The following is a 144179-nucleotide window of genomic DNA, read 5'->3' as shown; positions in this document are numbered from 1 at the left end:
CTCCACAGCTGCTGTTGTCTAGTCACTTAGAAGTTCTAAAAGGTGTTCTTGCAGTGTGTTTTCAGGTAGTTTTTTTTTTTTTTTTTTTTTTTTTTAAACAAAATGATGTGCTAGGGTTTAGGATGGACTGTGAGAATGAGAAATTGGAGTTCAGAAAGCCAGTCTGGAGCTGGACATGAGCAAACAAAAAGGAGTCACTTTCTGCCAGGAATCAAAAACATTATATTTTCACTCCCCTATAACTCCATGTGCACAGCTGATTTGATTCATGCTTTCCAAAAGCAAAGCTCTCCTGTGGTTTGAGGCTCTTCCTAAGAGTTACAGGCCAAAGAAGAGGGTCTGTTTTTGGCTAAGCTAAAGGATGGGGTTAAATTAGGGCTTACTTTGGAATCTTAGTGGCAATTTGAACCATGGGTCTGTAGCCACAGTAGCATTAAGCCTTTTATCTTTCCTTGAGCTATTATATATTTAACTTAGTGAAGCATGATGGGATACAGTGGGCATTAAAGGCCCTGTAGAAAATTGTATTCTATTGAATCAGAATACCTAAGATGTGTAGACAATCTTCTGCATTTGGTTGCTCAGATACCACAGTGAGGGTGCCCAGAGAGAGAGAATGCAGTTCTCCTTTGCTATATTTTAATGGTTCACACAAAAATATCAAGCAAAATTATTCTTCTGCCTAAATATCGTGAATAAAAATCACTCCCTTTCCCTTCTGTATTTTTTTTATCCAAATTCAGCCCTTGCTGACACTCTGCAACTCTGGAATAAATCCACCAAAGTTACTCTCTATTTCCACAGGGGCATCAGAGCACAGAATGTAGATCCTTATTTATTTTTAAAGATTGAGCGTGTTCAAGATTCTCGCTTGCCAGAGGAAATGGTCAGTATTTGTGTTCCATTATGGAAGGGCTCCTTGTTGGGCAATGGGACTGTCCCATCCAAGGGAACAGAGCCTGTTTGTGGAGAGATGGCATATATCCATTTGCATACTGCAATCCCTCAGCGTCTTTGCTGAGAGTGGCAGCTTAGGCAAGAGTTGACCGGGTGTCTCCTGTGTGTGGAGCCTTTGACGTAAGAGCTGCTGCCACCTCGAGAGGGAGTGGTGGATTAAAATAGTGGCGATGTTGCCAGTCTTACTCATGACTACAGTTTGAGTTAAACTCATTTGTCAGTAGAGCAGAAACCTTTGTATTTTTTTCTTTAAAGTTGCCAGTTTCCCTCTTGACTTCACAGTTGCTTCGGTCCCAGGCTACGTCAAAGGCACTGCACTGGAGTTGCCTCACGATGATGCTCCCAACTTCTGCCCAGCCCTCGGGTGCCAAACACAGATGGTGATGCAGACCCCAAGCCCCATTGCCTAGCAGTGCAATACAGTAGGTCAGCCCTCTTCAGACTCCAAGCATGTTCCAAACCAGACATCATCCTCAGTAAGTATGTTTTGTATCTGTGTGGTCCAACAGGTAGGACATGGGACTTGTAGTCAAGAGCATGAGTATTAGTTCCAGCTTTGTCACTGACTTACTTTTGTGACTCAGGGCAAGTCACTGCCTCGCTCATTGCCTCAGTTTCCCCCACTTACAAAATGAGGCTAGTGGTACTTCTCCAGTTGCTTTACAAAAGTGGTTATCCATGGCTGAAAATTGTTAATATCAAGGCTATTCTTTTTAGAGTGCTGTAAGCTATGAGCACATCCAACCTGACCATTAAGAGCTGTTATGCTTCCTTTCATCCTATAAACACACACATTTAGGGTATGTTTACACTATATTGCAAACCCCAGCTTGTGGATTCAGTGGGTATGTCTAACACTGATAAAACACCCCATGGCATGAATCTCAGGGCTTGGGTCAGCTGACGCAGGCCAGCCAACCCAGGCCAGCCATCGCCACTCCACAGGTCTTTTATTGCAGTGTAGATGTACCCAGCATTTCTAACCCTGCACTTAGGTGTCCACACTGCATTGCAAACCCAGGTTTACAACTGCTTGACCCAGGGCTCACAGTCGTGCTGCCGTATTCATACTGTACCACGCATACCTTCTGACTGGGTCTGCAGCTTCAGCTGTTTCCACACTGCAAAATGATAGGGCTTGGACCCAAGTCACAGCTGGACACTGTCTCTGACCCCGCCCCCCAGTAGAGTCCTGTCACCGGATGCCCCACTTACTGCTACACTGGTGCCTCCTGCTGGTCACTTTGAGGATTAGCTCACGAGGCCAACGCCTCTGTCTGCAGTTTGCGCATCACTCCAACTCTCTGCCTCTCCAGTCTGCAGCTGCTCTTGCTCCAGGATCCACAGTGTCCTCTTCATGACTCAACCCTCCTGCTAGGTCACTTCTCCCTAGGAGTCCACGCAGTCTTCCGTCTCGTTGCCCCATGGAGTCCACTCCCTCCATGACTGGTAGGGGAACCTGGACTCACCCTTTACTCTGGGTTCCAGTCCAGGGACCCTCAGGTCAGCAGTACCAGGTTTTCCTCTCTGAGTCCTCACTGCTTCTTCCCTGGATGGCTTCCTACCACACCTGGTTCCCCTTCTCTCTCTGGATGTACCATCTCCAAAACCCACCTACCTCTTCCCAGGAAGTGACTGCTTCCTGCAGCCTTCTCCAGCAGCTCCTGTCTGTAGCCAGCTTCCTGGCTTTAGAGGCCCCACCTGTTCTTGCACTGGTGAGCCTCTCTCTAATTAGCTGCCTTCAGCCTAAAGCTCCCCTGCTTGCAGCCTAATTATCTGACTGAGCTCACCTGGCCAAATCCAGCCCTTGCAGGGCTAATGTAGGGAGTACGCCCCATCACAGGTCCTATGAACTGGGTCCTGGGTGCTTGCTGACCCAAATCAGACTGATTTGTGTGTGGACGGAAGGGGGACTTGGGCTCAAATCTGAATCAGAGCCCGGGCTTAGTGTGCAGTGTAGACAAAGACTTCACACTCAGAACTCAAGGTGGGCCAACAGTTTGGGAAATCATTCATACCCACCTGACCCATCCACCTTTAAATCAGCAAAGACAACCCCACCATTGCAAGTTTGGCTTGGTTTCTGAGTCACCGCACTGCAGCATTGCATTATGATATCACATCACAGCCATACTTCTATGCCGCCTTAGGAGCTCCAAGAACTTTATGAACATTAATAAACACGGGGGGCCTAAATTTAGGCACCTAAATCCATATCAGCACCTAAATTAGTGGCCTGATTTTCACAGCCCCCTCTGAAAAAGACATCTCATCCACATAGGCCGAAGAAATTCCACCTAGTCTCTATGGGTAGAATTTGAGTTGGGTGCACAGCCCCCTTAGGCATGGTTGAAGATTCCCACCCTACGTACAAATTGCACTGTAGGCCCATGTTCTTAGCAGATAACTTGATAAAGATTTCTTCTGTATTTCCACCTCTTAGGGTCTTTTAACAAATGTTTAAAGTATTTTAAACGCCCCAAACCTCTAGGTTTCCAGGTTTGAAAAGCTTTATCCGCAAACTTTCTTTGCCTCATGCCTCCATCTGCAGAATAGGGATGATTAGTGTGAAATGCTTTGAGATCCTTACAATAAAGTCACCACAGAAGTGCAGAATATTATATTCTACTAGAACTCTGAAAAAGTCTTTCCCCCGCTATATAGTGCAGTTACGTTCTAATATCCCTGACAAGCCAGCCCAATGCAGGGGCTGGAGTACAGGAAGGTGCTTCTTAGTCAGCTGGCAACACATGTTGAGCCTGTGTGTGCTGCACCCTATAGGCAGGGCTCCCTCACCAGCTGGTACAGGTGAGTCAGACTCAAGCAACATGAACTTCCCAAGTGGAGTCAATGTCAGGGGCAGAGCCAGGTGACAAGCCTACCTGAGGGGCAATACAGATGCACCTCATTAAATGGATGCATGTCAGTTTGAATGAGGCTGCAGGAGCGGGCGAGCTGAGGGATCCAGCAGGGTTGTGCATGGCAGGAGATGGGGTGAGAGCAAGTGCAGAGTTGGGGGTTTGGAGAAGAATTCTGTGTTGTCTGCAGACAGTTCTGTAGATCTGGCCACCACCCATGCTGCCCGCCCTGCATCAGACCTGGCGAGGGAATAAGAGGGCAGTGCTAGTTTGTGGACCCCTCTGCACGATCAGCTTTTGTGGTCTCTTTCAAGACTAAGGGCAACAGCTAATTCCTTGAAGAACCAAGCAGCTCAGGTCAGTTTGGGGCTGTCCTTATGCACTCAAGTCTCCAAATCTGCTTCTAACCCAATTCCCCAGCTCTGTGGTGTGTGGAGATCAAGGGAAATACCCAAGGTCAACCAGAGGGGTCAGCGACTTAACCAGAGTTAGAAGCAAGATCAATCTAGCTCTAATCATCAGGCCACGCTGCCTCACTTTTATGCCTGAAGGTGGGTAGGCTCTGGGGCGCAGCAGTAGCAGGCGAGCTGGGAAACACCAATTTCATCATTGCCTTGCATCCCGTGTGATCATTTACGTCAGTGCAGACACTGACAGATCAGAGTGATATCAGTTGGCACCCATTCTGCCCTGGTATAAATACCAAATATAAACATATAAGCTATATCCATAGCCCTTTTCAACTATCCATCACAATGCCCCTAACAAAGGAGGTCAGTATATTACCCCCATTTTACAGATGGGGAAACCGAGGCATGGAGAGTTAAAGTGACTTGCCCAAGGTGACCTAGCAGGCCAATGGCAGAGCCAGAAATAGACGTGAGGTCTCCTGAGTCACAGCAGTGCTATCCACCTGGTTCAGGCAATGATGAATTAAGCCCTGAGATTTTGTTCACATCCATTTTCAACTTCATTTTGAGCCCTGGGAAGTAGGATTCTCTTTATCCAGAGAACAGGGGCAGTCATGGAACAAATGTCTTTTACACCACTCTTCCTGTCTGTGTCTTACCCCGTCCCCGCCATCGACTTGCGTTTCAGAGAGCAGGATCGGGCGGGTGATGCACCAGGATGACTCACCCATGTCAGATGAGACGTCTGTCTGCAGACGTGGGGAGGAGTGGGAGTAAGGAAGGAGAGAATGGGCAAAAGAGAGGTGGGAAAGAGGGAAGGAATGAAAGAAAAGGAAAGCAGGAAAGTGGGGCCGAAAGGAAGGAGTAAGAGGAGGAGAGGAAAAAAGGGGGTGCAACTGAGGAAAAGAAGTATCTGAGCTGCAGCACATAGGCCTTGTTAAAGAAGCAGGGAAGCACCAGAAGCAGGGTACGGTCCACCTGCTGCTGCCTGCACTAGCCCCCCATTGACCACTCTCTCCTTCCTCCCCTGCTGCCTCTCTCCTATTTAGTTGCCATCAGAAGTTTTTTGTTTTGTTTTGTTTTGTTCCTGCTGAGTTCATGGAAAAAAGATGACCCTGTTTCACACACAGCTGCCCTTCTCCGGAGAGAGCAGCAGAGCGAGAGTGCAAGCGCATGCTGCCTCGCTGGATAGTTTGTAGATGGAGCACCAGTGGGAGCCTGACACGCTCTCCTTCCCTGAGCCGGGAAGGCTGCTCTGGTGATGTGCTCAGCTGGGCATGAGAAGGCCTTGTTATGGACAGAGAGATCCTGCGGGCCCTCGCTCTGCTACTCACAGGCAGCTCGGCTGAGGGGGGATGCACTCACCAGCTCTTTTATCTGCATTGTTTTGTACTGGGGATTTGGATCCTCTCCTGTCTTTTACCCCTGAATGGGTTGAGGCCTCCTGTTCTTTGGGCTCAATCCTGTGAACTTCCTGGGGTCTTTTTGTGGCACTGTCCAGCTAATGTTGAGGGACTATGGTTTTGGCTTGTGGATAGGCCTATGCATGGCCTGAAGGGGGCGCTGTTCCATTCCTCACCCCCCCCTCCCCCCACACACACAGAGAGAGAGGTTGGTGAGTTACAGAGAGGAGCCTGGATTTCTTTTAAACGCTTACAGAACACCTGTTATGAGGGCAGGAACATTTCTCAGCATCTGGATAAGGAGTGCATAGAATACCATACCCGTCTCTAGCACCTTTCACATAAGGATCTCCAAGCAAGTGCAGGGTCGCCTAGAGGATTCAGGGGGCCTGGGGTCGTCGTCGCTGGGAATTGCCACCGAAGATGCGGCGCTTCGGCAGCAGGTCCCGGGGCGGAAGGGCCCCCCGCCACCAAATTGCCACCGAAGACCTGGAGCGGAAGAAGCTCCGGGGGCCCGGGCCCCACGAGAATTTTCTGGAGCCCCCAGAGGGAGTGAAGGACCCCACTCTAGGGGCCCCAAAAAACTCTCGTGGGGTCCTGGGGCAAATTGCCCCACTTGCCCCCCCTCTGGGCGGCCCTGAGCAGGTGGCAGGCCTTCATTAAACACCATTACCATCCCACTGTGCAGGATTCTTCTCCCTGCTGTACAGATGAGGAAATGGATGCACTAAAGTGGCTCGTCTAAGTTCACTCTGGCAGGGTTGGGAGTAGAACACGGGAGTCCTGACTCCCAGGCTTCTGCTCGCACTGGACTAGCCCACCACAGATTCTGCCCTCATGAAAATCCCCTGGCTTCCAGGAGGTTATCCAAGTGCAAATGAGATCCAAGATGAAGCAAGGTCAATTCCCAGCTCTGCTACAGTCTTCCTGATTCATCTTGAGCAAGTCACTTAGCCTCTCTGTGACTCAATTCCCCATCTCTAAAATGGTGATAATAGCCCTGTGTCCCAGGGGTGTGAAAGTGTGAGGTGGTCAGACACTAGGATGATGGGGGGGGGGGCAAGGGAGCTATATAAATACCTAAGAAAAAAGAATTCAGCCCCATGGAGTTTGGAAGGTAGATTAAGTTCTAGCTCTGTCTCCTTTGCCCAGTTCCTCTCCTCACCACCCCTCGTTGTAGCCACCATTGGCACTGTCCTGCTATTGTTAATGCTCTGACTGCATCACCAGCCCAGCAATGTGAAACTGTTGCAGGGAAAGGAGAAACTGGCTTTGCCTGCCCTTCATTCAGAAGCTGCATTTAATGCTCAGCAGCCAAGATGCCCTCCCTGGCTGGTAGGTAACATGTCATTTAATTCAGTGGTGCTAATGCCATAATTATCTCTGTACACATCTATGGGCAATTTCTGGTCCACTTAGGCCTATTCACTTAAGAGGGCTGCCACTACTTTCTAGGTGTAGGAAATCCCAGCATTGTTTTAATATAGCTATGCTGGTGTCATACTTCCAGGTGTATGCACCAGCTTTCTAATCTCTGGGACTGGCATTTTGTGCCATAGCTCCATGTATATGTGCATATGTATGTAAAAAGATTTGGCACAACTGAGTATTGGCACATTGGCATTTCTCTAATAATCAGGGATTTAGCTGTTGGAATGTCATCCGTCAGCAGAAAAAGGCCGCCCTGTTGTCTCAGAGGGATCTGTCCCAGCTGCCTTTCCCCAGACTGCACAATATCTGCAAAAGCATGCGTGATCTTAATCAACTCCATCTCATTGAATTAAATTCCAGAGCTGCTGGACTGAAGCTTAAAGAGTTATGTTAAGGCAGAGAAAAAAGGACAACTCCATCCTTTATGAAAGATTTATTCCCTTCGCCTAGAAATCCCAGTGATTCCCTGCTGCCCAGGTTCCGTGTAATTTTCCAGGTCAACCTGTTTGGGGGTATTTTTCTTTCACCTTCTAATCCTTGTACTCGTTACACCTTCTGCACGGGAAACAAAACCAAAAATAAATAAAAGCCTGATCCCCAACTAATGCAGAGTGCTTACTCGGTCGGATCTGTGTGTTTTAATCATAATCGCTCAAAACACAAAAAGCAGGAATGACAAAGCCAGCAACCCAATCCTGCCGACTAAGTTATTTTTTTTTTCCCCTCTCTCTTCCTCTGGTCTGAACACTTCTGTAAATTGCTGGTTTGATTCCTTAGCCTCTAGGGACAGTCAGCTGAAAAAGGGAGCTCTTTATGTTTTACTCTCTTTTTTTTTTATCCTCCACTCAGCTTTGTCTCCTCGCTTCACTGAAATCCATCATGGGGGTCATCTAAGCAGACGTAGGCAGATTCTGCTGGCCTGGCTGATGCCTTCAGATCTCATAAGAACGGAACCAGAGATGAGGGGTGGGTAATAATTTTGGGGGGCTGCTCTGATACATGGAAGCCCTGAAGCCATGAGATCTGATTAAAGCAGCTAGTTGCTCCCAGCAGGGAGCGTGCCAGACCTAAGAACACCCCTTGATTCTCTCATTGCAGAACAAGTTACTGTCTAGAGGAGGTTGCTAGAGTTGGCTAGGGGGTGTTCACCCAATGAGTCCCATTTCATAGTACAACAGGTCCCAGATACTCAGGTCCAGACTTTGGTAGGAAGTTTAACTCCAGATCAAGACCTCAATGTTTCAGCTCTGGCCCATATCACATTCACAATAACCACCCTCACTGGAATTCTCCTGAAAGATGGGGCATGGGGATGTTCCTCACTGAGCCCTGGACATGAACTGAGGTGGACCTTTTCAGTCTGTCAGTCCAAATGGCACTTGTCTCTCATGAATGCTATGTGTTACCAGTCATCCAGTGCAGTGACTAAATCAGATTCATCTGCAGGCTACAGACATTTGGGCTAATTCACCTTTCACCCATCTTGATATCTGGGTGTAGACCAAAAGATAAATGAGTTTGCTGATCTCTCGTTCTTGTCCTGGCTTGAAACAACACTGTGTTTGGCATGACTGGAAGTATCCGAGAAGTAGGGGCCATGAACATACCAATAGTGATTCTGCAGGGTAAGACTGAGGTGCATCAGCTGTGCAATGTGAGAGGTTTCTCAGGACTGGAATTGCAGAGAGGACTGCAAGCTGAAACTGAAGTGCATTGGCAAATCTGTGGTAGGACAAGAGTAGAAGGGGATGCTGCATGTCAGGACTGAAGTGAATTATCAGAGCTGTGAATGGTGGGGTGGGGTGAAGTGTAGGGGAAGGAGAAGAATAGGAATGTGAGCTGCCTGTCAAGATTGAGCTGCATGGAGAAGCAGGACTAGTGAAGCAGGGGTGCCACTGGTCAGGAATGAGTTGCCTTGAGGGAGCTTTGGATACTATTGCAAGAGAATAAAAAGAGAGAAGGGTGTGAATGAAACTGCCCTGCAATAAGGGAGAGCTGAGAATCATATCAATGAGAGAGAGCATGTGGGAGTCTCACTCTGAGAAAAGTTCTGGAGGGCAGAGTACCTGAGACCTCAACCCTGGTGATGTAGGAAGCATGTTCTCTGGCATAACCTTGAAACCCTAATGAAGAATCATAGAATATCAGGGTTGGAAGGGACCTCAGGAGGTCATCTAGTCCAACCCCTTGCTCAAAGCAGGACCAATTCCCAACTAAATCATCCCAGACAGGGCTTTGTCAACCTGACCTTAAAAACCTCTAAGGAGGGAGATTCCACCACCTCCCTAGGTAACCCATTCCAGTGCTTCACCACCCTCCTAGTGAAAAAGTTTTTCCTAATATCCAACCTAAACCTCCCCAACTGCAACTTGAGACCATTACTCCTTGTTCTGTCATCAGGTACTACTGAGAACAGTCTAGATCAATCCTCTTTGGAACCCCCTTTCAGGTAGTTGAAAGCAGTTATCAAATCCCCCCTCATTCTTCTCTTCTGCAGACTAAACAATACCAGTTCCCTCAGCCTCTCCTCATAAGTCATGTGCTCCAGCCCCCTAATCATTTTCGTTGCCCTCCCCTGGACTCTTTCCAATTTTTCCACATCCTTCTTGTAGTGTGGAGCCCAAAACTGGACACAGTACTCCAGATGAGGCCTCACCAATGTCGAATAGAGGGGAACGATCACGTCCCTCGATCTGCTGGCAATGCCCCTACTTATACAGCCCAAAATGCCATTAGCCTTCTTGGCAACAAGGGCACACTGTTGACTCATATCCAGCTTCTCGTCCACTGTAACCCCTAGGTCCTTTTCTGTAGAACTGCTTCCTAGCCATTCGGTCCCTAGTCTGTAACAGTGCATGGGATTCTTCCGTCCTAAGTGCAGGACTCTGCACTTGTCCTTGTTGAACCTCATCAGGTTTCTTTTGACCCAATCCTCTAATTTGTCTAGGTCCCTCTGTATCCTGTCCTTACCCTCCAGCATATCTACCACTCCTCCCAGTTTAGTGTCGTCTGCAAACTTGCTGAGAGTGCAGTCCACGCCATCCTCCAGATCATTAATGAAGATATTGAATAAACCAGTGCCTAGGGAGACGGGCATATGGGAGCTTCCATGACCTTGTCTGTTACTCATTACTTCCCTTTTCTTCACACTTTCTTTAAAAAAAGAAGCTAGGAGTTGGTCTGAAAGGTCAGGCTGTACTTTTGAGGACAGCAACAGTAAAGCCCTCCAAACGTTACATGCCACTCAGGAAAGAGTTTGCTTTAATTATTGTTCTTTCATAAATTAATTCTCTTTATCTGTTGGCAACTTTTCCTCCCCTAAAAGCAATTCCTGGAAATTGAAATGTAGTGTGTGACTACAGTCATCAAAAGGTGCCAAATACAGTGGTTTGGCTGTGACTCCGGTGCCAGAATGACTCTGTACTGACTGCCTAAAACTGTTCTCTGTGCAAGAATACATGGCGAGAGAGGCTGTGGACGTCTAGAGAGACAGTGATAGAACACGGAATATGAAACCATCCAGACAACCCCCCCCCAACAAACTCAAATGGTGGCTCACAATGCATCTGGATGGAATCTGCTCATAAACTGGGCCCAGCCCTACCCAACTGTGGTGCTGGAAAAAAGATATGATGAATTATGAGATACAGGTCAGGCTTATGTGACTTACTGTATTTACTATTCCACAAAAGATAGCTGGGCTCTCTCTTTGTTTAATGCACTGTGTTTTTCACATCAGGACAACGAAGCTTGGAAATAAGTGTTGAAGGCTGGAATGTCATTGCCTTAGTAACGCTGTTTAGGCTGCCCAGTTCTTCTGTCCTTGGAGCTCCCATGTTATTAGTACTCACAGCAAATAGAGCAGTCTACTAATTTAGCAGACCCACAAAGGGTTACGTCCAAGTACCCCAAAATTTATTGACTGAGACAAACAACTTACATATCACCTTATGTGTTTCACAGCATTTGTTACCTCCCATTGTTCTTAATATCTTGGATAAAACATTCCTATTCATTATTTTGTCAAACTATCTTATTTTGTAAAGTAGAACCTCAGAGTTACAAGCACCTTGGGAATGTAGGTTGTTTGTAACTCTGAACAAAACATTATGATTGTTCTTTCAAAAGTTTACAACTGAACATTGACTTAATACAGCTTTGAAACTTCACTATGCCGAAAAAATAATGCTGCCTTCCCCTTTTTTAGTAGTTTACGTTTAACACAGTATGTCCTGTATTTGTTTTTTTGTTTGTTTGTTTTGGGGTCTTTGCTGCTGGCTGATGGCATACTTCTGGTTCCAAATGAGGCATGTCGTTGACTGGTCAGTTCGTAATTCTCGTGTTTGTAACTGAGGTTCTACTGTATTAAATTGGGATGTGTCTGTGCTAGCTGGAATACATTTATGTAAATATCCAGTGCTCAGTACACTAGCAGCAACTTTGCCAAGTTCATATACTAAACAGTGAACTTGTAAGCATCTGCTTTAATACATGGCCTAACTTTTGTTTACAGCCTCTGTTCAGACCTCAAATTTTGCACCAAACCCAGTGCTTCAGGTTCTCTCTCTCTATTACACTAGGGCCCTGTGGAATTTTAGCTTCCTTCTCCGAGACTGAAGATCTTTGTTAGTGTCATCAGAGTAAAACGGACCCAACACTGATTTAATATTTTTTATATTTGTGAACACACACATGGGCTCCCACAGCAGCTACCAAATAAACAACCAAATGAGCACTTGCTCCTCTGACATATATATGCTTGTTCTAGGCCTCCCATGCAAATACCATGCAAACTACCCTTGCCAGTTACCTTTACCCAATGAATGGTCTGGAGAGGGCAGGCTCCATACCCACAACTGTTATCCCCTTTCTTCTTTAATTACTGCGTGTACACTTTGAACCCTTGTCTACTATATACCCTGTTGCTGAGGTACCATCAACAGGCTTCCCCATTCACCCTGCTGAAAAGGTCATAGGAGGGTGAGGTGGCAGACCACTAGAGAAAAGGAGGAAGACACCCATTCATTCATTCATACTAAGCAAATTGTTTGGCACTCCTATTGCCACTACAAAATGAGATGACAGTGTGGTCTAGTGCTCAGGGGACTGGACTAAGAGTCAAGAGATCTGGGGTGAAATCATGGCCCAACTGAAGTCAATGGCAAAACTGCCTTTGACGTCAATGGAATCAGGATTTCACCCCTGGCTTCTGTTACTAACTGTGCCTCTGTGTGACCTTGGTCAAATCACTTACCCTGAGGGTATCTTCATTTTCCCTCCTGCCCTTCAATTCTCTCTTGTCTATGTAGAGTGAATGCTCTTCAGAGCAGGGAATGTCTGACTCTCTGTTTACACAGGGCCTAGCACAATGGAGCCCTGACCTCAGCTGGGCCTCCAGCTGCTACCACAGTACACAAATGAAACAGCAATAACACTAACATAGCCACAAACCCCTTCCCATCTGGGCAGCCCCACCCCCAACCACCTCTCAGCTAAAGGGATGAAGGAGAAAACCCTAATCTAGGAGCTCCTCTTCCAGGGACCCTAAAATAAGAAAGCAAGTGGTCCCCAGGCCTGCCACAAGCAGGGTAGCTTTCACACCACAGATCCCTGTCTAAACTCCCAGTCAGACATTGGGAAGGCCTATCTATTGTGTCACAGATCTTTGATAAATGGAGAACATGAACTCCTTGCTCAGCCAGGAGGGGAAGGTCTCAGCAAGGTGAATCCAGTACGAGTGAGAGATGCCAGATTAACAGTCTGGGGATTCCTCTATCCACAGTACAAGCAGAGCTGGGGCAGTCATCATGGAAGCTTTCATCACACACTGCTCCACCCGTGTGTCACAACCCTGACTTGAAGGGCTCACATCCTGAAGACACTTCTTCAAATCTTTGTTGCTCAGGCCATCAAAAAGGATGCTACTTAGTGCCAGCTAAGAGTGGCAATTTTGCAGCGTGGGGTAGTTGTTGACAAAGAACCGGACTCAGTCCCACCTACTCCTTTCCCATAAATAGGTTTGGCAGGATTCGATTTTTATCGGTAAATGTCGGTAACCATCAATTTCTCTGTACACACACACAAAGCAAAAAAATATATATTTCCATTGACAATCATTGAAATTTACAGCTAGGAAAAGTAAGACAAACACACGTGGGGACTTATTAGATTTTGATTGAAGGATATTTACTTCCTATATTTTGACAATCTGTATTTAACTGTTATAAAGCTTAATAATAATAAATGGAGATATCCCATCTTCTAGAACTGGAAGGGACCTTGACAGGTCATTGAGTCCAGCCCCCTGCCTTCACCCAGCAGGACCAAATACTCATTTTACCCCAGATCCCCAAGTGGCCCCCTCAAGGATTGAACTCAAAACCCTGGGTTTAACAGGCCAATGCTCGAACCACTGAGCTATCCCTCCCCCTTATTTTGACATTTTGAATCTCAACATCTACTGTCAAATAATTACTGTCTGACAGCCCCCACTGTCTGACCTCACCCTCATAATTTCCCGCAGCTGTAAAAATTGTAATTGATAAAATTTTTTAAAATGCTTAAAAATAAACATTGTTATTTTTTGTCAAAATTATAAAAAAAAATTAAATTCTGCTAAGCCTACCCATAGACCAACCGATGGGATTCTGGTCCATCTGCGGATGGGACTAACGTAGGCATTAATGAAGTCTGCATTTCCCTGACTGCCATCCTTAGGTGACCCAGGAGACTCCAGACCCTATTTGTTTCAATCAGTTATGGTCACCGTCCGCCTTTCTTCCTGCCACGCACTTTTTTTTTTTTTAAAGAAAATTAATCATTTAATTAAAAATCTTCAAGGAAAAACACAAGTTGGCCTATGTAATGAATTTCTACACCAGCTTTGTCTCTAGTTACAAAGAACTGAATCAATTATGGTCGCTCGGCATCCATTCATCTACATTAGTGAGTTTATGTGTTTCCTGCTCCAGGGTGTTTTTTTTTTTTTTTTTTTTCTACTGTGGTTGCTAAAAGTGATGCCAGGGGATTTTTAACAGTTCGGTCTCTGTGTCACAATGAGCTCCCTTGGCTCCAATACTTCCTTGAGCAATAAAGAAGGATGGACCCAGATTTAACTGGTTGGTGAGTGTTCCGTGCAAACTCCAGTGGGTAGAGCTAGCACATATCAGACCTCTGCCCAACACCTTAAAGGGGCACTGTCCTTTAAGAGACTATGGGCCCAATTCTCAGATCCACTCTGGTGGACTAAAGCAGCTGGAAAGAGGACTTAAAAATCTCTCGAGGAGTCATTTGCATGCATGAGTAAATCCCTGGGTGATGCAGAGCTGCTGTATTAGCTCATATACTCCCCCACCCAGCCACTGGCATTGGGGTCGCACTTGGGAGAAAGTGGGCATAATACCCTGGAATATCTCTGGCTGCTCTAAAACATGCCAGGAACAGGACTATCCCTCAGATGGCCACAGAACTGGGGAAATGGGGGAAAGAGCCACCTTTATTCCCTTCCCTCTCTGTCTTTAGCATCCTTAAGCTGAGGGCTGGAGGGAATTGAGAAGGTGCATTAGAAAGGTGGATCACAGAGTGGGGCAGGGAAAGGGCAGAGTATTAGAACAGCCTAGAGAGCGCTGGAAAATGAAGTGACTGGAGACTCTGGGCAGGCCCACAGGAGGGCAAAGCACATGTTCTCAATCTGGAGGGTCTTTGTTTCAGAGGAAGGAGAACAAAGCCAGGTCTCCGTGGGGAATCCATTGAGTGCACTACTCCTCTGTAAGAGGCTGAAGAGGCACACTATGGGAATACTGCTCAGGGCCTGAACACACCCCAGTGAAGTCAATGTGAACTTTGCCATCAACTTCAGTGGACACAGGTGCCTTCAATGTTTAAAGGCATAGGAAACAGACCACAGAGGTGTCCACATCGCCAACGAGTAACTTGTTAGCTGTATGCAACTCTTCTGCTACCCCTCTATTACACCCTGCTCTTCTTTCCCCCTTCTATAGCTCCCCCACTGCCTTTCCCTCACCCCCTCTGTCCTAACAGCCTCTCTTTCTCTCATCTCACTCTGCTTCTTCCCCTCCCCCCGGTGCTGCCTCTGTAGTACATTGCTCCTTGCTTTCTCCACTTGCCTTTCCGCTGCAGTATGGAACCTCTTTCTCTCTCTTTACAACCAGGTGGTATTCTTTCCCCTTGAGAGCCTGGCCGGGCCACCCAGACCCACTGCTTGCACAGGCTGTGTTCTCAGCTACTCACAGGCACCTGTGTGGACTGAGCGGGGTTAACCGCCCTGGAACTGTAGGGGATTCTCAGGTTAATTTGTGAAATTAACTTCAGACTCAGCAGCTGCTGCTGCTACTTCAAGGGAGAAAGAAAATGCTGATGGTAACAGCTGCCTGTGTGATTTATGAGCACTCCGGGAGCAGCTGGCAAGTTGTGGAGAGCCGCACATGGAGAAGGGGATTTTCCTGAGGACAACCTTCCTGGGGAAGGGTCACTGTGGGTGTGTTTGGGGGGAAGTTTGTATATCAGCCAATGTTGGGGGGAGGTTCCCTGAGCAGTGACAAGCTCCATCTGCCCTCCAGTCTGTCTGCTCATCCTCCTCTTTTGAAGCCTCACCCCCCTTGATGGAGATCCAGCCAAGAGGACAATGCATGGGGTAGTGGGAAGGTGGGGCGGGGGGGGGGGGGAGTATGACATCCTTAGAGACCATGGAACAATCCTGATCGAGAAAACGGTCTCCTCCACGTCTCAATGCTGCAGAGAAAATGGAGGGTTAAATGGGGGCCTTTCACAGCCCTCCCACCCCAAAGTGACTGTGTAGGCAACCAAGGCAGCCAGGGTGCATATAAGAGGCCCTCTCACTCCTTCCATCACCTTGATGTTCCAACCTGCTTCATGGTTAACCCATTAAATACATCAATTTCTATTCACGTCACGTTCAGATTACAACAGCAGCTGGTCGCCCTGCTCCAGGAGAGCTCTGGCAGGACTAATTCATGCCCAGGAGCAGTGGGCGTGCTGCCCCATCCCTGAGGAGACTGCAGTGGGTTCCCCTCTGATCTGGCTGGGCAGCTCCACTAACAGGTGCGGTGGGTTGGCAGGACTATAGACCTTCCTCCTCCTCCTCCTCCATCATCTTTGTGATGGGAGCAGCCCTAGAAGTTCTGTGTCTGGAACTTGCGTTGCATGGAGACTGTTTGCATGGTGCACCGTCCCTATTTGTGTACGTAGACAAGGCCATGCTTCTTTGCTGCAATCTAATATGCTCCAGTGGCCAGGGCCCTGCACCAGGAGTCAGAAGATGTGGGTTTGAGGCCTACCTCTGAGCAAGTCACTTCACCTCTGCTTCCCTTCTTGTCTGTTCAGATTGCAAGTGCTCTGACTCTGTGTATGTACAGCACCTAGCACATTGGGGCCTCTACTGTCTTATAAATAATATTGTAGCTTGAAACTAAGTGGAAATTTCAACCCACACATTTACAAAACAGAGACTTATAGCTCTGTGATTTTTAGTTCAGTTAATAATTACATTTCTTCATTTGTTTATTGGTCTGGAGGCTTGTCCTCCATGAGCTTTCAAATGCTAATGCTCAGCTCTTCCTATGTTACATGAATGTTTGTGGGGGTAGGAAGTTTACCCTAGCTACAGCAGTAGAGCCATCTACAACCACTGAAAAATTATTAATCATGCCCATTATTGCATGACTAATAATTTGCAAGAACACATCCCCTCCCCATGTCCTGGGGTGACTCTGAAGCAGTCCTGCCTCAGTGTCCCCTGCTCAGCCTGCTTTGGCAGGTGCTGTGACTTGCTGCACTGACTTGGCCCTCAGCTAAGTCCTTAAATAAACACCCACCTGTTCCAGAGATTCCAAATACAAAAATAAACTGAGAATAAAGGCTCTTCCCCCAAGACCCTAGCTGGACCCAGTTCCTCCTACCTGAGGGTCTGTCCTCTCTGGTTCTCTGCAGTCTTTTCCACCTGGTAGAGGATCCGAACTAGCCATGGTAGTTCAGGTAGACTCTTCACTGATTGCTGTCCCACTTTGCTTTCTCAGGCCTCTCTTATCTATAGCCAGTGTCCTCATTTAGCCTCATGACCCATGTGTCACATGATATCTCTCATCATGAATCATTCTCCTCATGTGAGGAGATGAGTTAAGTTTGTCACTGGTAGATTCTGCCTAGCTCCCCTTAAAGGAGCCAGCCACCCCATGACACCCTCCAGAAATTATGAGCTTTGTCTTAAAAATCATGAGATCATTACAAATTAATAAATGTTAGGTTCTTTTCATTTGCCGTCTGGCATTTGAACCTTTAGGCATCACATTTTCAAGCTTTTCTCTGCAGCCATGAGGGCTAGAAATTAACATTTTTGTTTTTAAATGGAATCTGAGATCCTGATGTCTTCAAATGAATCCAGCAGCTGGGGCTTTAAGAAGCATTTAAAACACCGTGCGACTCATGCTGAAGTCATGAGAGCTGGCACCTGGATTTCAAGGTGGCTCTGTTCATGCTTGCATAACTTTAAAATGGCTGAATAGATTTTGCTCAAACTTTACAGAAAAACCAAAACTATCTTTGGGTTGAGAAACAAGAAGAGACAATGTTGGCCCTTATGGGGAATTCTTAGCAGATGTCTTGATAATATCATAACCAGGGCCGGCCTTAGAGGTGGGCCTCTGGGGCAAATGCCCAAGGGCACCATGATCAAGAGGGTGCCATGTAGCAGCACAGAGGCGCGTGCTGCCGGTGTAAAGTCAGAAACTCTCCCAGCTGGCAGGGGAGTGCTCAGTGCGGGGTGGGCGGGCGTCCAGATTTCTCCCTGCTTCCTCCCAGCAGAGAAACATGGGGTAGGAGGGCGAGCGGTGATGCAGATTCTGCTGCCCCGCAATGTTCCTCCATGCCCCCCTAGGGGTCTGCGAGGTGGGGAGCAAGGACCAATACCAAATGCTCCGTGCATCCAGGTCATGTTCCCCACTTTGAGGCAAGCATCAGGAGCTGCTGCTCTCTGCCCACCCCTTACGCAGCCGATTTGGGGAAAGTGACCAGGATGCAGGGAACCCTGAGGTTGATCTTCACTCCCCCCTCCCTCACAGCCCTTAGGGGGGCGCGGAGGAGCAATATTGGAGAGGGGGAACAAGCAGCAATGCCAGAAGCTCCGTGCATCCAGGTTAGTTTCCCCAAGTGGGCATGGGGGGTGCAGGGGTTCAGGGCAAAGGGGGCACAGTGCAGGTGTTGGAGCACAGGAGGGGGGCAGGGCTTAGAGGTGCAGGGGGCACAGAATAGGGGTTAAGGGGGCAGGAGGGGGCAGGGATTGGGGCGAAGGGGGACAGTGCGTGGACTAGGGGCACAGGCAGGAGGGGGTTGGGGTGCAGGTGGGGAGTGCAGGAATTAGGAGTGAAGGGGGGCAGAGTGCAGTGGTTAGGGTGCAGGGGTTGTGGCAAAGGAGGGAGTGCCAGGGTTAGGGATGCAGGAGGGGGTGAAGGGCTGGGGAGTCCATGAGAGTGATCAGAGTTAGGGGCGCAGTAGGGGGTGAAGGGCTGGGGGGCCCAGGGGGGCCGGGGGCAATGGGGGGTGGCACCACACCCATGGCGGTGAGGGGCGCCAAAATACAAGTTCACCCAGGACAAGTTCTCCCAAGTGAACAGTGTCATAAACAGTGTCCACGTAGCTCAATGTGCTGTTTGCATCTGTGTCCTAACGTCCTACTGTGTCACTCAGTTTTAAGCAGACGGACCCAACCGACAGTGGCTCCCTTGGCAGGTGCAGGCCGGAGAAGGGATGTCTTTTGAATGTGGTGTGAGGCTGAGGCCCAGGTGCAGCACTGAGACACTACACCACAGAAGTAGTAGTGGCAATATCAGCAGATTTCTGACCTTCTACCCTCTCCCCAGGGAAAAGACTCCAGCCTTCCATGTAGCAATCATCTTAGAACTCAGAACATTAACAAACAGGGACGCAATTAGCCCAGGTCCCCTGATGAGAAATACATCTCTTTATATCACCTGTGGCCTGTAGATGAAAAACCAGGCATTTGAATTGTAGTCAGTATTTACTGAGATACAGACAGTAAGAATTCATGATGGGATGTGTGGAGATGTGTGTGTGTTTGGGGGTGGGGATCATAGCAATACACCATTGAATCTACACCAATTTATATCTGCTCTGAATCTGCCCCATTGTTGACATGATTTGGGGTGTCTGCAAAGCACAGAAATACACTAGTTTGTTATGCAGGTCATCCTAAAACAGGGCCAGTGAATGTTTTGCTCCATACCATCATCTGTTCTGTTCACACCAGGTTTCTAAACTCTTATGGGCAGCGGGGCCGGGTCCAGGCACCAGCGTAGCAAGCAGGTGCCTGGGATGGCCAATGAAGAGAGGCGCGGCACATCCGGCTGTTCGGCGACAATTCGGCGGCGGGGCTGTCACTCCCTCTCGGAGCGAAGGGCCTGCTGCCAAATTGCCGCCATAGAATGAAGTGGCGGTACAGCTGTCGCCGATTGCGATCGCGGCTTTTTTTTCCCCTTCCCTGCTTGGGGTGGCAAAAACGCTAGAGCCGGCCCTGATGGACAGGGACCATTTTTCCTAAGTAGTTGTACAGCACCAAGCACAGTGACACCCCACCCTGCCTGGGACCTTTGAGAACTACCGCACTGTAAATTATAATAATTTTATCCTTAAAAGTTATTTTTGGAGTGTTTGAATGTTTTGTTATTGGTATTTAGTTTCACAGAGCTCTGGCTGGACTTCCAAATGAGAGGACAAAACAAGGCAAGAAAAGTTTTGGACCAAGCTGTAAACCAGAATGGACTGATTGGTTTCATTGATCTGGTTGTGCCTGTAACTTCCCGGAAGGTGGAGGTGTCAGGGCACAAGGAACTTGGTCTTCGGTCCATGCTAATTCATGCAATTCGTGGTTAATAAAGTGTTAGCCCTCTGATCTGATCAGGAATGTATGTATTTCTGAAACTTGTTGGGTGACACTGATGAACCAGTCTGCCTCTGTTGGCTTCTGCCATGCATTCAGTACAGTATAAATCAAAGGGGTACTAGCAGGTGTGTGAGAGGGTATGTATAATAATGCTATGTGCATCCATCCTTAAATGTAGGAGGTTGCCCCCCACCCCAAAACTAGATTGAATTCACCATGTCCATCGTGTGTCAGAGTCTAAGGATGGAGTTAGGACGAGACCAGTGTTAGCATGCCGATTGCACCACTGCACTGTGGAATCCCTGCATGATCTAGGTGGGGCACTGGATGCACCAAGGCAGACAGTGCTTGGTGACTTTAATATCTACACTGGTGACAATTCTTCTGAGACAGTGCTGGGCATCAAGGCCATCATGATGGCCATGGGTTATCCCAGGTGGTTGCTGGTGAACAGATCTATTGTGTGGGTTGGGATTGGAGTCGGGGCTACTGGAAATTTTCCCCGTGTCCTAGACTAATCATTATGATGGTCTTATCCAGTGTTTGATAGATATTGGGCCTGGCTAACAGCTAGCTGGCTGAATCTCAGTCTGGAGAACATTGAGATGATGTAGTGGACATGACCAGAAGACAAGGCAGTCGTTTAACTAAGGGTGTTTTTCCACCATTTGAGTTTGCAGCCAGAGATCCGCAGCTGCAGTTAGAGGATCATAAAGCAGCAGTGGCAGGGAAGGCTTTTTGTCTCTGTCTGGCTCAGAGACTGCGACAGTTTTTTTTGGATGTGGGCCTTTCTGCCGTGATTCATGCCTTTGTCACTGTAACATGTTTAACATGAGGCTATATCTTAAATCAAACCAGAAACCAAAGCTGGTGCAGAAGGTGGTAGCCTGCTTGGTGATCGGTAAATGTTTCTGAGAGCACGTGACCCTGCTGTTCTGGGGATCTGCACTGGGGCCCAGATCCTCAAAGGTATTCAGGTGCTTAACTCCCATTTATTTCAAGAGTAGGTGCCTATATACTTTTGAAGATCTCGGCCTGGTTGTCTATTAGTGGAGTTATGAAGCTGTAAAAGGCCTGGGACCTGGCTATTTAGGAGATGCCTCTGTCCTGTGCCTACTTCTGCAGAAGTGGTCAGCGAAGATACCTCAATTGAAGCCTTATGGTATAAAAACCAGGGAACTATCAGTAGGCGTTTTGTCGATGGGCCCTCGACTGGAATTCATCCTTCTCTTGGCCTGAAATAGCCCAGACATGCTGGCTTTCAGGGCATGCTGCCTGGCATGATTTCAGTGAAGGAGGGGCGAGATAAGGACCAGCATTGTGTGTGTGCGGGGGGGCTGTCTTTGGGCTATTGTTGATTGAATGGCTTTGCTTGGTAGTAGAAGACCAGGTATGAGATTGGAGATTGGTTCCCCTTTCTGATAGCGCTACTCCCACAGGCTGGCCACAGCACATGAATGTTTAATATTTAAACTGCTGTTTGTTGTTGACACAGTGGCCGATTTAGCTGCCTCACGTTCACCCTCATTCAGACAGCTGCAGAGTCTGAGGTGGCTGAGTGATCCTAAATATCCAGCATGGAATACCTAGGTTCCCTCAAACCTCAGGCTTGGAGCCCCCTGTAACCTTCCCAGAGAGAGAAACTGAGATCCAAGCACCTTTCTGCATGAGAGTTTATTGGATGAGACTTTCAAACTAAGCTGCTGTCTGCTCTGTGTGGATCCAATTACTCTTTACTTTCAGTTGGGGACAGCTCATGTGGCCACAGTCAAAATTTTCCCCTCTGAATGGCTGCTACCCTTCACCCTGGAGGTGGGTGAATTTCAGTGGTGCTTCACGCATTCAGAGCAGTTTGGGCTAGAAGGTGCTGTAGCAATATAATACACTATTATTGCTAGTCATCCTGGAGGCATATGTCTGTACCATAGCAATGGTATGTCACATACAAATAGTTCTATACATGGTGATAGTATTTTACACATATGGGGCTAAATTTGCAAAAGTGTCTACGTGATTAGGAACCTAAGTCTATAGCAAGTCAATGGAATGGAGACACTTGAATCACGTAGGTGCTTTTGAAAATTTTACCCATTAGCTAATCCTTGTTGGGGACTTCAGGTGCTACCATGATATAAATACTTCCTAATACCCACCACTACCACTAAACTACTGCTAATCAGCATGATAATCCTCACAGCATGCTGTAAAGTAGGTAGGCAGGTTAATCTGTACTGAAGGTGCGTTGTGATTGCTGCTAATGGTAATGTAGACCAATCTAGCCAGCTTTCAAGGGGGTTTTGGTATATAGTAGTCCCAATTACAAAGTAAGCATACAGCTGGTAAATATGGTGCAGAGGGTGAAATTCTAAACTGGTCAAAACTCTTACCAACTGGTAACAGAGAGCAGTGAGAAATGGGAACAGATCAAGTAGGCAGGACATGATGACTGGGAGTGATACAGGTATTGATGTTGGACCCTGCTTTGCTGTCATGATCCACCAGTGGCCTGGAAGATGGAATATACATGCAGTTGTGCAGGTAAGTAGATGGTATGACATGAGGTGTATCTAATATGTCTATCTATCTTCACATCATTGTAGTATCTAAGTATCACATATAAAGTTAAGGGTCATGTTCAGCTGTCCGATAATTGATCTAAATTTCTTCCCCATTTCAAGATGCCTTCTGAAGTTGGATCATTTGTGGTGGTTGTTCTTCCAGGAGAAAATGTGGATGGTCTGTAACACTAGTCCATTACTAGGGAAAGTCCTGCTCAAACAGAGGAGTCTTGCAATGAGTAAAAAAAGTTTGGCTTTTAAATGGACACATTGCAAAAGACAGCAGTGGATAGGGAAGCAAATGAAACGATGACATGAAGTCTAGACCACCCTGCAGAAGAGTTTGATAAGCATCCATACAAAGTCTAGTGAGACCACATTTAGAATACTGTGTACAATTTGAGACACCAAGGATGTGAAGGAACTGGAAGCAGGACAGGAGAAGGAAACTAACTGGAGAAAGAGTCTCACTTATAGCCATGAGAAGAGGCTAGATTTATGTTCACCAGTAGACAGGTGAGCAAGAGGAGACATGGCTGTGGTGTGTATAGTTCTCTGAGATCTTAAAAGACCAACGTTACAAAATAGTGTGAGAAGGAAACAGGCTCGGAAACATATGAGCATGGTGTGAAACTAAGGAAGTAGCTTGGGGGGCTTCTTTATGGAGAGGGTAATTGGTGTGCAGAACAGTCTTCCAAGGGCAGTGATAAGCTTGTGCATCATCATCATCATCATCATCATGGCAAATCCCGAAGGGTCCTCCTTGCATATCAAGAGCCATCTAGACAAAAAGTCCATGCCACAGCACCACTATTAATGGATTTTATAAAGTGTTAAACGCTTAATAAAAAGAAACATATCCAGGAATTAACATTAGCCAGGTTCCTTCCCATCCAGGATGTAGGTTCTTCTTCGGCTTAGCCAATAAAGTAAGATTTATCCCAGACACTTTCCAGGAAGTGTGGGTCATAAACTTCTTTACTTGTGTTTCAACTTCTCTGTGAGTGTTGCTCTTCCAACCACCATTCTGGGAATGGGAAGGGTGACAGTTTGCAGGCCTTTGCCTGTTGCAGCCACAAAGAAGGAAAGGAAAGAAGTAGGGTCAAACTTTCAAAAGCAGCAGCCTGAATTGTCCATGACAATCCCTCATGTGTGCGTGCAAATTTACTTGTATGTGCACAAAACAGGCAATAGCTTGTCTCTGTGTGTGTAAATGCAGAGTGCACATGCACAATTTAGGCAGCAACTTCTAAAAAATGGAAGTTGTCTGTGTAATTCTTTTGTTCCTCCTTGAAGAACAAAGGGATGCTGTGAAAATGAGGTGTTGATTGATGGAGAAACCTTTGTGTGGGTATGGCATAATCTGTCATGCTTTGCCTGATAAGCTCCCACTGACTCACCACCCACTGGGTGAGAGCCAGCGGCTAGCCTTTCCTCTTGGTGAAAAACTAAGTCAAATAAATAATAATAACATAGGTAGTGAAGGGTCCCAAAGGGACTTTACAAATGAAAAATAGATTTAGATATAGAGGAACATGTGAAAGGGCACAAAGGATGGTAATGTGCCTGGCTCCCAATGAAAATCAGTGGACATCAGGTGTCAAAGTCTGATTTCTACCTTTGAAAATCTCTCCCGTAAAGTACACATAGAAGATTCATTTCATCTGCCACTGAAATGCACTAACATCTGGGAGAGGAATGCAATAGCTGTTAAAGCAGTGTACAGCAAGTTTACGCTACAGTTTAAGACAGAAAATAAAGACAAATCCTATATCTAAGAGAAAATGGAAGGTGATGAGAGGTTAGCACTAGAGCTGGTCAAAGATGTTTAGGTAGAAGAGTTTTCCACTGGAAAATGCAGTTATATCAAAATCAAAACGTTTCGCAGGAAGGTGTCAATTTCATTAACGTTTTCAATGGGAAAGTGTTGAAATGAATCATTTTGACTCTCTCATTTCATTTCAGTAATGTCAAAATGCTTTGTTTTGATGAGGTAAAACTGTTTTACTTCAACTTCATCATTTCTATTAATTTCAACTTTTCATCATATTAAAATATTAATTATATTTAATATTACATCTTATTTTTAACATTTTAGATGATGTTTTGACACTATCAGAACAAAACATTTTACCTTATAAAAATAAAACCATTTGACATTATCAACATGAAATATTTTGATGTTTCTGAATTTTATTTTATTTTTATTTTTTTGAAATTTCAATTCTGTGGTACATTTTGAAATTTTGTCTTTTTCATTCTGATTCAGAATGAGAAAAAAATTTGAAACATCAGCATTTCCCACAGGATGAAAATTCCATTTTACAACCTCCTCTAGACTAGTTAGCAGGTTTAGCTGCAACAGGACCAGAACACTAGAGCTAATCCCCCTACTCTTCCATAAAGTGTCATCACTGATCGTAGTTTATTGGAACATTGGTTTTATATTCCATCCACCCAAAACCTTAACCGTCCTCTTCCCTTTTAAACTGAAATGAAGATTAGCTACTTTCTTCTCCCCCACATGCCATTTTTCTCATCTCTCTAATCCATTGGTCCCAAACTTTTCCACATCATGACCTCATATTATACCAGAGAAATCCTATGGAAGCCCCCTCGCCTTTGTCATAAGTAAGGGGATGATGATGGTAACCCCTTGAAATCTATTTGAAGCCCCCTAAGTGTCAACCTTTCAAGTTGAGAAGCCATGGATCAAAATCTATCTAATCTATATATCTATCTAATATTCATTAGCATTATATCAAAGCCTCCAATACTTCAATGAGCTCTGCATCTTTGTGGAGTTCCAATGAAGTCTCTCATGTGGAGCTCATTACAAGACCAGGGCCTGCATGGTCCATGAAATGTGACCATCAGACTTGGGCATTGGTGTGAACTTTCCACCATTTGGCATCCAGAATTGACTCAGAGCCAGTAGATAGTGAACTTCGAGGTGTCGGAGGTTGCCAAAGGGCTACAGAGACCATGGTGTTTCCTTTGAAAAACTGCCAGTTGGAGCTAGGTCACCATTGACCTCCCTGTCTAGATACTCCACACCTCTCAGTCTCCCCCTGCTACTGATCAACCCGAGTCTGAGGGCAACCCAGTGATATGTGATCATTACATCACACAGCAAATGGGAAAGAATGAATTCAAAAACTGAGCAGTGGAGAGAGCTGAAGGAAGAGTGGGGTCTGTCAGCAGCTAAACTCACACCAATTTATCCCTCTAAAATCATCTGAAGGCAGGAGGAGAACCTAGAGCAGGGGTAGGCAACCTATGGCACATGTGCCAAAGGTGGCACACGAGCTGATTTTCAGTGGCACTCACACTGTCCGGGTCTTGGCCACTGGTCCAGAGGGCTCTGCATTTTAATTTAATTTTAAATGAAGCTTCTTAAACGTTCTAAAAACCTTATTTACTTTACATAGAACAATAGTTTAGTTATATATTATCGACTTATAGAAAGAGACCTTCTAAAAATGTTAAAATGTATTTACTGGCACGCGAAACCTTAACTTAGAGTGAATAAATGAAGACTCGGCACAGCACGTCTGAAAGGTTGCCAACCCCTGACCTAGAGCATGACCAAAGCATCCCATGGGCTCTAAGGAGTGACTAGTTAGCGGGAATCATAATTGAGGGCTTGTCTACATTACCCACCGGATCGATGGGCAACGATCGATCCAGCGGGGGTCGATTTATCATGACTAGTATAGACACGATAAATCAACCACTGAGCGCTCTCCCGTCGACTCCGGTACTCCACCAGAATGAGAAGTGCAAGTGGAGTCGAGGAGAGAGAGTCAACTTCACAACTTACCGCAGTGAAGGCACCGTGATAAGTAGATGTAAGTACATTGACATCAGCTACGTTATTTACGTAGCTGAAGTTGCGTATCTTAGATCAAGCCCTGAAAGTCAAAGCAACAAGGGACTTTATGGCTGCACTGTTTTCCTCTCCTTGTTTTCCTCCACTGCAAGAAATGAAACCATCTTTCACATCATGCTTCTGGCAGATACCATGCAGTTGCCATTTTTTAAGGCAACCAAATATTGCCTTATTTTTCTGATCCTCCACCAGGCTGCAAATATCCTTTTAGCTTGAATCATCCTTCTAGGGCATGCACCAGACGGTCTTGTGGGGATGAGATTTTCAATGCTGCCTAAAATACTTGGATGACAATTTCCCAGTAAATTCAGTGGGAATTGGACATCTAAGTCCCCTGGATGGCTTTGAAAAATCTCAACCTTACGCAATAAGATTGTGGGAGTGTAAGGGTGTTTGCGTGTTCAAGAGGCAGAGAAAAAGAGAGAGGGAGGCACATAAAGAGACAGACAGACAGAAGGAAAGCACATACATGGCCAATCTGTCACACGGATCCCAACATAGTAGCTGGCGTGCCCTTTCAGCCCCAAATTACTCTCCCAATAAAGAGCAGGATTTTAATTACTGTAAATATGGGGATTTTCTAGCAGCTCATGAAGAAATGCAAAAGTTTAATTGTCACATTTGAAAAAAATAAGGTAATGACTATATTACAGAATTTGTACTCAGTGAAAAATCCAACCAAAGGGGGGGGAACAAACCCCAAAACCTTCCCCAAAAGAATTATACACACCGTTTGCTGAATGAAAAAGCATTTCCAAGAATTAGTCAGTGCTTAATAGAAGAGCAAGAGCTATATTTTACATTGTGTGTTTTGAATGTAGCTTCTAGTGTGATTCTTTCCCAGCTTTTTATCTGTGCTGATAACTGGGCCTGGTCAGAGCCTGACTGAGGGCAGCATCCCCAGCCACCTGGTGTTTCCCTGAACCAGAAGCGTGTTGTGTATAGCAAACATTTCTGCTCTGCCAGTGTAACCTGTGGCCTTGCAATCTTCTAAGCTCTCAAGAAGCAAGGACTGGATCTCCAGCTAGAGGAGAACTTCAATCACCCAAGTGCACTGTCAGCCTCTTTCCAGACCTCTAGTCACTGGTGAGACTTGCTTTCCTCATTGCGCTGTTTTTGGTGCTTTACAATTGTCACTCAAGGCTGACATGATTTGTAGTGCCCCAAACTGCCAGTAGGGCAGAGGAAGAAATCAGGCTTTAACCCGTCTCCACATCCAGACCCATGGCTGCCAGAAGTGAGGGATTTGAGGGGCAATCCTGGTAGTCTGAGCCATTTAGAACCTCTAGAGAAATTGGACCCTGAATGCCTACGATTTCCCCACTGACTCCGAAGCCCCAGGTGTAGTCACTTGTCTTAGTCGTGTAGTTGGCCATGAGTCACATCTTCCAGGCAATTTACAGAGAGAAGCAACCCTCTCTCTCTCCCCATCATTATTCTCTAAATTATGCTGCAATACCATTTCCTCTCGCACCACAGCTGTTCTCTCTGCCGCTACCTTTCTTTGCTATACTGGGGCCTGAGGGTAAAATTTTCAAAAAACTCCTAAGTGACTTAGGTACGATCAGTCCCATTGACTTTCAGTGGGAATTAGCCACCTGAATATCTTTGAAAATCTGGGCCTTAGTGTTGGTCACTTTTGAAAATAGGATTTAGGCGCTTTTGAAAATTATATCGCTAACAGCCTGCCCCAAAAGTCAATGGTAGTTATTCGCAACCTATAGTGGAAGAATTGGGCCCTAGATTTTACTCTAACCATTTCTTTCCTCCCTGATAGGGCAATTTAGAAATATTATGTTTTCCCAATCCCCAGTTTCCAATTCTGGACTCTGGCTCCATTTCAGCAAAGCAGTTAATCATGTGTATAACTTTCAGAATGTGTTAAAGTCCCAGGAAGTCAGTGGGACTTAAACACCTGTTTAAGTTGAGTTAATGGGATGTGCTTAAAGTTAAGCATGTGCTTAAGAGCTTTGCTGAATAGAGGTAGTTTGCTGAATTGAGGTTTCTATTGCAAATCTGGCCTAAAGACTGCAAACTGAAACCTGCATTCAAACCAAAAATGGAACATTTCTCCTTTCAAGGCTATATTTTAAAAGTGTTATTTCTGGTCTGGGTAAGAAAAAAAAAAAACAAGAAAGATTCCTAACCAATTAATAATTAACAACTTTCAAGTACAGTTATGTCCACATACATTGTCATTTGTTAAAAAAAGATATTTTTTTTAGTGTTTTAACACTTTTTTTTCCAAAAAAAGAGAAGAAATTAATGTACACATTACATAATTTTGGCACTGTTATGATCATTTTTAAAAACATTTTTGTTAATATTTATCGTGGTTTGTACAAAACTGTAAACTATTTTCAAGCGTTTTTTTGTTTAACTTTTGTTCATCGTCAGCTTTCAAAAACTGTCGCTTTAGAAGAAAAAACTGTAACAAAGCAAAAACTGAGCACAATCCATCCACCCTGAAAAAAAAAACAAACAGAGACAGTTTTTGAAAGGACACACAGGAAATGATTGGTGAGCATGCCCTTCCTGACAAAGTCGTTTCATTCTGCAGAACGTGGATATTCAATGGCAGTCCAACACAGGAAATGCCTGCCTCAAGACAAGGAGTGCCCGCCCACCAATCGCGCTGTCACACCTGTAGGGTAGACAAAGATGGCTCTTTAGGTCATTTTATTTTATTTCTTTGTTCTTGTTTTTTCCCTTTTTTTCTCCTTTTTCCCCCCTTTTTTTTTTACAAAAATTTCTACATCTAAATCACTTTGCTAGAAACATTATTTTCCTTTTTTCCTTTTGTTTCTTTTACATTTGTTAAAGCAGAATTCACTTTTGTGAAAAAAGACAAGGATCAAGGTCTCATTTCATGCAGAAAATGCAAATTAAAGATAAAAATGGGTGTTGAGTTTCCTTTTTAGTTGTTTTGTTAGGTTGGGTTTTTTTAGTTTTTTAATTTTTTTTTTTTTTTTTTTTTTTTTTTAGTTTTTTTTCCCAACGCTGTACAGGATGCGACACAGCCACGCAGAGTAGGTATCGATGGTCCATAGCAGTCCCTGCAGTAATATACACTGATATGTCATGACTACACCATTGGTCTCCCTGTCTTTTTGTTGTTGTTGGTGGTGTTAGGTTGTTTGCCTGAATTTCTGACCACACAGGATGTCCCCCAGTTACACATAATGTTGCCTCTTCTCTGGCTTTGAGAGGAAGATGGATGGATGGAGTCTGAGAAGTTGACACGTTGGCATGCGAGGCCTATAGATTCTTTTGAAGGATGTCCCGGCCTTATACAGTCCGAAGAACAACTGATGCCACCACTGTGGCAAACCTTTCTGTGTTCTGTTTGTACATCCTGGAGGAAGGTATCTCTACATAGCAAGCACAGCCCCGACTGGACATCTTTCCTTGTTTAGAAGCTGAGGGCAGCATGGGCCAATGGGAGTGGTGACCCATTTTAACTTTTGCAAAATGGTGTGATTTTACACAATGATACAATATCATGACATGCCAGGCAATGGAAAGTTGTTACCATGGAGTGTGCAATGTCCTCCAATATCCACACCAGGAGAGTCACACATATTTGCCAACCGGTCTGATTTTCCTGGCATACTCCTGAACCTACCCTTTGCCCTGAGTCGCTCAGACAGCAGGGCTTAATATTTTTGATTACAGTTTTTTCTTCTGGCATAGCTCTCAGTCTATCTGTGCATTTACACTGCACCCAACACCGTGACATCTGCTGAACCCTTGTAGGGGATGTTGTTGTGATGGCTTCTGAGGTTGCTCATAATTGCCTCTCTTGGGGCTTGAACCTGTAATATGCTGAGCGTTCCGGCTCCGATCCAGCAAAACACTTTAGCCCATGCTGAATTTTAAGCATGCGAGTAGCCCAGTCGAAAGCAGTGGCACTGCCCCTGTGCTTGAAGCTAAGCATGTGCTTACGTGATTTGCCAGATCAGAGACTGAGTGTTCTGCATCTTGCAGGGTGCAGTGCTTACTGCTTCTAGGCTCCCCCATCAGCTCCCCATGCTGAGTGCTTTCCTGCTGCAGTATGGGGCAGAGATCAGACTGAGGGGGTTGGGAAGACAGGGGGAGCTGGGAGGAAGAGGAGACAACCACCATCACACCAGCCACCTCATTGTCCCTCATCCCCCATCACTCCTCACCATCATCAATAGTGGCAGCTTTCCCCAGAAGTGGTGTTTGCGGGGGGGGGGGGGAGTGTAGAAAGAGAGAGAGAGAGAGAGAGAGAGTATAAGGAGGCACCTAGGGAAATGTGGGAAAGGGAAGGGAAGGAAGGCGAAACGCCGCACAGTGGGGGTAGCATTGGGAGGATCCTGTGGGGCAGAAGAAGCAGAGATACCCCAGGGGTCGGGGAAGGAGAAGGTGTGGTGAAAGATGGTGGGGAGTGTGGAAGGAAGGTCTCAGTGACTGAGGGGAGGAAGGGGGAAGAGGGAGAAGAAGTGACTCATGGAGTTATTGGGGTAGGGTCTAAGCCTGCGATCTGCCCCGTGAGAATACCAGTAGGAGAAAGCAGACATTCCCCAACACATCCAACAGGGCTGGTTTGCAATTAGGGCTTGCCCCAGTACAACAGGGACAGGCAGGGAGAAGCCAGGCTAGCTTAGGCAAGAGCTGACTGTGCTGGAGAAGGTCCCAGGACCTGCTGTGAGACTCTCGGTTCAGAGAAGCACACAGGATGAAATCCCAACCCCATTGAAGTCAATGTCAAAACTGGGTTTCACCCTTAGAGTCATCCAAAATCTGAAGCCCAGGGCCTCTCCCTCTGCTGGTTTTCCACCTACTCTTGCTACGTTGGCAGTGGCGCTGCCTGTGGCTTGGTAGCATCGTGCTGTGGTGATGATATATCAGTATGTGCTGATGCAATGTTGTTAGATGTAACAGCCGGCAGGGGTTGAAGTAGGTTGAAAGAAAAAAGGGGAGAGGTCCCTCCTCTTCTGGCAGAAGAGGGGCAGCTAGAGTGTCCCCCCACCTCTTACTTCAACCCCTGTATTAAGGGCATCCCTGGCCATGGGGATCCTTGCTGGCTGTCTATTTTCAGGCCCTGATGAGGAAGATATTCCTGTAAAAAATAACTAGGATCCATACAAGTGTCCCGTGGCGGGTGACCCAAGGCTCTCCAGAGCTCCAGGTCTTCCAGACTGTTGTCCCAGGAAAAATTCTCTAAATGTTGGCAACTATGTCAGAGCCTCAGCTCTTGACCAGGTGTATCTCATTACGACAGCCACGCAGCTCCTGCGTGACATGTCATGATATGGCGTGAGGCTCTCTATGAGGCAGTCAGAAGTTAACATGTCACTAGGGCTGGTCATTGTTACAGCAAGGGGCTTTCCATTTGCACCCCACCCTCAGCGTGCTAACACTAGAGATTACCCTCCTTAGGAACAGCCATTCTCTCAGCAACACTCAGCTCTGCACATGCAAGACTTCACAGCTCTGCTGACAGCAAGAGGAGGACAAGGATGGCAAATAGACAATTGACAAAATCCACAGCACTCCAACGGGCCATTGACGCCTAGGGCATTGCAACATGGGGCATGCTGGCAGGGCCTTGCAAGGTGGGCACAGATTGTGGCAGCAGTGAAATAAAGAGGACCATATCTGGATGTGAGAAGGACAGAGCCAGCCCTTCCCAGTGTGGGACAGAGAAGACCCTAGAGAGCAAAGAGAGGAACATCTCTTCTAATGGAAGGAGGAGTTAGTGAATTCCTCTAGCAAACCCCTGAGAATGGGTGAATCCCTCTCTCAAATGCCCAGGCAATATCTGCACGTTAGCAAGTGAAGCCATGTTTTCTTTTCTCCTTTATTAATAGCTCCCCAAGCTCCAGTGCCAAACACAAGCTGTTTACTCTGCTTCTCACACCCTTTCAGTCTCCTAAGAGCCCAGAATGAAAGCCAACCCTTGGGTCGCTCTCTGCCTAACCACAGCCAATGCTAGCAAAATGCATCTGAGCGCAACAACCAATCTGATGGAGCAGTCAGCAGACCTGGTGCAGCTAACGATGGATCTTGCCAGGACACTTGGGATAGGGAAGCCATCACCAGTCCTACCACTTGAGCAGGACTGTCCCCTGGACAGGACCACCAAATAGAGCCTGGAAAGAGAATGTGACCAAGTATAGTATTTAACCCTTGGGCTGCCACACATCATCCAGCTGGCTGGCTGGAATGGCATAGCTAAGAGAGAGGAGCCCTAGAGAGGGTAACTGCTGAAGCTGCAGCAAAATGAGGGCAATAAGGGTATTGTGAAGAGAACATCCATAACATACATCAATATTGGGGGGGCAGAAACAATTGCCCTCCTGGTTGCACAGTGATATTCAGAAGGCAACATCACACTGTCAGGAACTTTTTCAATAACACTTTCCAGGACTGTGGCTTGCCCCATATAAACTCCATCTCCTCCCCATGCAGGCTTTGAAATATCAATATCACTCGAGAAACACCTTCTACACAAGGTATATGCAACCAGCTTGCCCATATCTTCCAAAGGGCAGGCAGCCAATTACTCTCCTGCTACAAAAGTGGGAGGGGGAAGTATGCAAATTTGGCACACTTGTATTGGGGCTTTCAGAAGTACCTAGCTGGTTTAGACTGTAATACCTTTGGGGGCACAGCCTGTCTTTTTGGTCTGGGATGGTTACAGCACCTAGCACAATGAAGCCCTAGTCCAGGACTGGGGCGTGTAGGTTCTATCACAGTACAAATTGTTAATACTAACCACAAGGGGGGAGGGATAGCTCAGTGGTTTGAGCATTGGCCTGCTAAACCCAAGGTTGTGAGTTCAATCCTTGAGGGGGCCATTTAGGGATCAGAGCTAAAAATTGGGGATTGGTCCTGCTTTGAGCAGGGGATTGGACTAGATGACCTCCTGAGGTCCCTTCCAAGCCTGATATTCTATGAAATGGCACTTATGAAGCCCATGGAAAGGCCTAGAGAATGATGACAACAATGCAGGTGCAAAGCTCTTGTTGACTTTCAATAGAATGTGTGCTCCTAAATCACCTAGGTGCTTTTGAAAATGCTACCAGCAGATTCTGATTTGGGACAGGCAGCAAATTCTGCAGATAAGTGGATGTGAACTTCTCTTAAGCCTCCCTGCTAGTCAGAACAACTCCTCCTAGTTCAGTTTTGCAAATGATCTGTAACAGACCATCCTTTCCTCCCTGCTATTTAATTTTGGGCTTCTCATGAGTAGAGTCCGACACCGGTTCCATATAGTTTGAGGGTTGTGTGACATGGGCAAATATGGGTACACCCTAGGCTGAGTAGATGCCATTGTCACTGCAGTGGAGAGAGATTTTGCTGTTTAAGAATGACCATTCCTAAGAGTCTAGGATCAAAATCCCACCCCCCTTGCAAATTTTTCATGCACACATAATACAGCATCTATTGGCCAGCTGTTGAGCCCACCTTTCCACAGGTTCTCTGTCAGTTCAACTGCCCACTACTAACCCAAAGCAATTTAAAGATGAGATAGACAAGCAATGTCTTAGCAATGCCAGGACTTTGTAGTTTTCACCCACCAAATCTCCCCCACACAAAGAAAGATGTGACTGTCACTTGATGGGTGGTCGCATTTATCCCTGCATTGGCCATTCTTCTCCCACTTGATGCAGAAGAATACCAAGGTTCTTATGCCCTCTTTCACCACCCTAGTCCACGACCCATCATCTCTGCTCCAACAGCGCTGAGCCAGGATAGAAGCCAGCATAGAAAGTAGGTCCCCATCAGTCTGAATGCTGACAATTCCCTGCACTTGAACCCATTTGCCCACACTACTGACCTAGACAGCCCCCCAAAACCAAGGATGCAGCTTTGCATGAGGTTTTACGAGCAGTTCAACAATGCCAACAGCCACTAAAAGAGGCAACCAACTCTCGTGTTAGGTACCTGCTCTTTCCCCCATCCCCATCTCCACAAGAAACCAACCTACAGGTGAAGGTGAATTAAATTAGAGAGGGTCTTAAAATGTCTTTTCAACTGGAAGGTTTTCTCAATACTTCTGCTGAGTGCCTGGGCATCTCCTAGCCCTCATCACCTCCTGCATCCTCCAAACACTATGAGAAAGAGCTCAGCAGCAGCAGTAGCAGCTTCCCTTCAGAGAGGGCTCAGACTGACACTGCCTTCATATCATTTGAACCATTGTTCAAGGTTTTTGCAGGTGGCTTCTCCCTTATGATGCTCCTTGCCCCTCAACCCTACACCCTAAGATTTGGTAAGGCAGAGTTTCTGCCAGTGGAATCAATGATGGTGGAACCCTGCTTTGAAAAGCCACCCATGCACCATCATCTCACTTCTCTTCCTCCCACCTCTAATTTACTCTGGCTCAGAGGAATCAGCCAGTGCCAGCCACTCAGCTCATCACCACAGGCAGCTGTGTCACACCCAGCTCCCCCCCTTGGAAAGCTTTTGGGAAGGGGTGTCAGAAGGCTGAGCCATAGAACATTTATCACATTTGTCACCTTTCAGCTGTTTCACTTCTCTTCTGAATGCATGGAACCACTTTTATTTGGTTTACAACAAGACATTATAAATCAAACAATTTTTTAAAAAAAAACCCACTATGTACAACCCTTTCTCCCCACCCATCCCCACCCACATGGTATCTGCAATAGGACCTGTTTTCAACGCATCTGCTGGAATTCTCTCCCTCCGCCCACACCCCATCTTTCCAGACTCCTAAATGCTCCCACTCCTTGGTAGCCCCCACACTCATCTTCACAGAAGCATTTGGCAACTCATGTGGTTGGCTTTGACATTTGGAACTAGGGTTGAGTTCAGCCTTTGATCTTGGTTTTGGGTGACCTCCCCTCCAGTTATTTATCCAAACCCAGCTCCTGCAAATTGTCAGGATGCAAATGATTGTCCCAGTCTAAAGGAACTGAGCTAGCACAGGGGCCAGATCACTTCTGAGGCTCTGTCTACATTTGAGCTGGGAAGCGTGATTCCCATTTCACACAGACATATACATGTTAGCACTGCTCCAGCTAACATGCTAAAAGTAGCCATGTGGCTGGGGTAGCAGGGGCAGCGGCTCAGGATAGCTGCCTGAATCCTCCCCCAGGGGATCTGGATGGGTATGCACTCAGGCAGCTAGCCCAAGCTGACATCCATGCCACCCTGGCTACCCAGCTAGTGTGCATATGTCTACGTGAGCTGAGAATCACACCTCTCAGCTCTAATGTAGAGATAGCCTTAGTCCATTCCCTCTCCTGTCTCCTGACCCCACTGTCTTCCAAAGACTGTGGTCTCTGCAGGTTAGGGTTAAGAGTCACAAGGCCAGGTTCATTTATGGCTGCCTGCAGCTGTACCCAGTCTGTTTGGATCAACAGAGGTCTTCAGTGTCCAGTGCCCCCAACCCCTTTAAACCCATTGGAATTGCACATCTTCCTCATGCCATAACCATCTCCAGCTCACCACTAACTTTTCAGCAGCCGCCTTCCCTCTGACCAGTGACCCTTGGCCTGCAGCTCCAGAGGTTTCTACTGTTTCGCTTGATAATTACTATAAGAGGCAAAATCTCTCTTCTCCTTACCCCCCAATCCCAAGGTCTCTGGAGGAAACCTAGTCAAATAGACCAGTTTGATCAGTGACACAGATGGTTCTGTTTCTGGGAAGTATATGGCGCTGTCCCTTGGTAGAGGACATGCCAAGCTTTGGCAGGTTCCCCACTTATTTGCAAGACATAAGCTGCTGGTGCAGTGTCAGATGTGCATGCGTTAGCAAGAAAGCTGGATGCCACTACAATCCTGTTTGTTTCATGCACTGTGAACTTATCCTATATACACTATGGGCAGGGTTATGGTTGAAAACATGAATACAAAGGCATATATTTTCTTGTTCTCTTAGTAACCAAGGCTTCAGTCTCCCATGGAATAGCAGGGGCTTGCTACATGGACTCTTATTTTTCCTCTCTGTCTCCCAACCCCCAATTCTTATGTCTCTAGCTTGAAGGAAAGGTAGGATATAGTCCTAAGGTCCCAGTTCCTAAAGGTCCCTGAGTGATAGCTCTACACCAGTGTCAGAAAATGAAACAATTGGGGTAAATTGGCCATGTTTATCCTAAGAGAATTTCCAATTCTATTTCTCTTCCTTTTCCTCCTCCTCTTCTCCCTTCTTGGACTTTCTAGGAAAGAACAAGCACTTGTCTCCTCCCGTCCCCCCTTTTTGATGACTACATGCAACATGGGGCTTCTTTCTTGGATGTGAAGGAAATCACTACCAGGTAATTAATGCAATGGACAGTAATCCTGTCCCAATCTGAGATTAAACCCCCCATACAGGGGCCTGGATCGCCTTCACCACTGAAGCAAAGAGGCAACATCGGAGATAAAACCAGAAGCTTTGATAAAGAGGAGTAAGGTCCATTCCTTTCTTTCTCACTGCCCTAGCTTCACAAAAACTAAATGGATGGTTGTAGCTGTGACCAATATTTCTAACCCAAGCAGTACCTTTGGGTTCCACTGTTTAAATGAAATGTTTATGTATGGTTGTGTTCTACTCAATGGGGGAGGGCTACCACAGCTCCTCCAGGAACTAAAAAGAGTGGGTGGTGATATTAAGGCAAATCAGCCAGGCTGAACCCCTGACCCAGAGAGGTACCACTTATGGGGGAGGCTCACATCTACTAGTTCAGACTGGACTCTCCAGAGGCAACAGACAAAGAAAGGACTTTTGGATAAATAGCCTGTGTTTAAACTGACTCAGGGCTTTTGTTGTGGATCTAAAACAGATTAACTTGTAACCACGCAGAAAACCCAGTTGTGGGTTCTGAAAGACGAAGATCCACCAGAGCCCTAGGTCAGAGTTTGGGTGACCTCTGGGAAGATTTTTAGCATGTGTGCAGGTTCTTTTATTGTTTCTAATGTGTTTTCTCTGTAATGCTTTCACCATAAGAATAAATGTGCTTGCTTAAAAGGAGCGGGGTGGTAACTCGTGCCTGTGAGCCATGTCCTGCACATAGCCCTCAGAGAGAAGGCAAAATGCAGTTGCTGACAGATAGTCTGGTTTACCGGGAATATCACTGTGTAAATTAAGGAGCTGTGCAGCCTTAAACCCCCCAGTCAGAAGGGAGTGAGACTCTGCCCAGAAGAGATGAGGACTGGGAGCTTGAAGCTAAAGTGGGTGCCCTTAGTGCACCAAGGAGGGGACTACAGGTGCAGTCACCCTGAAACTGTGATATGGGTGGGGGCAGCGTGTATGGGAGTGTGAATTGCCATAAGAGCCAACAGTACTGGAAGCAAGCACTATAGAGGGGAAATGCTTGCTGTTTTTTTGGGAAAAGTATAGCAAAAAGAGAGATGAGGGAAATGAGTTATGAGCCGCTGAAGAAACAGCAGCTGTTGAAACTTGTATGAGCAGCAAGATTTGTCTGCTGATCTGAAGACAGCGGAGGCAGGATTGGGACAGCAGCTATGAAAAGTGAGTGTTGTTTTCCCCTCATACCTCCAGTGGAACTTGCCTTGCATTGACTTTTCTATAGGCACGTCACCCTTTTCTGCACTCTTATGGGAGTGTCAAACCTGTGCATCGTAAGAGCACTGTTAGCAGATTTAAGATTATTTCCCCTATCTGCCGCCTCCTTCAAAAGATCTTTCTGGAACCACTGGTCCCCCATAATAACACTGTGATTCATCTCCTTTGCTAGACAGCTGTGGAGTGGAAAGAGTACAGCTTTTGCCTTGGAGGGAGGTGTTTTGAGCGTCCTCCTGCATTTATCTCCTCTCCCCCATACAATAAAACAAGAGAGAGCTCTATTAATCAGTTGATTTACAGGGCTCTTTTGTTCCCTAGCAGTCTATCTTGTCACCAGAAATTAAGAGGCTGTCCCTGGATGGTGTGAAAAGTCCTGACCGCATACACTTTGGCAAGATTATAGTGTAGAACCAAGGAATCAGGATGTCTGGAAATACTAAGACTGATTCTATCAAGCAAACCTGACCTAGTAATGACAGGTCAGAAACATTCAAAGAAAGAAAGTAGGGCAACTCCTGATAAGAAAGAGAACCCAGCTGACAGAGAACCCAGACAATAACAAAGGAGGCTGAATCAAACTCTCAGATGGCTGCATCACCACTGGACCATGGCTTAATCCCTGACTGCTGGAGCCTCTAAATGGAACGAAGGCACTCTGGGCTCAATCCCTGATTGAAGCCTTAAATAGAAAGTACAGGACTTTGTGTTCACTCTCCAGCTGCAAAAGGCCCTGGAGAGTAATTATGGGGCTCAGATTCAGTCAGTGGCTGGTAGAGGCCCCAGTGCTCAGATGGCAAATAACCTTGATGATAGTTCCATCCTCCACGTGTAGCCAAGTGTCTCTATCACTGCCGGGCATCAGTATTGGCTGAAACTCAAAACATTTAGCCCTGAGGTCCGGGCTCTCCCAGCCAATAAGGATTAGCCAGGCTTTTCCCATCCCTGCAGAGCTAATAACTGTAGCTCCTGAACAATATTCCACAGCATCATCTCCTCTATAACTTGGCTCTTTGCCTTTGTTCCTTATCTACTATTTGAAAGCATCCTGTGCTGTAGCTTTTATTTATTTTGGCCACACTTCATAGTAAGGATCCATTTACATGGAATTAATAAACAGTAATTGGCTGTTTTAATAAATGGCCAATTAATTGTTATCGACACTTATGAAAATCCAGCATGTCAATAGGTAGAATATAACCATGGCTTATAACCACCAATAACATCTTCTTATGTGCTTATAACTTTCTATAACACATGCCACTCGTGTCTGGAACATGCTATGCTTCTACTAAATGTTTGTAACCTTTTTTAAACCATTGATAAATGGAAACTTAGTATAAAGTGCAATTTACTTTCTTGCCTGCCACATTAGTGTGACCCCGCTCTGTACCATATGGACATGGTTCACCAGTGCAGTTCTAATGCTATGCTCATACTGCACTCAAACCCCAGGCCCTTCTCTCATGCCCTGCCATATGGGAAAGTGGTTACACTAAAATCCCATCTGCACCACAAGTGCAACAACATTGGGGAAACCCGCTTACTACAGCATTGTCCTCTGATATGAATAAAACATGAATCTTGTTTTGCAGCGTAGTCAGAAACATGAGCACGATTTAAGAATTGCGGAGGCAGGGTATGTGTGCATGTGCAAGTGTATTAGTGCAAGAGAGATACACAGGTGACGGCTGAGAGGGTGTATCTAGGATCCTATTAGTAGAAAATGTATAAGACACATTGCTCATATGAATATAACAATACTTATTACTGATATAGGACCAGATCCTGCACCCACCCATGTCTCCTTGCCTTCAGCGGTGCCAGATCAAGTCTATCGTGCTTTACATTTTCAAAGCACTGTACAGACACAAATTAGTGAATAAATCAATATACAATAAGTGCACGTGTCACTGGGGATATGGAGCATCCACTGGTGTCAGAAGCTCTGAGCTTTCTTAGCCAATGGGAATCAAGGATGGAGGGGGAGAAAGGAAGAGAATGCTAGAGAGCAATAAAAGGGACATTTGCACTAACAGCAATGTGTGCCTATTGCACGTATAACCTTGAATGTGTACAAGCAAAGTTCTCCATGACTGCGCCATGTATGGAAGGCATAATGGAGAACGATCCTAGGGTTAAAGTTTTGCACTTGTGAATTTATTTTTTTCATGGCTTTTATTGGCGTGCAATTGTACAGGAAATATTCTAGGCCAACTTTTTCCAAAATGGCCTGTGATTTTGGGGGCCAACAATGGAGGAACCTGAAATCACTGGCTGCTTTGGAGAATGTTGGCTCTAACGTCCCAGGACAAGTTACTTTTGTGTACCATTAACAAGTGCTAATGGTTGGAGGCCACCAAGAACTTAGGGCTTCCACAAGCACCAATGGGATCAGTGTCTCCATTTCAACCTCCTGCCTACCCAGCCTTTGGAGACCATAGCCTTCCAGAATGATGTTTCCCTAGCTCAGTGGAACTCTGACATATAGTTAATACAGCTTCTGCAAGAGGTGAAGTGGTGTATTCCCTTCTACTCTCTAGCTGCATTAATGGATCTGCAACAAGGCCTGACTTAAGAAGTATGCGTCAGAGGGCCTCAGCTGGCCCCTTGCGTCTAATGCTTTTACGAAAGGGCCCAATTGCCACTCACAGGTTTCTCCACCCAGAAGTCTAGAAAGACAAAAACCACACTGGAGTGGTCTGAAGTCATCTAGTGGTTTTGAGTCCAGAAAGTTGTACACAGAGAGCCAGTGGAGGAGGAATAGGGTTTGGTTTTAGACTCCTATGACTGGTTCTCTCCCAAAACTCAGCATGCCAGAATGGAGGGTGGGAAATGTTAGAAACACTGATCTCTGTCCCTCTCATTACTGGGCTGACTCAAGCTTAGTCAACAAGAGATCAAATGCCAACTGCAGACAGTGGCACAAGTTTCCTGGCTAATCTTGGACTCCCTCTCCTTAATATTTGTATACCTCACTGGGTGACCATTCCAGGCTGGGATCCCAACATTTCCTGCAGTTGTAATATGCACACAAAACCCTGCTATTCCCCTGGAAACACCACCGGTTAAATGTGACCTGTGTCCTCCTTCTACAAAAAAAATTACAAACCCTCCCCTCCCCACCCCAGAAAACATGCACGCGCGCACACACGCACACACGCTTGCATGCTCAAACTGGAAAAACAGCTTGCAAACTCCTGAAGGTGGAAAAAGGCAACTTGCAAATGTGCCTTTGTTTTTGATATGCACCCTCCCGCCCCACCCTGCCTCCCTCCATCTCCCCTCCCCAAGTAATTCCCAATGCCCTCCCGCAGCTGTTCCAAAATAAATATTCTTTTTGTTTGTTTAAAAGATTCTTTTACACCTGTAAGCAAGAGACAGAGAGAGAAAGAAAAGAAAGACCATGCGGTGTGAGAATGGAACTCCCCGATCTCAGTGACTCCAGGTGGGAATAAATGAGAAGGGGCTAAGAGTGAAAATGAGTGAAAGATTAAAAAATAATATCAAGAAGAACAAAGAGATGAGACTTCAGTGGTAAAATGGAGGTGTGGGCAGCGCATCAGTGAACACATTCAAAGATAGCTTATTCCTCCATCCCTGTTTTCGACTCCGTTTCATTAAAACTTTTCTTCTTCTTTTTTTAAAAACTTTTCTGTGTTTTTGATTTTGGAGTTGGTTTTTTTTACAGTGGTGAAGTTCTTCGGCACAAAACCAAATCAAGACGAGGCCAACCCTCCCGAAACCTGAGACCCATCCCCGACCCCCCTGCCCCACCACCCCATGCTCCGTGTTTCTAATGTGCTGAAAAGAGAAAGTAAGCTTAGAATAAACCTACCAAACAAAGGAGGAAATGATAATAAGAGAAAAGAGTAAACCCAAACCCAAAAGACCACAGCGCTCCTGTGTTGTCATTGTCTGAGTGTCTGTGCCTATCGCTCCTGGAGGCCGCAGGCATCAATTTACATAGTACAACCAGTAAATGAGGTTGAAGAATCCAAAGGTGATTGGAAAAATGATCCGTGACCACTTGTCAATGGTGCTGACGTCTGCCAGGTCCGGGATTTTGAGCTTCAGCTTAGAGGACCGCCGGCGGAGGCGGCAGTTGGCACGGTTGCGGACAGCAGCATGGTGGGTCAGTGGGACATGGCGGTCTAAGGTGGGGTGGTGGCCAAAGCCATCCCGAGAGGCCAGCTGCTTGCGGAACTGGATTCCTGAGCCTTCGAAGGACAGGACAGAGTTTCGAGAGTCGCCGACGCTGCTCATCATGTCCATGGCCAGCAGCTCGTTGTTCATCTCCAGGGTGCTGAGGAGGATGTTGCCATAAGGGTCAACCTGGAACAGGGAAGAGAGAGAAAGATGGCAGTGATAGTCTGAGCAGAGCACACTCGGGGCCAGATTTATCTCTTGCATCTTTCCACTGGCCTCAGGGATGGTTTTGGACTATTGTCTGGGTAACAACAATGCCCCGGGTTGGGTCATTTACAGAGACTGAGCATTGGCCTTCTGAGCTAAAAGCAAGGGGTGCTACTGCTATAGCTGAAGAACATGCTCCATTATCTTAAAGACAGGGGCTGACTCTTATAGCGCTGTATGTGATTTCACCACAAAAGGGGGACAAAGTCCCACTCTGTTAGTGTTGAGTATACCTGTATCACATCCTCGTCTTCTCAGAAGAGGATGGATCTATGGGGCAGGGTGAAGAATGAGGACTGAATGAGCACTCTAACCTCAGGAGTGTTTGGTCCTCGTGGGCATCCGTTTGCGTAGGGTGTATACTTTAACCTAGTATAGTGAACATGGGGACTGTCACAAAGGGGAGAACAGCCCCTCCAGGACGCTCCTGGACCGAACAAAGGTGAAGAATCTGAATTCTCCTGCTAGAAGGTAGGAAGGGGACAAACCTGCTCCCTCATCCTCTTCTCCTCATATCGTTGGCGCTCATTGTTTGCCTTGCTGAGCCGCTCACTCTGCTTCTTCTGCTGGCGAGGGCCTCGCCCAAAGAAAATGTAATTGACAAAGGCATATTCCAGGAGCGCCAGGAACACGAAGACGAAGCAGCCCATGAGATAGACGTCGATGGCCTTGACGTATGGGATCTTTGGGAGGGTCTCCCGCAAGTGGGTGTTGATGGTGGTCATCGTGAGCACCGTGGTGACCCCTGCAACGAGAGTATGCGTGCTCCATTACTGAGATGGGGTGGTGCCACAGCACAGCACTTGCTCACTCTCCCCTCCATCTGAGCAATGCAGGGAAGGGGATAGATCAGTGTAGGGAGTGAAAGGAGGCCAGAGCTCTCAGACACTCCCAACCCCATTCTCTCCCAGCAGGTGTGGCTGCAGAGAGGGATAAGCAGGATGGCTGAGAGATAGACTATAGCTGTTCTGATCCCCACCTCCCAACAGGAGTCACTGTAGGGAAGAGCCAGGAGGCGTAGTGAGAGAGGAGGGTATAAACTGTGCTTTAGCAAGAAGATCTGTATCAACCCCCTCTGGCTCTGCTCCACCTCTTTGTCCCCTTCCTCCTCCACTCAGGATGGCAGAGAACACCCAGCTCTGCTCTCTTCTCCTCCCCCTCCCTCTCTTCTCTGACTCCAAGGTCTCCCTTCTCATCTCTGTCCTTCTTCCACCTGACTCCATTCCTTCCTCTCTGCCTGACTTGCTAATTCCCTCACTTTCCTTTCCCACTCACTCTCTCCCCAGCTCATTTCCCTCTCTGTCCAGCCCACTCATGTTCTACCCATCTGGAAGTAAATGTCCCTCGGACCTTGTCTTCCTCACCCACTCTGTCCCCGGAATCCTGAAGTGTCTTGTTCATTCTCACGTCTTTGATTACCTCTCCTCCAGCTCCTTCCACCACCCCTGCCACTCTGTCTTCCCCACACTCCAGTCTCTCGGCACTGCCTTGCACAAGGTCGCTGACAGCCTTCTCACAGCTAAAAGGCTCTCCTTGACCACTCTGCTGCCTTTGGGGCAGGGAAGCAGTATGGCCCCCTTAGCTTTCACAGCTCAGCTCTCCATGTACCTTGTTGATCACCCTGTCAGTGTCTCTTCTAATGATCCTCAACCTCCTCTCCTGGCTGTTGGCAATCCCCACAATCCCGTCCTTTGCTCTCTCATTCTCCTTTTCTCTGTGACCTTAACTGTGCCTGTGGTTTCAACTACAATCTCTACCAGAGTGGCTCTCAGTCCCAAGCCCCTCTATCTATCTGTGATGCTCTGTATCTCGAGAGAACACCCTATACCCCCATGTTCATCTTTATAAATGATTGTGTGGTATCCAATGCAAAGTTTATCATGTTGGGTGTCTTCGGAGGGCTCATAATGCACTGAGCATGGTTGTTATAGTGATGCTATAGTAATTGTTACAGTAATGTTATAGGTTATAATTTCATGTATATAGTTATGAGGCTGAAAATGTATCCTTATGGCTTAAAGCAAGCCCAGGCAAAAACTCTCCAGGAATAGAGGGGCAGTTCACACCTCATCAGGGCAGGTATGGGACAAACCCAGCCCAGCCTAACAGGAACAAAGGACACTGGCCTAGGCAGCAACAAAAGAATTTGTTAGACTCTCCAGAGTCTGGTCAGTTTGGAACTGCGATGAGGTAATGCTCACCTGACTCTGAAAGTGGGGGGGATAAAGCCAAGAGGGAAGAAAGGACATGGTAAAAGTGAGAGATGTTTTGCCATGCCCTTTCTCTCTCTTCCACCTCCATCTACAGACACCACACCAAACGACTGAAGCACTCATCAAAGAGGAGAGCTTGGCTGAAGGGCAACCAGCCAGCCTGTGGTGGGAAGCATCTAAGTTTGTAAGAAGAAGAACAGGAGTACTTGTGGCACCTTAGAGACTAACAAATTTATTAGAGCATAAGCTTTCGTGGACTACAGCCCACTTCTTCGGATGCATATAGCTTTTGTTTGTAAGGGCATTGAAAGTGTTAAGATCAGCTTAGAATGTATTTTGCTTTTATTTCATTTGACCAAATCTGACTTGTTATGCTTTGACTTACAATCACTTAAAATCTATCTTTATAGTTAATAAATCTGTTTGTTTATTCTACCTGAAGCAGTGCGTTTGGTTTGAAGTGTGTCAGAGTCTCCCCTTGGGATAACAAGCCTGGTGCATATCAATTTCTTTGTTAAAATGACGAACTCATATAAGCTTGCAGCGTCCAGTGGGTATAACTAGACACTGCAAGATGTAGGTTACTAGGGTTGTGTCTGGGACCAGAGGTATTGGCTAGTGTCATTCGGTTGCACAATCCAAGGAGCAGCTTACATGCCAGAGGCTGTGCATGAACAGCCCAGGAGAGGGGGTTCTCACAGCAGAGCAGGGTAAGGCTGGCTCCCAGAGTCAAGGATTGGAGTGACTTAACAGATCACCGGTCCAGATAACACCAGAGGGGAATGTCACACTATCCCTGACCTCTTCCCCTCTCTCTAATCTCAGATCTTTACCCCCTCTCTGATGTTTCCTTCTTCGTGTTCAGCTGCCACCCCAACCTCAATATTTCTATAAGTGAATTCTTTCTCTAACGCCACTACATTGTCCTTCCTCTCACCTACACGGTCACCCTGGACACTTTTCTCTCCTTCTCCCCCAATATCCAGTCTCTCACTTTACCCTGTATAATACCCACATCCACACTTTCCTTGCTGCTAAAACTCCTGTCTGTGCACTGGTTACCTCTTGCCTTTATTACGGCAACCTTCTTCCTTCTGGCCTACCAACTCCACCTCCAAAGTCTGCCTGAAGTCATCTTCCTCTCCCATTGCTCTGTCTGCACCATCCCTCTTTTGAATCTCCCGATTGGCTCCCTATCTTCTACTGTAGCAAATTCAAGCACCTTATTCTTATCCAGCCTACATCTCAGTTCTGCTAAACCTCTAGCCCTCCTCTTACTCCCCACACTGATCTCAGTTCCTTCACCTTACTGTCCCTTCTCTATCCTTCCCTCCGTTGAATCTTCTATCAGGATGCACATGCCTGTTAAGGTGTTCCAATCACCCTCCCCTCCTTCAACTCTTTCTTCCAAACCCATCTCTTCAATCAACCCCACCTCCTGTCTCCTGATTAAGGTTCCTTCACCCAGGCTCTGATTCAGGAACACATCCCGATTCGGGACAGCCCTTAAGCCTGTCCTTAAGTGCTTTCCTAAACTGAGGCCCTAAATTTATTCTCCTGGATTTGTCTTGTATTTACTTAAGAGTATGAGCTCTTCAAGGCAGGAAACTTGGGATAGCTCAGTGGTTTGAGCATTGGCCTGCTAAACCCAGGGTTGTGAGTTCAATCCTTGAGGGGGCCACTTAGGGATCTGGGGCAAAATCAGTACTTAGTCCTGCTAGTGAAGGCAGGGGGCTGGACTCGATGACCTTTCAAGGTCCCTTCCAGTTCTAGGAGATGGGATATCTCCATTAATTTAAATTTAATTTTGTAAAGTACCATGGAAATTTGTAACACTGCATACATTCCCCCTGTGCCCATAGTCATTCATTCATCATCTGTTTGTCCATCCATCCATCCATCCCCAGTGCCTATCTATCCACCTAACCTAACTGTTTTATCTGCCTCTCAGTCAGTCGTTAGACAGACACACACACACACACACCAGCACATGTGCGCGCACACACACACACACGCACACACACACACACACACACACACACAGTGAAAGGAATGCCAACTAAGTGGTAACATGGTTATGTCAGAGGAGGCATGTTCATTTAAACTCCCATTTTAGAGTCTCATTTTGATGCCGCTGAAGTTCATGGCAAAGCTCATCATGTGGGATCAGACTCTTAAGACATAGACCTATCTGAGGGGACAAATGCCTCTTTGAGCTGAAAATTCTCAAGCTTGTTCTCAGAAAAATGGTGAGTTTATCTTGCAAAGTCTGCCAGAGTCTGTTTGGCTCGTTTTGTGTGTTACCTGAGCAGAGAACAGGTGGTTTTCACACATTAAAAGATATTCAGGTGCTTTTATATACTGGGGTAACTCCTCAAGAGCTGAATCCTGAAACTAAGTCTCCATGGACTTAGTCCTCTGGCAACAAGACTCTTTGACAGATCTGAAGAAATGACTTCAATGGGTGAGCAGGTTACAGTTGTTTTGAAAACGGCATAATGAACATGTGCACTGCACATGCTTCCGCTAAGGGCTTCCTAAAAGTTCTCCTTCCTTCCCTGCACAGGTTACCTGCACTGCTCAACCACACAAAGGAGGGGAGCAGCTGCAACTGGGCAGACAGGCAGGGACTGGGCATGCCAGGGTGGGGAGTGGTTGAAGATTGGGCTCCATCTTCCATAATCCTCTGATCAGCACAGCTGAGCCTGCCTGGCAGGGGAAGTAAGGTGCACCAGGAAAAGGGCTGGCAGAGTTTACTTCTGCCCCACAGCGAGAGAGTAGCAGGCCCTGATCTATGATTCAGAGACGCTATTTTCAAAACACCTGCAACCTCTGCTCTTGGGGCAGCATAGCCAAGCACTGCCCCTGACTGGGGTGGCTGAAGGTGCCACTTCACCCTTAACATGTTTCCAAGCAGAACACCCGTATGCCTGAATGTGAAGCCTCATGGAACTACAAGCAAGTGCATTGATTCCAGTGATTAGATGTGTCACCTGTGCATTTGTTTGCATGTCTGTTTGATTACTACATCACACACAGCTGATCACGCCAATAACTGCACAGATGTCTGTATACCTGGATCTCTGCATATTTGAACTGCATCTCACCAGATATGTTGTGGTATCTTCAGGTTTGACCCTCTTGGGAGATAACAAAAGGTGCAATGTGTATTTATTTTGCTGTGCGATCTCTATCAGTCTTTTAACCACTCTGTTCTCCTTTTCTTTTTCAAACAATCCCAGCCCACTCCCCTCCCGAAAGGAAGCCCTTATGCAGTGTAGAATGAAAAGGGACCTACCCAATGCCACCCGGGCAGCAGAGGCATCATAATTGATCCAGAAGGAGACCCAGGACAGGATGGTGATGAGGATGGAAGGCATGTAAGTCTGGAGGATGAAGTAACCGATGTTCCTCTTGATCCGGAAACTCAGGGATAAGCGGAGATAAGAGCCTGTCAATCAGATACCAAAAGGAGCTGTCATTTGTGGAAGGGCCAGGGCTACAGGTGTGATAAGGGGGCAGGAACAGGAATGGGAATCACCTGGGAATCACTCATATCTCTCCCTCTTTAGAAGCAATGCTGGGGAGGGGCAGGGGAGGTAATCCTGCTAGTCTGCCTCTCCATTGATGGCATAGATTTATCACCTTCAGGAAGAGCCTCTTTGGAGCTTGGTCAGTTGGGCCCAATGCCTTGGATCTTTAACCACCTTGAGTGGTAAGCAGCCCAGGCTTTCTGAGCATTAGATGGGAACAGATTTTCCCATAAGCAGTTGCAGTTGGAGAAGACAGAGGACCTCTTCTGCTAGATACCATGTGCTCACTCACAAAAATAAGAAGAAAATTTACTCCTAAATAGCAGAAGGCAGTGTGTTAGGCAGCTGCTGGGAAAAATTGGGACTGTCCCAACCACAAGGTTCCTGTTCAGCCTCATTGCTCAGATAAAACTTTCAGTTTCATGTGTAAGCTCTTCCATAAAATGCATGTGCTATTGCAAATCCTATTTTCCCTGTGCAGGTACCATAAAGGTGTGTGCAAACTGGGCAAATGCAAATAGCTTATCTGTGCAAGTCTGTAGAGGACTCCCGTAAGAACTCACCCTTCTGTAACTCTCCCCTTTGGTATGAAGCTGAAAATTCAAGAGGTCACCCTGCCTCAACTGCTATTTTAACAGCCGAGGAAGGGGATAATGTGTTATGACAAAGGGACCCTCAGGTTGGCAACCAGCTTAACTGGGCAGGCAGTCTGGTTTAATGATTAGGGCACTAGACTAGGACGAAAGAGACCTGGGGTCTGTTCTCAGCATGCCTCTTTATCTCCTTGGACAAGTCACTTCACCTCTCAGTGCTTTTTTTCCCCTCCCACTTTTTGTCTATCATACTGTAGGCTTTTGGGGGCAGAGACTGTTTTTCACTATGTGATTGCCCAGTGCCCAAGCCAATGGGGCACCCAGTTTGGTTGGAGCCTCCAGGCAATACTGTAATAACAACTGATGATCTTGGCAGTGGTCTCATGTAATTTAGAAGGTCTTAAGAGCCAATATTTGTGGTTTGTTTTTGGCAGTGCACACATAATAGATAAAATTAAGTCTGTCACCAATCACAGCAAATTTTCCAGCTGCACCACCAGATGTGCAGTCTCACCAGCTCCTTTCCCCATGACACGCAGGCAGGTTTGCTTCTCGTTCATAGGTTGCACACTTGTTTTTATGGAAATGTTTTTCTTCTTATTGTTATTTTTATTGGAGCTTCAAGAGCTACTTGGAAATCACATGGAAAGAGTGGTAAAGGTGAGAACCTACCAATGAAGCCCTGTTTGAGGGAAGTCAGCATTCTGGCCTGTCAATCTTGAGGGTATGTGCAAAAAATGGCACCATTCACCTCTTGCTGTCTGAGGGCAGGGATCTGAAAAAGTAGGGTGGGCAGGAATGGAAGAGAGACCAATTTTCCAAAGTGGCACTGCAAGATTAGAACCCAGGTCCTCAAGTGCGTCTACATCCTAGACAAGTGCTTCTACATCTAAATTAGAGAAGCAACTGCATTGACTTTTGCAAAGAGAATCCTTTGTATGTTCCCCAAACCCCTTTGCACAGAACCTCACCTGTGGTGAAGACCACTTCTCTGGTGACCAGTCTCTGCTCGATGATGGTGAATTGGGGCAGCTCCAGCATCTCCATCCCTGTGACAGCCGAGTTGTTTCCTTGCCAGAAAAACACAATGTCATCGACTGTGTAGCCATCTGTGGGGTGAGGAAGCACAGTACACTCAGAGTTAACAAGTCCTGGCAATCAGCACCTCCATCTCCATGAAGACTTTTCCCATGGGTCCCAAATGGAGTCCATTTATGAGGGCATAGCAACCATTCCCCACCTCTTGATGCACCTTCGCTCCTTAGCCCAACTTGGTAGAACAGCTACCTGGAGAAAGAAACAAATGGCCAAGACTCCTTCTGAAGGCTAAGAAGTGGAAGGTGAAGGTGGGAGCTGACCCCTAAGACTGCCACACAATCCTTGGTTTGCTTAGCAGGGATTTGTACATCAGAAACCTCTCTCACAAGCAATATGCACAGCTTTTCCTTGGTGAACTATTTCTGCATGTCAGCAGGGCGAGATCACACAATGCTTTTTTGGTGTGGCCCATGAAAATGGTGCCTACCTGTTTACAAAATACAAGAGCAACAGGGTGGTGGATTATGAACAGCAGCACTAACAAAAAAACCCACAACGTTTGGGCCTTTCCCCTCCAGACTCTCAACATTTTCACCAAGGTCAAAATGTGAACTTCTTTGATAGGTGAATGCCTTCATTAAGCAAACATTTCGAAGAGCTTTAGTGGGAGAGAGGGCTGGATGGCTCTGGGAGATAATAATGAGCTATCAAGTCTTTTATTTCAGCATAACTGGTTCAAATGCAAGCCTGGTCCATCATGACCCAATGCAAATCCCCCTTTGGGTTTGGTCCTGCACTGTATGCATGTGGGAATCTGCATGTACCATCACTAGGTAACAAATGCTTGGCAGGACTAGGTGTGCAGGGGAGCCCAATTAATGGGAGCACTGCTGAGCAGCTGCCAAACTACTCCTGTCCAGTAGCAGGAGTGAGGCCCACAAGGGACACATACAACTAAGTGTCTCATTGGCATAATGATCACACACTCATTCCCTGGCCTGTTTTTACCTTGCACCCTTGAAAGTAAGTGTACAAGGGGGTTATTATTTCTCATTGCAGAAGACTCCACCCAGTGGTTCAACCTAACTTGCATATGAAAATAGCCTTTGTTCACGACCAGCACAACAGCTCTGCAGAGCATGCAAGTACTTGCAGCATCAAGGCACTTTGCTAGTTCGTGTGAAAGAGACTGGCCGTTCTTAGTGGGAAGATGTCCACAACATATAGCCACCATCACAACTGGTACCGATTGTCAGTAATGTCCACAGAGAGACCAAGAACTAAATGGACCATAGAGACCTGTAGGGCCCTAGAGGTGCATAGTCCCTCCAGAACAGAGTTGAGGCAAAGGATGGCAGCAAAGTTTGCACTATCTCCGTACTTGCCCTGTAGATAGACAGTGAGTCACTTAGCCTTAGATATCATTGCATTTATTCAAAGCTGCTTTAAAAAACATCCCCAAACATTGGACCAGATCCACAGCTGGTTAAAACAGCATAGCTCCATTGACTTCAATAGAGCAAGCCTAAGTTCCACCAGCTGAGGATCTGGCCCATGAAAGCTCACTGCTTCTGTGCATTGGGCTGGGGGCTCCTGCTGAGCCCATTCTTCCCTCTTTTGGGAGGAGAAGATCTGTACCACATTTGAGATGTGGCTGATCCAGCTCCTAGGGTGACCATGCTCCTGCTCCCACTAAAGTCACTGGGAAAACTGCCATCGGCTAAAGGACAGAGTCAGGTCATAAGCCCACACAGACTCATAGTGTTTAAGGCCAAAAGGAACCATTAGATCATCTAGTCCAAGCTCCAGGATATAACATGATATTAAATTCCACCCATTGACCCCTGTATTGAGCCCAGTACCTTGTGTTTGTTTGGCTAAAGCATCTCTGTCAGAAAGGTAGCCAGTCTTGATTTGAAGGCATCAAGAAATGGAGAATCCACTACTTCCCTTGGGAGTTTCTTCCAATGGTGAATCCCCCTCGCTGTTAAAAAATTGGGCTTAATTTCTAAATTGAATTTGTCTGGCTTCAGCTTCCAGCCATTGGCTCTTGTCCTGCCTTTCTCCACTAGGTTAAAGAGGCCAATATTTTCTCCTCATCAAGATACTTATACACCATAATCAAATCAGCTCGTAATCTTCTTTTTGATAAGCTAAACAGATCAAGCTCTTTAATTCTCTCTCTGTAAGGCATTTTCTCCAGCTCTTGAATCATTTCTATGACTCTTTTCTGCATCCACTCCACTTTAACTGTGTACACCAGACCTGGATGCAGTACTGTAGTATCAGTGTCACCAACACCGTGTACAGGTAAAAATCCCTTCCCTACTCACTCGCTATCCCCATGTTCAGACATCCAAAGATCACATTAGCCCTTTTTGCCTCAGCATTGCACTGGGAGCTGGTGTTCAGTTGCTTTCCCACTATGACCCTTCAATCCTTTTCAGAGTCACTGCTCTCCAGGGTACAGTCCCCCATTCTGTAGGTCTGGCCTACATTCCTTGTTCCTAGATGCATACCTATGCATTTGGTGGGATTAATACACATGTTTGTATGGGCCCAGTTTACCAAGCAATCCACATTGCTTTGTCCTTATCATTATTTACCATCCTGACACCCTTTGTGTCACCCACAAATTTTATCAGCAGTGATTTTATATTTCCTCCAAGATCACTGATGAAAATGTCGAATAGTGCTGATCCCTGAGAAACTCTACCAGAAATCCCCTTATTCAGTAATGATTACCCATCAAAAACTACTTTTTGAGATCTGTCAGTTAGCCAGTTTTTATCTATTTAACGTGTGCTCTGTGGATACCATATAGTGCTATTTCTTTTTAATCAGAATGTCAAGTGGTACTGAGTTAAATGCCTTACAAAAGTCTAAGTATATTACATCTAACTACCAAACTTGTAATCTGTCAAAGAATGAAATCAGGTTGGTTTGACTATTTTCCATGAAACCACGTTAATTGCATTAGTTATATTCCTATTATTTATTGGTTGAATCCCAGATGAGCTTTTCCATTACTTTGCCCAGGATTGATGCCAGGCTAACTGGCTGATAGTAATTGGCTCAGAAGTCAGTAAGACACGTGAAGAAGAAGCTATCTTTCAGGATGCAAGCTCTCAAGGTTATGAAAATGTAGCCTCATCTCTTTATGACAAACTCTATTGTGAGTCTTATAGACATCCTTCCCCTCCTCCAGCTTGATCTTCCCACACCATTTGGGTACTAATCATATAGGTATACCTCACTCGGGGCTTGCCTAGACATACAGCGTGCAGCAAGCTGGGGGGAAATCTACCACGCACTAACTGTCCGTGTGATCAATGCTGCAGTGCTCTGAAAGTTCCATAGTGGATTTTGATCTACTCCCATTTCAAAGGGGGATAGGTCAATGCATACTAAGGAACTTCTAGTGCACGGCATCAGAATCCACATGGACAGTTAGCACATTGCAGGCTACTGTGGGGTAGATTACCATCCGAGCCTGACGCAGACTAACTATTAGTCTAGATGAGCCCTGACTCAATTCCCTGCCATTTCAGAGGCCTCAAGCATTGGTGCACCTTGGTCCCTCCTGTTCTCTGCCTGTGGCACACAACACTTTAGTCTCCTCAGGGTTGTAATGCTTTGGCCTAATTCTGGTTGTTATTTGGTGTGGAGATGGCTGGTGGTGTTCAGTGGTCGGTGATATGCCGGAGGTCAGTCTAGATGATCTAGGCTTCTCTTCTGGCTTTAAACCTTATGACTCTGCAACTGGCCTATATTATCATAGCCCTTGTTGTTTGGAGCAGAAGAGAGGAGCTAAAGGGGCTGCAGTTGCTGATGGGATTCAGGGCAGAACTATCAATCTGGCCCCCATGCCCAACAGAATCCTCAGAGCAATACACTGCAGAGATATCCCATCACACCGCTGCTCCATGCAATTAGTCCAAGCCTCCTTAATCCTTTGTATCCTAGAACTGGCTCACTGTTGGAGTCACACAAACATCATCACACCATTTGTGTCCCAAATTTGACCTATCTTGCAATTGCCATAAGCTGATGTGCCGGAGGAGAACGTCTTCTGGATTCTAACTGTCCACTGCTGTTTCATAAATCCATAACCCTGTCACTGTGAAAGGGGTGTTTTGGTGGGTTTTGATTAAAAAACATTTAGGTAGGACCACAGCAAAATAAATAAATAAATAAGCAATGCTTCTATTCCAAAGCTGTGCTGCTGACACCATTGGCAATGCTGGCACACAAATGAGAAAGGAAACAAAATGGAGCTGTGCTAGTTTCAGACGTGCCAAATATATAAAAGACAAAAGCATTAAGGAACTAAACCCTCCTCTGCATGGGTCTTTTACATACTGCAAGGAAACAGAGCTCTGATGCTAACAAATTAGCTTGAGAGTGTCCCACTAAAAACACAATCACAAGATGGGGAGCTGTGGGCAATTCTCTGCCTTCTGTTTTCTTGGTTCTACTGTAAACTACGCTCAATATACTAAGAGACACCAGCTATGACATGTCATTACTGCCTCCATCAGGACCTAATTTACATTCCATTATGCACCATGCTAAGTGCTGCAATTTGCAATTTGCCCTAACCAAATCAAAACTATTGCTGGAACTCAGGCTGCATTATGAAGGCAACATGGACATTGCAGACTGTGGACATAGGGGGGGACATTCCTTATGAAAAAGGAAAAACTCCAGACACTTCATCTTCACTACTGTGAGAGTTGTGGCTTTGGACCGTTCCTGTAGGATGCTGCGATGCATTTTCATCTCTCCCCTCCTGCAAATATTCAGTAGGCCAGAAAATGCTGCTGGTGCAAGGGCAGCTTCTAAAACCCTTGCCACAGTGAGTAAGATTTTCGATCTCACCCTGATGCTGGTGCCCCGGTATCCTCTTTCCTGACTCTCCATTGCTGGGGGTTCACCTGAGTGGTTCCCATCCTTCGAAAAGGGAGACTGAGAAGCCAGGCCAGACTCTTCCATATGCCCCAACCCAGCCACAACAGAGACAAATGGGTGTGGAAGTCACAGCACCCAGTCAGGGGGAGAGTGCGTGTACTGCACCAGTGGGGAGAGAGAGAAGAATTGCGGATCCTCAGCAGTAATCAGTGGAAAACAACACAGACTGGAAGGGGAAATAACATGCAGGGACCCCCTGCTTTCCCTCCTCTTATGACATGTGCAATGCTAGTCCTAGGGGAGGCAGGGGAAGGCACGAGGCATACGCACAGCTCTCAATTTCTAGCGTGCAGTTCTGCTGGTCCAAAGGGTATCTCCTCAGATCCATCATGCAAGCAGCTGTGGTGGTGATTCTGAAAAGGAAAAAAAATATATTAAAGGAAGACATGAAAGTCAGGCAGCATGAGGGGCCGCTGTTTCTATGGTAACCAGGGAGAGCCATAGTGGGGAGGGAAGTATGTGGGGAGGGGGAACTGAATGAAGCTCACCCTCAACTGCATGGCTTAAGTCTTTCGTGACTCACGTCAGCCAGGCTGCATCTTTATTAAAGAAGGGGGGGGAGGCTGTGTTCCCTCTGTATATACATGAGAGAGAGACAAAGACACTGAGAGGGGCAGGGCTTTTGAAATGAGGGAAGAAGAGAGACATTTCTGGCTGTGAAAGAGAGAGAGCGAGGACACCCATGCCTATAAAAGAGAAGACGTGTGTTGATTAAATTGCTCTGCATTGGGGCATAAGGAAGAATAATTTATCTGATTATCTGTCTATTCAGCCAGCCAGTCAGCCTCTCCCAGTCACCATGACATTTGTCTATCACCACCCGTACCCCTCCATCTAACCTATCTTTCTATCATTGAATCTGATTATCCAAATCCCACTTCTTTGACCCTCCCTTTTTAATGAATTGCATGTCTCCTTTTCTATCAACTCCTAATTATGTTAACATATTGGGCATAGCACAAATGGGTTGGGTTGCGATAGATATGTGTGTGTGTGTGTTCACACACACAAATCTCACACAGCTCTGATGCGGGGGTGTGAGAGTGCGTGGATGGGGCTGTGCACGTTTGTATGTGATGTGCTGTGTCTGTGGGGGGTGAATGCGGAGATATGTGCCTTTATGTTTGTGGGGAGTGGGACTGCGTGTGTCACATGGTGAAAGAAAGACGGGGGGGTGGTGTTCACTCTGCTGCACTCCCTTTGCATGTGGCTGCCGTGTGCTTCGGATGGCAGGGGGGCAGCCGAGGGGGGATAGAGCAAATCACTGTCTAGTTAACCAGCCTGGCAACACAGCACTGTCTTCATACTGTGCTGCCCCTCAGACATGCCGGCTTTGCTCCCCCTCACCTGACTGCCTGATCTCCTTTGAATGCAATCTCCTTTCTGTGCAGTGTGTGTGTGTGTTGCTGGAGGTGAGGGGGAAGGATTGGTCCCCCCGCACCCCTTTCAATTAACCATCTGGAAGGCATTAATCAAGCAACACATATTTTAGGATGCAGGCATAACCAGTGAACTGTTAACAGGGAAGCTTTGTTATCTTCTGAGCCCTGTGGCCTGGGAGGTGGAGAGCGGAAGGGAGAGAAAGAAAGGGTGATAAAGAATGAGGAGATAGAGAGCCAGAGAGAATGAGACTCAGATCAAGCAAAAGAATCAAGGAGGAAGGAAGAGATAGAAAGCCAGGGTGTATGTGGGGGGGAGGGGCGGTACATAGAGATAAAGCAGGGGGAGGGGGGCAGAGAAAAGAAATGGAGAGAAAGCACTCAGCTGAGCCAGAGATGCACTCAGTGCGAGAGAGTACATCACTGAGCAGCTGTCTCTTTAAGAAATCTTGTGTGCTAAATTTATCTCTCTGCTGTCTGTGAAGACTGTTTGTAGGAGATGAAGCCTTGAGGAGAGCCTTTGCCACTGCCTGCCATGCTATAAATAGATCTGGAGAGACGGAGGGAATTTATATATATCCTCACGGGGTCTAGATACAACATTGCAACTGCCCTTTGTCAGAGGAAAGGGCCAGGGTGGGAAGGGAAAATTAACCTGTTAATCTGAATGCTGGACAATGAGGGGGGAAATGAGCTGCCTAAAACTGATCACAAATGACTGTGTATTTCATTTATTGCTTTAGCAGCAGTCAAATTTTGCACCTCCAACTGGAGAGGCAATGCCCGTCCCGTCCCTTCTCAGCAGTCTTGCTATGGTCAGGAGACATCTCAGAGGGGCAAAGATGAGGTTTCCATGGGGCATCCATCCCTACTGAAGACAGACCTCGGAGTCAGCACAGCGGCTAATGCAGGCGTGCGCCAGGACCGATGAGTTGCAAATGTGCATGACTCATCCCCTATGCCGCACATGGCATATACTGTACATATTATGCCACACCTGTGGGAAATAGCATCTACAAATGCATTCTCCAATTTTCCCTAAAGTGCGAGATGCAAAAATGTATTAAATGAACATTTTCCACCCCATTTGTGGGACCCTGTGGGCTAAAACCTTCCCAGAGCCTCTGTCCTAACTTTGCCGAACCAAGGACGATTAGGGGAGGGCTGCCCTGATTTTCAAATGACCCTCTGGCCTCCCAGCAGGACTCTGCCATCACCTGCAGTGCTGGCTTCAGATCGTGAGCACGACACGGTGTGCTATGGATGCTACACTCCAAAGGCCAATTCCATTCGAGGCGTAAATCTGGCTTTCAGTGGGTTTACTACAATTTACAGCAGCGTAACTAAGAGCAGGATATGGCTCCTTGCATTTTGTAGCAAATACAACCACCAGTTAGGGATGATCATTATTGTGCAATAAACAGGACTGAGATATATTGGCCCCAGAGAATCAGATAAGTTGCCCCCTTCCCCTCCTTAAACTACAGCCTGGCCAGCAGCGTGTGCCATGCATGCCTGGTTACATGCCCTTCTCCCTTTGCATGTTGTGATGTTACCCACGGGATTGAACGGGGGCATGTGGAGGGATGAATCTGCCCCAGAAGCTGATGATGATCCTGCTGCTTTTTGAACACTCATGTGCTGGGATCCCCTCTATCTGTATCACCTGGACTCCAAGAATTCTGCCTTAATCCTCTCCTGGATTAAAGTCGGGAATGGCATGGAGAAAGGTGAGGGTCAACACCAGCTGCCTTCATGCCTCAGATATGGCATGGATGAGACTGGTCATGTGCCCTCTGCTGCCCAGAGACAATGCGGGCATGTGGTTGAACTCCACCCCTGGAAGTGTGTTTATGCTGTTAGGGCCTGATCCAATGCTTTGGCAGCCCATGGTCTCTGCCTAGGTGGTTGCATTTGGCTCAACCCTCCATTTTGCCTGCTCTATTGTGTGGCACGTTCAAGGAATTGTAGGGCTGACATGGCTTATTTCGCAGTGACTGAAAGCCATGACCATCAACCAGCTTGTTGGTGGTCTATGTGACAGGAGCTGGTAGGACTCAGCCTACATCACAAAAACCAGAGCTGCCAAGATGGTCCAGAGCAACTCTGGGGCACATCAGTGAAGGGATTGCTCCGCCACTGACCATGCCATACCTGCTCTGTGCATAAAGCCTATTAGTCTCCAAGGTGGTAAGTCCAGCATCTATCACATGCACTATGGTGACTATTAAAATGGTATATCCATTGGGCACATGTAACAAATCCACATGGGAGGATAAATAGATCTGTTCATTATATAATATGGACTGTTGGATGACTGACCCTTATTAGGAGAGCAATAAAGGAAGAGGGGATGTAAGAAGGAGAAAATGGGAAGAAGGGCAGGAGAGATGAGAGAGCGAGGAATGACAGGGGAGGATGGAGGAGAGGTGAGACAACAAAGCAGGTGGTAAAGCACAGGAGGCAAATGGGGGAAAGAAGACAGAAACTGAGGGGGATCCAGAGAGGCGGTGAGGGGAAGGAGATGGGAGAGGGATGGCAGGAGAAGAATGAGAGGTCAAAAGACAAAAAGTAGGAGGAGTGGAGTCTCCACCTGTGAGAAAGGAAGGTGAAGAGACAGAGAACAAACTATGCTATGGTAAACAGTTACAGACAGAGCGCACTGCCTTCAGGGGGAAGACAAAACAGAAAGGGAGAGAATGGCGGGGGGAAATGGAGGAGGGGGAACAAAAGGGAAGGATGTCACATTCTCTTTGACATTAGAATGCCGCCAGATTGTATCATTTATTTATTTATTAATTCAAAATTTGTGTGGTGTGAAATTTTGTCTGCTTTGATGGGAATTCATAGAGACATTGCCCATCAGAGGGATAAACTCACCCGCCTCTTGCACACAGCATTCAGTGCAATGGCCTGATTTCGTGGCCTCCCACTGACCACAAATGCTGGCTAGCTCCCTGTGGCTTGAACACAATCACCCCTACTACCTTTGCCCCACCCCACTTTCCTTGAAATCACAACCTCCTCCCCTCACATACCTCCCAAAGAGGATTTTGCTCTTCCATGTAACTCATTTCTGCTCAGCTCTGTCAGGCAGAAGTCACACAGAGCTGCTATTTCTGGTGAACAAGACAGCTTTCATTTGGTGGGAGATGGAGGCTAGGACAACTCTGGAAATCTTTTTAAAGGAGGAATCTAGGCCAGGGATACACAAAGTACGTTGGATAAAAATCTGTGGCTGATCATGTGTCCCCACTTCCCTCTAGGGAATGGAAACAGAGCTGAGTCTGTGTCAAAGACACCATACTACTAGCAGCTAGTGGGGATTCTCCTTCAGCACAAGTAGTAGAGGCATGTGCCTTGGCAGTTGCCACCATGAAGCTCTGAGTAGTTGTGAAATGCCAGGATGAGACAGCAGTGAAGTTCTGAGTTGGCTCCCGATTTGTTACAACATGAATGGATCCCAAACTGCAACTGGAGCGTGAACCAAACCTTAAGGGAATACCCACTTAACATAATCTTCTCATTGTCACTTCTGGGCAGCAGCAGAAGGAGGCTGTTCTCTCTCTATGAGCTGCCGGGCACCCTGATCTCCCATTGAATTCAGAGAAACACATCAATCTATTCTTGGCAATGGTAAAGGGGACACTGTTCTCATGAGATGTGCAGCCTGATCAGAGGTCTGGACACAGTTATGAGAAGCATCTTACCTACTGGGAAGCATCAAATGGAACTGTTAGGGGTTTTCCCATTGCTGACGTAGGCAGAGAATTATTAGGCTGTGTGTATGTGAGGGGGTGTGAAGAGCCAATTCAACCTCCTAATACTTCTGCTTATCATCATGAGTTAGGAGAGACCAGGGGGCTTTATCCTGCCTCACCTTGCTCGTAGCTCTGGCAGGACTCCTGAATCTTAACGCGTCTCATGCTAGGGACTCCCCTGCCTAAATGTTCCAGCTCAGACAGACACAATACCAGCCATTTTGTTTCCTTCTCTGATCCTTCTCATTGCTGTTTGTTTATTAATGGCTTCTTCTGTCTTATGTAGAGTGATTACATAAGATCGCAGACACGGAGGGAAAGAGCTCAGAGCTGCTATTAAAAACCTGCCATATTCAAGTCTCTGCCTGTGCCAGGCCCATGCTGCGAAGCCTGTAGATCAGTTCCAGCATTCTTGGGCACCTGGTCCTGACAACTGCCCCGGCTGGACCTGCTTTTGGATTTGGATTTCCCTTCAGCCTGCTTTTTCCCAGTTGTCTGTCTCACTTGTTATCTCTCCTCCCTTGATGACAGCAGCTCCCTCTATCAGACTTCTCCATTCAATTCATTCAAGCTCTTTTTGGCCTCTCACCATCCATTTGCCCTCAGTCCCTTCATCAAAGGGGCCAGGGGAAGAACATTCATCAGCTGGCACAGTAAAGTGGCAAAGCACTTCATCAAAACTTCCATTGCCTTCAAAAGAAATGGGAGCAGACTCTTAATGTGGTGTGTGTGTGTTTGCACACGCGTGAGCACAGGGGGGAATTTCCCTCCTTTGAGGTCTTCCCAAGTAGAATGAAGTCCCTCTCCACCTAAATTTTCCTCATCACTGCAAAGCCCGACACCGTGACATCATGAACTTTGCCTTATCTTCAGAAAGTCCGTCCATGGTTGTGAATGAGAGAGGGGAACACTGTACACAATTGCCAGGGCCTGCAAGTGAGTGGAGATGGAGCCAGCTCTTGGTTTGCTAATTTATTTCAGTGTATGAAGTAGGTAGGTACTGGTACAAACCCTAAAACACACACAATCGATACCAAGGAAAAAAAATCATGTTTTGTCTCAAACTGGGGATCGGGACCCCTCAGGGGGTTGTGCGGTTATTACATATGGGGTCGCAAGCTGTCAGCCTCCATCCCAAACCCTGCTTTGCCTCCAGCATTTATAATGGTGTTACATATATTTAAAAGGTGTTTTTAATTTATAATGGGGGGTCGCACTCAGAGGCTTGCTATGTGAAAGGGGTCACTAGTATAGAAGTTTGAGAACCACTGATTTAAATTCTCCCAAGAAGCCAAAAAAGACAAAGTCCATCAAGGCAAAGACTCCAGAAGTGAAGGAAAGTGAGCAGGGGCCACCTCAGAACTGAAACAGCGCAGGGCCAGTGAGCCATGAGGGGGCTAACCCCACAACTCTGAGCAGCACAGAGTGAGTTCACCTCAGAGGGTTATGTCTACATTGCAGCTGGGCATGAACATCCCAGCCCAGACAGAATGACTCACACTAGCAGGCCTCGACTAGCATGCTAAAAATCGCAGCACGAACTCCGGTGGAGACTCAGGATAGACAGTCCAGCTCAGGCCCAGTGGGTCAGGTCAGCTGCTGCCTGAGCCACAATGTCCACATTGCTGTTTTTAGCACACTAGCTCGAACCCTGCTTGCATGAGTCTGTCTGTCCAGGCTGGCAAACTCACTTCCTGCTGCAGTGTAGACGTGCCCATTTGGACTCCTACTGACTTTAATGGGGACTTATAGAGGCAAAATTATTAATTGCTCAATGAGAAAAATCTCAAACCTTTAACCTTTCAAAGTCTCTCAGAAAAATATGCTGGCAAACATTGCTTTCTGCCTGGCAGCGAACACAACTTCTGAAGGCCCTGAGTGGTTTACAAATCCCTGGTGAATCCCTGTTTTTCCCTTACTATGGTGGTGCAACAAGTTAACACAAGCTGCTATTCATGGCTGGAGTGCACAGCCCCAAACCCTCCAGCCACAAAGCTGAAAGAGTTTGTTTTCTATTCACCCTCTTTGTTCCATTACAAAGTTGCCACATGACCAGCAACCACTTCTCAGGATTGAGGGACATTGCAGGGGTCTGGAAATGGAATAGCAAGGGGGTGACGCAGATCAGGATTGAGGTAAGTTGACAAAATTGTGGGGGAGAAAGCAAGTTTTAAATCCTTGGAGTGCAACAGATCTAGTCTGAAGTCCACTGACAGCACTGTGCGGTACCTGGGACTGGACTAGCCCAAGGTCAAATGTAGGAGCATTGTCAGAGCTACTGTATATGGTGGAAAGTAGCTTATATAGTACTGGCCTTCACAATGCCCGGCATGAAGATGCAGTTGCTATTCAGCATTTGTGGCTTGATTAAACTTCTGTTTTGCTTATGGTATCTTTCTGGTATCTCTCAGGCCTGGTCCACACTAACCCCCCACTTCGAACTAAGATACGCAACTTCAGCTACGTGAATAATGTAGCTGAAGTCGAAGTACCTTAGTTTGAACTTACCGTGGGTCCAGACGCGGCAGGCAGGCTCCCCCGTCAACTCTGCGTACTCCTCTCACCGAGCAGGAGTACCAGAGTCGACGGCGAGCACTTCCGGGATCGATCCGGGATCGATTTATCGTGTCTAGACAAGACGCAATAAATCGATCCCAGAAGATTGATTGCTTACCGCCGGACCCGGAGGTAAGTATAGACCTACCCTCACTCTTTCATTGGGGGAACCAAAGTTTAACCAATGACTCTTGAACCCCAAGGGCAAGGGCCTTTTTCACAGTAGTTCATAAAGGGTCTGACATTTGCAGAAGATCTGCCCCAGGTTTCAGCCAAGTTATTTTGGCTTTTTCCTTTTTCATGGGACCATGGGCATTAGAGATGTCATCCCCATGTCTCTTCCTGCACCACAACTCCCCAGGCTCCTCACCCCGGAGCTTTGGGTTACCCTCCCTACATATTTGTATTTTTTCCTCTAAATTGAATCAGGTCTGGTTATTTCCTGCCCTGGTGTATGACTCCTCCAGGATTCCTGGCATTATAGAGTAGAGGTCCCATTTGTTTATGGTCCTCCAACTAGCTCTCAGTCCAAGCCAATACAAATTAGTTGTGGAGTAAGCTTTCATCAGACATTGTGTATCAAACACATCCCCAAGACAAAGCAATATTACATCTGCTGCATTCCCTTCATCCACTTCTCTGCTAATTCTATCAAAAACAAGCATATGTGCTTCTCCCCAACAGAGGGACTGTCACAATAGAGCAAAGGGGAAGAAGAAAAAGGCCTCATTTGTCCATGAAAACAAATTACTCAGAACTCGATCTTGTTCTCATTGATGTTAACAGCAAAGCTCCCATTGACTTCAGTGGGGCCTAAATGGACCCTGTGGGCTCTATCCTGCAAGGCGCTGAGCTTCTGGCCCTGGTACAGCAAAGTACTTAAGTGGGTGCTTAAAGCCCTTGGTTTGTAACTTTCTGAATGCCCCTGCATTTCCGACATCACAGTCTGTTGCAAAGAAAATGACTGGGATGCCACAGAAAGAGGGAGTAACTTCACTGCAAGATCAACTTAAAGGAGATGATGGGACTGGAAGGAAGGTGGCACGTGAAGAAACAAACATAACTATGGTACCTAGTAAAAAAGGCCAGGAAAACTATGAAAAACACAAGACAGAAACAAAAATCACCTTGCTTAGCACTGCGTGTCAATTTTCTCCACTCTGGAAGCTCTGTTTGAAAGACTGCCCTTTCAGTGAAACTCCCATATGACACAGAACCCAACAGATCTGGCACCAAAATACCTGATGTTCAGAAGAACCCTGCAATTTTGCTCCCATGTTTTTGCAGATGCATATGTAAGCAGAGTCAGGATGAGCTCTACCCTGACATCTGGTGGTGAATTATGGCGAGTGTGGAAAAGAACTCCAGGGGCTGATCTTGTTTGCATAGGGCACACCCACCCGCTTGGCATGAGACAACAGCAACTGAAAGTGGTTACTTTGGCTGGTGTGGGATCCCCAGTTTCTCTGTTATTGGGGCAGGAAGAATAAAGTTTTGTTACCCTGATTCTGTGAATCAAGGCCAGTGGAACTGTTGTATGACAGAAGGACTCACCATTAACTAAGTAGCACTCACTTGACAAGGGGCATGGGTTACAAAACCTAGTGAATTGAGAAAGGTTGGGAGCAGATATTTATACCTGGTGGTGTGAGCCTGAAACACCAATTGCACCATCTCTCTCTCTCCCTCTCCACTGTTAAATGTCAGAGTTAACTTTGATTCCATTAGAAGTCTAGTTACAGGCTGCTGAGCATGCATTCACTTTAGGCCAATAGAGCACCAGCACTGGGGCTCCCCTACTACTAGCTGAAATCACTAAGAGCTGAGATCACTGAGTGCTGTGTTAACTAGTGGGGGAGCCTGAAGCTATATTGCTAAGCGGCTGGTGGAGCAGTTTGCGGGGGATGGCTGGAGGAGCAGCTAGTAGAGTGGAGCCTTGCGGGAATGGTTGGAGTTACCCAAGGAACGGCAAATGGAGCCATTTGTGGGGATGGCTGGAGTGGCTCACGGGTTGGTGAGTGGAGTGGAGCAGCTGGTAGAGTAGAGCAGTTCGTGGGATGGCAGGAGTGGCACACGGGACAGCTGGTGGAGTGGAGCAGCTCGTGGTGAAGGCTGCGGCGGAATCCCATGGAGAGGCGGCCGGTCGGCCTCGGATCACGTAAGGTTCCCCTTAACACTCTGCGCGTCCCCCCTTTGAACTCTGGGGCTGCACTGACCAGGGACAGAGACTTTGAGGGTTGTTGGACTTTTGGGACTTTGGTGATTCTTGGGTTGCTGGACCCAAGAGACTTTGGGGGTGTTGGACTTTTGGGACTTTGGGTGAGTTTTGGGTTGCTGGTTTCAAGAACCAATGGGAAAAGACACAGTCTAATTTGCTGGGGTGGGTTTTCACTCATGGTTTGGTCTATGAACTCTAGTTGTGGTGTTTTCCCAATTTAATGCTATGTTGTTTACCTCATGTTGTTAAACATTTTCTGCTACACCAAGACTCTGTGCTTGCGAGAGGGGAAATATTGCCTCTTTGAGGCGCCCAGGGGTGTGTGTAAGATTTTCCCAGGTCACTGGGTGGGGGATCGAGCTGGTTTTGTGTTACGCTGTTGGGAGGGGACCCCTATGTACTGAACCCGGCCCTTGCTGCTATCAACTCAGCCTGGCAGAAGGGTTACACATATAACTGAGGGTGCAGTTTTGTGGATCTAAATAATTGCAAGCATAACACTTCAGTATTTAGCTGCCCAATTGCACCTGCCGATCAGGTGTCCACATACTACTGAATGTGCTAGAAATTATTTGTGGCCGCAAAATTGCACCTTGCAGTTATCGATGTCAGCAAAAACACAGGTGCAAAATGAAAGGCGCCTAAGAAAATGTTGCCTCAAACCTCTATGCACATGATGGATGGACTTTTTAAAGTGTCCCTCAGAAGACTGCAGTTTTATCACATTAAGACTTCTGGCCTGCAATGAACATCGGGAACTTCCACTGAATGCAACAGGACTTGCAGACTCTGAACCTCTCATGATTTTTTGTGGTGGGTTTCATTGTGCTCTGCCATCAAGGGAGCAGACTCCAGGCAACCCAACAGACTGTGTTTTATTTAAACACAGATCTTAACAGGAGCCTGTAGGTAACAGTGGCAAATACCTCAGTCATCCTCTTCCTTCTTAGCCCAAATACCAGGCCCCTTGTCTCACCCCTGAAGATGGCCTCTCTAGGGTAGTTCTGAGCTCTTTTTAGCTGCAGCCCCAGCAGTTAAGTAGAAAGAAATCGTTGTAGAATGTATGAAATGGAAATTCCCCCAAAACATGAAGCATCAAAGGAGCTGGTGCTGTGTATGGTAAAGATTGGTGCAGTCCATTCCAAATGGAGATGTTTCCTTCCCCTTTGCTGGGCTGGGAAGTAAGCCCAGTGCAGCTCTCTCATTTATTTGTGACTGTTGGAGGCAGGTCTAAGAGCTGTGTGTAAACTTAGCACTATTTCCTTGCTAAGTATCAAACTTTCTATCCCCAACCATCCTGGCACTAGTGTCAGCCAGAAAAGAAAAAGCTGCAGGAAGTTATTTATTTTATACTGGGGAAAGTATATATTTATACTGTCTCATATTAAGAAAGAGGTTGATCAGATTTGCTTCAAACTTTCCATCAATATTTACTTTTGGGAAGAGAGCAGACCTGGAAAATTTCATCTCTATTATCCAAACTTGCAGAAAGTTATAATTAATGTATTATTAAAATACTGAGCTGTTAGATAGTGCTTTTTATCAGTAGAACTCAAAGAACTTTACAGAGAAGGTGGGTATCATTATCCTCATTTGACAGATGGGGAAACTGAGGCACATGGCAGGGAAGTGACTTGCCCCAGGTTACCCATCAGGCCAACGGCAGAGCTGTAAACCCTGCTCACCTGAGTCCCAGCCCAGTGCTCTATCTTCTAGGCCACACTAAGCCCTTTTGAAAGGGGCATTTCAAATGGAAACATTATGCAACTTGAACTATAGCAACCTGAAACAGTATGCAACCTCAATTACTCCTCTGCCTCTAATACTGATCTTCTCCAGTTCAGGGATCACTTTACCCACCACTGAAATGCAACCACTTCTGGTGTGGAATGCGATATTAGACCACTTAGAAGTGAGCAACTCTTGAGCAAGTCTTTCTTGGCCTGGCTGTGCTTTCTTTAAAGATGGATTTTGAGAGCTGCTCTGTGTATGGCCAGAGAGTTGGATGATGGGACAGCAATGTCATTCATGAGCATACAAGTAATGAAAACTTCTCCCACGCTTACCTCAAGCCATACAGCACTGTCCCATCTGGATGGAGCCGAATCATGCGGTTCTTCACTGTCACCCCATGCAGGAAGGACTTCTTGTCATTCAGGAAATAGGTGTCAGGAAGCCACAACTGGTCAGCCACCCGGTTGTCCAGGGTCAGGTTCAGAGGAAGGTCACTGTACGCTAGACGTTTGTCCCGCCAGCTCTGCTGGAAATACATGGTGATGGTGTAGTCCTGGGAGAGAAAACACACAACCGTCAGGCTGTCCCATGGGAGACACCCTAGTCCCTTGTCTCACTCCTGCTGCCACTGAGATGCCTGACATGTCTCCAAAGCTTTTGCACCCAGGAGTCTGCATTCCCCACATGGTGCGTTATAGGAACTGTGCCTTCTTTTGGAAGAATAAAGTTACAGGGCACTGGAATGAGCTTTCTAAGGAGAGGAATTGGCTTGACTTGTCACTGATTCAACACTCAAAGGAGAGAACTTGTTGCAGTTCAGCCACCTCTTCCCTGCTCCACATTCTGCCCACTGCTCCTTAACACCAGAGTTACAGTGTGGCGGTGTGTGTCTGAGATCAGGGAGACAACAGAATACACGCAAAGTTGGCTAAATGTTTTTGAATGGCAGTGGCCCCATCAGTAGAATTGGTCAGTAAGGTCCCGTGGGAGGAAAATCTAAGGGATAAAGGAGTTCAGGAGAGCTGGCAGTTTCTCAAAGAGACAAAATTAAAGGCACAACTGCAAACTATTCTGATGTGAAGGAAAGCTAGGAAGAATACTAAGAGGCCAATATGGCTCCATCAGGAGCTCTTTAATGACCTGAACATCCAAAAGGAATCCTACAAAAAGTAGAACTATGGAAGAATTGCTAAGAAGGAGACCAAAAGAACAGCACAAGCATATAGGGACAAAATCAGAAAGGCTAGAGCACAAAATGAGTTACACCTGGCAATGGACACAAAAGGCAATAAGAAGAGATTCTTTAAATATATTAGAAGCAAGAGAAAGATGAAGGTAAGTGTAGGTCCTCTACTTAGTGGGAAAGTAGAGATAATAATTGATGACATCAAGAAGAATGAGGTGTTTAATGCCTGTTTTGATTCAGCCTTCACTGAAAAGGTTAATAGTGACCAGATACTCACCATAGCTGATATTGACAGCAAGGGAGAAGGAATGCAAGCCAAAATAGGGAAAGAATGGGTTAAAGAATATTTAGATAAATTAGATGAATTCAAGTCAGCAGGGCCTGCTGAAATTCATTCTAGGGCAGTGGTTCTCAAACTGAGGTCCGCGAGGGCATTCCAGAGGGTCTGTGAGTCATGTCCAGGGCCGCTGGCCCCACTGATCAACTCCCCCATCCCAGTGCTTCCTGCATGCCACGGAACAGCTGTTCAGCAGTGTGCAGGAGGCGCTGGGAGGGAGGGGGAGGAGTGGGGACAGGATGCGCTCAGGGGAGTTGGCAGAAAGAGGAGGGGCAGGGGTGGAGCAGGGTCAGGAAGCGGTGGAGCGTGGTGGGGCCTTGGGGTAAGGGGTGGACTGGGGGTGAGGTCTGGAGCTGGGTGGGGGTTGAGCACCCCCAGGGAAAATTAGAAGGTGACTTGGGGGTCCATGAAAAAATTTAAATCAAAATGGGGTCCTCAGGTTGCTAATGTTTGAGAACCACTGTCCTAGGGTACTTAAGGAATTAGCTGAAGCAATCTTGGAACAGTCAGCAATTATCTTCAAGAACTCATGGAGTACAGGTAAGGTCCCAGATAACTGGAGAAGGGCAAACATAGTACCTATCTTTAAAACGGGGAACAAAGGGACCCAGGGAATTATAGACCAGTCAGCCTAACTTCAATACCTGGAAAGATATTGTGACAAATTATTAATCAGTTTGTAAGCATTTAGAGGACAACAGCGTTATAAGGAATAGCCAGCATGGATTTGTCAAGAACAAATCATGCCAAACCAACCTAATTTCCTTCTTTGACAGGGTTACTGGCATAGTGAATGGGAGGAAAGCAGTAGATGTTATATGTCTTGATTTTAGTAAGGCTTTTCACACAGTCCCACATGACAGTCTCATAAACTAATTATGGAAATGTGATCCAGATGAAATTACTATAAGGTGATGCACTTGTTGAAAGTACGTACTCAAAGAGTAGTTATGAATGGTTTGCTGTCAAAGTGGGAGGATGTATCAAGTGGGGTCTGACCGGGGTCAGTCCTGGATCTGGCACTATTCAATATTTTCATTAATGACTTGGATAATGGAGTGGAGAGTATGCTTGTAAAATTTGCAGATGACACCAAGCTGGGAGGGGTTGCAAGCTCTTTGGAGGACAGGATTAGAATCCAAAACAATCTTGATAAATTAGAGATTTGGTCTGAAACCAACAAGAAGAAATTCAACACAGACAAGTGCAAAGTACTTCAGTTAAGAAGGAAACATCAAATGCACAACTATAAAATGGGGAATAACTGGCAAGGTGGTAGTACTGAAGAAAAGGATCTGGCAGTTAGAGTAGTTCACAAACTCAATGAGTCAACAAGGTGATGGCATTTGAGAAAAAGGCTAATATCATTCTGGAGTATATTAACAGGAGTGTTGTAAGACATGGGAGGTAATTGTCCTGTTCTATTCAGCACTGGTGAGGCCTCAGTTGGAGTATTGTGTCCAGTTGTAGGCGCTACACATTGGGAAAGAGGTGAACAACTTGGAGAGAGTCCAGAGGAGAGCAACAAAAATGATCATAGGTTTAGAAAACTTGACCTATGGGGATAAGTTTAAACAAACTTGGGCATATTTAGTCTTGAAAAAAGAAGACTGAGGGGGGACCTGGCAACAGTCTTTAAATAAGTTAAGGGCTCTTATAAAGAGGATGGTGATCAATTGTTCTCCATGTCCTCGGAAGGTAGGACAAGAACTGACAAGAATTAAGGCCCCATGGCCTTAATTGGCAACTAGGGAGATTTAGGTTAGATATTAAGAAAACTTTCTAATTATAAGGTTAGTTAAGCTCTGAAATAGGCTTCCAAAGGGAGGTTGTGGAATCTCTGTCATTGGAGGTTTGTAAGAACAGGTTGGACAAACACCTGTCAGGGCTGGTCTAGGTTTATTTGGTCCAGCCTCAGCACAGGGGGCTGGACTTGATGACTTCCCGAAGTCCCTTCCAGCCCTGCATTTCTGTGATTCTATGAAGACCCCAAAACTGTTGGGGACCAGGCTGGGGTTTGTGTATATCCCAGATTCATTCATCAATCATATTAATGGTCATGTCTATGGCTCTCATCACCACAGTGTTGATGGAGTGCTGGCTCATCAAGCTTCACTCGCCACGTCTAGCAGTTGGACCTCTAGAAGGGAATCTGTTCCAGGTCTGGGTGTGTAATTATTATTATGTGTCTTGCAGTAGCACATAAGGGCCCCAACCATGATCAAGGCCCCATTGTTCTGGATGCTGCACAAACAATTAGTAAGAGACAATCCTTGCAGAGCTTACAATTGAAATAGACAAGATACACATTGGGTAGAAAGGGAAACAGAGGCACAGATAGAAGTGACTTCGCCAAGGTCACCCGGTGGGTCAGTGGCAAAGCTAGGAATAGATGTGAGGGAGGGATAACTCAGTGGTTTGAGCATTGGCCTGCTAAACCTAGGGCTGAGAGTTCAATCCTCAAGGGGGCCACCTAGGGATCTGGGGCAAAATCAGTACTTGGTCCTGCTAGTGAAGGCAGGGGGGCTGGACTCAATGACCTTTCAAGGTCCCTTCCAGTTCTAGGAGATAGGATATCTTAATTAATTAATTTATTTTTTTATTATTTTATGACGGGTCTCCTGACTCTCCCTGCCCACTGGATCATAATTCTCACTCTCTTATACAGCACTGCCTTTTAGCAACCAAAAAAGAAGAAATTATATATATCAATATATACATAAACTTAAAGAAAATATATCCCAGGGGTAAACCTGTGAGGGCGTGAGGCAGGGAGGGGATTTCTGGCTGGCTCAGCCATTGTTTGTTGCAAAGAAGCAGGCAGTGGAAGCCACTTTCACTTCATTTATTCTTTTAAAAAGCAGAGGGATTGTTAAGGGAAGATAGCAACTTTCACCTCTAAGCCAGGGGTTTAAAGTCAGGCTAGCTTGGCAATGACCAAAAGCCATTACCCCTAGATTCACTATATGAAGTGAATTGGGGGCTTCATTGAAGTTCTAAGTAGGCAAGGAAGCATGTCTTGAAAACCACAATGAGAAGGGGACATTAGCAGCCCTATGGCTTAGCAGAGAGGCTGATTACATAATGAGGCAGGGAGGCTGAGATCTTGTTCCCTGTGGAGCTGACCTATCTGTCAGGGTTGGGGCATGTTCACAGGATGGCAGGGAGTAGCTTGCACTGCCATCGCCCATGCTGCACTTGTTCTGAGGATTAGCAGAGGACTTTGCTCGCTAGGGCTGTCAGTCCAGCACTAAATCCAGCTAAAAGCTCAAAATAATGAAATGATCCCGCATGTGTAGCAAGCCCTCCCTGGGTGTCTGAAAATAGGCCAAATCTCAGCCAAGTGAATGGAGCTTGAATTTCCATGAGAAAACATCAAGACAGGGCAAATGGAGGGGGAGGGAGGGCTTGATTACTGTGCAAATAATTGCTGCTAAATCCCTCAGCCCATTCCACCATGACTCTGTCACCTTATAAGAACAGTCCTAGATGGTAGGCATAGTAACTACACAATGCCTATACAGAGCGGCTGCTTGCTGTTCCCAACTATCTTGCTTCAGCTTCAGAGCAGCCTGGAATGAGTGTTGTGATCTCATGACCCTGTGTGTGAGCAACCTCCTCTCATCATCTTGTGAAACGCTGATTGGGCTGGAGGGGACAGGGTTTGGCTCATTCCATCTCGCTCTCAATTTAGTATTTTTTTTCATCCTGCAATTCAGCTGCCCTTGTCAGGATACAAGATGGGTTTGTAAAAATTGGTTCTTTCTCCTGAAGCTTATATGGGTGGTCAACTTATGAGCAATGGTGCCATATTTAGGAAGCAAGGAGATTGTGATAGCCCAAGTTGCCATAACACCGATGATGGAGTGCTGGCACACCATTGCTTTCTGTTTACATGGAAAATATAGATTCATAGATTCATAGATTCATAGATTATAGGACTGGAAGGGACCTCGAGAGGTCATCGAGTCCAGTCCCCTGCCCGCATGGCAGGACCAAATACTGTCTAGACCATCCCTGATAGACATTTATCTAACCTACTCTTAAATATCTCCAGAGATGGAGATTCCACAACCTCCCTAGGCAATTTATTCCAGTGTTTAACCACCCTGACAGTTAGGAACTTTTTCCTAATGTCCAACCTAGACCTCCCTTGCTGCAGTTTAAACCCATTGTTTCTGGTTCTATCCTTAGAGGCTAAGGTGAACAAGTTCTCTCCCTCCTCCTTATGACACCCTTTTAGATACCTGAAAACTGCTATCATGTCCCCTCTCAGTCTTCTCTTTTCCAAACTAAACAAACCCAGTTCTTTCAGCCTTCCTTCATAGGTCATGTTCTCAAGACCTTTAATCATTCTTGTTGCTCTTCTTTGGACCCTTTCCAATTTCTCGACATCTTTTTTAAAATGCGGCGCGCAGAACTGGACACAATACTCCAGCTGAGGCCTAACCAGAGCAGAGTAGAGCGGAAGAATGACTTCTCGTGTCTTGCTCACAACACACCTGTTAATGCATCCCAGAATCATGTTTGCTTTTTTTGCAACAGCATCACACTGTTGACTCATATTTAGCTTGTGGTCCACTATAACCCCTAGATCCCTTTCTGCCGTACTCCTTCCTAGACAGTCTTTTCCCATTCTGTATGTGTGAAATTGATTTTTCCTTCCTAAGTGGAGCACTTTGCATTTGTCTTTGTTAAACTTCATCCTGTTTACCTCAGCCCATTTCTCCAATTTGTCCAGATCATTTTGAATTATGACCCTGTCCTCCAAAGTAGTTGCAATCCCTCCCAGTTTGGTATCATCCGCAAACTTAATAAGCGTACTTTCTATGCCAATATCTAAGTCGTTGATGAAGATATTGAACAGAGCCGGTCCCAAAACAGACCCCTGCGGAACCCCACTCGTTACGCCTTTCCAGCAGGATTGGGAACCATTAATAACAACTCTCTGAGTACGGTTATCCAGCCAGTTATGCACCCACCTTATAGTAGCCCCATCTAATTTGTATTTGCCTAGTTTATCGATAAGAATATCATGCGAGACCGTATCAAATGCCTTACTAAAGTCTAGGTATACCACATCCACCGCTTCACCCTTATCCACAAGGCTCGTTATCCTATCAAAGAAAGCTATCAGATTGGTTTGACATGATTTGTTCTTCACAAATCCATGCTGGCTGTTCCCTATCACCTTACCACCTTCCAAGTGTTTGCAGATGATTTCCTTAATTACTTGCTCCATTATCTTCCCTGGCACAGAAGTTAAACTAACTGGTCTGTAGTTACCTGGGTTGTTTTTATTTCCCTTTTTATAGATGGGCACTATATTTGCCCTTTTCCAGTCTTCTGGAATCTCTCCCGTCTCCCATGACTTTCCAAAGATAATAGCTAGAGGCTCAGATACCTCCTCTATTAGCTCCTTGAGTATTCTAGGATGCATTTCATCAGGCCCGGGTGACTTGCAGGCATCTAACTTTTCTAAGTGATTTTTAACTTGTTCTTTTTTTATTTTATCTGCTAAACCTACCCCCTTCCCATTAGCATTCACTATGTTAGGCATTCCTTCAGACTTCTCGGTGAAGACCGAAACAAAGAAGTCATTAAGCATCTCTGCCATTTCCAAGTTTCCTGTTACTATTTCTCCCTCTTCACTAAGCAGTGGACCTACCCTGTCTTTGGTCTTCCTCTTGCTTCTAATGTATTGATAAAAAGTCTTCTTGTTTCCTTTTATTCCCGTAGCTAGTTTGAGCTCATTTTGTGCCTTTGCCTTTCTAATCTTGCCCCTGCATTCCTGTGTTGTTTGCCTATATTCATCCTTTGTAATCTGTCCTAGTTTCCATTTTTTATACGACTCCTTTTTATTTTTTAGATCGTGCAAGATCTCGTGGTTAAGCCAAGGTGGTCTTTTGCCACATTTTCTATCTTTCCTAACCAGTGGAATAGCTTGCTTTTGGGCCCTTAATAGTGTCCCTTTGAAAAACTGCCAACTCTCCTCAGTTGTTTTTCCCCTCAGTCTTGATTCCCATGGGACTTTACCCATCAGCTCTCTGAGCTTCCCAAAATCTGCCTTCCTGAAATCCATTGTCTCTATTTTGCTGTTCTCCCTTCTACCCTTCTTTAGAATTGCAAACTCTATGATTTCATGATCACTTTCACCCAGGCTGCCTTCTACTTTCACATTCTCAACGAGTTCCTCCCTATTTGTTAAAATCAAGTCTAGAACAGCTTCCCCCCTAGTAGCTTTTTCAACCTTCTGAAATAAAAAGTTGTCCCCAATGCAGTCCAAGAATTTGTTGGATAGTCTGTGCCCCGCTGTGTTATTCTCCCAACATATATCCGGATAGTTGAAGTCCCCCATCACCACCAAATCTTGGGCTTTGGATGATTTTGTTAGTTGCTTGAAAAAAGCCTCATCCACTTCTTCCACCTGGTTAGGTGGCCTGTAGTAGACTCCTAGCAGGACATCTCCCTTGTTTTTTGCCCCTTTAAGCCTAACCCAGAGACTCTCAACACTTCCGTCTCCTATGTCCATCTCTACCTCAGTCCAAGTGTGTACATTTTTAATATATAAGGCAACACCTCCTCCCTTTTTCCCCTGTCTATCCTTCCTGAGCAAGCTGTACCCATCCACACCAACATTCCAATCATGTGTATTATCCCACCAAGTTTCAGTGATGCCAACAATGTCATAGTTGTATTTATTTATTAGCACTTCCAGTTCTTCCTGCTTATTCCCCATACTTCTCGCATTTGTATATATGCATCTAAGATACTGGTTTGATCTTTCCTCCCGGTTTTGTCCTGACTCTCCTTTCTCTCTGCCAATATAGCAATATATCCGTACAAACAGTCTTGATTCCTAATCTATTGTACTGCTATGGTATGCTATGGAGTGGGTGGGGCTAAAGACATGTCAGAGAGTGGGGTGGAGTTACGATATATCCAGTGGGGCTAAAATAAACTGAGTGGGTGTGGCTAAAGTAGGACAAGGAATAGGGTGGGGCTAAGGCAAACCAAGGTAGGGGATAGGCTACAGAAGTTGAACTGAAGTTTCAGAATGAATTACTGCTGGTGAAATAATGGCTAAAAAACATTTCATAAATAAGAAGTGCCCCATCAGTCACTGTAGGAAATCTCTGTAAAGTAATACAGAGATGGTACAGGAGGCACCCTACCCTGCGGATTTGCACTGGGGGCAGCCAGACTCCTGCAGCTTCTGAGGGTGCAACCTCCCTCCTGAGGGATGTAGGAAGCCCGAGCTATCCCTGTGGTGGGGCTGCTTTGTGGAGCAGCTAGCTGAAGGGGACCCATGCTGGGGAGGTCAGGGAGGCATTCTGCCAGCCTTAATCCTGCCAGACTTCAACTGGAGCTGTGAACGCTCAGTGCCTCTAAAAACTAGGCTCACGTGGGGCACCGAAGAGCTGAGGTACCCATAACTACTAGACGCTTGCAGGAAATTTAGGCCTAAGTGTGGCCCAAGGCCAGAGAGCTGGGGTAGACCCCAGGCCTTCTGACCCTTAGTCTGTGTTTTAACCCAAATCCACATACTGATATCACCTCCTGACTTCACCCCCGAACACGCCAGGAGTTTGGTTAACAAACAGGCTTTTTTAAGGATTGCTGAATTCTTCCCCCATCTCTGAGGGAGCTCAGCATTATCTTCAGAAGGCCTTTCCCCAGGAACTCCACACACTTGCAGTGAAACACCCTTCAGCAGTCTGGCCCCACATTCCCCTGTAAGAGTGAAGGAGCAGAACAAATCAGCATGGTGCCTATTTTTATTATTATTGAACCACCAGTTCTGGTATTCCTCCCCAGTCATGCCAATGCTCCTCAGGTCACCAGCAGTACCTTCTGCTGTCCCAGTCCTAGAACCCCCACCTAGCTCTGCCAATACACCTCAGTTCGGACCCTGGCTTTCCTAGTCTGGGCTCCCCTCAGGACTCTGCACCTTAGCCCTTAAACAAAACACCCCTCTGTGATATAAACTGAGTTCCAAAGAACAGGTGATGTCCCAGAGCACCCCCTTGTGGCCTGGGACAGCCCTGAAGGCACCTGGCCTCAGTTTCCCTCTGAGTTCCAAGAATAAACCATTTACACCCCATCTTTAAGAACACTATTCCCCCTTTATCAGTGCTAATTTATTCAGATTAACCATCTCCCCTTTTTGATTCAGGGTCTTTCACAACCCATCTTCTTGGGCCTGTGCATTACCAGTCCTGGACTGTCAACTCTCCACTCAGATTCAAGGACTGCACAGCCTCCATCTTGGGGCTGTGAGCTTTGCTGTCAGCCCTGGCCTTAATAGCCTACAGACTCTGCCCTGAGGTTCAGAGATTTCAGAGCCTTCCTTCCTGGTGACTGAGAGTTTTCAATCCTGACCTCCCCAGCCTGCATGCTCTCTCAAGTCTAGGGTTTCACAGTCCTCCTTCTAGAAACTGTGCACCTCAAACTCATTCATCCCTCCCTCCAGGCTTTTTCAACAGCTTCTCCTTGACTAAGCTTGGAGCCTCCTCTTAAGTCACCAGCCCAGACACTAATCAGACTCTTGATTCTCCCCAGGTGGGTCTAATAACCTCAAACACCTGTCTGCACTGGTTGGGAGAGATGGGACCCTAGCCTCACTCAGTCTATAAGGCTCCTAGTCCCAGGCCCTTAAAGGAACAATATATTCCCCCCTCCCCAACACTAACTGCTTCCCAAGACCATTTTCCTCTCTCCAAATGATTGCTCTAATTATTTTTCTATTCTTCATCTGCTTGCCCTGGATACCTGGGGTAGCTACTCCCCCCCCCCAAACCTATCTCCCCTAGCTTTAAAGGCCAGTACCCCATTAGAGGGCAAATGATCAGTACTGACCACAATGAGAGTATATAAAACTCATGGCTTTTGTGCTCTGATCCAGGCTGGAATGAGAGGATCTGGGGGTTAAAACATAAGGTATTAACTTTCTGAATCAGCATGCTATTTCCCTACTGGTTTTATAAACCAGTCATCTAGCACTGGTGAGCTACAGAGAGCTTTCTGGGACGTGGAAGAGCAAATATTCAAGCCAGTTCTTTCCCAGGTTCCCTGGCTGCTCCTGTGTGCTTCCTTTCCCTCCAACTCACGGCCAGACATTATTGTGCAATGCCATGAATCTGCATTTCCAGATAACCCCTCTTATCTTTTACAAAGTACTACAGTCCACCTAGTATTTAGTGCTTCTCATGGACTCTCCCCCTCTCTGGCTCTCTTTCCCTCTCACTCCCCCTCTCTCACTTTCTGTCCCCCCCACGCATCTCCTCCTTCACTTTCTCCATTTTGATTTTTCTCTCCTCCTCCTCCTCCTCTTTCCCATACATCTTTCTCACTCCATTTCTCAGTATCTTCCCTTCCTCTACCAGCCCAGTGACAATCTCTGCTGAGTGATGTGTGTGATTGCTGGACAGAAGAGAAAGAGCCAGGCAGGCATCCAATATTCAGAGGTCAGAGTTCTCTTCAGGAGAAGAGGTGACACTGACACTGAGGTATTAATGGGCTGCAGCTCCAAAGCACAGGGAGGGGAGACTTTGAGAACGGAGCGTGCTCTCTGGGAGCCGCTAGCAGAGTGCAATGCACATAACAGCTACCTTATCACATCTGAAGGAGAGTGCACCAACCCAGAGTCCATGCCACAGGGGAAGGCACTGATAAGTTACCCTACAGCATGCAAGAGAGACTGTATCACAGAGGAAAGAAACCATGCATGCCAATCATGTACTATGTTTGATAGATGCTGTAGCCCGTGGAGGAAGCAGAGACCCCATGAGCTCTATCCAGCTCACCTGTATCTTCCTAATATTAACAGACAATAGACAGATGAAAAAATATCCGGACATGAATGAAAGGCTAGAATTAGAGGTATCGATCTGTTCAATGCGGGTCGCAAGGCTACAAACCTATTAGAAAAAATTACAGCGGAAGCCTCCGGTTCAGACATGGATAACATCATAACTGAGGGTAACACCATCCTTTTAGAGCAGGGTAACCAGACTGATTCAATGTGTGCAGTATCCACAGGCTCTGGATTCCTGACTCCCTACACTGACATTCTCACAAGGCGTCAAGCAGGGACCCCACAGGGCATCAGTCAAGATCCCTGTGTTCTGGGGTTTATCCACCAGCCATGCTAACATAGTAGCTTCCCAAACCTCCCAGTCTCTGCACACTCTCACAAGCCAACGGGCCCCCCAGGCAATGAGTTGATTCTCAAGGGAATGGGCATCCCCAGCAAAATGAACACCTACTGTCCTCCGTCAGCAGTCTCTGCAGAGGTGAGAAACTGACTGGGCCTGGGGACCGAACACACCTTGCAGCCCTCGGGCTGTTCTCCCCAGGTCAGCGTTAGTGGGACAGTGTGGGCTGTGGTCACTCTGCTGCCTGTGCTGGGCTGGTGCGGAGGATAAACAGAAGAGCTTGTCGCTATGGGGAGGCTCACACTCTAAGTGATTTTCTACAGCAGTGCAGCTCTCTGGCACTGCTACCCACAGCGGGAGCTGCGCTGCAGACACAGTGATGGGCATTTTGACCTCCTTGTTTTCAACCAGGTTGGAGGGCACAGTGGTACCCTCTCTATGCTGCAGCTACCCACTGGTGGAAATGTGTCTGTGCAAAACTGCTTACACAATTCCTAGTATAGAGGAGGTGGCTAGAGCTCTCAGTTCAGCACCTTTTCAGCTGCATGCATTCACTCAGGGCCAGGAGAGCCCACTGAGTTCTTACATGGGTATGCAGTGGGAGGTGAGGGTTGCATGGCCCAAACAATGGCCAGGCAGAATTCCGTTCTCTGCACTAATGAGGGGGCAGAGACTGATCCCTCCCTACTTCCTTGAAGGCACACAGCACCCCAAAGTGGATATGCCCTGATGAAGTATACTAACCATGAGCCTAATTACATGTCTGGATCCCCTGAACTATATCTTAGCGCCTAGTCTCTGTGCACAGTTACTCAACCTGCATGCTCAGATTCTGGGATTCTGCAGGCGCAGTGGCCGTGTGTTTCTGTGGATACTGCCATTGCATTTCTTCTTTACCCTTTAAAACTTTGTCATCAGGGCCAAATCCAGGTTCCACTGAAGCCTAGCATTTGTGTTACAGATGCCAGCTGGTAGCAGGACACTGCGTGGGATTGCCATGTGGCTTGTATTGTCTAGGATTACCTTGATTTGAGAGCAACCCCACACCTGGCTCATTTAACTCCCTGAGACACTATGCTCTTGCAAAGACACACACAGTTACATGGGCCACAGCAGACTGGCTCCAGCTGAACTTGGCTGCCATGGCTAGACTTGTCTGTGCCTGGCATGCACAGTGCCCCAGCCCCACCATGGGGAACTGAAATAGGCAAAAGGCAGCTGAGGGAACAGCTCCTTCTGGCCCAAGTGGGAGCAGCTGGGTTAAGTCTTGCTCAGCTGGAAGACACTTGCACGTCCATCACAATAATGGGAGGAGAAGCATGTGTCCTGGGCTCTCTCTACATAGGGGGCTTCCCCTCTCCAAATCCCCTGCCAGGGTCCCTTCACCTGGTTGCTGTGGAAGAGATGTGGAGAGGCCATGTTGGCTGGCTGGTCTCTGGCTCTCTAGTTACTGCTCTAGGGTTTTTTTATTTATTGTCCCATTTTTTTTCATCAAAGAGGCAGCCCTGGGAGCCCAGCTGCGTGACAGGCCCCGCTCAGCGCTGCGCCTCCCATTCACCCATCCTGGAGCAGACACAGCACCTGAGCCTGCTGGAAGGCTTTCTGAGCATAACCGTCCTTTCGGGATCCCTTTGGGATCCCCCTACGTTACTGCCATTCCCTCCACATCACTAAGCCACTGGCTCTTTTTGAGCTGCCAGGTCCAGTCCCCATCTCCTCCCCCGCCCCCCAGTCTCCGGTTTGGTGGAGGGTTTTTTTCCCCTCTCTCCCTTCCCCTCCTCCTTGCACACACAGAAGAAAGGTAAGAACACCCCAGGGGTCAGACGGCCATTCACATTCCAGAGCTGCTCCTCTCTGCTGAGGAATGCTGACTAAGGCCTTGGCTACACTTGCGAGTTACAGAGCTGTAAAGGCTCTCCCAGCGCTGTAACTCACTCCCCGTCCACACTGCCAAGGCATTTGCAGCACTGTATCTCCGTGGTTGCAGCGCTGCATGTACTCCACCTCTCCGAGAGGAATAGCGAGTATTGCGCTGCCGCTGCAGCGCTGCAGCGCCAGTGTGGCCGCCCAATGCGCTGTGAATGGTCTCCAGAATTATTCGGCAGTATCCCACAATGCCTGTTCTAGCCACTCTGGTCATCAGTTCAAACTCTACTGCCCTGGCCTCAGGTAACCAACCATGTGACCCACCCTTTACATTCCCCGGGAATTTTAAAAATCCCCTTCCTGTTTGCTCAGCCCGGCGTGGTGTGGAGTGCTATCAGCGAATCTTTCCAGGTGACCATGCCTCCATGCGCCAAGCGAGCCCCAGCATGGAGCAATGGCGAGTTGCTGGACCTCATCGGTGTTTGGGGGGAGGAAGCAGTACAGTCCCAGCTGCGCTCCAGCCGTAGGAATTACGATACCTTCGGGAAGTTATCAAAGGACATGATGGAAAGGGGCCATGACCGGGACACCCTGCAGTGCAGGATTAAAGTGAAGGAGCTGCAGAGTGCCTACCACAAAGCCCGCAAAGCAAACGGCCGCTCGGGTGCTCCCCCCGTGACTTGCCGATTCTACAAAGAGCTGGATGTGATACTTGGGGTTAACCCCACCTCCACTCCGAGTACCACCATGGACACTTCAGAGCCGGTGTGGGGGGAGGAGGAAGAGGAGGAGGAGGAAAACAGGAGTGATGGTGGTGGGCCGGATGGAGACACCATGGAATCCCTGGAGCCATGCAGCCAGGAGCTCTGCTCAAGCCAGAAGGAAGGTAGCCAGTCGCAGCGGCCAATACTTGGTGGAGGACAAACAGAAGAGCAGGTTCCCGGTAAGTGGGTTTTTTTTCGGGAAGAAATTTTTTCAGTGCGGGCTCTTTGGGAGAGGAGGGTTAGGCATGCATGCCTAGATGTGGAATAGTGCATTGATGTGGTTTATCACATCGCGGTAATCGGCCTCGGTAATCTCCTCGAATGTCTCATCCAGAATGTGTGCAATGTATTTGCGTAGGTTTATCGGGAGAGCCACCGTGGTCCTTGTTCCAGCCAGGCTAACATGTCCGCGCCACTGTGCCACGAGGGGTGGGGGGACCATTGCTGCACACAGGCAAGCTGCATATGGGCCAGGGAGGAAGCCGCATTGCAGTAGAAGACCCTCCCTTGCTTCCCAGGTCACCCTCAGCAGCAAGATATTGTCCAGGACGAACTCCTATGGAAAATGTTGGGACAGTGTTCAGTGTAGGTGCCCCCTGAAGCTGTTGGCTCTCCCCAAGGCACAGAAACCCAGAGGACAGTGCAGCCCTGAAACAATCAGTCCCCCTTACTCACCATTTTGAGACTCCCGTGGGATAGGTGTGCTCTGTTTCGGAGGGGAAAATTATACTATTGTGTAGACCCTGTGTGTTTTCTACTCCTTAAGTGCGGGGGGAATCATTACTCTGTCTGGTATAAACAATGATGCCTCTGTTAAATGTTGCATTTTGCCTATACAGCTGCATCAACCTTGAGACCTCAGCTGTCCCTCTTATCGCCTGCTCAGAGACTGCAAAGACTCAGGAAGAGACCGCGAAAAAGCAAAGAAGACATGCTGCAAGAAGTGATGCGGCAATCTTTTAAAGAGAATGAGAAAGCACAGGACTGGAGGGAGAGAGAAAGCAGGATCCGCCAGGAAAACGCAGCGCACCGGTGGCAAAGCATCGCGCACCGGCAGCGAAGCACTGATAGGCTCATAAGCATCCTGGAGCGCCAAGCAGATGCTATCCAGGGGCTGGTAGCCATGCAGAAAGAGGAGCAGTACCGCAAATGCAAACGCCACCCCCCACTACAGCCCTTGTCCCAAAACTCTTTCCGTTGTGCCCCACTGTCACCTCCAACCCACTTTCCCCAACTTCCGTGTTCTTCACGCCACCCGCTGCCTCCAACACTAGTATCTTCACCACCCAGCCCTGAAAACCATGACTCTTACCCTCTGCACTCAACCCCCATCACCATGCAGTATAGCTGTCCTGAAGTGCAGCACTCACTGCACAGCACACCAGACAGGACATACGCGAATCTGTGATTGTACCATTCCCCACTCCACCGCCTTGTTTCTTTTCAATAAATATTTTTTTTTTCTTTTCAATAAATGGATTCTTTGGCTTTGAAAACATTCTTTATTATTGCATAAAGTAAAAGACTCCTTAGCCTGGGAACTGCAAGTCTGCTTGTCTGCTAAGCAGACACTGATTCCTAAAGATTGGAACTACTGCACTTCACTCCTGTGCAGGGCACCAGATATCACTGCTGGTTTTCAGACTCAAATTGCTCCCTCAAGGCATCCCTAATCCTTGCAGCCCCGCGCTGGGCCCCTGTAATAGCCCTGCTCTCTGGCTGTGCAAATTCAGCCTCCAGGTGTTGAACCTCGGAGGTCCATGCCTGAGTGAAGCTTTCACCCTTCCCTTCACAAATATTATGGAGGGCACAGCACGCAGATATAACCACGGGGATGCTGTTTTTGACCAAGTCCAGCTTCCCATACAGAGATCGCCAGCACCCCTTTAAACAGCCAAAGGCACGCTCCACAGTCATTTGGCACCGGCTCAGCCTGTAGTTGAACCGCTCCTTGCTGCTGTCAAGGCTCCCTGTGCAGGGTTTCATGAGCCACGGCATTAACGGGTAAGCGGGATCTCCAAGGATCACAATGGGCATTTCAACTTCCCATACCATGATCTTCCGCTCTGGGAAAAAAGTCCCGGCCTGCATCTTCCTAAACAGCCAAGTATTCCGAAAGATGCGTGCATCATGCACCTTTCTGGGCCAGCCTGTGTTAATGTCAATGAAACGCCCACGGTGAGCCACAGCGCCTGGAGAACCACAGAGAAATACCCCTTCTGATTAACGTACTCGGATCCTAGGTGGGGTGGTGCCAGAATAGGAATATGCATCCCATCTATCGTCCCTCCACAGTTAGGGAACCCCATTTGTGCAAAGACATCTACTATTTCCTGCACGTTACCCAGAGTTACGGTTCTTCTGAGTAGGATGCGATTAATGGCCTTGCAAACTTGCATCAACACGATTCCAATGGTCGACTTTCCCACTCCAAACTGGTTTGCGACTGACCGGTAGCTGTCTGGAGTTGCCAGCTTCCAGATTGCAATAGCCACCTGCTTCTCCACTGGCAGGGCAGCTCTCAATCTCGTGTCCTTGCGCCGCAGGGTGGGGGCGAGCTCCTCACACAGTCCCTTGAAAGTGGCTTTTCTCATCCAAAAGTTCTGCAGCCACTGCTTGTCATCCCAGACTTCCGTGACGATGTGATCCCACCACTTGGTGCTTGTTTCCCGAGCCCAAAAGCGGTGTTCCACGGTGCTGAGCATGTCCGTGAATGCCACAAGCAATTTCATGTCATACGCGTTACGCGGCTCGATAGCATCGTAGGACTCCTCACCCTCACTCTCACTGTCACTTTGGATCTTAAGGAATAGTTCGACAGCCAAATGTGACGTGCTGGCGAGACTCGTCAGCATACACCTCAGCAGTTCGGACTCCATTTCCCGCAGACAGATCGCGCTGCACAGAAACCGTTGAAAGATGGTGCCAAAGGTGGATGGAAACAAAGGTATTTGTGGGATGCGAAGCGATGCATCACGGGGCATTGGGACAGGACCCAGAATCCCCCGCACCCACACCACCTTCCCACAACCCACGGCACCAGAATGGGAAAAGGTGCTCTGTGGGATAGCTGCCCATAATGCACCGCTCCCAATAGCGCTGCAATTGCCGCAAATGTGGCCACGACAGTGCGCTGGGCAGGTGTCAGTGTGGACAGACTGCAGCGCTTTCCCTACTCAGCTGCACAAAGTCAGGTTTAACTCACAGCGCTGTACATCTGCAAGTGTAGCCAAGGCCTTAGAGGCTAGCAACAGCCTGCTGTGGTACTGAAATCAGGAGCCTGCTTGCAGGCCACTTGTGCCTTCTCCCAGCTGCTGAAGGCAGTCCTAGCCTCCTCTTGCATTAGGCAGCCATATCTGGGAGAGTCCGACAGTTGGAACCCCACTGATTATCTCAGTGTCTGGTGAAGCTCAGCAGAGATCCCTTTCCACGCCATCTAAGGGCCCCTAAGGAAGTGATCCAGGGAGCATGGTGAAGCATTTCACTATTAGGCTAGGATTGCACCAAGGGGAATGTGGCCCTGCAGAATGCCAGAGGGAATGTGCTTAGGTCGATAAGGGATACACTAGGATGCTCTTCAAGGTACTGGGAACAACCAATGTCCCAGGGGATATGCTGGATAAAGCTGAGGGAACAGCAGCAAAAAAAAAAATGGTTGGCATGTATTAATTTGAGCAAATTTTCATTGGATCATGTTCACAACACCATTTGTATTTGCTTTCCTCAGCTATCAGAGCCCTCAAGCTTCCCTAGCCACGCACACTTGTGAGAAACAAATTCTGAGCTCGAATATCCAACAGGAGCAAACTTCAGCTTGTACATTATAAGTCACAATGTATTGCTGTGTTGGTTGGTTACATAAGCCATCCAATCAGGGAAGAGAAACAATGCCACATGACTCACGTAAGTAACCCACACAATGTAACGGGTGAGCACTGAGAATGTGCTGCAGATGGAGAACTGTTCACTGAGGACATTGGTGTGTATCCCCAAAGAACAAGAACCAGCTGGTTGTGCAGACAGAAAGGAATTCACCAGTGAAACACAGTCTGGTGAGCTCTAGAGTCGGGATGTGTGAGTCCGGGATGCACCAAGAGGTAGCATGTTGGGATGAAGCTAAAAGACTCCTCAGAGTGCCAGACAGAATCACAGGACAGCCCTGGAGGTGACCTGTGGATACTCTGCAGAGCACAAGATTCTCACTGAGGCACTGGGAAAGCCAGGAGGTGCCAGGACCTACAGATGAGCCAGAGAATACTTGGGGGCACTGCAGGCTGTTTACATGCCACAGAGCATGTTGAAACTCATCTAGGGGCACCAGACCCATGGATGGGCCAAGGAGCACAGCAAGATGCTCCACAGGGAGGACTGATGTGCAGAGTGACATGCTGAGATGTTCCTGGACCCACCAATAGACAAGGGAACAAAGCACTTAGAGTGGAATCAGAAACACCACTGCCACCAATATACATATCAATGGATAAATATTTTCATTGTCCCAGGGAGCCTTCCCCATCATACTGGGGAAGAACACGCAGGTCCCAGTCCCTATGCTGTAAGAACTCCCCCCACCCCACCCACAGTGATCCCAGAGGCCAGCAATAAGATATTGGGCTCCATGTTAAAGGCTGAATTATCAATTAAATGAGCCAAATGCACAGGGCTGGGCTCCCATCTATCCACTGGGTTCTCGGTCCTTTGCTTGCTGACATGAAGCAAGTTGCGGGGGGGAGAGGAGAAGAAACATCTTGAACTCTAGTGTGGAGCAGACAGCTGTCCTCTGTCCCAGGACAGGGCATGAAGTAATGGGGGCAGTAGGAACAGCTTGGGATAGGGAGGGGAGGTGGGGAAGAAAAGGGTTGTGAAGAGGCTGGTGGAAGGGAGGAGTTCAGCAAATGCTCAGAGCTCAGCCAAAACACAGGGCAACTGGAGCAAGAGCCATTAACATACCAGAGGTCAGTCTCCTCCTTACCCTTCTGAAACAGCTGCCCACGAAGCTCCCTCCCGCCACAATTCCACCTACCCAAAAGCACAACACAGCCGAAGAAGTCACTAAGTGACGATGACTCAGGGACCCTCGGCTCCAGGTTTAGGGTCATATGCTACAGGCCTGATCCATAGCCCATTGATGGCAATGCAGCCCAGATCCTCAAAGGTATTTAGGCACCTAACTCCCATTGCTTTGTGGGAGCAGGGCACCTAAACACCTTTGAGGATCCGGGCCTGGGAGTCTATTGACTCCAATGAGCTTTGGATCAGTCCCAAAGCTCTCTAGCTCGGGGGGTTGGGTGGAGAGTTCTGGACCTCTGCCATAGACTCACACAGAGCTCTCTCTCATACCCACCCAGGCTGCATCTTCCTGGAACCCCTAAGTAAATTCCCTGCATTTCTGTGTCGTTGCCCCTGTGACATTTCCACATGGCTCAGTTACCACCAACTGGCCCACCACAGAGTATGATGTATTTGTTTGCACTGCAATAGAGCCCCAAGGTCACAATTGGGATCAGGGCCCCGCTGTGCTGGCTATGGCTCCAACATAATCCCTGACCTTAGGAGCACACAGGCCAGGATGCTACCTTGTGTCTGTGGCAATTTCTGTGTATGACATGTTGCTACCCTGTACAGGATTAGGATGGCCAGGGATACATTCCCATGATAAAAGAACACCACATCTATTTTTGCTCACTGTGAACAAATGGGGAGAGCCCCTCCAGTCTGCGTGTGCTTCTCCCACTTCTTCTTGCTGCCCATCTCAATCCCCCTGAAATCTCACTTTGCCCTCATGTCGGACACACCCAAAACAGATCATTCCCCACCTGCATGTTGCATCCAATATACATCATATGCCCAAGGGAGGAGAGCTGTTGCATGGGGTGAGTTTGCTTAAATACAGAGTCCAGGTTAATTCTGGTGACTGCAGTTCCCCGTCTGCTCTTTTCGGAGGGTCGTCACTGGGGAACTGATTCAAATCAGATGAATGGCAATACTTTTTCATGTAGGGTCCAATGAGCCTGTGAAACTCACTGCCACAAGATGTCATTGAGACCAATAGCTTGTCAGGACTGAAAAAGAAATGGGCATTTACATGGAGAATAAAAACATCCAGAGTTAGAATAGGAAATATTAAAACACTACATAAGAGTTTGGGGAGGCATATAAACCCTCCTGCTTCGGGGCACAAGCCCCAACCTTTAACTACGAGATTTAGGAGGAAACATTCCTTCTGGGCAGGCTATTCCAGACTTGCCTACTGCAGGGTTCCTTGTACCTTCCCCTGAATTAACAGGTACTGGCTATTGTGCATGTCAGGATATTGGACAAGATGGACTATTGGTCTGATACAGTCTGCCAATTCCTTTTTCCTATCAGTACGGGACCTCCAGCACAATCCTTAACCATTGAGCTAAAGGAGTATCTGTATTAGCAGGGAGATGTAGTAGGCTCTTACCTTCTGAGGACCAGCCACTAGAGGGGGATGAGTAGCACATGTTGAATCAGTGGATCAAATCTCCACTCAGAACACAATTCTGGTGATGTGGATCTCTGCTGAGTCAATTTTTCTCCTCAAAATGACTCAGAGACCACTGCTTTCTCTAGTTCCCTCTGGAGAGACAGTTATTCTCAGCCCCCTGTAGATGTTATATTTCACAAAGCACGTGGGAGTGATAACTTTTTGGCAGGGAGAGAGAGAGAGAGAGAGAGCTCTTGCTGATGCACCGCTTGGGACATGAAGGACAAAGGACATTTTACAGCTTACCTGCCACACCAGCTGTTCCACCTGATTCTATAGACTTTGCTAAAGCACATCTCTTTTGAGGGGAAAGGGACCAAATAAAAATCCCATCCCGTGTAAGCAAAGAGCATTGCAGTGCTCTGAACCTGTGGTCATAAAGAACATCAAGGAAACTGCTACTCTGGAAGAAGGGAGAGAGAATGGAACGTCTCCTAGCTGGTGGGAACTCAGCTGCCAATAATGAATGGCTTGTTGGCTTCAATAATGAGACACCAAATTTTGTTCCTGTCATTTCTGAGAGAGAACCTAGAGGACAAAATATTCCTCAGTTGGGTGTCGTGTTAATTCTTGAAGAGATGGGTTATATCTATAGTCAGCTGACTAGAGCAGGAACGAGTGATATTTACGAGAGGATGTTGGGGGACAGAGGGAAAGTAAGACGGTGGCAGTTTTTATGTGAGTTTGCTAAACAAGAAATCCAGTTTAGCCCTCCTGATGGATTACTTCAGGGGTCAGCAACCTTTCAGAAGTGGTGTGCCGAGTCTTCATTTATTCACTCTGATTTAAGGTTTCATGTGCCAGTAATACACTTTAACATTTTTAGAAGGGCTCTTTCTGTAAGTCTATAATATATAACTAAACTATTGTTGTATGTAAAGTAAATAAGGTTTTCAAAATGTTTAAGAAGCTTCATTTAAAATTAAATTAAAATGCAGAGTCCCCCGGACCCGGGCAGTGTGAGTGCCACTGAAAATCAGTTCGCGTGCCGCCTTCGACACGCGTGCCATAGGTTGCCTACCCCTGGATTACTTGTTTCATTACAGATACAATGAAGACAAGGTTCTGGACTAGCCAAGTGCTTTATGCCAGTACTTACAGTAGTCTGAAAAAGGTGGGCCTGAGAGTTGGGGGAGCTGTCATGATCTGAGAGCAGCAACTTCGAACAATAATTAAAGTGCGCCCAACAGTGACCTGGCTCGATTTTTATTTTTTCGCCGAGCCTGTGGCCTTCCTGGCCCACTTTAAGCATTTTGTTCTGAAAGCCAGGAACAGCACCAGTTATTCTGAGATAGCAGAGGCAGGACGAGAGTTTTTTCAGCTCTCCATGGCCTATAAAATTACTCATAAGCTTCAGTTAGGGCAGAAGGAGGCAGTGCTTCTCAGAGGGATTTGCTCACATCTGTGTAGACTGCATTGACTTCTCATTTTTTTTCCTGGTGGAAGCCTGGAAGTTCATTATGACCTATAAAGTCCTGCCTGGTTCAGGCACTACTACTTTAGAGACTGCCCCTCTCCCTCAGCTTAGTCCAACAGCTGAGATGAGCTTGGACTCTCTGTCTCTCTCTCAATTTGAATGCCGGGGTGAGAGTCAGTCTTGGTGCAAGCCCCTTGGACTCTGGAATTCATTTCCAGCATTGTTCCAAGGGGATGGGAATTGGCCAACCTCCAGGCCATGCCATCAGTCCTTTCTGTGCAGCAGGGCTTTGCTTTGAGGGGCTTGAATTTCTCATGTCACCTGGGGAGTAGTTTTCCTGGAAAACTTCCCTCATTGATTTGTTGTCAGTCTAGGTTTGTTTTAATCTGCAGGTTTGTAATTGCTGTACATGTGTCCAGTGCCTGGGACAGATAACTCAGCTGTATCCCACACTGGGGCTTTGAGTATAAAAATTCACTGTGTCTCACCCTTCTCCCCCATATCGCCCCAGCAGCCAGGGGCGTTATACCAGGGGTAGGCAACCTATGGCACATGTGCCAAAGGCAGCATGCGAGCTGATTTTCAGTGGCACTCACACCACCTGGGTCCTGGCCACCGGTCCGGGGAGCTCTGCATTTTAATTTAATTTTAAATGAAGCTTCTTAAATATTTTATAAACCTTATTTACTTTACATACAATAGTTTAGATGTATATTATAGACTTATAGAGAGAGCCCTTCTAAAAACGTTAAAATGTATTACTGGCACGCGAAACCTTAAATTAGGGTGAATAAATGAAGACTCGGCACACCACTTCTGAAAGGTTGCTGACCCCTGCGCTATACCAACAGGACTGGCACAAACCACTGCCCTAACAGAACTGACTCTGTATCCCCTGCCCCCTCTTGGCTCAGCCCTTGGAGGACACATCTGACCAGAGGGCAGCACCAAGTGGCTCCTGCGTTAGCCCCCTGTCAAACTGGAAACTTACAAGGTGAGAGGAGGAGCAGCCAGCACTGGGGTGGGAATGGGAGAGGAACAGCCTGTGTAATGTGAGCCTGTAGGTAATGGTGGCCTCGCTCACAGAACGCGCTTTCCAGAACCATCACTTATGGTACATGATCTACCTGGAACCTTAACCACGCAAACCAGTTTCTGTGTGATTCCCCTCAGCACTGGCTCACAGAGCTGGCTGGATGCAGAGAGGGGGGTACGCTAAGACACCCGACGGGATGGTTCAGTGTGATCCCTACCCACCACCTGCCCTGCTGAAGGCACAGTCCTTCCCAGCGCTGCTGCTGGGGCAGTGTAGCTCTGAACTGCCTCTGCATTCAGGGCCATAAATAAGCCCTAGGTGGCTCACAAATAGGCCAGGCGGTGAGAGAGTTCTCCCACCTTATCAGTGTGGGGATCTCATTTCCACAGATTTCCCAGGAGGCTTTGAGTGCATCTTATGCTTGTAAAGGGCCTTACCCAACTCTTCAGACCCAACAGTCCAACCCCTACCATTTTTGCATGGGGGAATCTTCATTAAACCATTTCATTTCTCTCCCCCACCTCTGTCTTAGTTTCCCCCAACAGAGCTGTACCAAGCCAATATTCAATGCAGCTGCTGACCTAGCCTATGGTATCTGTGTCCACTATACACTTGTTGCCATGGATATGAACACATCTTGGTGTTTACACACCAGCCCATTCTGCAGAGCTTTCCTCTCCAGGTTTACGGCTACACCAGAACTCCTCATTTTTTTTCTAATTCGCAGTTGCCAATGGCCCGCTGTATACATAACAGACACGTCTCTTATTACGCAGCTGCTAAACCTCAAAAAATATGTTTTTAATAATCACTTTGTATTTAATTAACATGCAACAACTCTCCTGTTAAATCTCAATTAACTCTGAATATGAGACACTTAAAGTGTGACCGGCACAGCTACTGGTTCTCTACAGCCTCTCTTATAATGATGGGGGAGGAGAGAACGTGGGATCCTACCAGAGCAAAGGATAACATTGGGATTTTCCTACATGGCCCCATTCAAAGAGCAAACATCACTGCCTCTCGTGAGGCATGCAGTCACCAATGGAATTTTGCCTCACAGTCACTTTCTTGAAATGAGCCAGCAGCAGCAGTAGCAGCAAGCAAGAAGCAAATGTCCTGATTTTATAGCAGGAGGATTCTGAACAAGGTTACCTCCTCCTGGCCCATCATTGTGCTGCTGTGCCCAGCAATATGGCAGGGAAGGAAAATGTCTTTTCTAAATGGATATTCCTGGTGCATTTTTTCCCCTAGCGTGTTTGCTATAGGGTATAAAGCTCCCCCTAGAGATCTTTTCAAGGATCTTAAATACACAAATCCAGTCACACCACGCCATCGCAGAGGAAATGTTGTGTTGTTGTCGCTGTATGTGTGGCCCAATGGAAAGAACACAGGACTAAAACCCAAGAGATTTGGAGTAAAATGTTCAGAAGCACTTCAGTGACTTAGGACGTAAGACCTAGATCCTCATAGGTATTAAGGCACCTACCTTCCATTGAAATCAATGGGCATTAGCACCTAACTTCCTTTGGGGATCTGGGCCTAGGCTTCTAAGTCACACAGGGTAAGTCTACACTGCAGCAAGTCTCAGAGCCCAAGTCTACAGCCTCGGGCTTGCAGGGCTCATGCTACAGAGCTAAAAATAGCTCCGTAGACACAGGGCCGGCTTTAGGCCAATTCCACCAATTCCCCCGAATCGGGCCCCGTGCCTAAGAGGGCCCCGCGCCCAGTGGCAGGGCCACCGGGGTGGGGGCAAGTGGCCGAGAATCCCTTCCCTGGCTAGAGGCTCCTTTTTAATTTTTACTCACCCGGCAGCACTCCGGGTCTTCGGCGGCACTTCAGCGGCGGGTCCTTCACTCGCTCTGGGTCTTCGGCAGCACTTTGGCAGCAGGTCCTTCAGTGCCACCAAAGACCCGGAGCGAGTGAAGGACAAACCGCCGAAGACTATGAGTGCCACCCGGTGAGAACAAGCCCCACATGTTTTTTTTACGTGTTTTTTTTTATTTTCAGTCATCCCTGCCGGGGCCCCGTCAAAACTGTTCGAATTGGGCCCCGCACTTCCTAAAGCCGGCTCTGCGTAGACATGTCAGCTTGGGCTCAGAGATCCATGCCCCTCCCCAAGCTCCCCAGGCTATTGTGTGAGCCTGAGTCTGTGGACCTGGGCTCTAAGAGTCACTGTTATGGGGTTTCTTTGTTTTGCAGTGTAGACATATTCTAAGATGTTTTCGAAAAGTTTACCCCTGAAACTTATTCCCAGCTCATTTACTGCTAACTCGCTGGGTGTCCTTGGGCACCTTACATATACCTCATTGCCTCCTGCCCCTCCCCCCCCCCACATGGAGATAATGATATCAACTCGCCTTCATAAAGCACTTTGAGGCCCTTGGATCTATAGGCAAGTGGTAAGTGTATATAATACACATTGGAGGCTATTTTTTCCTCCTGGGCAGAAAATTAAATAGAGCTTGTAATTCATTGTGGCAGTCCAAAAGGACAATGCTGTTTGGGGCTGCAAAGGTAGTGGTATCATGTCACACATCAGGGCAGTGAAAGTACTTCTCTGCTTGGGGTGTAGAGTGGAATCCTGCACACACAGTTCTGCACGCCAAAACCATTAGAATTTCTACAGCAATAGAAATGTTCCTGGTGCTCTACAGATAATGCCCCTATCATGTGTTTTCAGGAGAGATTTAAAAGAGGGGAGAGGAACAGGATGATGAGCCAATTCAGGAAGATACCAGAAGGACGTTAATAAACAGGAGGGTCCAAGGGAAAAACCAACAAAACTGATTAATGGGGTGAAGGGACTGATGTACAGGATGATTAAAATAACTAGCTATGCACAGCATAGTTTTACTAAATGAATACCAAGGAAGGTTGTAAGAGTGTGTAAGGATCTGTTGGGTCTGAACACAGAGAGGGGCTATTTAGGATGGTTTGGGATGTGAGGGTATAATGGGATGAAATTAAGGACACGAAACATTGGGTGAATAGCAGGACATACAGGTCTGTCGCATCTTACACGCATTTAACATGCGCGATTTCAGCTTTACACGGTCGGCAAAAACGAAAACAAAAGAGAAAAATAACAATTTTAATACTGTACCTGTAGTGCAGGCGATTCCGCCCACCATTCAACTCAATGTAATTTTGACTATACACGGTTTTCGCTTTACACGCTAACCACGGAACGGAACCCCCGCGTAAGATGAGACTCGCCTGTACTCCCAATGGTAACATCTATTGGACCATGGATGAGGCTCCCAAGAGAAGTGATGGAAGCCCTGTTGCTTGAGAAATTTAAGGCCCGGTTTTCTTCAGCAAGCCCAAGCAATTGTGTGTGCCCAGTTTGCACGTACAAATACAGACGCCCCCCGACTTACGCAATCGTTCCGTTCCGGAAAGCCATACATAACTTGAATTTTGCGTAAGTCGGAAACGTATACCCGTAAGTTATGCAAAAATTTCCGCAACTCGAAAATCCTATTTCTGGCTTATGGAACTTTTTCCGCAAGTGCAAATTTGTGTAAGTCGGGTCTTGCATAATCCAGGGAGCGTCTGTATAATGAGTTGCATGTGCAAACAACTCCAGTTATGCATCTAACTGCCCTCCTGTATGTACAAACACCTTGCACACCCACAAAGTCAGCAAACTCAGTAGTATATGCTCATTTTTGAAAATCAAGCCTCTTAAAGGCTGGACTCTGCACTGCAGAATATATTCCAGAGAACATTCTGCATTGTGAGGAGGATTGGTAAAATAGTGGCATGACATCATAGGTATAGTCTATCTCATGTTCTAATTATGGACCAGATTCTGCTCTCAATTGCACCAGTGTCAACCCTGAGAATCTCTATTAAAGCCAATGGAGCCACTCCAGATTTACCTGAGCATAAATGAGTGCAGAATATGACCTGTGGTACCCTCCTCCCAGTTGAGCAATTCAAGTTTCAGCTTCATAAGTATCACTAACAGGTTTAAGGTGATTGACCAACAACAGCACTTAGGTTAGATCCATATGAGGGTCTCCCTGATTATCCTGGCTTAGTACATTGTGCATGCAAAAAAATGGAGATTTCAGCAAGCCCAGAAAGTCCTGTCTCAGTGCTTTGAATTTATGGGCAGCTGAATGCAATTCCAAGCTGAAGGAAGAGATACCGATCTGCAATGCCCATCCGTGGTGAGCAAGTGCTCTCTGCAGTGCTCAGGACCAACAATCCCAGAGCCAGGGAATTATATTTGCAGAGTTGGCTGAAAGTTATTGGCAAAGAGCCCATGCGAGCTCGGTAAATAAAGTATCCAGATAATAAAAATACCCAAAGGCGCTGTGTAATTTTTCCGACGTCTTTGATACAACTGACAATACTGAGAGGGGACAAAAGCCTGTGCAGGGATAGGAGTGGGAGCTGCCAATGGGCACAGCCCTGCGATTAAAGGAGGGGTTGTCATAGAAGCATGCGATACCCAGTTGCTACAGACTGCCCCGCTTCACGCAGGTCCACCATTGTGTTCATACAGACAGATGGACAAGAGGGTGGATGACCTTTGTGGTTAAAGTATTGGCCTGGGACTGAGAAGATCTGGGTTTAATTCCCTGCTCTGACACAGTGCAAACCTCTATACCTCAGTTCTCCATCTGTAAAATAGGAAAAAGGATCGTTCTCTACCTCCGGAAGGTACGGTGAGGGTAAAACATCAATGTGTGTGGACCGAAGGAGGCCAAGAGTGGGGGTAGGGGAAACCAGGACACAACCCATGTCCCCTTCCAATCCTGCTATGGGGAGCCCAAGGTGGTGGCAAATTGTTTTCTCCCCTGAGGCTGGAAGAGGAGACAGGGTCAAGCCTGTGAGTTGCTGAGCCTGCGTGAGCCATGTTCCCCCACTCCTATGCAACTGGGACCCAAAATGTCTGCTCTGAGTCAGGCAGTTTCGGGACACTGGCTCAAATGCAACATATCCCTGACTGGGGGAGAATATAGGAGGGGAACTCTCCTGCCCAGCTGTCCCCCTATGCCAGTGAGTAAGCAGTACAGGGCAGTCCTACCCCTGTTGAAGATTCTCCTCCTTTGCTGCCTCAAGGGGCACTCGGGAGGGACTGAGAATCTGGCCTGTTATCCCAAGGTCTCCCCTTTAATCTGTGGGAGCTGCCTGGGATCACTGCTCAGAGCAGAGCAGCAGGGTTTGCCTAATCCCTGTTCCGCACACAGGCAAACAGGCACTCTATCCCGCAACCCATTTCGTCGTGACCCCTTTTATCTAACCGGAGGGCCTGTCTGGACCTCCAACATCTCATTAGTTCCTCTCCCTTTCCTACCATTCTTCTGACTTGAACAGTCATTCTTCTCTGTTGCCTAGCAACACGGCACAGACTCAGAATATTAACTAAGCCCCCTCCTCCAGAGACCTGCAAATGTGATAGCAGAAGGGAGGGGATCCAGGAAACGTGGGAATATACAGGGAGCCCTGTTCCAGCCTTCAGAAGAAGCAAGGTTTTTATCTGCAATCATCGCTTAGCATGTATATAACGTATAGAGCTATATATATCCTTATTTATTTACGTATTCAAATTGCAACCCCCCTCACACACGCATTTGGATTCAGAACTGGTTTCTATATTGAGAGGCTCGTGTGCATACCCACACCCACACTCCATAGCTGCATGCTTTCAATGTATATATTCTGGGTTGTCTATAGGCCAGAGCCTGGAGATCTTATTCAATTTTAAGGCAGTCCATATCCAGATGAAGCTTTCACCAATGTAAGGAAAATATTTAAGCATTCTACAGTATTCTTCCAGTACACTGCAGCACTGTTGTTGAAAGAGGCAGAGATGTGGAGCATTGCTTTAGAATATAGCAGTTTTTTTCAATAAATAGGCATTCGGAGTTTTGCCTTTCTAAGGACTGAGAACAGATTGAGTAGCTACTATAAGCTTTTGACCTAGGTACGTACAGTACTCCGCAACGTTTCCAAATACTGTAGGAATGCTATTGTGAACTGCAGTAGTTTGTATTGTTACTGTAAAATACTGCAGTATGTGCTGATCTAAAGATGAGCCATTTGGTACAGAAACAGATAGATAATTGTAATATTTTATATAGCACCATTCATCCCAAAGCACTTTTCTCTATACCATAGCACCCCCAAAATGCAGCCGGCTTCAGCACATAGTGTGGGGAAGGAAAATCTTGGCTAAGGAATCCTAGGTAAACTCTCACTCTGAGGATCATGGGATAGTTTAATGTGAACTCAGGATGCTCTCACCTGGAAGGCCATCATATTAGGAAGATGCATGGAACTCAGGTTATCAGCACTGGAATGAACAAGGGCTGAGTCAATCCTACTAGGGCTTGGACTTGTGGTTCCAGGCGATCTGGGGGGTTTCAAATCTAGTGCTTAATGCTAAGAGCTCCAGGTAAAGAGATGGACGGAGAACGCCATTTGAAGTGAGCAATATTTTATTGGGCCGACACAACTTGGGAATGGTGCTACAAATTCTTGAGGATCTTCTCCATTAACTATTTACATATATACAGAAAGAGCTTTCTTGTAACATGGAGAGCATTAAGACACTCCCTGGGGACTACAGAATCTTGGGCCACATTCACTCCCAGGGATGCAGGCAGATGGAAACAGCTTCACAGGAGGGTGGGGGCCCCCAACTCAGGGGAAGGGATTGGTGGGACTTCTGTCACTCTCCTCTGGTGGGAGAACAGCCAGGTCCCCTAGTGCCTGGCGGGAGGAGTCTACCTGGTAGGAGTGCTGAAACAGTGCCCCCTTCCCAGGCCAATCCTACCCATTTTGGTTCTGTACCAGCTGTCTTTGGGATTCCCAGTCTCTTGTGCAGCTGCAGCCCTACCCCAGGCAGACATGCCTGCGTCTTGGTAGCCCAGGTGGTGAAGCTGGCACTGTTGCTATAGAAATTTCAGTTCTATGTGATGGAGTGGAATCATCTGATATGTTGCATAGCCAACTAAGTCCTGTATCGGGCTTCTCCTCTACCAGGTATCCATGGGCTGGTAGGTATCCCTGGCTATTTCTGGGGGATAGAATCAGTAGCGGGGCACAGAGGCTACATTCTCATACCAAGGTTATCAGTGTTTCCAGCACAGAGGTGGTGGTGGGCGCATGTTTACTCTGAGTCTAAAACAAAATTGTCCCTTGCTTAGCCCTATAGAGGCATGTGGAGCTCGCCCATAGGAAACGGGGCAAGGAGCCGGATTTGTGCATCTTCCAGAGGGGTTTTCTCTTTGCTTAAACTTGGACCAAAGGAGGCACAGCTAGTCAAAGTGCAATGGAAACCCTGATTTAAAGCTCACGATACTCAGCATCTCATAGGGAGAAGCTGCATAGTTTTCCATTGGAAATAAGGCAATACCACCCCTAACTTGGTATTCTCAATCTCTCTAGGACCCTTTGAAATCCAGCTGCTACTGTAAAATTACTGATCCTTTCCTCCAGTTCTCAGATCATCCTCCGAGGGGGGATGCTGCAGAAAGCCAGGATGGTAGTGGCTGATGATGCATTTTTTGTCCCTTCCTCACCAACAGCCCTTGCTCACCATGTCCCACTCTTGGTTTAGTTCAGGGGTAGGCAACCTATGGCACGTGTGCCAAAGGCGGCACACGAGCTGATTTTGAGTGGCACTCACACTGCCCGGGACCTGGCCACCGGTCTGGGGGGCTCTGCATTTTAATTTAATTTTAAATGAAGCTTAAACATTTTTAAAACCTTATTTATTTTACATACAACAATTGTTTAGTTATATATTATAAATGTATAGAAAGAGATCTTCTAAAAACATTAAAATGTATTACTGGCATGCGAAACCTTAAATTAGAGTGAATAAATGAAGACTCGGCACAGCACTTCTGAAAGGTTGCTGGCCCCTGGTTTAGTGCATCCATTCATGCAGCTTCTTATACTTAGACCAGTCCCTGACTTCTTATCTCCCTCTACTCTTGCAAGCCCAGTTCTTCTTCCAGGCATATTTCCTATTTCCTACCATGGGCTCTTTACCATTGATTCATACCCTCATTCACTTGAATTGTTGCACTGTGCTTTCTCTGGTTTATATTGTAAGATTGTTGGGCCATATCCTTCTCTGTGTTCGTGCACATGAATCACTCTATAATCATATACTAATCCCAATACCAATCTTTAGTCTTTGCAATAAATTCCTGCAGGAAGCACAGAAGCAAAAGGTGTGATGAATTTCCAATTCAGAGAAAAATAAAGGGCCACGTGTTTTCTTCTTTGAAATGTCCCCTGTGATCCACTAGGGACTGAACATGGGGAGCTGCCACATTTATGACGCACAGTATAGAGGATATAAGCCATTTTGAGTAAAATATGATGCTCCCCTGAAGTCTTGTCCAGAATCTGAACCAACTTATTAAGGACTTCAGAAAAGTTCTGTAACTTTCAGCCCCATTATTTTATATTTCCCCACACGTTTGTTTTTCCTGGTTCTAGCTGGGATAACATGCATAAGGAACAAAATATTGCACCAGCCATGACAGAATTCCAGTCTAAGAGCCTGACCATGGGATCATGAGAAATATGGACCACCTGCAACTCCCAATGACATTAAAGCCAAACCCTTAATTTTGCGGACACACGATGTTTAGATAAAGCATCCAAACTTTGCAGGTGCTTCCTTTCACCAAACCAAAATGTTGGACATTTGAAGGAATCTGAAGAGACACAGGAGGACAATATCTGAGCAGTATTACATAGGTACCATGGTGATGGGTATTTTGAAAGAACCTGGGGATTAGACAGACAAGTAGATGGACAATCATTAAAGAAATGAAAGAGAAGAAAGGGAAGAAAACAGAAATACAGAAGGAAACAGACTCTTGGCATGGGTCTGGAAATTGAGTTGATTTATTCTGAAAATCTGTTACAGATAACCAACTCTTTGTCTGCCTTTTTCAAATGGTCAGGAATATGGCAATGCCAACTTGGTCTCTCTAGTCATTGAGTAACACTGACCTATTTTCCAATTTCTAAACCAGGGCGTCTCTATGTAATCAACATTTGTGTGTGATAATCAATTTCAGACCAGTGAATTAGGAGCACTACAGAATGCCGCACAACTGTTTGCTTTATTAATAATGAGAGCACTATCACACTGCTCCATCCACACAAGACTCTAACTCTAGTACCAAAGGATCACCCATCCCAGAGTGGAGAAGGCAATTTAGTCACCGTGTTTGTTCAAACCTGAGCTTCCTCCACATTGCTCTAACAATGGATTTACGTTGCATTCACTGAGCCAGATTCTTTACTCACATTGTGTAGTTCCTTACTCCAGAAGAAGGCCCATTGAAATCAGGGAGATTGCTAGTAGAGTAAGGCACTATTCGATGCAGAGGTGCTGGAATAATTTGTATAGTGGCGGTGCTGAGAGCCATTGAACCAAACTATAAACACTGTATATGATGGAACCCACTTCAAGCCAGTGGGTGCAGCAGCTCTCCACCCCTTCCCCAGCATCCCTAGTTCCAGCACCTATGATTCGATGTGATTAATAGTTTCAGCATCTAGCCGTTAGCTTTTAAGACTGCACTCATGCTGAAGAAAGATGCTCTGATCCTTGGCAGACTGCACTAAGATGCTATGTCTAGAAATCAGTTGAATGTTTTCCCCACCTCCTATTTCTCCAATCTTCCTTTTGGTTTGGGGAAAACATATAAATCCCATTTCTCCTAGTAGTTAGGTGGCTCTGTTGATGTAATCCACCATGCACCGGCTGCTCCCTACTGCGGGAGAAGATGAGAGCTGGGGATGTTTAATTAGTCATCATAGTACAGAAGAAGCAAAATAAACTGAGATGTGAGAATGATGGCAGGAGTGTAAGCATGCTGTGAATGTGACGGTGTAGTATGCAGGATTGGCAACTGTGTAAGGAAGCAAGCTTTGTTCAGGATCAGCCTTTTCATTCTCTGTCAGCCCTCTCTTGTGGGAGAGGTATGGCTACCTGTATGCATATAGCCACTACTTGGTTTCACAAGTAAATGTACACAAGCAAACTGTAAATTACAGCACTGCACCCAAGAACTTGAACCAGTGACAATAACTACATAACCTAAGCTGTACTACAGTGAACTCTTTGGCAGTAGAAAGCAAAGAGAAATATCAGCTGTGATGCATTATATTACAGCACAGTCTCTGGAAACCCCCAGCACTTGAGATATGTCTGCAATATCCCATTATATGTCAGCATCTGGGAACCCCCAGCACTGAGACAGGACTGCACTACCTCCGCTGTATCACAGCACAGCATCTGGGAATTTCCCAGAGACACATCTGCATCATCTCTGTATGTGACAGACCAGCTACCTTGAAGCCCTCCCCAGCACCGAGACAGGGCAGCATATTGCATCTGCTATATTGCAACACTATCATATCCAGGAACCTGCAGCATTGTGACATGACTGCATCACCTGCAGTATATTACAGCTCATAACTTCTAGCATATGACTGCATTAGCTGTGCTATACTACAGCAGAATGTTTAATATTCTGAGCAAGAAATTCCCAGATGCTGTGCTGTAATACACTGCAGGTAATGCAGTCATGTCACAGTGCTAGAAATTCCTGAATGCTATGAGAACACATTCATGACTTCAACAGGCATTACTTGTATCCTGGAATAAGATAGTAGCCACTAAGAACTTCCAGCACCAAGACATAAATGCTTCATCTCCTCTATGTTCTAAAACCTTTGGGCATCAAGAAGCAGTGAACAGAGAGACTAACCCACATTACTTCTAGTAAATTATTTGCATGTAATTTCCCTAGTTGGGCTTTTTTGGAGGGAAACCTATTTTAAGAGTTAAAGAGGTGAACAAAAAACCCATAACTGTATCTTTGAAAAGGACAGAGCGGACTGTAGATTCTCAATCTTTGTTAGGTCATCACTACCATTGGTGAATCCTTGTAGCGATGATGGTGTTTTCCGTCACTGGTAACTTTAAATATAGAAGATGAAATCCTGGCTCCAGTGAGGTGAATGTCAAAATGACTTCAATGGGGCCAGGATTTCATCCAGAAAGTTTGCCTACAAAGATGACAGGTTTGTGAAGGAATTCAAGATGGGGGATCATATATATACACTCAGGTGCCCACTCTGCTTTCCTTCTCATACAGATTCATTCTTCCTTCCTTCCTCCCTCCCTCAATCCTGCAAGGAGCTCTGCATGGCCACAGGACTGAGCCCATGCAATTTGCTTTTTGTGCATGAATCAAATACCGCTCAGCTATGGAGTCTAATAGCTCCACTGCTTATAGTGTCCACTTCTCCCCAGCCTCATCCAGCACAGCAACAGTAACCCATACACAAAAGGTAAAGTGAAAATAATAATAAATAACAATAATAAAAAAACAAAGAGCAGGTGTATATGCACATTCCAGTGAGAATACAAAATACTGCCAGGCTTAATGTGGGCAGATACTACCACAGAGATAGGCACATTTGAAATAGAGATAGACAGATAGCTCATAATAAAGATAAAGGATTATCCCTGTTTGTGAAGGATCAAGATACTATAGGCCTGGTCCTTCAAGGTCCTGAGCACCCTCATCTTCCCCGTTCACCTTCATCTCCCATGTCAAAATAAGGCTCAGTATTATGCACTCAGCTAGCTCAAAAGCAGCTCTGTTTATAACTTGCATTGGGCACGCGCCGAATGTCGCCTGCATAGAAATTGTTGCCTTTGCCTCGTAGGAAGAAATTTGGCTTTCAAATAAGTTTCTAGAGGTTGGAAAATAGCAGGCACAATATGTTACCTTCCTTAATTCAGACCGACATAGCGCAGTGTGCCCTCCGCGGTGCAGTCGCTCTCATGAACATGCACACAGATAGTGGAGTGTAGCATTAAGCAGTTATAAAAGAGGGTGGCCAGACAATATTCACTGCCTTCAGGGTCAGTCCTACATGGCACCTTGCCCCCCCTTCATTCTAATTGATTTCACTGCACACCTTCATCAAGCAAATGTACTATAAATATCCTATACATCGCACCATCTTCATTCACATCGCTGGGAAATTTTTCCACAGGGAAGCTCCATCCTGACCCTTTCCCCAGCAACAATAACCCTCCCATGACTTTTCAACTTGTCACCTGCGTCAAGGTTTATAAAATTTTAAAGCTAATGGTATAACAAAAACCCAAACAATGATATTGCAGATGTAGGAGTGCATCCTGGGATGAATAAATTATGGGAGCCACAAGAAGTTGCAAATACAGGGAAAGCAGCTGGATATGTAAACAGTGCTGTCCATGGTGCTTATATATTGCTTTTTGGGTTTGTTGTATCATTCAGCTTCACATTTTTGTATACTTCAGAGCAGGAGACCCAGTAGAAAAGTCACAGAGGGTAATTGTCTTTTCTTTTTTTAAGCACAGACAGCTGGTTTGGGGTTCCCACCCTTCCTGACTCCCATGCTCAGATAACACATGAATGGCTGAAGGGATTTTTATTAACTTCCTGATTAACTCAATTGCAGCATGAGAACACATTGGATGAATTTCATCTCCAAAAGTAACCTTCAGAGAAATTGCTAGTGCCAGTCTCTAACTGATGGGAGTTAGGAGAGAAATTCTACCACAGATAGATTATTCCATAACTATTGACTTTGGGTTTTTCCAACTCCCTCTGAAGCAGCTAGTACTAGCCACTGTCAGACGATACCAGACTAAATGGACTCGTGATCCAGTCTGGCAATTTCTAGGTTTCTTAATGCCATATTACACTTCTGCCATACTCCACAAAGTGAATCCACAGAAATGGCATTATGGAGCTCCATGTTCATTGTCTCTCAATCAGAGCTGGTTGGATAACATTTGGCAGATAATTTATACAGCAAATTTCCTTTACCAATATTCACAGGCACTGTGTTTCCATTAGTTGCCCAGCTCTGTTATCGATGATTTCTAGATCATATATGGTAATTTTGTATGATTTTATTTTTCAGCCTTGGAAATCCATCTGGAGATATGAGAGGAGTCAAGCTAGACTCTTTCCTTTGCATTGTCACCTGTAATGAAGGCTGCATTTGACCTGCAGAATCTTGATCAATACCTGCCTGGTTCAGCACATGGGATCCGGGACAGGTGATTATATAAATGTAAATGGTCGGAACTTAGCATGTAGTATGTAGGAATATGGAGTATGTAGGAATAAAACACTACTTTGGCGAGTAAAGTCAGAGGATAGGAGTCTGAATACATGCAGGAAGCAGCTCTGGTGAGCAGAAAGGGGTTATTTTTTCCACAGTCATTTTTCAGAGAAGTGCACTTTAATTATAATGTCACTGAGAAGATATTACAATTCCAGCACTACAGCCAAGCACCTCTTGCACTAAGGCATGACTCCATCACTTCTGCTACTATATAGTACAGCATCTGGGAACCTCCAGCACTATCACACAACTGAATCTGCTCTACCAAATGAGCACCTGGAAGCCTCCAACCCTGAGACACAACTGCATTGTCTCTGCTACATTAGAGCATGTAGGAAACTCCCCCCCCCACCACCATTCTGAGATATTCCTGCCTCATCTCCTCGGTATTACAACACTTAGAAAACTACTGTATCGCTGTAGGACAGAGCTGCATTACCTTCAGCATTGTAGCTGGCTGGAATCTCAATGGAAACTAACTTCTTGTGTAATACAGCACAGCATCCAGTAACCTCCAGCATTTACTACCATTCTCTCTGTGCCTGGTCTGCCACAACCTGTCCCAAGAGAGGGTAAACACAGCAAAGGGACCTGGCAGGTGAGGGGGCACTCCGATCACAGCAGCAGCAACCATTGTGCCAGAAAGGGATATTTGGGGATTAATTAATTATCCTACAAGGGGCAGTAAGGAACAGCGCTCGTTGTGTAACAATAGAAGCTATCTGGTTTCCGTGGCAACGCAGCCCCACTTGTGCACCTTTAATTTATTCCTTGAACGGTTATTTCCTGATTTCATACAGTGCTGAGAAATGCCTTGTTTTTCTTGCTGCTATCCCTGTGCCCGGACCCAGGGTGAGACACCGACCTTTCCCAGGGGGATTTGCTACCCAGCGCAGAAAGCAAGAAGTCAAAACTTACTCAGTGCAGAAGCTCACATCACACGGCGAATAAAACTATCCCTGGTTCCTTTAATGTCTGCTTGTTAAGATGGCTCCAGTCTTCAACCCCTTTCACAGCTGCCTCTCCCATTCTGATTCTTTAAGTTACAATGGCACTTCAAGGTCCTCATGTCAATTAGGGTTCCATCATGCCAGAGCCTTTACAGACATGTAGCTAAGAGATGCTGCTCACCCAGCTTATAGTCCGAATTGACAAACCAAAGGGTGGGAGGGGAAAACAGCAGCCCAGGAAAGTGACTTGACCAAGGTTACCCTGCTGGTGAGTGGCAGAGACAGGAATAATACCCAGGACTTCTGAATCCCAATCTGGTGCCCTGCGCACTGGACTGGACCATCTCCTTACCAGGCATACTTAGTGTGTCCATCAAGGGTACCATGCTAAACCCAGTAAGAACCTGAGCCCCCAGCATAGCCAGGGAAAAAGCTCCCACACTGAGAACATGACATAATAGTCACAGCTTGGAAGAACATCAGTCCAGTGAGTCTCATAGAGCCAGCACAGGGGGGAAGAAATGTCTGCCAATGAGCTTCTCTGGCAGAACCAGGCATCCCCAGCATGGGCAGACACAACACTTCTCAGCAAGGGTCCCCCTCCTCCATACACACATGTGGACAGATCACAGGAAAAAGCCACACTCCCAGAACGAGAGTCTGAGTGGTTCATCAGGCACAGGTAGGAGACCGGTCTTGCAGAATATCATTCACAGGCAGGCAGGACACATTCCTAGGAGACAGCACATGAGGTACAAGGAATGGGCAGGAGCCAGGTCCTGTCATACCCTACATGGGAGAGAGAAATGCCTTTGCAGTGAGGACACGACATACCCATCAAGGCAGCTAGGACAGTTCTCCTAAGAAGGGATCAATGTACCCAAGGGGGGAAGCAGACAGCCCCCGTCCATCCTGGTACGGGCCGGCCATAGCCAGTGTGGATAGGTGAAGCACCCTCTCATGTGGACCCAGCACAGATGTGATCAGTGCCAGTCTGCCAGTGGAGACACTACAGACATGGCACACGGGTGGAAGGCCTGCTCTCCTGGAGCGGGGTGAGCTGTCTGTGTTTGGCGGGATGACTGCATCGGGTTGAAAAGTGGTGTTAGCACAGTGGGAGGAAGGATGGTCCAGATGCAGAAGGCCTAGATTCAATTTCCTGTCATAGATGTAGGGCAAATCATGCAGGCCCAGATTCTCAAAGGCACTTTGGCGCCTAACTTCCAGTGCCTCTGTTCCCCATCTAACAGGGGGGTGATAGCACCATCTTATCTCACAGTAGGGTTGTGAGGAGACATACATTAAAGACTGTGAGGTGCTCAGATACTACAGTATTGGGAGCCAGAAACCTATACTGGAATTTTGAGTTTGTCCCACAAGACAAGCTGTTAGAAGTAGCAATAAGAAGCATATGCACCACCTGGAAGGCTGAGGGTTGACCTGCAGGGAAATCTAACCTGTCCTAGACAGATCCATGGGAAAGCCAGACCTCAACGCAGTACTCCAAGGCTTTACTGTGCAAGAACTTGCAGTGCAAATGGTTTCATCTGAGAACATGGATGCACCATGAGCTAAATTCAGCCCTCATGCAGATGGGTGCAACTCCAACTCAATTCAACTGAGCTGAATTTGGCCCAAGCTGTTCCATGTGTAGAGAAGATTTGAAACAAAAGTGTCCCCCCTCGACTCCTAAAAATCCCACCTCCCACACACAAACCAAGAGCAGGAGCACTGGTGGGCACTGAAATCAGACAGGAATGTCCGGACCCAGAGAAACAGGGTAGGAGCATTGGGACACAAAGGTTTTAATTCTCTTCACTGGCCAGGGAGCTCTAGATAAAGCTGGGCTTCTTCTACATAGTTCAGAACCGAGAGAATAGTGGAGTAACCTCCAGTGAATGTCTCCTTCACCCTTCCACCAACACAGCCTTTCAAAAGCAGCAGATCCAGAAGAAAAGCTTCCTGGGGGTGACCCCAGGGCAGAGGGAGGGGTCTTTTTCCTCATAACTCAGCAATTAGGTGTCCTTTGTTGAATGCCCACAGGGTTCGATGCACAGCCATCCCTTTGCTAGACAGTCACCAGTCCCAACTTCCAGCATGTGGGGAAGAAAACATGGGGGAGATACATGCCTCTCACACCCACTCTATTGACCCCCTGGATCAGCTCATCTGGGGTCAGGAATCTCTTTCCTGAACAGGGAGAGAAGCACCAACCCGACATTAAACCAGCCCAGCCCATCTTAGTACAGGCATCTCCATCTCTGGCAGCGTATTCTTGTTTCCAGACAGTCTCTGAAAGTGTTTGAAGCAGCAGTCATTGGACACATGCTGACTTGTAATGCCAGCACTGGCCCTGTGATGCTGGAAAAGAGCAGCAAACAGACACATCTGCTCTTTGGAGGTCTAACCACTGAAGGCTAGCAGAAATGTCTACTATGCCCAGGAACGGTCCCCTGCCACACTCTTGATGGAGCATTTGATACAATTAAACCAGCAGCCATTCTTAGAGATTCTCCACCTAAGAGCCCTAACAGACGGTAGCAAAGAACTCACAGAGTTTTAGGACAAGTCTACACTACAAAATTAAGTCAATCTAAGTTACGTCAATGCACAGTCATTAGAGTAATTGAATCGGTTTTGCACATCCACACTATGCTCCTTGTGTTAGCGGTGCCTGGCTTCACCAGGAGTGCTTGCATCTATTTAACTGCCAGTGTGGGGCACTGTGGCATGGCTTCTGAAAGGCAGCAACAGTTGACCTAACTATAGTTGACCTAACTACATCGACCCACATACTATTCCTCTTGGTCGGTGTAGTGGGCAAGTTACATCGGAGGGAGCTACATCTTAGTGTAGATGCTTGCAGAGTTAGGTCGACGTGAGCTGTTTGACATCGATCTAACTCTGTAGTGTAGATCGGGGCTTAGTGCTGCATAGACATCCAGCCAGAATAAAGGTGCTCATATAGGTAGTAGAACTTTAGCAGAAACCTAGCAGCTTTACCTGCAGTCACCCAATGATCTGAGACACTACAGAGGCAAAATCCACTATCAAGAATGGGGTGTACATGCCAGAGATCCCGCACATGTTGGAACATAGGTTTATTTCAGTATCATCTTGCAATCTGGCTGAAGATGGACAGCAAATGTCATGTGCATTCTCAGTGGCACATGTCTGCTGGAATCATGAATCAGGGGGAACAAGGAGTGAGGCACACAGAACCAAACCAATACATACACACATACAGAATGGGAAAAGACTGTCTAGGAAGGAGTACGGCAGAAAGGGATCTAGGGGTTATAGTGGACCACAAGCTAAATATGAGTCAACAGTGTGATGCTGTTGCAAAAAAAGCAAACGATTCTGGGATGCATTAACAGGTGTGTTGTGAGCAAGACACGAGAAGTCATTCTTCCGGTCTACTCTGCTCTGGTTAGGCCTCAGCTGGAGTATTGTGTCCAGTTCTGGGCGCCACATTTTAAAAAAGATGTGGAGAAATTGGAAAGGGTCCAAAGAAGAGCAACAAGAATGATTAAAGGTCTTGAGAACATGACCTATGAAGGAAGGCTGAAAGAACTGGGTTTGTTTAGTTTGGAAAAGAGAAGACTGAGAGGGGACATGATAGCAGTTTTCAGGTATCTAAAAGGGTGTCATAAGGAGGAGGGAGAGAACTTGTTCACCTTAGCCTCTAAGGATAGAACCAGAAACAATGGGTTTAAACTGCAGCAAGGGAGGTCTAGGTTGGACATTAGGAAAAAGTTCCTAACTGTCAGGGTGGTTAAACACTGGAACAAATTGCCTAGGGAGGTTGCGGAATCTCCGTCTCTGGAGATATTTAAGAGTAGGTTAGATAAATGTCTATCAGGGATGGTCTAGACAGTATTTGGTCCTGCCATGCGGGCAGGGGACTGGACTCGATGACCTCTCGAGGTCCCTTCCAGTCCTATAATCTATGAATCTATGAATGTGTCATACTGTGATAGGAACACGTTCCTTTGGAGGGTAGGAAGGGATGTTAGATATCCTTACCCTTGCCTGCCCCCCTCCCACTCCACCCCCATTCTTTGTTTTAGTCCTGTTACATCCACAGCGATGACACGTGAACACCTTACATTTTATCCAGAAAGAACCTTAGTCACTTTACTCTGTATATCCCTCACCTGCCACAGAAATGCAACTACCTCTGGAGTGGAACATGAAAGACATTCTGCACCACCAATAATACAACACAATTTTGGGAGGAGAAATGAAGAATAACTGCAGAAGGAATGCAGGGAAACCAAACTTAATTACACACACTGGAATTTAGCCACCCCTCCTATGTTATCTCCCAAACTCTTGCAAAAAAAAAAATACTCCTGTCGCTCTAATGACTCTGAGTAGCCATGGCTTTGGATTTCTCTCTCACCAGAAGATGGTTAAAGTTTGTTGGCTTTTTGCTTCTTTTTGGACTTACCATGTTGACTTCTGAAATCTGGTCAATGCTGGAGATATGGATGCTCATTCCCACTGTAACAGGGTTACCTGAAACACAAAGGGCCCAGGTTAGAACAGTACACAGCTCCAGCCGCGCTGCAACGAAGCTTCCTGGGCAATGAACTTACCAATGGAAAGTGAAGATACAAGGTCCACTGGGTTGAAAGGCTTTCCACATCAAGAGTGCCCAATTTACAAGGGAAAAGGTGGATTTTTCTAACTGCCAGCCCTGCAAACTCACCCTGGGAACTGAGAGAGAAGCTGGATTCTTTCCTTCATGACTAATAATTCACTTCTGCAGACCAAATGATGCCCTCACTGACACCTGTGTAGCCTCACTGCCTTCCAGTGCTGCCCCTAGTGACACCTATAGGATCCCATGCTCGGCCACAGGCTTGCATAGGTGTAACTGATTTGCCATGTAACTGGAATGTAGCAAAGAAGCCTGCCGCTGCGGCACAAGAGGGACTAGACTCCAGCTCACTCCCTCTTCACGGAGTCGGCTCTGCAGTGCTAACCATTTTAAAACCGTATGTTAGTCAGTGCAGACAGCAGACAGGCCTCTGGACACGCAGGGAGCAGATCTGTGGAGGAAGCTGATGCCGTTTTTCACAATCACTTCTCCAAGCAGAACTGCACTTCAGTTCATCGTCAAACTTAATCTGCTTGGCAACAAGATACCGTCTTGCTCTGCCCTCGTGGCCAATGAGCTGTGTGAACGCCTTTTGGTGTGTTTTTGCTGACTAAGTGGTTAATTGGGATATCCCCTTCCCCAGGAGGCTTCAGTGGCCAAGTCACCCTCACCTGTGGATAAAGAACCAACGCCTGACTGGAAAGTGTAGAATGGGGGTGTGAGAAGAGCATAACTTTCCCAGGATTGCAAAGAGGTCCCTTCCCCTGGCCCATAACCCCTTGTTAGACAAAATAAAAGTCCTACTATATTCTACATTGCTAACCACACATGGCAGGATTTCAAACTGCAGTGCTTTAGCCCAACACCTTAGTGCTCTCTTTAAGGACAACACTTCTAATGTATGGATTTGTGCCTATAAGTGAGTAAATGTGATGTTGCTGGCTATTAGCTAGGCCCACAGAGAGAAAAAAGGATCTGCTAACTCTAACTGTGGGCAGCTAGAGGAGACCATCTGTCCGTTAGGTGACCAAAGTCTTAGTGGGTTCTAGTCTCCACCTCCATCCAAATCCCTCTGAGTGGGCACCATCCCCAAGAAATCAAGCCCCTCTTCTTCCGTGTGTTTTACTGAGTGATTTGTTGCACAATTCCAGAAGAGGAGGGGCAGGAAATTTTTCCACATACCGTGGCTCAAGTCATTAGCAGCTCCAAGTGCTGAAATATTTACAGATAATCACAAAATAACTAAAAAAATAATTAGCAAATGGCGGGGAGGCTTCTAAACTGGAAATGAAATGATATATTAATTGTGTGTTACCAGAAATAGGAAAGTAGTGTCATTAAGGCTTCCTTGTGATTGGGTGTGCTGTTACTAAGACCCTATGCCTGTAAATTAGACAACATTATCCTTTAATGGGATATGAATAACACTTAAAACATCAGAATCAATAACTACTGTAATTAGGACCTCCTATGCAAATCTCCTTAAAGAGACAGCGCAGTATTTTTTTCCTCTCTGATTTAGAGCTTGTTGGACATTCTGCAGCAGGAGTAGCGATTCACGCTGCAGTGCTGGACTTTAAAGTATACAGACAGCAGACTGCTGGCCGTTTGTCTGAAATGAGTGGGTGGGTTCTCAGTCTGATGTCTGCCTGACTCAGAAAACCAACACCACAGGGGGGCACTAACTGGCCACTCCGTGGTTGGCAAGCACAGAGCTGACCTGTCAGCCTCACCTTTCAAGCTGAGTGAAGTGTGAAAGGTGGAGCCAGCCTCAGCAGAGACAAGCCATGTGAATTTTTAAAACCCTTTCAGTCTTAATCACATTGGGTGCTATTAGGAGCACAAGGAAAGGCTTTATAAGAAAAAAAATCATTCTAGTGTCAGGAAACTGACACTATTTTTTATTATGAGAGCACCAGCTAAAATTGGGGCTATTATTATTATTACTGTGCCAGTGGTTATACATTTGCATAGCAAGACATAGTCCCTGCCCCTATAGCTTACAATATAAATAGACAAAGGGTGGGAGAGAGCCCAGAGACTAGCCCAAGGTCACACAGCAGGTGTGTGGCAAAGCCAGGAACAGAAGGCCAGGTTTTCTGAGTCCCTAGTCTCGTGTGCCATCCAATGGATTATGCTGCTTAAATCTAGCAGAGAAAGGTCTAACACAATTCAAAGGCTGGAAGCTGAAGCTAGACAAATTCAGAATGGAAATAAGGTGTACATTTTTAACGGTGTGAGTAATTAACCACGGGAACAATTTACCAAGGGTCACGGTGGATTCTCCATCAGTGGCAATTTTTAAATCAAGCTTGGATATTTTTCTAAAAGAGCTGCTCTGGGAATTATTGTAGGGCAGTTCTTTGGCCTGTGTTGTATAGGAGGTCAGACTAGATGATCACAATGGTCCCTTCTGGACTTGGAATCTATGAGTCTATGTTTCTTCTCCCTTCAACGGTTCTACCACTGCCACCAACCACCCCCACTTCCTTCCCCTTCACCTCCCATCCCCACATACATACTGACAATTTTTGTGGTTTTACAATCAAGTTTTTGCCATCTAAAAATATATGTTTCTCTCCCCTGTTGCCACATGAAAGATCCACAGAAACAACAAAGGAAATTGTCTGACTATAAGGGGAAACTGACAATGACGCTACACAAAGAGCTGTCAAACGCACAAAGTCTATCTAATCTAATCTTTCTGTCTAGGCATTTATGCCACGCTCATCACCATGGTATCTGAGCGCCTGAGGTCACGCAGTGACTCAGTGTCAAAGCCATGAATAGAATCCAGGACTCCTGACTCCCAAATCCCTGCTCTAAGAAAGACGAGAGACGGATTTAAGATCCACAAAGCGCCACTACCAACTGAGCTGAGCTTAGCACAGCTTCTACGGGCTCAGCCAGAGAGAGATCTCCGCGAGTGGCTTCAGAGACCATCCAGCCTAGTCACTGGGATGCCAAGTGGGAGATGTCTCTAATTGTTTGAGCCCACCAGCTTGCAGACCCAACAGTTTAAGAAGCCTGCGTCCTTCTTTGGAAATACAAAGATGAAGGTTTATGGGGTCTGTCTCCTACGGGGGTTGGGAAGCAATTGTGAAATCTGTGCACAGAGAGCATGCCTGAGTCATATCAGAGGGGGAAAGGGACAGAGAGGAGCTGCCAAAAGCAGGGGGTTACAAAGTGGCTAAAGATCTGATCCTGATACCCTTGCTTTGGTTCAGTAGCCCCTTAACCCACATGACAAGCCACTGGCTATTCGTATACCAAGGTATTATTCAACATCAGAATTTGCCCCCATGGGATTACTCATGTGCTTATTGTGAAGTGGATGACATGCCCAGGCAGGGGAATGAGAATCCCTTTCACATCCCTGAACAAGCTACCTGCACCTTAAGGCTAGCACACTAGGCTAAGCGCCCATTCACTCCAGCCCCTCATGCGGGAGTGGCAGGGGTGGGGTGGGGAATGAGTGCAGCCTTGCCTTGCCCCCATCCCAATGCATTATACAGAGCAGATGAGCTTCTATGGGGGTAATGGACTGTTGGTAAAGTCTGGCAACAAATTACTCCCCTCAACACTAGGGCATGGAAGAAGCCAGGAGAGGTTGGTGCATCAGTGAGGTAGCAAAGGGCAGTGTGGTCCAGTCAGCAGGGCAGCAGTCTGTTACTCAGGAGAGTTGTGGGCTATCACTGGTGTAGCCATGGTGAAGTCATTTCACCTTCTCTGTTCCTGGGGTTCCTGTCCTGTCCTCTGCAGGACTTGTCTATTTAGGTTTCAACCTTGTCAGGGCAGAGACTATTTCTCACTATATATTTGTGCTGCACCAAGCACAATGGGGCCCGGTCTCTGCTAGAGCCACTAGATGCGACTGTAAATTAGCTCATTTCATCTTCTATCTACTGTCAATGTCCAAGCTTTGAGTGAAGCATAAATAAATAAAATAAACAAAGGACATCCACTGTGCACAATAAATACAACTCTGCCAATGTTCATAATCTCAGGTGGGATTAATATAAAAGGTAAAGGATTAAAAAAAAATTATCTGTGTCACTTTTTGGCTAATAGAGAGGGCCCTGGGCTACTTTATTTGAGTTTGGGTGATGGAAGCAGACCCAATATTCCTGGCATTTGTTGATATTATGATGCTCTCTGATCTGTGCCATTAGCCATATTAATAAGAAGAAATGTTTCCACATGAAAAAGGATTTCATCTACGTGGTAGAGATTGAGGTGATGCCATTTTCACCAGTGAATAGCATCTTTCCATGATGAAGGATAGCCAAGTTCCTTACCAGGAACAAATTGCAAATTTTCCCACAATTGCTCCTAGGGGAAAAATTCCCCACTTCCCATCATCAGTGGAGAAATCTCAGTGGTTTTGCAGCAAAAGCAGCTTATTGCCTGTGACAACTGTATTAGAGGGGAAGGGAGAAAGAGACTCTGAAAAACTAAAATTCAAGACACAACCAGAAAAAATGAAACAGGGTAAAAAGGGATTTTATAGTAACAGAATATTGTTACTCTATGACAGCTGTCCAGTGACTTATGTGAGAGCAAATTAGTAGCATTGCCAAAACTCACAATTATATTGTGACTCTCACAATATTTGATTTTTTAAAGCCTCAGCTCCTGGAGTCTTGTGATTATGTGAGAATCTGATATTTCATTAAAAAAAAGTTTCTCTGCAGAGAAAAACTTGAACATGTGTCCCTGAAAGACTCAGAAACCAGAAGGCAAATGAAAAAGAACTCATGTTGGATTATTTATTGAAATCTCATGATTTTTTAAAGCCAATTTTGTGATTTTGGGGGGCCTGGCTCAGGCTTTACAAACACGTGGGGTTGGCAATACTGAGTTTGGTTGGTCTATACATTTCCTAGAGGATGTGTGTCTGCCTCACAAAACCCACTCTGAGGGATGCACAGCGAAGAACCTCATGGGGCTGATCACTCCCTGGCCCCTCAAGCTTCTCCCTTCAGACAGGAAGTAGCACCTGTTGATGGGGCAGCATGGGCCTGCCAGTGCTGTAACTGGCCTGTAGATGAATGAAGAATTTTGCTCTCTGGGCTGTCTTGCACAGCATTAGAGCCATGCACAGAAAGGAAAGGAGACAATGTGATTTTGTGCTTTACCTGGTGGTTAGGATTTTTCAGCACAGTTCTGAACTGGACCAAGGAGTTTTCTGCTCAGGGATCCTGCCTATGGAACTTCCTCCATGCTCAAGTCTGGCAGAGTCCCTCAGTAGCTGCATCAAAGGCTGGCTTCCTAATCAGACCAGTTTGGCTTTGACCATGATGGGCTCCCACTCTCACGAGTAAATTTACTTCTTTTTGCCATCCCCGCCTTTTCTCAGGCAGAGTGTTCAGCCTGTCTGGGGCCACTGGACCTATATATAGGAGAAGACTGTGCCTAGCCCTGAAGGAGACATAAGCACAAGTAGTTTCTCCCCAGATTCCTCAGGGTAACTATGAAAAATAACAATCTTTATTCCAAGTGCTCAAGATTCAAGGAGCCTGGCACAGGGCTCCAGAAACAGGCTGGGGCAAGATCAGGATCATGTCCCATTCCCAAATGGCTGGCAGAGCTGTACCAGTACAGGTGGAATGCAGGCTGCACCTTGTGAAAGGTTGTACCAGTTGGTGCTACCCTTACATTTCTCTTCCGGCCCCACACACCTGGTGGTGCATGCAGCTATGAAACTGGGATGTCCTTTTTCTGCACTTGCACCTTTACATTTATAAGGACCCTGCCTCTGTTCAGATACAGCTGCTATTTTGTTCTTGGAGTTTCTGCAGCCTGTTGCAGAGATGCACACACTGCACTCTCTCACTCACTCACTCATGGAGACTTTACTTTGGTTCTTTCTCTGCATTGTTTTCCATAATCGTACATAATCGTTATGTTAGATGGATGGTATATGCTTTGTTCTTTATGTGTGGAAACAGAAAAATTTCCCTGAGCCATTCTGACTGTATGTGGACAGGTACTGGTATGTTAGAGACAATATCCCACAGGTAATCATAGATTACAGAGCATGGCTCACATTCAGCACTATATTACGAATGAATGAAGTGTCACTAGTACTGATCTCCATTAGGGTCCAATGACCATAACACTCACCACTATTACACAACCTGGCTGAAAAGGTCATGAGCTGAGCGCATCTTGTAACCAAGAAATGCTATACCAGCAGCCTAATAATGGGCATCATGGAGTGTCTTTTTGCTTTTATAAGCTGGGATGGCTGTAATAAAGGGGATTGTTAATTAATGCCATTTACCTGTATCATTGTGGTGCCTAGCAGCCCCAATGCAGATCGGGGCTCCCTCGTGCTAGGTGCAGGACAAACATTTATTAAAAGACAGGTCCCTGCCCCACAGACAAACCAGCAGTAACAGACAAGCATAGGGTTAGTTCAGAAATGATTGACATGCCCCCCAAAAAGTTTTATGGCTTAGCATTTAGGGCAGAGATGCCTGAGAATCAGAAGGGGTTATTATTGGTTGTGGAACAGGGATAGCTGACCATGTGCCAGGAAAGCAGAAGCAAAGTGTTTTGGGAACTGATTTTATCCGGTGTCTCTCTGATTTGTGGTGACGTTTAGAAGCAATGAGTTCAGCTGGGTCACTTAAGCACCTGCTTAAACCTTGCCAACACAATCAAACTTTAAATACACATTAAACATCCCCAACCCCTTTTCACCTGTTTTTATTCCCTCTGCATTTGTGTGACTCACAGCCGACCTCGCCACCATCCCCCCAGCCTATCGCAAAGCACACAGTTAGCTTGTCCTACCAGCGCAACAGCCAGAAACATCAAACATTTACAGAGGTTGATATCAAAGCACTCCCTCCAGCATTCCTGTCAGAGTCTGCCCCTGTTCCTAGCAGGCCAGGCCTTACCCCACACTACACTGGTCTGGGCATGGGGCAAAAAAGCAGATGGGGGCTAGATTGCAGTTTAAGGCACTGTCCCCACATTGCCAGGTGGGGGATGAGAAGGCCCAGGGCAGGGAGCTGGGGTGGGTGGGGAAGGAAGATGTCCCCATTCTTGCCTTGCTGTGATGTCTTGGCTTTGGGTGTGTAGGAGTGAGTGTGGTGTTGCCCTCAAGTGGCTGGGGGCAGAGATAGGATAAAGGACTTACTACTGCAACTACCTAAGGAAATTCTCTTTTAGCTCAAGTGCTAAAAACATGCTTTTTTGGAGCTGAAAGACCAGCCTGGCCCACATTAAGGGTTTGTCATGGTCAGATTTCCAGGCCAAAGTCAATACCAGAGGTCAGAACTTGGGTCGGGGTTCTAAGCAAAGGGTCAGAATCCAAGTCAGAGCCACAGTCTCTGTGCTCATGCTTCAGGCAACAGAACTCCAGTGTTGACCGCAGTGGTAGAAACCCCACTGATTTGGGGAAGGGCAGGGTAATGAATCCACGTGTTGCAGAAAAGCACACCCAATTACTATCTAAAATCACACCTCTTCCTGGGTAGCCAGGGCTAGACACCTGCTCCTTCAGCTCCAAAAACACATGCTTTTAGCCCTTGAGCTAAAGGAGAATTTCCGTAGGTAGTTGCGGTAGTAAGTCCCTTATCCTGTCTCTGCAAAGTTCCAGGAGTTTGGAAGCAGTGTCAATCATGGCAGCTCACTGGGGATCTAAATTGTTGATGGACACTTCCTAGTACACCCCGTGGGCTTATATGGGGTAAAAAGGCCAAGTGGGAGCCTCCAAGGGAGTCACTTGGGCAGGACCTTTCATAGTGTATGTCTGCTGCAGTTTGCAGCATCTGAGGAGTGGCAGGGTTATAGCTACTGCAGTGTAGCAGTGTCTATTGTCTGATGGCTCTGCTGACCTACGTTTGAGTCCTGCTGATCCTTATTGGGATGAGGGACGGAATATCTCCTTGCACCCACTCCCATCTATTCACACCTCTGTCAGACTAAGCACAATATAGCCCTGAGTGATGAGGCTAATGATGAGTTCCAACTGGTGCTGTTCTACTCTCTTAACAGCATGGCTTTTGGCCAGTAGCCAATCAGATTGCTCAATTTGCACAATTCATTTAATAAGGAGGAATATTAGGGATGTCCCATGGGAAATGGAAAGTTAGAGTGAGCCGTTTCCAAGATACAGTGGAGTACTGTGTGGGGTTTGAGGGAGTAATTAGGACTCACATAACAAAACGGCATCTTCTGTATATAATCATGCCATGTTTTTGCTGCAGTCCTCTCTGGTCTCACAAGCTAAGAGAGGCTTGGGCTAGCTGGGTACTCATACAGAAGAAGATTTCTGTGGAAAACCTGAATCTACATGCATTGAACCAATTGCTCAGCATGGAGACAGGAAGCACTGTGCTGCTGGCTGTGCCACCTTTGAGCTGAGACATAAAACTGACCGCTCATACTCATTAATATCCCCTTGCATTCTTTCCAAGCGTACAGGTGTTAACCTTGTTGTAATGGCCAAATTCCAACAAGCTGTTGACCTAAATTTCCCCTGCAGATTTGAATGGATACAGTATTTTTCATTTCCTGCCCTCAACTGTTGCATAGTGTTGCTGTGCACTGTTGAACAGTTGCTATGTTTCACCCCAGAGAGGGTAGCATTGCAGTTGTGGGTGAAGTGAGCCCTATATCAGTTTGCAAGGTGCTGCTGTGGGATCCTTCAGAAGGTGAGGTGCCATGCTGGTATAAATGTAACAATCATTATTTTGTGAATGTTCCAGGGAAAGCCGGAAACTACAGAATGCCATCCGTGAGGCACAGTGGATTACTGAGGCTATCCCATGGGCACTTTTAATGGATTAGTGGGGATTAAAGTGGGATATTGTGACTATCCCATGGAAATTTGGAAGTTAGAGAGAACAATCAATTGGCTGCAATAGACTACAAAAGCCATCCCGTGGGTATTGAAGGATTATAGAGGAAGCTAGATCGAGGTTGATTTTAAAAGATGGTGGTAGGCACGTACCTGAGCTGAATAAAAACAAGGTATCAATTGTGCAGGCTTAAAACAGAGAATGAAAAGCAGCAGAAAGCAAATTAACTCTGGGGAATTCCGTTGCAAGCCCCCAGATCATCCAGGCACTCATTCAGCAAGGTACCTAAGCACATGCCTCATTGTAAGCATGCCATCCCATTGATTTCACTGGGACTATTAACATGCTTAAAGTTAGGCATGTGCCTAAGTACCTTAGGACAGGTTTACAAAGGTATTTGGGCACCTAACGATGCGGCGAGGCGTCTAACAGGATTTTCAAAAGGGTCTAAGCAGTTTACACACCTAACTCCCATTGAAGGTCATGCTGTGTATACTGAGAAAGGTGGTTGTCCCTCAGATTTGCAATAAGGTCCCAGGGCTCAGCTATAAACTCCCTCTTCACCCTCCATGCAGGTAAAATACAGGCAAATATACCACTGGTCTAGTACATTTCCTAGGGCTTGATTAGCTTATAAGCATTACGGGAGTATGTCCTTCCAGCATCCAGAGGACTGGAGAAGTTTCCCTTTGAATCACAGGATGCTGTTGATCAACTGGATCACTATCGTCCATCTGTTATGTAATGCACCTTTGCTGTGCTCTTTGTGTGTCACTGGCTGAGCCCAGGATGCATTGGGCGTCAGATTTCCAGCACAGCTCAGCTCTCATTTCAGCACCTAAATAAGGGGCAGATTTTCAAAAGAGCTCAGCCCACTGGGCAGAAGTAGCTAGTTGCCTAAATGGGAGTTGATCTCTTCTGTCAATCTGGCCCCAGCAGTGGGTGCTGAGCTGAGTTCCTTTGGAAACCTGGCCCTCTTTTCCTACAGGCGACTCGGCTGCACTCCCAAGGAGGGACACAACAGTAAACATTTCACAAGGGCAGCTTTCTCTCCATGCTGTTCCCTCCTCCTTTATGTCAGATTCATCCGTCACAATACAGGGGACGGTGTGACTCCTTGGACAGATGAAGATGGCGGATGCTAGCACAACAGCCCAAACTCAGCTGATGGGATAAGGGAAAGAAGACGACAATAGGGAACTATGTCACACCGCCTGCCCCAGGTCCACCTCAGGTCAGCATGGGGAAGACAGAAAGGGGAGCAGCCTTGAACCTGGGTCTCCATCATGGATTTGCAACTCATCTCACAGTTGAATGCTGGGTTTATTTTCAGGCTCCTGTGTCCCTTATTATAATTATTTATACAACTGCAGTGCCTAGCTATCCAGAAGGAGAGAATGTCACCAATTGGCAAGGTGGCAACCGCATTCACCAGCTGAAACAAGGTTTAGATTTAGAAAATCTTCAACTTAAAGACCAAACAATGAATGTTCCACTCCAATGTTATTTCCATTTTCCCACATGGGTGTGAAAGCTGGACAGCCAGCCAAGGTACAGACAGACATCTAAATGTCTTCGAAAGCAAATGTCTCAGGCCTGGTCTATACTACCCGCCTGAATCGGCGGGTAGAAATCGACCTCTCGGGGATCGATTTATCGCGTCCCGTCGGGACGCGACAATCGATCCCCGAATCGGCGCTCTAACTCCACCAGCGGAGGTGGTAGTAAGCGCCGCCGACAAAAAGCGGCAGAAGTCGATTTTGCCGCCGTCCTCACAACGGGGTAAGTCGGCTGTAATACGTCGAATTCAGCTACGCTATTCACGTAGCTGAATTTGCGTATCTTAAATCGACTCCCCGCTGTAGTGTAGATGTACCCTCAGAAAAATACCAGGTATTAGATGGAATCTAACAAACACTAAGAGCCATCAGAGAGTTCCAGAACCCCATTCTCTCCAAAGTTATTCAGAAAAGAAGGTGGAAATGTCTGGGACACATGTTAAGAATGAAGCCAGAGCATGCGCCATGACAGGCGTGCCATTGGACAGCTGGAGGGGCACACAGAAGCAGCTGACAAAAAGAATCCCTCTGTTGAATGGTGCCCAGAGAGGGAAAACATAGAGGACATGCAAACAGCAACCCAGGATGCACAGGGATGACAGGGCTTTGCTTGTGCCCTAAGTGACATCTGACCACATAGGAAGGATGCAGAGTGCTTAGATCAGAGCCTTATGGTGCTAGGTGCTGTACAAACATATGAGGCAGTCCCTGGCCCCAAGAATTTACAGTTTAAATAGACAATACAGATCATGGGTGAGAGGAAGGCAGGGTTACTGTCCCCACATTACACACAGGGAACATAGGCATAAGGAGATTCACGCCCTGATCCAACCTATCGAAATCAATCAAGCCCTCTGTGACTTGCCCATGGTCACACAAGAAGTCTGGGGCAGCAGGAGGAAGTGAAACCCATAAGACTATCCTTCCTCTGTCTGACAGGGCTTTTGTGGATTTCACTACCCCGCTGGCTCACAAGAATGAAATTGAAGATGAGGGAAATGTGTCTGATGAAAAGCACGTATACTCATGTGACATGCATGCCCAACTCTGCAAAGCAAACCAAGGCTGATGGGTCTACTTACCAGCCCTGACTATGTCCTACTAACATATTTTCATGCAAGCATGTCAAATCATTCCTTGATGTTTAATCCAACATTAAAAATATCTCTTTTTTTAAAAATACACCGAGAAACTTTATTTTAAGATAATTTAATGTTGGATGAAGAGCTCTAGAGACTGAATTAATCTATTTAGCCACAGAACGGACAGTAGTTGTGAAAGCTGCCCCCATATTGCCCCGTCAACATGCCTTAGTCTTATGATTACCTTTAAAGGTCATAGGGGAAGTTGGTCTATGTGATTGATTCATTCCTTAACTTATTTCCTCAGACTGTCAACAAAGGAGCCAATCGATAACAAACATGAGGGGTCCTGATATCAACCAGCAACTATTAATCAATTAACTGTTGTCATTCACTATAGATCAGGGCTGGATTTGAACCCAGGACCTATTGGTAGGAAAACATTTGTACATATTACCAAGCCCTGAGCCATCCAATCCCTTAATGCAAAGTGATCTGAACCAAATTAATTTAAATAGGTTAATGCAAACACTTTGGTTGATATCAAATCCATTACCCCATTATGAAACACTGCAAATATTTGTAACAAGAAAATCTGTTGACTTGTCATATTTATCAAAGGGGCAATGGGAAGGTAGCTTTTTCTTTTTTAAATTTTTAATGAAGAAATCACACTTCCTATTCATTGTTCACTCACTCTTCTGTTTTACAGGATACCACTAGCTCCAGCTCCTACATTTATTTCAATCAGCACACGAAGCACAGAACAGTAGCACAACTTGACGGCTGAGAACATGCCAGTTTTCTACAAATATAGACATCGGAGCCTAGATTTTCAGGATCTGGCTAGTAATTTGGGGGGCTCCAATTCTGGTGTTTGCCACACTGAGATACTGTCAAGAGGGTTGATTTTCAGAAAGTGCTAAACCCCAACCCCTGAAAGTCAGTGTAAGCCAATGGGCCAACTCACTGTCAGATAAAGCTCCCAACAGTAGCAGAATTTCAGTCCCTTTCTTCAGGGTTTTGATTATTTAACACTATTAAATAATCAGCTAAATCATCCATGGATTCTATAGCGCCTTCCTGAAACCCACACCTGCTCCTGGCCTTTCTCCATTACACCTGCTCTCTACAGGTATTTCCTACCAGACTGTCTACCTGACTGAAACAGGGGACCCTTCGTAGGTCTTCTACTAACCCTGCATTTTCCTTTCTAACTGAGCAGGCTCCCCCTTATAGGGAGCATTGCCTCTGAGCTGTCACATGACTCTTGGTCACTTGACTCACCAGTTGGCCAGAGACCTGAAATAAAGTGCTGGGTTGTATGTGTGTCTGTGCCTCAGAACTGGTAGGTCTCTTTAAGATGCAGTATTGCCAACCCTGAACATTCAAAAATCATGAGCCAGGCCTGAAAAAATCATGAAACTGGTTTAAAAATCATGAGATTATCTTAGAAATCATCAGAATTTTTAAAAAGAATAATAAATTTGGGATTATTTTTCTTTGCCTTCTGATGTCTGAACCTTTAGGGTGCACTCAGCTCATATTCTCCACCTTTTCTCTATAATCTATAAGCTTTTTCTTTTAATGAAAGCGGCAGTTCACCTGTAATGACTTCACTTCAGGAGCTGCGACTTTAAGAAAAACAACAAAGATTATGTGACTTGTGCTAAAATCACAAGAGTAGGTAACAGCGAAGGGGATTCAAGGTGGGCACCCAGAATCTCTAGTCGCTTTTGAAAGCTTCCGCCCCCAATGTGCTGATATTATGGTCATTTCAGCAGAGATTTGCCTTACATAAATGTCCTGAAAATTTACCAGCCTTTTCACAAAATCCACTTGCCCAGCCTTTGCCAGCACAACTGATAATAACAAAAGCAACTAACGGTATGTCACTTGCACATCAGAAGAATTACTTGCCTGGGGTGCACGGGTGATTAGGGTTTTGTAAGGTGGATATATATGTAGGCATCTTCTACAATTCTTCAAAGTGAGTAGCACACACTATTAATCCAGGTGCCTGTCAATTTCTGCTCCAACTTCAAAAAATGGAACTGAGTTAACAGTGCAAAAACCAGAAACACATATGGAAAACTCCTGCTTTACGTCCTACTTCTGTCATCAAACCTCCCCCCATTCCCCAAAACTTCCTTCCCAGGCTGAGACAATTCTGCCGAGCTCCTCTCATTTCTGGTAAACACCAAAGGAGCTGTTCACTTCAGTGATTAATTGTATTCCCCTTTTAATATTTCTGCTGACATCAGACTTTTCTGGAATTAAAGGAACTCCGGCTCAGATTCTGGATGCAATAGGCAATATTAGTCCTCCCCTTCCCCCCTTTGTTCTCACCAAAGGTCTGATTCAGAGCTCACTGAAGTCTACAGGAGACTTTCCATTTATTTCTATGGGCCTCTAAGCTCCAGCTAGCAGGAAGTGTCTATTGCATCCCTTTCTCCAAACCACTATCAACACTTTTCTAGCACAAGGAGCACAGATAATATGAGACCCTGTTCTGCCAAGCCGTGGGCAAGCAGGTCTTATTCACATGAACGGAGCCACTGATGTCAATGAGTGTGGGCTATTCATGTGTGTAAGGCAGAGGTCTCAAACATGCATGTGGCCCGCGGAATTATTTCCTGCGGCCCGCCATAGGCGCCAACTCCACCAGCAGCCAAGCTCCCTCCCCCACCCTGAGCGCGCCGCGTTCCCGCTCCTCCGCCTACCTCCCAGAGCTTCCCGCCGCCAAACAGCTGTTTGTCAGTGCTTAGGACTTTCCAGGAGGAACAGGAGAGGAGTGGGGACACAATGTGCTTAAGGGATGGAGGCAGAGAAGAGACGGGGCCGGGGCCGGGATTTGGTTGAAATGGGGCAGGGAGGGGGCGGAGTTGGGGCAGGGACTTTGGGGAAAGGGTTGGGATGGGGCTCGGGGTGGGGGGGGTGAAGAGGCGGGGCCTCAAGGACTAGACGAGCAGTCTGAGGTATTAAGTTCAGCATGTATGATTCTTTGCTCTGAGTAGTTGGGAAGAATGTTTGTGAAAATTGGCAACATATTTTGTATGAATAGTTACTTTAAAAAGTTCCTGCCACTACAGTTATGTTGATAGACTGTTAGTGTAGATCAGCATCAGTGTTACTTACCACATAAGGAATAGTTACAGGTGTTTATATTTTATTAAAAAACCCTCTTCGCATTACAGTTTTTAAAAAGTTAATACATTGACTTTTAATAGCATACTATATTACTCTTCATTTTTTTCATTTTTGACTATACTTTTGTATCGTTGTATGAAAAGGTTTCAGTGATGCAGCCCTCAGGCCAATGTACTAGTCCTCATGTGGCCCTCGTGGGGATTTGAGTTTGAGATCCCTGGTGTAAGGCTTTGCAGGACTGACCCCATATAGGGTGAGGTTACTAAAAGCATTAAGCACTGTCCTAACTCTGCTGCCACTGAAGCCAATGGGAATTTTACCCTTAACTCCAATGGGATCAGAGTTAAGCTAATGTTGAATGCTTTTGAAAATCCCTTCTGGAGCCATCTCCAGTCTGGGGTCTACAGGTGATGTGACTCACCCCCTAGGCACCACAAGGGGGACCACCCTCCCCAGTAGGAAGAGGGGAATTCAGTCTCCATGTTCATTCAGTCCTGAGCTTCACCGTGACTGCCTCATCAATGGACTCCCAGCCATAACCGTGAGGGCTCACCCACTTCTGGAGTGACAGGGGAATTCAAAGCCCAAACCGACACCCAGAACTGTAATGGATGCAGGACTGAGACTGCAATCTCCATGTTTCATTTATTGCTATCTTATCAGCGAACTCCCCAACATGGACTGGTGCAAGAGGGGAATCCATTCTCCTTTGAGTCCTGGCCTTCCCCCTTGCACTGCCTCATTAATGGACCCCTCCGTATGACCTGGAGCAATCACCTTTCCCTGGATTTAGAGAGGAATTCAGTCTAACCAACAGCCAGCAAACCTCCTGGAAGAAGGAGGTTTAAAGAAGGATTTTCTCACTGGGACAAACTTATAAACAAAGAGACCATTTAAACAAACAGCAATGAATGGGCTAGTAATTCTCCTTGTTATTACTGGAGAGATGTGCATTTCCTTCCCAGACCTGTTCTGACCTGGGCCCATGGCATAGCCGCAGTTGTGACATCATAGTCTGCTCCAATGGAAATTAAAATGACAATTCGGCATGATCATTTCTCAGCTGGGTAAGACAGACTGGCCATGACAGGAAACCTTCCTTTAAATCCAAGTGCTTTTGATAATAATGTATCATGGAAAGAACATGTGACATACTAGCTAAATGTCATGTCTTCCTCTAGTGGCTGCTCCATGTAGTGGATAAAAGTCTAATACTGCTGAAGTTACTCTGTTAGCTCAAGTAGTAGAGGCCTGTGCTTTGGTGCTGAAGGACCTGAAGTCAGTAGTTACTGACAGCTTGTGGTGGGATTTGTTATAGAAGCTTATGAAACGTAAAGGTCAAAGTCAGTGGAGAATTACATCCTGCCCATTTTTCTTACTACATTATTTACATATACAGTTTTTCATTATTAAACCAGCTCTGGGATAGTCAAATAATATTTGTGAATTAAATTATTAGCAATTCCCCTCTCCCCCCCATCAATCAGAAAATAAATTATCAGTGAATAAACTTGTGATACAGTGTACTTTAAAGCTATGTCAGAAAGGCGAATGCCCCTATCTGCTCCCCTTGCTGAGTTCACCGACTAACCCTAACTAGAGAAGGAGTATGGTTTAGTGACCTAGAAACCTGGGCGCTCCTGCATTCTACTCTTACAGTTAAGGGAGGCAGAAATTCTTGGGTCTAATCCTGGCTCTTCCACTGATCTGTTGCCTGATCTTTAACAAATCTCTTAATCTCTGTGCACCCCAGCTTCCCAAAGTGTACAATAGGGGTGGGAATACTCCCCCACCTCATAGGGCAGTTGAGAGGATTCATTAGTCAATATTTGCACAACACAGCATCTTTACTCCTCTCTGTCACACAGAGCCAATAATGCTACAGAAGAGCAAATTACATTCACACAATCGAAAAATCACATCCAGTTAAGCCCTGATTCCAGAATCTTTTTGCTTGGTGATGATGTCCAAAGCAGAGAGAACACAGCTTGATTTCCAGATCCCAGGCTGAGCTTGCTGCGCTGGCAGGTAGAAATATCTTGTTTTGACTGGTAAACTGAGCAAATTTGACATGGAAGTCGCTGAGGGAGAACAAATATGGAACAACAAGATGTAATTTTTACAGAGGCTCTTTTCCAACCATAACCACACTACAAGCCATCCCAGACTTGAACTAAGGGGTCCTGAGGTCTGAAACCAAAGCCACACGAGGTCCACTGGGCCTTGCCCCTGCCACAGGCACAGATATCTGTGATTGCACAATCAGTTAACAGCAATATTCTAGTGTCAGTGTAAGGGGAAAGGGACAGAGTATGAAAAAAAAAGGTCAAAGAAAGAGATTTCTCAGCTCCTACACACAAGGGAAGGGAAAAATGCTGAACACAGAAGAATAACCCTTTTCTGTCTGAATAACATTGTAGCAACATCTGAACCACCATGAAACGCAAACCTGCTTAGAGCAAACTCTGATTCTCTTGCAGACCTGTAAAGAGGACAGCCTTGAAGAGCTCTGGTGTCTTATATGCAATGGGAACAGGAACAATGGGTTTGAGCTATGGAATACCGATTCACTGAACAGCTTTATGCTTGCTACAGGGCTCTGCTTTCTAATGTATTTCACCTTTTATGCACATGGAGTTAATTCCTTTAATGGGTTTTGTGCCACTGTCGAGTGCAGCATTTGTTTAAAAGCACTCAGCCATTTTCATATACAGTTTTTAACAGGTGCATGCAAATATACAAGCTTTCACATGAACTGTCCATATGTGTGTACATAGCTAATTACATCCCCTTTCATGGGTTATCAGCGAAGACTGAACCTCTGACTTTCCGCATCAAACTTTAGCCCTTGACCTAAAGGAACTACATTACATTACATTAGTAGGCTCTGATTCCCTATGTGAACCAGCCTCTAGAAAGAGAAATGACATACTTAGCCATTGTGTTACATATATAAATAAAGCCTCTGTACCTTAGTTTCCCCAGCAGCAGAATGGAGGTAAAAATATTGACTTACCACGTATGGGGGTTGTGAGGTTTTAGTAAATTAAGGATTGCAAAGTGCTTTGAGATACTCTCATCAAGAGGCAGGTGAATATTTTTCATTAACACTTTTCAATTTTTAAATGGATTCACTTTAGCTGTTTTTTTGTTTGTTTGTTTTTGCACTCCTTCTGCATTAGCTTTCTGGGAATAGTCTGGTAGGTGAGCTTGCTGGCAGGTATGTGCATGGAAACAGTGATTTTAAAGCAGATATTAGAGAATATTCATGGAAAGTGAATTTAAAACTCATAATTGAGAGCATTCAAACCAGAAATCTGAGTTTAAGAATGTCACTCACCCAATCAGGGAACAGAACAACACCATGTGACCTATGAGGCCACTCAAAACAGCTCATATTTTGCATACTAAATAATCACAACAAACTGCTTATGACCAATCTACAGACCAAGAATCATTCAGCCAAAAACCTTTAGTAATGAATAAATGTTATTAAATCACAAACTGTTTATAAACAGCTTGTGAACGGAAACAAAAGGCAAAAGTCATGGAAGAAATGCTATGTTAAAAATTATTCACCTCGCTCTGAATAGAACTATATATTCGGTATAGACAAAGGCTTATGTTTCAAATTTATGAGTCAGGTGATACTAATAATAGTAATTATAATAATGTCTTACCCATTTATAGACAGCCATCGTTCTAAAAGGATCCCAAGGCACTTTATAAACTACAGCACAGGTAAACAAGAATCAATTAAACCACCACTGAAATGCAGCCACCCAGGGTTGGAATGAAGTAGCAGTAGAACAGAATAAAGCCATGGTACCCAACTGTTTCAGACAGGAAGTGAAGAGGAAAGCATCAGGCGATTTAGGGAGGTGGGATGCAATTACTCAAAATAGAATTTGGCCAGAGCCAGAAAACAAACATCCTTTCCTACTGCTGTAAAAAGGGTATTGGGCTAATTGATGACCACAAGCATTCAGGACCTCAGTTTTATGTCTAATCCAGAAGATGGCACCTCTCACATGCCCCCTAGCTACATAGTAGGGAAGAGCCACCTATTGAATCACCAACCCAACTTCCTCAATTGCCAGGGTTTTCCTTGCACATCACTCACCATGTTCCCCACGCGGCTTGGCATGTGAGACCCCAACATAGGCCTGGCTAGAGCCAGCAAGGGTGTAATAGCGTACATGTGTGACCTGAAAACACCATTCCCCTGGCCAAGGCCTAGTAGTACAAGAGCCAGACTGAGAGGCAGGAGAGCACGGCTCTGCCTGGGTGTAAGAGTTTGGGCAAGCCACCTAAAATTCTTTTAACCTTTCGGTGCCCAAGCTTCTCCCCATGAAATGGAGATACTAATATTTACCTTATAAGGGGACTGACTCCATGAACAGCGACACCATGCTAGAGAAGTCCCAAGTATTATCCCAGGATGGACAAAGGGAGCAGTCTCAGGTATCTTGGCATTAATGTATAACAATGTGCCTAACTCCTTACGCTACAACACCACTACAGCGAAATATTTTCCAGCAGTCAAACTCTGGGCAGTGAGGGCTAGATCTGCTGTCTCCCTCCCTCCCTACTCCTGCTGCATTCCCTTCAGCCAACATGGTGGCTCAGCCTTCCAGCACAGTCACTTCAGGAGCCCTGAACTACTGACGATGTTTCGCTGCAACACTTTATGCATCAGCAATCATTTATTTTTACTATTTGCGATTGCAGGGGTCGATGTTGCACAGTTTCTAAAGGGAATGGCTGAGGATGGAATTCCATTGAACTCCATCCTTCCCGCTCATCACCTGAGAAGAAAGTATGAGCAGGTGTGTGTGACACAGAGGGGAGTTTGGAAGAATAGAGAAGTGTGTGTGAGAGGGAGGGGAATTTGGGTCTATACTGGTAGTAGGTGAGGACAAGTGTAGGAGGCTCTGAGGGGGGGACGGAGGGGAATTTGGGGTTGTAGTGAGACGGGGAGGACAGGTGTGCGTGTATTTGTCTGTGCATGTCGGTGAAGGGAATCTGGATCTGTGAGGAGAGGGGTGGAGACAGTTGTGCCTATCTGAGGAAGGGGAAGAAGGATCTGTGAGCAGAGAAGTGGAGACAGGTATGTGAATCTGAGACATGGGAACTGGGGATCTATGAGCAGAGATGGAGACAGGTGTGTGTATCTGAGGGAGGGGAGGGGGATCTGTAATGAGAGGGGTGAGGACTCGTGTGTGAATCTGAGCGAAGAGAGCAGGGATCTGTGATGAGAGAGCTGAGGACAGGTGTGTGTATCTGAAGGAGGGGAGAGGGGATCTGTGATGAGAGGGGCGAGGACAGGTGTATGCATCTGAGTGAAGGGAGCGAGTATCTGTGATAAGAGGAAAGGGGACAGTTGTGTGTATCTGAGGGAGGGGCAACAGGATCTGTGATGAGAGGGTTGAAAACAGGTGTTTCTGTGTGAGGAAGGGAATGGGGATCTGTGATGAGAGGGGCGAGGACAGGTGTGTGTATCTGAAGGAGGAGACCTCGGATCTGTGAGTAGAGGGGTGAGAACAGGTTTGGGTATCTGATGGAGGGGAACGTGGATCAAAGATGAAAAGGGAGGGGACAGGTGTGTGTGTGTGTGTGAGGGAGGGGGAATGGGGATCTGTGATGAGAGGGGTGAGGATAGGTGTGTGTATCTGAGGGAAGGAAGCAGGGATCTGTGATGAGAGGAAAGGGGACAGGTGTGTGTATCTAAGGGAGAGGCAACAGGATCTGTGATGAGAGGGTTGAAAAGAGCTGTGTCTGTGTGAGGAAGGGAACAGGGATCTGTGATGAGAGGGGCGAGGACAGCTGTGTGCATCTGAGCAAAGAGAGCGGGGATCTGTGATAAGAGGAAAGGGGACATGTGTGTGTATCTGAGGGAGGGGCAACGGGATCTGTGATGAGAGGGTTGAAAACAGTACTGTCTGTATGAGAAAGGGGAATGGGGATATGTGTTGATAGAGGCAAGGACAGGTGTGACCATCAGAGGGAAGGGAGCGGGCATCTGTGATGAGAGGAAAGGGGACCGGTGTGTGTATCTGAAGGAGACCTCAGATCTGTGACTAGAGGGGTGAGGACAGGTTTGGTTATCTGAGGGAGGGGAATGGGGAACAATGATGAAAGGGGAAGGAACAGGGGTGTGTGTGTGTGTGTGTGTGTGTGTGAGGGAGACTGGGAATCTGTGATGAGTGGGGTGAGCACAGGTGTGTATCTGAGGGATAGGAGCGGGGACGTGTGATGAGAGGGGTGAGGACGGGCATGTGTATATGAGGGAGGGAGAATGGGGATCTGTGATGAGAGAGGTGAGGACAGATGTGCGCATTGGAGGGAAGGGAACAGGGATCTGTGATGAGAAGGGAGAGGACAGGTGTGTGTATCTGAGGAATGGGAGTGGGGATCTGTGATGAGAGGGTTGAAAACAGGTGTATCTATGTGAGGGAGGGGAACGGGATCTGTGATGAGAGGGGTAAGGACAGGTGTGCACATTGGAGGGAAGGGAACAGGGATCTATGATGAGAGGGTTGGGGACAGGTGTGTGTATATGAGGATGGGGAATGGGGAACAATAATGAAAGGGGATGGAACAGGTGACTGTGTGTGAGGGAGGGGGAATGGGGATCTGTGATGAGAGAGGTGAGGACAGGTGTGTCTGTGTAAGGAAGGTGAGAGAGGATCTGGGATGGGAGCAGAGAGGACAGGTGTGTGTATCTGAGTGAGAGGAATAGAGATGTGTGATGAGAGGGTGGTAAAGGTGTGTGTGTCTGGGTGGGGGAGAGCGGGGATCTGTAATGAGAGGGGAGGGCACAGTTGTGTGCATGGGTGGGAAGGGAGCAGGGATCTCTGAGGAGAGGAAAGGGGACAGGTGTGTGTAGCTGAGGGAGGGGCAACGGGGATCTGTGATGAGAGGAAAGGGGACAGTTGTGTGTATCTCAGGAGGGGCAACAGGGATTTGTGATGAGAGGTGAGGACAGGTGTTTCTATCTGAGGGAGGGGCAACAGGGATTTGTGATGAGAGGTGAGGACAGGTGTGTGTATCTGAGGGAGGGGAGCAGGGATCTGTGATGAGAGTGGTGAGGACAGGTTTGGGTATCTGAGGAAGCAGAACAGGAATCTGTGATGAGAGGGGCGAAGACAGGTCTGTGTATATGAGGGTAGGAAATGGGGAACAAATATGAAAGGGGATGGGACAGGTGTGTGAGTGTGTGAGGGAGGGGAACGGGGATCTGTGATAAGAGGGTTGAAAATAGGTGTGTGTGTGTGTGAGGGGGAAGGGGGAGACCCGGGATCTGTGATGACATGGGAGGGGACAGGTGTGTGTATCTCAGGGAGGGAAACCAGAATCTTTGATGAGAGTGGTGGGGACAGGTGTGCATGAGGGAGAGAGGGAGGGGAGCTTGTATCCATTATGAAAGGGTTGAGGACAAGTGTGTGCATCTGAGGGAGGGGAACTGGGATCAGTGGTGAGAGGGGAGGGGACAGGTGTGTGTTTCCAGGGAAGGGAGCAGGGATCTGTGATGAGAGGAAAGGGGACAGTTGGGTGTATCTCAGGGAGGGGCAACAGGGATTTGTGATGACAGGGGTATGGACAGGTGTGTGTGTGTGAGGAAAGGGAATGGGGGGAACTGTGATGAGAGGGTTGAGGACAGGTGTGTGGGTGTGAGAGCGAGAGGGGAGCTGGGATCTCTGATGAGACTGGAGGGGACAGGTGTGCGTATCATAGGGAAAGAAGCAGGGATCTTTGATGAGAAGGGTGGGGACAGGTGTGCGTGAGGGAGGGAAGGGAGCTGGGATCTCCGATGAAGGGGTGAGGACAGGTGTATGTATCTGAGGGAAAGGAGCTGGGATCAGTCATGAGAGGGGTGGGGACAGGTGTGTGTGTCTGGGGGGGAACAGGGATCTGTGATGAGAGTAGTGAGGACAGGTGTGTGTATCTGAAGGAGGGGAATGTGGATCTTTGCTGAGAGAGGTGAGGATAGGTGTGTGTAAGGGTGTGCTGGAGGGAAGTTTGCATTTGTAATAAGGGGCATGGGAAAGGGAGCATAGACTGCGGCATTCTGATGTCTTTGAAAACCAGGACCCCATAAACTGTAACTAATTCTCCTTAAGGAAGTGTGAAGAGAGATCGGAGCAGGAGAGGCTGCTGGACCTCCATGCTTTGCAGTGTAGGGATTTGTATTTATTCCTTAAGGACCCCCAGTCATTCTCTCTTCACCTGAGATTTCCAAACACGGTACGCAAATTCCCTGGAGTGGAAAACCCAAGAGCCCCTGACTTCGTGGGTGGAAGGGGGACATGGAGAAAATCTTGCTCTCCCTGGCTTCAGCCAGGGAGGGCTCCCCCTTTCTCTGTTCTCTGGAAGCAGGGCCATCTCCTTGAAACTCTTGTGAAGTTTTGGGCATAGATGCACCAACTGAGAGCAGCTGAGTCACTGTGCTTAACAGGGCTCCTCGCGCCATTTCCTGCATCTCCTTCTCTGACCTGGGGCAATACCTTCTTAATTTGCTTTCTTTTGCTTTGGAGTTAATCCTTCCAGAAGTGAGAGGCTAAGAGCACTAACTACAGCCAGGCACTGTGCAGGATGCTGCTGTGAAAGCTTCCTGCCTCCCTTCCCCCTGCCACCCCGTCACACCTTCTCTTCTAAGAAACAAGGCCTGTGCACCACTCTATCAGTGTGTCCCAGACGTAGCTTGCTGGATCCCATACAACTGGCAACTGAACTTCTGATGCACGCTTCGCCAGCTGGTCCAGTGCTGGGAACCTGCCCTGTCCCCTCAGCTCAGCCTACTCCCACCCTCTCCCCTACCCTGTTCTTGCTATTTCAGTACTGAGATCTCCCCTCCCCACAGACTGATGTCTCTGTCAATAAATCTTAGTCCTCCCCTGTAGCACCCCCTTCTATTCCAGTATGGGGACCCCCCGCACAGTTATAACTAGGCCTCTCAGGCTGCTCTGCAACAGCGCCCTGCTATTCCAGTCATAGGACATATCCTAGTGCTGTCAAGGCATCTTGGACATCCCGAGTTATCCCAGCTATTCCCACAAGGCCCTTCCCCGTACTCAATGCCCCTTTGCTATCCCAGACCATCCCCTGAGCAGATATGCTAGCACCCACTCCCAGAAGAAGCCAGGTGCCAGCTAAGAACTAGGCAGCAACCATCCAACTCAATGAAACTGTCACTCAAGCTAGTGAGATTTAGCACCTGAGCTCCTAAGATGTGATGCCACTGATGAGTCCACTGAGTCATGCTCCATTCTCCTCCACCACCCAAGCTCCATCTCCCCAGCTAGCAAGCTCTGGACAGCATGGTCCAAGTCTGGCTGTCTGGCTGGGGAAGGTGGACCAGGATTTGCCAGGAGCCCCTCTCCACCCCATTCACAGTTCGGCTGAACTGATGAACATGTCATTCCCTCTGCCATGGCGCCACCCCTGAGAGTCAACCTGCTCATCGGTCTAATGGGCTTCAAAGGGGGGAGTGAGTGGCTGATGCTTCTCAGCCACTCAGCTCGGCCCGGAGCTAACGAGGCATCTCGAAATTAAAAAGTGAACTGCAATCCCCAGCAGGCCTGTCCTCCTTTTGGCATTAGTTGGAGTTCTCTTTCTATCTCAGAGAGCTGGGGAGCAGTGAGCGGCATTCAGATCTGTCGAGGCACTGTGTCCTGGGTGGTGCACAGGGATACTTTCCTGTGCCTTAGGAAAGATGGTGTGGGGGGTCCTTTCAGTGAAGTCAGGCCCCCCGGAGAGATTCCCTTTGGGGAGTGTTTTCTTTTCTGGGGGGGCAGAGGGGAACTATCACTGATTGGCTGGTTTCTAACTCTCTGGCCACCCATTTACCTCACATCAATAGAGCAGCATGGAGGGGATACAGAGAAGATAAAACATGGGATACAGGGAGCGGGGAGAGGTAGTGTGTGTGTGTGTGTGAGGGAGGGAGGGAGAATTTGGGCTTGTAGTGAGAGGGGGCGGGCAAGTGTGTGTGGGAGGGAGAGGAATTTGGGTCGTAACTTGGGGCTGGTGAGAGGGCGGAGGGTGTGAACAGTAGTGGCTCTATCATCCCTGGTATGGATGGGGATACAGAGATCTGTTTGGAGTACCATGCAACAGAAAGTGGGATAAAATTGTGCATATGAGAAAGACAGAGAGCAGGACCTGGGGGAATTGGACTGTAATAAGGGGAGGGCAGGATGCTACTGGGCCAGAGAAAAGCACTGTGACTCTTTGAAAAGTCTGAGGTGTGCTCTGGCAGCTCCTTATTGCCAGGTCAAGGTGCAGCAATGGTGTGTGGGAGCATAGTGAGGGTGGACATGCACTAACAGATAATACCACAGGGATGACAAACTGGTATCACTGACAACTCTAGAGTGCAGCTTGGCCAGCCACAGCAGCTCTGTGCATGAGACCTGCAAGGGGAGTCCTGGTTGTCAGGAGGAACTGTACTTAGGCCCGGATCCTCTAAGGTATTTAGGCACCTAGTTCAATGGCTGTGAGGTAGCTGAATATTGTTGAGGTTCTAGGCCCTTGTGCCTCCCTAATCTTTGGCATGAGGGTGGGGCGTGGGGTCAGAGCAAGCACAGATGCCCATAGGTCCCTGCTGGGAGCCAGCCTAACCCCTCTGATTGCTTGTGGGCCTGAGTTCTGAGGTACTTTCCTGGCTCCTACATATCCCTGGGAGAAGGGAGCCTTGCTCTCAGACAGCTTCTTGGATCTTACCCAAGGTGTAATTTTCCAGCTTCATCTACTATTTACGGGATAGGGTGGAAACCTCAACCCCTCCATGGCAGGGGTATGAATGAGATAGAAAACACAGTCATATTCATCCCCTGGTGTGACAGCACAGGCCTCAGTAGAATTGCCTCAGGGACAGATTTGGCCCAATGTCTTGGGGACCCAGATAACTGTGGGGACTGGTGCTGGTACATGGAGACTTTCACCTCCAGCTCACTAGGTTAACGATGACCGAGATGTGTCGCCATCTCCTGACTGCTGGGGGACCCTTACATGGCCCTGAGGCTCAGTCTAATTCCTACCGCTACAATCAGTTCTCTTATTTCAGGCTGTGCAGGGACAGACGCAGGGGACCGAACCATCCAGAGATGCTGAACACCCCTTTCAATCCGAGAGTGGCAATGGCACCGTGTGGGAGAAGTTTTCACTGCCTGCTCAGACTCGGAGCCCCGTGGGGCTAGTCTCTAGTGCTATTGATCCCTTCAAAACAGGGGAAAGAAAGGAACTGAGCCTTTTATAATAAAGTTGGGAAAGCAACAATTAAACACAGGAGTGGGGGGCTCTCTCTTGTTCTCTGCTTTTATTATGGAGATCCAATGAGCACATTGCAAATGTAGGTGGAAAATCAGAGATCTTCTCATAGGTTTTAATGTCAGAAGGGGCTGTTATGAGCCACTGGTCTGACCACCTGCATTGCAGTGGTCACAGCACATCACCCAGCAATTCCTGCATCAACCCCAGGTCTATTCTTTCAAACCAGCTAAAGAGGGACAGTGTGCGTCATGGGGTTGCTCTGCTGGATGGCCACTCAAGTGGGACAAAGCACCAGACCTGTCTTTCAACTGATCATGCATGACTCCCTGCCCGCTCTGGACCCCTGAGCCATGCTCCATGGGGAGACAGGATAGCCAATCCTCCACAATCACCACTGCCCTCACCCTCCATCCATTCATGTTGCCCCTGCACAGAGCTGGATCACCTACTGTGTTTTACTGTATCCTAATAATCCCAAAGGCTTACTAGGCAGTTTTCTTGCCATTTTTATGGCATCTCTGAAGTTCTCCACACATAAAATGTGATTGCACCAACTTCTGTGACTGGGGCCAGCCAGCTAATAGGGAATGCTTTGTGTTTCCCTGATAAACCTTTTTCATCAAACCCTCCTGTATTCCAGATTCAAAGAGGTTCCATTACCTCCTGCTCGCTTGCTGAGCGCTGCTACCCTCCCGAAGCTGTGTCCATTGAAGTGAATTCCAGGATGTATCACTTTGCACTGTGGAAAAGTCATTTTATACGGGAGAGTCTCTCCCCACCTGAAGCCCTCCTTTGGGCTGGTCTACACTGGGGGAGGGGATCGATCCAAGATACACAACTTCAGCTACGTGAATAGCGTAGCTGAAGTCGAAGTATCTTGTATCGAATTGCCTGGGGTCCACACGGCACGGGATCGACGGCCGTGGCTCCCCCGTCGACTGCGCTACCGCCGCTCGCTCTGGTGTAATTCCGGAGTCGACGGTGAGCGCATTCGGGGATCGATATATCGCGTCTTAACGAGACTTGATATATCGATCCCAGATAAATCAATTGCTACCCACCGATACAGTGGGTAGTGAAGACATACCCTTAGAGTCTGCATTTCAGCAGCTGATTATACTGCTCCTGCCCTTCTGAAAATCCCATTCCACCAGCAGTGATGAGAGACAAGCATGAAAGTGGGGTAGAAAGAGAGTCTGTGAGGTGGAGGGAAGTCTGAGATGATTGATAGATAGAGCGACCATAGCTAGTTTATGGAGCAGAGAGAACCTGGGATGCTTAAGGACTGATTCAAAGCTCTTGGAACCCAGTGGGAATCTTCCCATTGACTTCAGTGGGCTTTGGATCAGGCCTGTAATGGGAGACCTCTGTCCCACACCATCATTGGCACATTTTCCCCTTGAAACCAAGAACATGAATCTGCTTTTCAGCAGTTGTCTCCAGAAGGGCCACTCAGTCCTCTGCAACTCCCAGAACTTCTGAGATAAACTCCTACCTTCAGGGAAAGGGAAATTATCACCCAACTAAGGCCAAAAATAACCAAATCAAGGTAAGTCCAAGCGAAAGTGCTCCGACACTCACAGCATAGTCTAGTTCCTACTATTAAGTGGGCGCCAATAAATACCCACCGATGGGGCTTCACGGCCTTGTAATTATTTCCCCACCCACCCAAAAAGGAAAAGAAGCCCCCTTTCTCTCTTCCTCTTTTTTAATGCCTGGGGGGCTGGAAAGCTTTGCCCGTGGGAATCAGCAGACAGGAATGTCCCCTACCAAATGGCAGTGAGATCGCCATCTCTGGAAGGAATATTTCATTCTGCATCCGTAGCAGGAGGCACAGAGCATTCCAGAGAGACCACGTTAACTTCCCGTACCACATCAGCTGGTGTCCTGACAGACAAACCATCAGCCTGGCCAGCGGATGGTCTGACTAACTCGGGGACAAACTGCAAAACTCTCTGTACGCAGGGGGAGGCTAGCTACAGCATTATACCATGTGGCGGAGGGAGCAGAGGGAGATATCTAGTGAGCCAATGTCACAGTGAAGCCTCTACAGAAATGACAGAGTCCATGATATACAGACTGTAAGGTTGCTGGGGTTTTTCTTAAGCTTTTGGCAGCCCATGAGTGAGGTTAAACCCAGAGCAACACAGTTTATCCAACTGCCGGACGGCCTGTTACAGGGGTCAGCAGCCAGCGAATGATCCCAGAATGCCAAACACCGGGACACACATACTGGTAGAGAAAGGGCGAGAGCAGAGGAGAGACAGGGGCAGGGGGAGCAGAGATGTGAGAGAGAAAGGAAATGGGGAGGAGGCCAGGGAGAGCACAAGGAAGGATTTATAGAGAGAATGACAGACAGAGAAAGAAAACTGCGGGAGAGAGGGCAAAGGAAGCACAAGGAGAGAGAGCATAGGAAGTGGGGGGAGGGCAAAGCAAACAGCAGAGGAAGAGAGAGTGGGAGCATGGAGAAGGGAAAATCTCACAGGTTGATACATGTTGCTAGCAGCTGAACAGGTAGCACCGACATATGGAGCAGTTGGCCTCTAGTGCCTCTGCTCCATTTCCTCCAATTGCAAACTACCCCAGCGCGAGAGAGAACATGGATCACCATACCTCCGAAGTCGGGTCTGAGGCGGACGTCATACCCCTTCAGCAATTTGTCCACAATCTCTTTCACCACAGAAATATTCCCAGTGGATTGGCTGAAACAGAGAAGAAGAAGAAGTCCTTGTCATCGTCCCCACACAGGAGAGGCATGTGGAGGGCCTAGGCAAAGGGCAGTCACATTCCCTGGCTTGCAGGCTGAACCCTGGTGTGCATGCACAGATGCACACACACTCCCTGCCTCACACACGAGCTTTTCCTCTCACAAACACCCCCCCCCCGTCTCTCTCCCAGTCGTAGCCCTCCTCTCTCACACACACACATGCACTCACTGTCTTGCACACACACAGCTATCCTCGCACTCTTTCACACTGCACACACCCTATCAAATACAAGCCCAGTTGGAGGCTACTGGAGATCCCATGCTTTCAGGACATTCATGCAGTTTAAAAATCCTGTGAACCAATCCCTGGAGGGGGTGGCACACAGGGGCTACTAAATGGGCACTGTAGATACTCATTCTCTTTCTACCACTGCGCACACACACTCTTCCCCACTTACTGTCCCTGTCACAATCACCCACACTACACTATACACTCATAGCCTCCATCTTTGTCACACTCCACAGACTTTCAACTTCCTTCTCACTCACACACCCCTTGTGTTCTCTCATACTGTACACACACTCACTCTCACACACTGTACACAAATCTGCATCTTCTACCATACACACATACAGGGCTTCCACACTCTAGTCACACACACACACTGTATCTCTGTCAAACACACAAAGTATACACAAATTTGCCCTCTCTGTTACACACTTCCATGCGCTGCCTCCCTCTGACCCTGCACACACACTTCATCTCCAACACAATAGCCACTTTCTGTCCCTCACACACACTATATACAAATCCAGACTTCTCACACCTAATACACACTAAACTCCCCATGATATTCACTCCGTGCCCAACCACATTCATCTATACAATCTCCTTTTTGCATTCTGTGCAACCAGGCATTCTCTCATGTTAGCCACACACCAAAGAACTCTCCCTCCTACACACACACCATAGATCTATGATCTTTGGCCTCTGCGAATAAATATTACACAGCAGCTTCTAATATCTTCTTAGCAACACAGACCTGGAGAGAGAGAGAGAGAGAGAGAGAGAGAGAGAGGAAGAGTCCATCTTTGGCTCGGTATGCCTAGATAATGATATTTTCCCTACCAAGCCCTGTGTTTTCTATCTGGAGGTTAGGTAGCCTCCATTGCTACTGGAGTTCCAATTCCTTCCAGACATATGAACGAGAGGGCTCTCCTGCTATAAATAGTCCTAGAGGCAAGGAAAGTGCTGGTGAAACATTAGGAAGGAAGGAAGAAGGTACAAGAATGAAGCTCCATAATATATGTAAGTGAAGATTGTTTCCACTTGAGTGACCCCCAAACCCAACCATAGTCCCAGCTCTATCCAAGGAATAAGTCTTGTTTTCCAGAGAGCTTGGGTACACATGCCATCATCAAACAACATTCTTTGCAATCCTAGGTTAAACTCCAAATCCCATGAAAAAGACACATCTTTCAGGCCATCTTTCCTTCCACAGCAGATCCATCTAGGATGTAAAGGTGCAACACAATACTACCCCTTCCAGCCAATCTTGGTGTCTCCCTGGAGCTGGGGGGTTGTGTTGACATGTCCGCATGCCCCGGGTGGGTGCTTGTGCATGTCTTTGTACGCATCTGGCTGTGATTTATGCTTATGGATTTACTGTACGTGAACATGGATCTACATGGACATGAGTGCTCGAGTCAGTGTGTGTGACGTGTGTGCAGAGATCTGTATACACAGGTGTGTGTACGGACCTGGATTCTCATGCAACTCGATCTGAGTGCATGGATCAGCATATGGACGGCTGAGTCTGGGTAAAAATATAGATCTATGTATGTATGCTGTAAATCTGGGTGCACAGATATGTGTGCATGTATAATATGTGTGTGTGTGTGTGTGTGTATAGGTGCATTAATCTGTGGGTACAGGTGCATGGATATTAGCGCATGAGTCTGGGACTAGGAACATGGGTAAATTGACCGGTGTGTGCATGTGTTATTGATCTGGATGCATGAGCCTGTGTGTGTGCCTGGATTTTCAATGCATACACCTTCAACAGAATGTGTATGTGTGAACATAAACCAACATATTTATCTGGGCACAATCTAGGCACACAGATGAACTGTTCAGTGAATATGCTGATGGCCGTCTGTATATGAGATGGGTTTCCTATACATGTACCCCATTTATTTATGTATGTCTTTACACAAGTATACAGGAAAATGCAGATGTGTACATTCTCATACACTAGTCTGTGCATATATAGGTTATGGACATTTGCATAGATAAGTATATACCACATGCACATGTGGATTTATGTGTGTCTGTGCATGTATTTGTGCGTGTACATGTACACAACTAGGTGCATGGGTTTTCATATATGTATATAATAATCAAAATGCTTCAGGCTTATAGAATGCTTTCCTCAATGGAATTTACAATATTTATTTATCCCCACAACAAGCCATGAGGTCAGAAAATATCATTACTTCCATTTTACAGACAGGGAAACTAAGGCAGGGACAGAGTACACAATATACCCAAAGTCACACAGGAAGTCTGTGGCAGAATTGGGACTAGAACCCTGATGTTCCATTCTTTCCCACAAACTACAAGTATATCCCACCAAAGTCAATGGAAAAGAAAAAATAGGGCCAAGGTCTCCTGCCGCTCAATCCTGTGCCTGTACTGTAAGGCCATCCATCTTCCTCTGAACAAACAATCGGTGTAATTACACAGGATTTGTGTGTGTGTCTGTAGCTAAGAGTAAAATCTTTATGAACATGGGTCTGTATCCATGTAGGATACATAGACATTCAATGTGTGAATTGTATCTTTGGATATTGTACACCTGACGCTGAGGGGGTGCATGTGCACTGTACATGTATGTACACACCCAAATGTATGGATCCTGTATGTGTGTGCAAGATGCTTAGTGAGCACGGATGTGTGCATGTACATTACATGTAGGAATTTACTTTCATGTGTGTGTGATGGGTATGTGTATACAGTATGTGAACCTGAATCTATGCATATGCAGGTGTAAACAAACACGTGCATGGGCATATATGAGTGGGCAGGATCCACATGCGCATGTGCGTTTGCATGAGTGTGTATATTTTTCAGTGTACAGTGTATGTGTCATGCATTAAACAGTAGGAGGAAAGGGATGTGTGTGTGGGCATGGATCTGCACATGTGCATATGTGTATGCATCTGTGTCTTTGTGTAAATAGGGAACATAGATCTCGGTATATACAGAGATGTATGTTTGTGCCTGGATCTGTAGATGTTGTAATGTAATGCAATATTATATATGCAAGGATGTGTGAGTATATATCTAATACATAATCACCCTGTCTATTAATGCACTGATGAGAGCATTCTATGTAAATGCACATATGTGTGAACTGAAAATGAGTGTGTATACACTTTATGTGTGTGTTCAGTGGACAAATACTTATGCATACATGCATAGATGCACTCCAAATACATTGTCCACTATGGATGTGTGTACATGTGTGAATGCATGGATCTCTTGTGTCCATATATATAGTCATATATTTGCATGTATGTATGCAATACATTACTAAGTAGGCATCTATGGACACATGCATTGCATTGCACATCTAGTATACTGTCCACAGTATATGTGATATGATATACTGCATGAATATACACGTGTGAGTATATATGATGCATACCTGCATAGATGTGTGTGTGCGCATTGGACATAAATACATATGGTTATATTTACATGTGTGCATGCAATGAATAAACCTGTATGCATGATGGATGGATGCATTGCATCTGTAATGTACACTGTATAGCTATGTGAAGGCACACATGCATGGAAGTGTGTGAGTGTGGTTGCATGTGCACTGTGTGTGTACAGACACAGGCATGGCTATGTCAGGGGGTATGTTTGTTTTTGCATGTATCACTTATATATACAGACCGGTGCTTGTGTTTAGTTCCATCTCTGCTCGCCGGACACCATGTTCCCCAGCACAAGGCTTCATTTTGTCAATTCCCCTCAATTCGCGTCAGTTTCGCTTACAGTAGGAGACTCTGATGCAAACGAGCTGCGAGGTGAGCTCCGTCTGCAGAGAGCTTGCTCTAGATCCCATGCATGAGCACCCCTCCTTCCCCTAAAATGTAATTGACTAGGAAATAAGAAACAGCAGGCATCAGGAAAGCAATTTGGGGGAAAGACCCCCACCACCACTACCACCAAAGAAACCCAGCCCACTCCTTCAAGCCCCCCCATCTGTCCCTGCACCCTGGAAATCAAATCCTTACCTTTGCGCACAGCAGGCGAGACAAAGCGCTGCTAAAGCAGAGACAAATGCACTCAATCTGTCTGCCTGAAATCTCCACATTTCCACAAACACGATGGAGGAAAAAAAATGTTTGGAGGGGAGGGGAAGATCTTCTGAAATCCCCCTCCAAACAAAAAAAAAAGAAAGAAAGAAAGAAAAAGAAAAGAAGAAGAAGAAGAAGAAGACAACAAATAATTTCCTTTATTTTAAAAAAAAGCACAAGACCGTAAAAAAAATATGGGGGAAATATATATTCCCCCTCCCTTCAGTGCCAGTCAAAGAATTCGCCTCTTCTTCCTTTCAGCATCCTCTCAACAAGAGACATCCTCTGGCAATGGAGAAAATCCCAAGAGAGAGAAAAATGAAATGTCCCCAAAATGGACTCAGCAAAATGTGGAATCAAATCTCACAGGTAAAAAAAGAAAAAAGAACCCGATCTCCCCTGAACTCTCCACTTTGATTATTTTCCCCCTGCTATTTTGCCATCCAGTTCTGCAGATGTTGCATGGCTCCTGTTATCCACCTTCAGAGAAGAGGAGGAGGAGAAAGTGTGTGTGTGTGTGTGTGTGTGTGTGTGTGAGTGAGTGAGTGTGTGGTTGGGGGGGAGGGTGAGAGTTATCTAGCAATGCAATTTTATTTTGGATTTCACCTACCCTTTACTCATCTGTTTGCCCTCCTCCTCTTTTTTTATTTTATTTTATTTTATGAGGGGGGGCTTTCAAGCCCCAGGGTGCAATTTTATTTTATTTTACTTGCACCCTGATGCTGGTGACTTGGATGGATTTTGTGAAAGGGTTAAAAAAACAAACACAAACAAAAATAAAAATCCCTGTATGCAGAAAGAATTGCTCTCAAAAGCAGAGCTGCATGTCTCCTTAATGCTGTTGCTGCAGCTCCTGTAGAGTTTTGCTGCTCATTGCAAAGTCACAAGAGGAGGGGAGAAGAGAGGGACTTTTGTAGATTGGGGAAAGGAAAAAAAAAATCTATGGGCAAATTAGGATCCTGACGTCATGGCTGACAACATTAACCCCTGCTGGTTTGGAGAGGGGATTTTTTTTGGGGGGGGGGGAGGAAATGTTTTGGGGGGAGAGGATAAGTCTGGAGGAGAGACGGTTCAGTCGACAGAGCAGATCACTGCCGTGGCCATTTGAAATAGCCTGGTGAGCTCACGAAACCAAACCTTTTCCTTCAATGAGAGCACGGAGGAGAAGGAAAAGCACGAGTGCGTCTCTCTATCCCATGGGGCTAAGAGGCCTGATAGCATTCCCAGGAAGCCTTTGGGGAGAATTCCTAAAGGTTTCTGGCAGATGACAGAGAGAATCCGGGAGTTCCCCCAGGAAGGAGAGACAGTGACCCAGAAAAAGGCTCTCTCTTTCTTTTGGAATTAGACAGGAGCGGAGATATTGGCCCAACAAAGCACAAGTTTGGGGGTTTGAAATTCTGGAAGTGCTGCCAAGTGTCGGCTAATTATGCTGTGGATTTGCCCACTGAAATAGTAATGACACAAAGCAAACAGTCATCCTCATGATGCTTTCCTTATCAGCTATGGATCTTTTTCTAATAAAACCCTATGAAATAAAACAATAACCCAGCCCTGCTGGCTAGAATATGCAGCTACAGGCTTTCCTGGGGGGATTTTTTTTCCTGGGAACAGGGCATGAATTCTGGCAAGCCCTTGAATCCAGAGCCGGGTGGATGGCCTGTTTAAGAACATAAAAACTGCCAGGTTGGATCAGACCATGGGGCCAGCTAGTCCAGTATCCTGTCCCTCACCTCTACCAGCTGCTTCAGAGGACAGTGGATAAAACCCAGGATGTAGGAAGTTTCTTCCTAACCTCCTCAGGTAGAGGCTGGTTTATGCCCTGAAGCATGAGGGTTTATATCCTACCCAAACTCACGTTGGCCAAAAGGGAAATGCGTTTGTCACCATGGCTGAACTGGCCAATTCTTAGTGCTCCTCAAGCTTCTGTCCTGGGGACAGGCACACGGGAGCTGAAGATTGAACATGCAGATTCATTTTCTTCCGTCAGGCAGAACATTGCTGCAGAGGTGCTCCCTGCTCTGTTGATAGCTGGAAAGAGTTCCCCCCCTCTTCTTTCCCCCAGGGCAGAGAATCCCTCGCCTTCCCCATGTCATAGCAGAGAAGATTAATCCCATCTCCTGTTTTTCAAGTGACTCCCCTCTCTCTTGCTTTACCTTTCCCAGAACAGAGATCCAACCCTGTCAGCCCATGCTATGTTCTGTCCAACTCACACTATCGACAGATAACATTCAGTGATCGGGGAGCATAACTGATGGGACCTGGGCGGAACAAGGAAGAAACCTTGATGATGAGGTGGTATTGAAAGCCAGGCAGGGCTGGTTTGGGGGACTGGCTGGGTTGGCGATTGAGTAGCCAGCAACGCAGCCTCTCTCTATTAGGTCACTGGTTCATATTCAGCCCAGGACAGCAGTGATTGCAAGCTGCTGCCCTGACAGCCGGTCACTGACCTGTGTCAAATGAGCTAGTGGTCTCTGTTTGCTAGGAAAGACAGCCACTTACAAACCTGAGGTCAGTATCAACAGGCTTGCTGGCAGCCTCAGGCCAGGACACACCATGGAAATGGAAGTGCCCTAATAGGCTACTCCTCCAGGCCAGGGGCCAGGGTGAACCATGCTCAGGGGCCGTGTGGAGAGAAGTCAGCAGGGCCTCTCTCCGGACTCTACCTAACCTGCAGAGAGAGGGTCCCACTTTCTGGGCCATTGGGGAAGGGGCAAAAGAAGGATCCTGAGGACCTGGTCAGAGCCTCCCTTCTAGGACCAGTAGGGGGACAAGAACAGCAGCTTCTCGGGGTTCTGTGTGCTTTGTTCTGGGCCAGGTTTTTCAGAGTCCCACACAGAGATTA

The 144179-nt window shown here is 46.7% G+C and overlaps 1 protein-coding gene across 1 annotated transcript; it reads right to left on the bottom strand.

Annotated features, from left to right (window-relative positions):
* Window positions 1-41727: 41727 nt before the first annotated feature.
* On the bottom strand, window positions 41728-141443 carry LOC117883390 (gamma-aminobutyric acid receptor subunit beta-4). Its single transcript, XM_034782657.1, has 9 exons — window positions 141275-141443; window positions 136873-136961; window positions 108226-108293; window positions 66687-66907; window positions 54977-55059; window positions 49669-49806; window positions 47870-48022; window positions 42847-43103; window positions 41728-42277 (listed from the first exon to the last, which is right to left on the bottom strand). The coding sequence occupies exons 1-9, from the start codon at window positions 141352-141354 to the stop codon at window positions 41900-41902; spliced, it is 1467 nt and encodes a 488-aa protein (XP_034638548.1). The 5' UTR covers window positions 141355-141443; the 3' UTR covers window positions 41728-41899.
* Between the last annotated feature and the right edge of the window lie 2736 nt (window positions 141444-144179).

The sequence above is a fragment of the Trachemys scripta genome, chromosome 9 (genome assembly GCF_013100865.1).
Source record: "Trachemys scripta elegans isolate TJP31775 chromosome 9, CAS_Tse_1.0, whole genome shotgun sequence".
Taxonomy (NCBI): domain Eukaryota; kingdom Metazoa; phylum Chordata; order Testudines; family Emydidae; genus Trachemys; species Trachemys scripta.
The sequence above is the reverse complement of the archived record's forward strand: the minus strand, read 5'-3'. Positions and strand labels throughout refer to the sequence as shown.

Bases quoted from the DNA above. Each gene is read 5' to 3' on its own strand.
- LOC117883390 (XM_034782657.1), bottom strand. From the start codon at position 141,354: ATGTGGAGATTTCAGGCAGACAGATTGAGTGCATTTGTCTCTGCTTTA. The intron at 108,294-136,872 runs GTATGGTGATCC...TTTGTGTTTCAG, and splicing joins CCTCAGACCCGACTTCGGAG to GTAACCCTGTTACAGTGGGA. The intron at 66,908-108,225 runs GTAAGTCCAAAA...TTTCTCTCCCAG, and splicing joins AGATTTCAGAAGTCAACATG to GACTACACCATCACCATGTA.